Raw genomic sequence first — 144,179 nt, 5'->3', positions numbered from 1 at the left:
ACCTGTTTCTCCCTTTTGACCATTGGTCTGGGCTCGCTGGCTGTTGCTGGGCCTGGTATCTCATCGTCTCCTCCGCCCTCATCTTCCCCCTCCCCCGACGAGCCTAGTTTAAAGCCCGCCGAAGGAGGTTCACCAACCTGGAAGAGAACACACGCTTACCTTTAGGGGAAAGGTGGAGCCCATCCCATCCCAGCATGTCTCTCATCACGATGTGCCGGTCATGGCTGAGGAAGCCAAAGCCCGCCTCGAAGCACCATTCCTGTAGCCTCCAGTTGGTCTCCGCAATGCACAACTCGTGACGTCTGCCGCGTCCGCTCACTGGCAGGATGGAAGAGAAGACCGCCTGTGCGCCCATCTCCCTCAGCACGCCTCCCAGAGCATGGTAGTCCTCCATCAGGCGATCAGGGGCTCTCCTGGCCGCATCGTTAGTACCCACATGGACAAGGACCATGGGGTAATAATCGGAGGGCTGGATGATGGACTGGAGCATCCCCTTCACATCCTGAATCTTCGCTCCGGGCAGGCAGTATACCTCACGTGCTGAGGGATCCTGGCGACAGATGGGGCCCTCCGTACCTCTCAGGATGGAGTCACCAATCACGATGACGCGACGCTTCCTCCTCTTAGGCCTCTTGACTCCCGCCGCCCGCACAGGACATTGTGTGCACAAAGTCTCCTCCCTGGAATCTTCCACTGCTCCCTCCTCCTCCAGGGCTGCCAGGACCTCATATCTGTTCTCCAGATGGACAGGAGGAACTGGTGCCGCAACATGGTTAATAGCTCTGGCGCGGGAGACTGTCTGCCACTCAGCAGTGGAGGGCTCATCCCGGTCTGCCCTCTCCTCTGTTGTATCACCCTGCAGAGAAAGAAAATACCTATCAATTTCCTCCTCTGCCTCACGGATTCCCCTCAGCCTGCTAACCTCCTCCAGGAGCTCCTGCACCCGCTCCTCCAGGGTCCTAAGGCGGATACCTACAGGACAGGTGCAGGAGTCCCCAGTCCCTGCCCCCCCAGACCTTGCCAGGCAGTTCCCGCAGGCCAGGGGGTTGGAGGATGGCAGCCCCCCCGAGGGCTCTGTCTGGGTGGAGGCCTCGGACAAGCCCCGGGAAGGCCGCGCCCCCCGGGCAGGGGCCCTGGCAGAACTCCGTGTCGACACCATCGCAGGAGTTGCTGCCCTTACTAGCGGAGCAGGGGTCAGCCTCTGGGCCCCCCTGCTCGCCCGCCGGCGCGAACGCCGCCGCAAACGCCGGCGCGCTCTTACAGACCGCGCCTGTTTGCGCGCTCTGTTCGCGCGGCTCGGGAGCGCGGCTCCCTACCAGCTCAGCTAAGAGGGACCCAGGGGGCTTCCCCTCTGGATCCGGCTCAGCTGCGCCGGCCCCTCAGTCCCTCAGCCCCACTTACCTTAGGGGGATCAGCTGCTGCTGCCCCCTCAGCTGCTCCGCTCGCCGCCGCCGCTTCTACTGCTGCACTCTCCTCCGCTCCGGGTCCAGAAAGGAGGCACACGTGTGGGAAGGACACACGTGCGCCTGAGTCCCTCTTCTCCCCGCTGCTCCTGACCTCCAAGTGGCGGAAGCTACGTCAAACCGCCGTTTATAAAGGAGGCGGTTTGAATTACCCGCCGCTGCCTTACCCACCAATCAGGCGCTCCGTGTCACCAGAAGTGCCTGTCAATGATCCCGCCCCCTGAGCACCCCCACTGGGGGGGATCTGGTGAGACTGGAGCCTGCTCCCCTAGGCTAGTCCCGGGGGCACTCCCTGGCTTGGGGGACAACCCCCTAGCCCTCACCTGTTTGCGCACTCTGTTCGCGCGGCTCGGGAGCACGGCTCCCTACCGGCTCAGCTAAGAGGGACCTGGGGGGCTTCCCCTCCGGATCCGGCTCAGCTGCGCCGGCCCCTCAGTCCCTCAGCCCCACTTACCTTAGGGGGATCAGCTGCTGCTGCCCCCTCAGCTGCTCCGCTCGCCGCCGCCGCTTCTACTGCTGCACTCTCCTCCGCTCCGGGTCCAGAAAGGAGGCACACGTGTGGGAAGGACACACGTGCGCCTGAGTCCCTCTTCTCCCCGCTGCTCCTGACCTCCAAGTGGGTCAGAGAGAGAGACAAAAGATCAAACACTCTGCCCGCGGGGAACACTTCTCAGCAGGCTTTTATCCCCTCTCTCCTGAGCACATGTACAGAAGCAGGAACTCTTACAACTCATTTCCGGTTCATACAAACATGTATGTGAATACGTCACATCATACATCGCATGTGTATTATAATTAACTACTTAAGTATGCGGGGCGGATAGGCTTATATGCATTAGCTTATTACGCGTGCTTAGAAAGAACTTCAGGTTACAAAAGGTTCAAGCTCAAGGCTAAGATGGCAATGATTCTTATCTAGCCTAAGAAATGTGGGAGCCATGAAAGAAAGTGTGATTTAGTGTAACAAAGAGAGTAAATTTGCAGAACAAAGAGAGAGTGATACCTTAATACAAAGAGCCCTTAGTAGCTTTTTTTTCCTTCAATCTCCAATCCCCCCCCCCCTTCTTCCACCAAGGAGACAAGGAGAGCTAGCAGCTGTGTTTTTCTAACAACACTATTAATAATGCATTTTTAATAATATTTCTAACAAGGGGAAGGGCCAGGGAGCTCATGCAGAACCTCCTATGCAGTGTAGGGCAGTGGGGGCAGCAGGGATTGCCCCCCGCCCACCCAGCAGCACCTGGTGAGCACAGGGGCTTTTCTTTAAAGTACTGGGAGCTGGAGCAGGCAGGGGCAGCCATGGGGGAGCTGAGGGAGTGGGGGGCTTCAAGGGGTCCCCCAATGGTCCCCTTCCCCCTCCCCCACTCCCCTTTGCCCCATCCCTAGTACTTACCAGCTCGGAGTGGCCGCAGCTCCGTGCTGCAGCCACCGGGGACTGCCCGAATAACCAAAGCTCTCTGAATCTTTTCCGAAGATTCGGAGAGCTTTGAATCAATTCAGACCTTTAAGGTGGTCCCCTGATTTGATTTAGATTCGGAGATTCAGCCACCGAATTGGGCCAAATCTCCAAATCGAAGCACCACTCAAAGCTTTGCACAGTACTGTTATGTAATGATCTATCTAGAATTTCTACTTCCTGTATTATCCTGGGCAGAGCTCAGAATTGTGAGGGGTCACAAAGGGAAATGTAAGATCTACCAAACATTTCAGAACTTTGAAAAAGCTCAGTTAAAACTTTGTTCTGAAATGAAATGCATGTTTGGTAAACATGAGTGACTATATTATTAAAGAACTAGTTCAAGTTTTCCAAATGCTAATAGTCAAACTGGGCACTCTACCTTAGATGCTTAACTGCTCAGTATTGTAGTTTACTGCAAAATAAGCATGTGTGCCTACAAGTGCACATGGTTATGTGGCAGAGTGCAACTGGGGTGCTTGCCACTTAGTGTGCTGCTGCAGGCCACAGAGAAGCACAATTAGGGTGCAGGGAGATGATTCCCCACCCCCAGGTAGCCATTTTAAGGGGGAAGGTGTGTGATGGAGCACCTTTGGTGCTCTGTCACTTTAAGAGCTGAGAGCAGGCAGCTGGCAGGTGCAGGCCAGCCCTGATAAGGCTGCCATTCTAGATTCTGGATCTCTGGTCTGAGGCATCAGTTTGCTGCAAGCAACCAAAGGAGCAACAGTACCCAACTTAGCTACTGCTCACAGAACACCTTTGTGGTAAGGGAGGAACTATGGGGATGGCAGGAGGTTCCTACAGACCCAATGGGGTCGAGAGCCCCAGGAAGACGGTTTTGGCCTAGTTAGAATAAGGCCCAGTCTAAGCATGGGAGCTAACAGCTGGTAGGCCTACAAGAGGGCCAGGCAAACCCCTGGAGTAGAAGAGGGCTCTCTGGTGGGACCCAGGAGGGTCCCCTCTCTGGACTGTGGGCAACAGCAGCTTCTAAGCTGACTCTCTGTTCCCTTGCACTGGTCAATGCAAGAGGGCCAGGGCCAAAGGGCAATTAAACCCAACATTAGGGGTAGGCCAAGGCCACTGTGAGCTATCTGTCACCCTGCCTGGCCTGAAGGTGGGGCCAGAGCCTGTAAGGGCTGAAGGTCCCTTTGATTGGGGCAGGGGGGACATCACAGCGGAAGAGGGTAGGGGTCAGCCAGCATTCAGGTTGTTATAAAATCAGAATGGGGCCAGAGTGAGAGACAATCACTCTGGACCCAATGAGAGACAGAGCCCAAAGACAGCATACAGGAGCCCCAGTGAGGGAGTTAGAACCAGGGCAGGTAGGCCATCTTGGTCTTTGGTAAGACCTAAAATTGCACCCCACTGGGGAAGTGTGGTCTAGTGGAGCTGGCCATAGCAGGACAGTCCCCCAGAAATATTTAGCCAGTTACCTCCCAAAAGGCAGTAGGGGCACCTGGTAATCCCAGCCCCCACCATCTGGTGAGTCATTAAGACTAGCGATAGCAGGTCCAGGCACACCTATGGGAGAGGCAACTGAGCCTGTGGGTGTGTAAGACTCCAGTGGTAGTGATGTCAGGTACTCCCACCTGGAATGCAAGAGGCCACAGTGAGGTGGGGACAGTATGAATGAGGCCCAGTGGGGTGGAGTGCAAAAACAAATGAATGAGGTCAAGCAAGGGGCTGAGTTTGGCCCAGCCACAAGCTGGAGTAAAAAGTAACTCAAGGATACCATCTGCAAGGCATGGGACATGATAAGGAGAGGTCTGAGTTGTGTACAAACCCCTAGGCATCAGGGTCTTAAATGGGCAGCCTCTCACTTATTGTAACACCAGTTTACATCAAAGGCATGGCAGGAGTGACCAGACAGACTGCCCTAGACAGTCAGGCGGGCCGATACTGTGACTGGGCCTTGGAGATTGCCCCCTGTCACAGCTTACTACACTGTAAATCTCACTATTCATGAGTAAATTTGCCACATTGTCTCCACCCTGGCAGCAGGCAGCCAGCAGTCCCTGGGGGCAGGGTATGATGTCCCAGCCCTGGCCAGGAGACAGCTTCCTCCTGGCCCAGTGCACCCTGCCAGCCCCAAGGCTAGCACCCAGGGGGTCCTTAGAGCCTTTGTGGTGGCAGAGGCCCATTGCAGGGCCCCAAGAAGCATTAGTAGCAAATCTGCTTTCCTGCATATGCAGAAGCCTGCCTGGAAGCATTTACTTGTGAGTAGTTTACTCATGAGTAAACTGATCCTGAATCAATGCATGTATAGATGTTCCCACTGAGGACAGGTTTAGATTTGTTTTCAGTGCATGCACCCAAATTGTATTTGCCTTTAATGGAAGACAGGAAGGAAAGAAAAGAAATTACATAGTTATTAGACAATTCTGATTTGTCACAGATTTCATTTTACTGTGCCACACCCAAAACGCCCTTCTAGAATGGCAATACTGGTATCTAACATGTTTGCAAGATTCAGTGAAGTCCATTAGGAGTCCCGGTGTACTCTAATTAGCTATGGAGGCACACAGATACTATCATGATGGGTTCAAGAACAAACCAGAAGATAGACAGATGGACAGATGGACAGAATCCTCATGGAACTAGACCCAGAGCTCCTCTGTTCACAGGCAGCTGACATTCCAAAAGGGTAGAACTGCTATCCTTACAAGGAAGGATTGAAAAAATAGGTATGTTTAGGCTAGAGAAAAATAAATTTATAAGGGATTAGATCTCAGTTTTCAAGTATTTCAAAGGTTGCCGTAAAGAAGATGGAAACACTGTGTTCTCCCTTGTCACGGAGGACAGGATATATACAGCAAAGTGGATTTGCATCAAATCTTAGAAAAATCTTACAAAGAAGTTTTCAAAGGAGAAATTATGGAATCTCCTTCATTTAAGGTTTTCAGAAAGATACCAGATAAGCATGCAGCTGGGATGGTTAGGAATAGGAAATACTACATTTGTGCAGAAGCTGGAAACAGATAGAACAAGAGTTGGAAGGGACCTTGATGGCCCCCTTTGGGCAGGGGGCTGGACTTGATGATCTCCCGAGGTCCCTTCCAGCCCTAATGTCTATGAAATCTAGTCCATCTACATCTTTCCAGTCAGCTGACATTATCATAGTCACTAAATTGTCCAATTTGGTCTCTGTAGACCAGCTCAGTTTTCCAATTACACAAAATTACTCCTTATGCTGGTCATAGGGGTATCAATAAAAGCTGCAGGGTTCTTATGACAATTGTGGCTTATACTTTTCTGATAAACTTGTGGGGCTTGTCCCCTCCTCAGTCCTCTACTATTCATACCTGCTTTATTTTTTGATTGTGTCTACAGGGTCCCTGAATAGATGCTCACAAAGGAAAATATTTTGCCTTACCCACCTCTTCCAACTTGAATTCTTCAAACTCATAAATATGCCAGTGAGTCTGCTCCAAGATGACCCTCTCTAGCTGCTTTTTGGACCTCAGTTAGCTAGTGAGGACAATCTTGGAGTAGCCTTACAAGCACATATCCAGGTTTTGAGCACGGGAAACACTAGGCAGAATGTATTCATAGTTGTCCCTTCTGTGATACACTGCTGCTGTACCATAGATATACACTTCAGCTTTAACCTTCTTCACTATCTTCCTCCTTTTTCCCCCTTCCAACCATGACCCATTCACAGTCCTCTTCTTCCTTCTCCATTTCCCACTACCCTGGTCTTATTATGTCCTCCGCATCCATTTCCCATTCTCCTCCACCACTTAAACATCAATTTCACCCCTAAATTCGTATCCACCTACTTATAATAAGCACCTATTTAACCCTCATTTTCCTTATCCATATTTGTTTTTGTTGTTCCCTCATCTTTGTTTCAACAAATCCTACAGGCCCCTCTGTGCAGAACCTTCAGAAGCAGAATCTAATGAAAACTCTTCAGCACAAGAACCAGGTTTATTATGTGTTTCTGTAACATTAAACAGTGGAGCACTGTTCCCTGTAGATTTTGGACACTAGCTTAATGCTAAAAAAAGACCCTACATGCTCTGCAAAGTGTATAGTAAGACTGCAACCATTCACTATTTCACAAATGATATAAATCCCTTATAATTTAATTGCTTGGATGTTTACATCCATTAGGAAGAGTTAAGATTGTAATTTTAACTTCTCTATTTTGCCAGCACAGAAATACTCTGCAAACAACAACTACATAACAGTGTCTGGAAGTATCTTTGAAATGAAAGGGGAAAAAATACAAGAGATAAGTTGTAGTTGGTGAGAGACCAATAAACACACTGTAAATTATAAAGGTTTGAACATGAAACACTCAGCCTTGCCTGGCTATTCCAGAAATGGAAAAAGAGAGAGGCTCTTAACATCCAAATAGGGTGAGAAGACAGTGTTCCAACAAATGGATCAAAAGTGGGAAAAAATGTTTTTCATGTCCAACTAGTTTTGAAAATGAAAACTGAGGTAAAGAAAAGAATTAAAACATGGAAAGCTGAAACAGATTCCCATGATTTTTTATAGTTTCACTTAAATCCACATTATGTTCTGCTGTCAGGAAACATCCTGTGTATTTTCTGTGGCTTACAGATAAGGACCATTGACAAAGATGGGATTTAAGACAATACTGATAGGCAAAGCTTCAGTTAAAAATGGGATAAGGCTCTTAATTTTTCCAAACAAGGAAGGTTCCTGGCAGATATCACTTAGATCAGCTTTATAGACATGTTTTTACAAGTAGAAAAAGGATGTAGGGCAATTGTGAATCAGTTTCATGGAGATTAGGATCCAGTCCTGTGAAATATAAAGTACCTCTAGACAAACACAGAAGGTGCCCCTATACATGGCTTTAATGCACAATAGCCTGTTTTACAGGTCATTAAAGCTTTATGTAAAAAAATGTGATTATGCTAATGAACAGTAAAATAGGCTGTCGTGCATTAAGCATCACTTTAAAATGATGCACGTTTGTTACTGCACATTAAGGCAGACTAATGCACATTTGCTTAGTACCGCACATTGGAGGTCATAAATTTAATGCACATTAGGAAAAGTGCCCTAATGCACATGTAGACACACCCTGAATGTCCTCACTTCTCATTAGGAAGTCTCACAGAATTGGGCCCCTATCTCTTTGTACCTCAGTAAGACCATCTATAAGCCTAAGGATTGGGAAATGTTGCATATAATGCAAAATCTTACTTGAGGTAGGGAAGCTTCAACCATAAATAAAAAATAAGACTTTCCACTTTCAGTTGTCCCTCCCCTCTCATCAATAACAAAAGATAATGGACTCCTGATAGTGGATTCTATGAATAGTATGTTGTCTTAGTTAAAATCAGTGGGACTTCTGGGCCAGGTACACAGAGCTTTCAATGACTTACTCAAAGGCTGTGCCCAGATAAGTGTGGACACTTGGTTCTCAGGGGACAAGTAGCAGCAGTGCACCTTGAGCTGCAGCTACTTGTCCCAGGGAACGGCTGTGCCACACTCACTTTGGTGTGTGTCAAGTTACCTGGGGTCCAGTAGGGGAAGCTGGGGCCTGCACTGGGTTGACCCCAGCAATCTTACCTGGAGTCCTTACTGGGCTGCAGTAGTGATTCTGCTGTGCAAAGGCTAGTCAGCAGCCGGAGCATGGATTTGGGCAGCCTGACTTCTCTTTTGAGTGGTGTGTGCTGCCTGTGTGTGTTGTGCTCCACTTTTTTTTCACAGGCTTTTTGACACCCAGAGGTAAAAAAAAAAACTGTGGGGAAAAAGTGGAGCAGCATACGCATGGGCAGGGTGCCCTTGGAACACGGAAAATGTCTAAATGTGCAGTACGTAGTACTGCAGACGTGTTTGCGGCATCACATACTGCATGGCCATGGTCATCTGGATGTGGCCAAAATCTCCAAGTGAGTCACTGGAAGTATCTTTAATATATAGCAGGTTGCTGCTGTCACTTCTCTTATATTTAGGAAATTAGATTGCACTACTTAGGCTTCGTATTGTAAATTATTCAAAATAATAGGCTTTCATTTGGAAACTACTAAAGTGATGGAAACAATAATATTCTTCAAAATATGCTTTCTCATCATAGCCTTAGTAGCTTAGAATAAATCATTTCACTAGCCATCTTTTTGCATGTTTTTTAGAGATTGCCAGAAAATGGGTGTACTATCCCATGCAAAATGTCAGGATTTCAAACATTGTTTCATCCAAAAATGTGAAAAGCTGACATATCAGAGTTTTTCCAATAAAATTCCAAAACTATTAATTCTATGGCAACTAAAACTTCCAATACCATGATGATCTCAGGAAGAGGCCCACTAAGCCAGGAAAAGGCACAGGGTGACACTGGCACTCTCAGCCAGGATGCAGAGGCAGCTCAGGGAAGCAAATATTTAGCTTCAACACCTCATAAGAAGGATAATGACTCTCAAGACAGAAGAGAGTTTCTTAGAAACCAGAACTCCAAGGAAGAATTGTTATTTTTACCTTTTTACTTGGTGGAAAGGGTGCAGGTTTTTATTTTTATATTGCGGACTCACGTGAATCAGGGAACAACTAAAATGAATACAGATACTAAAAAAGCCCATGACTGAATTGATTAAATTTTCTCAGGTTAGTCTAAACTGTATAGATTGATCCAATAATCAAGTGAACAGACATTCACTTTTGATTCCAAAAATGCAGCCATATTCCTGAAGTGGTCAGAAGCCAGGGTTGGTGCTGGAACAGGCAGCTTGGACCAAGGCTAATCCACCCACCTTCAAGATGGGGTTTTCAGGGGAGGTGAAAAGCATCCTGGGATGCTGAGGTTCTGTGAGTTAACTTGAATCTTGGAGGGGAGGGGATCTGGGACAGAAGTTCAATACACTAATTTAACTATGATACTACATCCCTCCAGTTTTATCTTAAACCAGTTTTGGCCATTTTGAAAGTGGCTTATGTGCACTGAATGTCTGTTATGTTACAGATTTGAACAGGTTTCCAGTCAATTATACCAGTTTATGTGTAATTTCTGTCCCTAGCCCTGATGTTCAGGGAAGTACTGGATTAGTATTCAGGGTGATGACAAGGGTGGAGTAATTAACAGCCAGGGGAATAAAATGCAGACAAAATGAATGGTAAGTTGGTGAAGAAAACTAATGAACTAATGAAATGTTTTGACAAGGGATGAGGGAAGAATTTTTACCCCAAAATCTTGCATGCATCACTGATCAGACTGACCTGAAATTCAAGCAACACATGACTACTTCACAGACATTTCTCTCTCTATAATGATGCCTTGGAAGTGACAAGAGACAGGTACTGAAATTAGTCAGTCCCTGTGGCTGAGTACTTTTCTGTGGGGGGATACAGCTATACAGTAAATTCTTCCACATATTCAGATTGGATTATCTGTATCTGGATTTACTTTGTGCATTTCAATTTCTTATATATGTTGCTTTTCACTTCCTTAAAGACATTCCTTAACAGATGAAGATTTTCATGCTTGGGCTAAACTGCATTTGTTTAGCAGTTTTGAGCAAAATAGGTTCTGTTATTCCTATAGTTACATGAAGGTGGGAAGAAGCATTCCTTACCAAATATTCTCACTGGAAAGTTTATGCTCATAACTCAGAAATAGCTAACAGTTAGAAACTGTGATCTTAGTTTACTTAGTAAACTATGTTGGGACTGAAAAAGACAACTCTGAAGAATGGTAATTCAGCATGCTAAAAGTTATGAGTGTTTATGCTTGCTATTTTCAGACATCAACAGAAACTGTTCAACCTTTTAAAGATGCTTTGCTATCATTCTGGGTTATGGCACTTTGCTCAGTACTTGTATATTTAAAGGGCTAAATAAAAAATAGGACTTGGGCATCTCTATGATAAGCACAATAAAACTTAATTGTGCACTGAAATGGGATCCAAAGCCCATATCTAGGCACTTCAGCAACCAGTGCATAACATGAGGAGAGCTAGGTGCCTTGGAGGATGATGCAAAAAAACGTATGCACTGAGCAGGGAGTGCCTAGAGCTAGCCAATAGAAAAGTCTAGGGACAGTAGTGTTATAGCTTAGGGAACTGTCTCAAATGTCTAAGTGATTTTGGGATCTGGCCCTAAGCATCTAGCATGGGTGAGTATTCCTGGAGTTATGGGTGACATTGAGACTTAAACCCAATAAGGCTAGGGACAGACATTACACATAAACTGGTTTAAGTGATCAGAAACTCATTTAAACCTGTAACAGAACAGATGTTCAGTGCATATATACCAGTTTAAAATGGCTGAAACTGGTTTGAGATAAACCTGGTTAACTACAATATCAAACTTAAGTGATTTGGGTCAAACCGGTTTATGCAATGTCTGTCCCAGACCCCTTACTGGTTTACATTAAATCAGACTCCCCCAGCATCCTGGAATGCTCTCTGGGCTGGCCTCTGCCCTCTGCAACCTGACTAGAGCTCCAGCAGAGACTGCAGGCTGCTCCCCCCTCCCCTCACTTCCTGCTAAGAAGAAATTTCCCCCTCCCCTCTGCATTGCTGACAGGTGTCTGTGTATTAGCTAGCAGACCACATGCTGGCTACAGTCCATGCTGTGGCAGATGGAACAAAGGCAGAATCAACAGAGCGCTCCCTCTGTTGTTTTCTTAATGGCATCATAAACACTGAGTTAGGGGTGATAAACACGGTTATCAGTTCCCTGCTTGGCTGGTCAGAAGGGGCAGGGAGAACCACTCCCTAATCAGAGAGTCTTGCTGGGACTGGCCAGACCTTCCTCAGCTCATCACTGTGGAAGGGAAAGGATGGCTGCTCTAGCCCCCCCAGCTAGAGCCATTGCAGGCATGTGCCTGCATGTCTGGGATGTCTTTACAGTTACAAACTGATTTAGCTTAGCCAGGTTAGACTAACCTACAAAGATTGAATCAATTCAGGCTCAGGTTTTTTGACATCTGTCTATAGCCTAAATATGACATCATCAATATCATAGTTTCGTAGTTAGTAGGGTCAGAAGGGACCTGAGCAGATCATCAAGTCCAACCCCCTGCCATGGCAGGAAAGAGTACTGGGGTCAAACAATCCCAGCAAGGTGATTGTCAAGCCTTCTCTTAAAGATCCCCCCAGGGTAGGAGCCAGCACCACTTTTCTTGGAAGTTGGTTCCAGATCCTAGCTGCCCTGACCGTGAAGTAGTGCCTCCTGATATCTAATCTGAATCTAGCCTATGTCAGCTTGTGAACATTATTTCTAATCATTCCTGGAAGTGCTCAGGGGAACAAGGACTCCCCCAGTGCCTGCTGGTCCCCTCTGACTAGTTTGTAACAGGCCACTAAATCCCCCCCCCAGCCTTCTCTTGCGGAGGCTGAACAGGTTCAGGTCCCATAGCCTGTCCCTGTAGGGCCTGCCCTGCTGCCCCCTGATCATGCAAGTGGCCCTCCTCTGGACGCTCTCCATGTTGTCCACATCCCTCCTAAAATGGGATGTGCAGTGCCCAGAACTGGACACAGTACTCCAGCTGCAGCCTTACCAGTGCCGCATAGAGGGGGAGTATCACCTCCCTGGACCTGCTTGAGATGCATCTGTAGATGCATGACAAGGTGCGGTAGGCCTTCCTGACTGCATCCCCACACTGCCTGCCCATATTCATCTTGGCATTTATGATGACTCCAAGATCCTTTTCTGCCTCTGCACTGACGAGAAGGGAGTTCCCCAGCCTGTAGGTATGCTGCTGGTTCTTCCTCTCCAGGTTCATCACCTTGCACCTGTCAGTGTTGAATCCCATCCTATTCTCATCCGCCCACCCCTGTAACCTGTCTAGGTCCAATTGTAGCCTATTCCTTCATTCTAATGTGCCCACTTCCCCCCACATCTTAGTGTCATCAGCAAATTTGAACAGGGTGCTTTTTACCCCCTCGTCCAAGTCACTGATGAAGAGGTTGAACAGTGCGGGCCCGAGGACCGAGCCCTGCAGAACCCCACTGCCCACATCCCTCCAGGTCGAAAATGACCCATCCACTACCGCTTTCTGGGTGCGATCCTCCAGATAGTTGGTGACCTATTTGACTGTGTAGGTGTCGACACCACAGTGCCCCAGTTTCTTAATGGGAACGGGGTGAAAGACAGTGTTGAAGGCCTTCCTAAAGTCCAGAAAGACTATGTCCACTGCTACCCCTGCATCTAAGGATTTGGTGACCTGGGGTTGTAGAAGGCCACCAGATTGGTCTGACAGGACCTGCCTCTAATGTACCCATGTTGGTTGCAGCTAAGCATGATTTCCCCTGCTATGTCCCCTTGTGGACATGTGCCAGAATAATTCTCTCAAAAACCTTACCCAGGATCGAGGTAAGACTAACTGACCTATAGTTTCCTGGGTCCTCCTTCCTCCCTTTTCTGAACATTGGCCCTCTTCCAGTCCTCTGGCACCACACCAGAGCACCACGAATGCTTGTAAAGCCGTGCCAGGGATCCCACAATGACCTCAGCTAATTCCCTCAGCATTCTGGGATGGAGAATCATTTGGACCAACTCATTTAAACACATCCAGTCCCTCCAGAAGTTCCCTGACTAGATCCTCCCTGACCCTTGGCCTAGGTATGCCTCCCCTGGGCCCTGAGTGGGGGGCTGATCTGGTCCCTGCTCAGGAAAATGGAGGCAAAGAAGTCATTAAATATGTTAGCTTTGTCGTCTGGTGTGACAACCAAATTTCCTAGCATGTCTTGCAGGGGTCCCACATTACCCGGTAACTTCTTTTTGCCCCCTATGTATTTAAAAAAGGACTTCTTGTTGTCCTTGATCCGGGAAGCTAGTCCCAGTTCCATCTCCGCCTTGGCCTTCCTGACTGCCCCCCTGCATCCCCGAGCAACTGCAGTATAGACCTCCCTGGTGATGGCCCCTCCCTTCCATTGGGTGTACTCCTCCCTTTTAGCTAGAAGACATTCCAGGATGCTTTTGGTGAGCCATGGGGGCTTTTGTGCCCTCCTACTCCCTTTGATCCATATTGGGATTACCTCCCTTTGGGCTTGGAGGATTGTCTCCTTAAGGAGCAACCACTCTTCTTGGACACCTGGCTCCCCTCCCCTCTGGAACCTCAGTGGTTCCCCGACTATTCTCCTTAGCTTATTGAAGTCTGCCCTCCTGAAATCTAGGGCTGCTGCCTTGCTGCAGGCCTTTGCCACCTTGTGCTTTATGGTGAATTCCAGCAAGTGATGATTACTGTTACCCAGGTGGTCGAGCACCCTCACCTCCCCCACCAGGTTGTCACCGGTGTCCAGCACCAGGTCCAACAAGGTGTCTCCCCTGGTGGGGCTGTGTACCTCCTGGGTTAGATGGAGGTCCTGCATTTTGGATAGGAATCTATGTGAGCAGTCAGACCTGGCTGACTGCTCTTCCCAGCAGATGTCTGGAAAGTTCAGGTCCCCCATGATGACCACGCCCTTTGACCTAACTACCTCCATGAGCTGACTTAAGAATTCCTGGTCTAGCTCTTCCGCTTGGTTGGGAGGTCTGTAGTAGACCCCTACTGTTAAGTCTCTTTCTTCTCAACTGCCTTGTATTCTAACACAGAGCACTTCCATGTGCCCCTTCTCTGACTCTGTGCTACCTGGTGAGGATGTGTATTCCTCCTTAATGTAGAGCACCACACCCCAACCTTTCCTCCCTGTCCTGTCTCTCCTGTATAGCCTATAGCCCTTGATATTCACCGCCCAGTCATACGTTTGGTCCCATCACATTTCAGTGAGCCCCACTATGTCTGGATTGGTGTCAGCTAGGAGGAGGGTAAGTTCCTCCTGCTTGTTTCCCATACTACGAGCATTTGTGTAGAGGCTTTGAAGCCTGTTGTGGATGTGTGCACTGGCCCCCTAATCTCAGTACTGCCCAGGCCCCTGTTGCTTACCTGTGTATATGTTCCACTCGTCAGTCTAGGTTGCACTGTACTTGTGAGTGCTGCTTGGTTTAGCGGTCCAAGGCTTCCTCCTCCCTCGTCTTCCCCTTTCCCCGATGAGCCTAGTTTAAAGCCCACTGGAGGAGATCTGCCAACCTAGAAGAGAATACACGCTTACCTTTAGGGGAAAGGTGTGTTCCATCCCACCTGAGCATGTCTCTCGTTGTGAAGTGCAGCTTGTTGTCAAGGAAGCCAAAGCCCGCCTCAAGACACCATTCCCAAAGCCTCCAGTTGGTCTCTGTGATACATGTCTCATGCCGTCTTCCACATCGGTCACTGGTAGAACAGAAGAGAGTGCATCTATCTCCTTCAGCACACCCCCCAGAGTGTGGTAGTCCACCATCAGGTGATCAGGGCTTCTCTTGGCCGCATCATTAGTACCCACATGGATTAGGACCATGGGGTAGTAATTGGTGGACTGGATCACAGCTTGGATCATCCCCATCACGTCATGAATCCAGGTAGGCATCATCATTATCACCATCATCATAATCAGTGCATCCCCTTTTCTCATTAGAAATTTTTATTACCAGAGAAGGAAATCATTGTGTTCCAATGCCTCTAAGACCCTGATCTTATTTTCAGTGAAGTAAAGCAGCAAAAGTCTCATTGACTTCACTGGTACATCCTCATATTGTGCAATCTAACATTTTAGAATTAATTCATCTCTCCATTATCCTTGCTATTTCTACCCTGGTTGTCTCCAAGTCTTTCAAACATTGATTCATTAACTCCAGGAATTACACTCTAAGTTTTGTTTAACTTGGCTCTTTGCCTGGCTAACCTTTTTGTAATTTGCCACTCCTGGTAAATATTTTGACTCTGCATGACAGACCTTTTTGTTATCTTGGATTTTATTTGTGTATATTAAAATATACTTTATAATTAAGTGGTAAGATTTTAGTACTCAGTGTTGTTCTGAAAGAGAAGCAGGATTTGTGAAGGAATTTTGAATAAACACAAGTTTGACAGGATTTGCAGTGACAGGTCTTAAAAAACAAAAAAATCACACACCTTACCCATTCATCAACTAATCTGGACAAATACAGGATTTGTTGCTGGAATCATAATAAAGTTCTTAATATATTTATAATGTTAAAAACTAAATTATGCTTCAGATTCATGAGTGTTGTGTATAATGGATTCAGTCTAGGAAATGAATCTGTGGCATCCAGCACCAGAGATCCACATTTCTACCACTCAAGCTCAGTTAATAACTCCATTGAATTCAAGTAATTCATTTTTATCCCCTATAATCACCAGCATGGTAAAATATGTGTAACACAAGTTGCAAGTTGCACAATCCATCTTTAGTTCCATTTTACAGATGGCAAACTGAGGAAGAGATAGGTTTAATGATTTGTTCAAAGTTATGTAGCAAGTCAGTAGTAGACCAGAAATCTCAATTCCCATTCTTATGCTCCTACTTCTACATAACTCTCTCTCACAAGAAAAATTCTGAAATAGGGTTTTCACTTTTTTCAACTATAAACCTATCATTTTTTTCTGAAAAAAGCAGAGATGCAATCTGAAAAAAAGAAAGCTTTATATAATGAAGTTTTGTGGCCTAGTTTGGTGGCTGTATAAGACAGGGCTAGGAACAATGGTCTCAAGCTACAGCCGAGGATGTTTAGGTTGTAGATTAGGAGGAACTTTCTGATGATAAGGGTAGTCTAGAATCAGAACAAGAAACCTAAAGAAACTGTGAAATCTCCATCCTTGGAAATTTTCAAGAGCAGACTGGATAGACACTTGGATGGGATGGTTTAGTCAGGGATGATCCTGCCTTGAGCAGGGGGCTGGAGTAGATGACCTCATGGTATCCTACTGGCTCTACTTTCCTATGATCCTAATGAAACAATACAAAGTATTTTCCAACTTTGTAAGTATACTTATTCTTCAAACAATGAGAAGGCACAATGAAAACTTTGCAATTTTATAAGCAAGATGCAAAAAGACACTTATCAGTGTCTGGGCTTCTAGCTAGGCAGAATTGTTATTCTTTGATAACTGTTTTTCATACTGGTCTGTGTTATACATTTCTTAGTTTCACCAACTGGCATTTTGGAGAAGATACCCTTTCCAAAATTTTAAAAAACCAAACAACTAAACAGAAGCGCAAATATTTTTAAATTGGACAATTCATAGATTCATAGATTGCAAGGCTGGAAGGGACTGTGGAAGATCATCAGGTCCAGCACCCTTCACTAGGTAAGAAAGACTGTCACCAGCAAGGTGGCTGTCCAGTCTCCTTTTGAAGATTTCCAGGGTAGGTGATAGCACCACCTCTGGAGGGAGCTTATTCCACAGTCTGGACACACTAACTGTGAAAAAGTTTTTCCTAACGTAGAGCCTGAAAGAGTCTTCCAGGAGTTTGTGGCTATTACTCCTCATTTTCATCAAATGAAATGAACAGCTGTTCTCCAAGCCCTTGCTGTACTCTCCTGTTGTAGTAGTAAGCCATTACCAAGTCCCCTCTAAGCCTTCTCTTTTTCAGGCTGAAAAGTCCCAGGCCCCCCAGCCTCTCTTTGTATGGCTGCTCTAATCATATGGGTGACCCTTCTTTACACTTTCTCAAACTTTACCACCTTCTTGTTAGTGTGGTACCCAGATCTCGCCGCAGAACTCCAGATGCTGTCTAACCGATGTTGAGTAAGGCAGAAGAATCACTTTCTTAGTTTTTCTTGAGAAAAGTAGCTTTCACCAGGAGTGGGGTTTGAACCCACACAGACATACATCTATTAGATTTTAAGTCTAACACTTTAACCACCCAGCCACCTTGGTGTAAACACCTTACTATGCTGGTACAAAATTCAAAATGCAACTTGTCCATGCTTCCATACAGGTGGTTCAATTAATTGTGACACATCATCTCTGCAAATAAAGATTTGGGATAGAAATATAGAGCTTTAATTTGAACTTCTCTAGAAAGGAAACTAGGCCAACAGTCCATCATCAGCATTTCAGCTGTTTTTCTTTTGCATTCACTCTAGGAACTTTGTCATTAGGAACAGCTGGGATAACCAATATAAAGCCTCCATAGCTACTCTGTATTACAGCTCCATTTTTATTTTTTTGTGACTCCATTTTTAGCTCTAATTAGCAGAAGCCATATTTCCACAGAAACTGTCAGTAGTGTAAGCTTGTACTGTATGAAATCACTATTAAGATCTTATAATTCTTTTTGTAATTTTAATTCATCTGTCAGTTTCTTTGTTACGTAAAATACTTGCTATGCGTCAACTAAACATAGGAGAATTTCAGTGCACTTAAATGTCAACATATAAACATGATCTTCCTAAAACTTCCTTTGGTGCCATCAGGATCTTGGTTCATCCTTCTCTTTCTTCAAAAGGGAAGTTAGTGATAGCTGCAGAAGTGTTTTTTCAATATGCAGAAAAAGTTAGCTTCTCTATCTGGAACTTTTTCAATGATAGTTGACTAGTGTTATGAACCCAAAATATACCAAAGAGGTTAAAAGAATTGTATCTAAAGAGTTATTTCTTTTTTACTTTGTCATTAAGTCAGGTAATGAAATGAAAGACTTCCTTGTGATACTTTCCTCTGCATTCTGGTAATTCAGTTACTTAAACACAATATTCTGTAAAAGAGGCTTGTAGGTTATCCCTGATCTTAGATCAATCACTTTGCATGATATCTATATTGAGTCTTTTAACTCTTCCTTTAATTTGTCTTGTCTCAACCATTCCCTTCTGTCTCCTGCCTCCTCCTGCCCGCCTACCACTAGTTTGTTGTTGATCTATAATTTTGTACCTTGATTGGTGGAACTTATGTGGGGAGGGTACCTTAGTATTCTTTTTTACATTGCTAAAACCTGGTCAGAACAGCATTTATAACAAACAATTTAGTCTCAATTTTTTTATCTACAATCAAGATTGCTAGATTGTGAATTCCACCAACACATTTACACAGAGAGGAAAGGTTGGATTTGGGTGGGGGCATGGACCCCATTCACTTCAAAGCCTGTTTCTCTCCCAGTTCCTAGCTTTCATCTGCTGTATTCACACACCCATAATTATATCTTTTTCATGCACCTTATCCTCAAAGCTATACAGGGCCCAATAAACAGAACACAGATTTGCAGCTGCCAGTTACTGGTCTAGCTGGAATAGTGGCTGTGGTCAAATGAAGGAGTGTGTAGTAAACCCACATGCTGGCTGTAGGCTTAGGGATGGATTTCACTTCCCCAGTCCTCTGCACCCCACCCATATAGAGTTTGAATACTCATGCTTTTTGTAGGTGGAGTAGATTTCCCCACCCTAATAGGCCTGAAAGTACAATCCTTTCTTATCGAGTCAGCAGAGTTCCAGCACCACAGTCTTAGACTTTTTAAAGCTCCTGAGCATTTTTTTCATTATTAGCAAATATGATGTTGGAAAAGATTTATGTCAGACTGACGTGGATTTTGCTAGGCTAGAGCTGTGCAACCCCTGCATGTCATCATGTTCTGCTAGAGCAAAGCAAACAACTGAACTGAACTTCCCAGAAACATGTAGAAAAGCTAGTGGGACGGGATCAGAAACATGAGACACTGATCATGATGCACTATTTTTATAGCTTTTCTCAGGTGAACACACCTTCCATCTCTATCTTCCATTTTCTAATATATTAAATTACAGCCAGTAACTAGCTCCCTATACTACCCAGCCCTTTCCAAACGTATACTCCCCCCAGTGGCAGCCTGATGGCAAAGAAAAAAAAGAGAAAAGAAATTCAAGGCACACAGAGAAAGTCATGTACAACACTATCACTATAAGTTATTTGCAAGGAAAAAAAATACATGGATGACCTTCCTGACCTTTCATTGAAATAAGACAGCTGTTTCCAAGGACTTCACAGGTACAGATCCCCATTAATTCCCAAAATCCTCTGAAGACAGAGGCAGCCAAGTTGCATAAGACTTTAAAACTCACTTGAAGTTTGTAAAAAACAGTTTGCATCCCTGTGTTCCTAAGTAACAGAGGTACTGTGAGGATTACTTCATTACTGTCTAAACTGCAGATCAATATTTGGAGAACTTTGCAAATACTAGGTAAGATAAGAATAGATGTCAACAAATAAGCCCAGAGCAATCACAATTTAATTGATAAAGAATGACAACATAACTGAGTTCAGGTATTTTTTCCCTGTATTGTTTTACATATGCTCCATCAGATGGAATCTCTTCTACTAGCAACTGATGTCAAACAAATACCCAAACAACGCTGAACTTAACAAATGATTCCTTTTTTCTGCCAAGGTCAAAAAACTCTGAGAACCAAAGAGCCTTGTATATTGTTAAAATTACAGATCCCAAACTGTGAAGTTTAGGCTGGTTTCTACTTATAGCTCATTAACAATTTTTTTAAAAAATGCAGTAGTGTAAGTCCAAAACAATTTGGTGCTATTATTTTTAGCATTGTTTTTATGCTCACTATTTTAAGGGCACCCTGGATCTGTACTAACACCAGTGTGAACACTAGTCTTCTAGACCACTAATGTATAACGCAATTAAAATGAAAACCCAGTAATTATCAAAGGAAATTAAGATATCTAAAAAATATGCCTCATGTTTCACTTCCCTCCTTTCCCTCAAAATACATTTCTCTTGAACTCTACTTTCTTCATCTGTATGTGACAAACTGTCTAACAGCAAATTTCCCAGAGACATTGGTGGGGTTATGATTATAAGACATTTTTTACCTGATTCTTTAGTTGTTAAATTTCACATACATCTGCAAGTCAATAAGGAAGCCACAATAGCATATCCTCGGCCACCCTAGGCTATACCTTAGTTTCCTCATCTGCGTCACTTGTATAGATGTATTTACACAGTGCACATACCACAGATCACTAACTGAGAAACCATCCGGTGATGCTGGCAGCTGAACCATCTGGAACCATTTTCCTGAAAATTAAGCAGTCTTTGAAATAAGATGCTAATATATTACAGTCATTAGGTTCATTTATTGACCAGTCAGTATAATTTGCCTCTCAATGTCTAAGCATACTTACAATTTAGACACCCACACAATAACCTAACTCCTCTACTGCATCAGGAAGGTCTGAGTAAACAGAACATCCTTGCCCCCATTATACCAAGGTCAATTCACTAGGGCTGTCAGAAGGGAAATACATTCCAGAGACTGGGCCTTCACTGAAAACACTCTACTCACATCATAAATATATAAATCTATGATAGGCCCACTGCACCACCTCACATGGAAAGCAAATGCAGAAAGAGGCACAATTTTAAAGGCAGCCAAGATCCAGATCCCAATGAATGTTCCCAACAAAAATATTCCTAGTTATAAAACAAACCAATTGAGAACAAATTCATTTTCACTGTTGAATTAAGGTGATTTTCAGGTGGTTCTTTAAATGATGTGGATAACCAGCTATCACAGGTAGCCACAAACATACTGGGTGAATCTACACAAGCTGCCCACTACACAGTTGTTACTGCAGTCATTTAGTACTGCCATAACCAAGTACTAAATGACTGCACAGTAACCAATGTTATTGTGCAGTAGCATCCCAGCACAGTTGCCCAATGATGCTTACTGCACAGTAGCTCATTACTACTGTGCAGTAGTGTCATGTCATGATTCATGCCTGGTGACAGTCCACTGACAGCTAACAGAGCTATCATTCATAAAGTTAACATGAGCTGGGCATTCATTTAAAACCAAACATGAAAATATTATAAAGCAGATATGCACATATAATGTATATTACTTATACAGATGGATGTAAGTATTCCTATTCCCCCCTTTCCTTAGTATCTAACCCTTTCACAGCAATTAAAAAAATATACAAATCATCACACCCTGCTGCCATTTTAATCCCATTCTTAATTAAAAGACTTAATCTAGCCAGATGATGTATGTTTTAGAGTTCTCCAGGTTGGATTCCCATAGGGAATGGGTTGCAAAGTTTTGAGCCTTGTAGTAAAAAGGCTGTACTAAGTCAGCTTCAGTGAGTTCAGTTAAAATTTATGGATCAACAGCAGTGACCCAGCAGGCTTTACTTACCAGGAAAAGGTGTTCTACTTAAAAACTTGGTACCGTAACATTTTAGGGCTTTATGAATGCCATTCTAGCCAATTTATGTTTTCCTTAGAATCTACAAGGCAAGGAATGTATTTCTGTGTACAGTCCAGGATACATTATCAGCTTTTAATAAACAGCTGATGCTTTAAACTGTGCTCAGAAGTACTCCTTTTCAAAATGCCTTTGTCTGGGAAGGTTTCAGAATAAAGCATCCTGCATCTGTTTGGGAGATTGGACTAGAATGACCGTTGCAGTCCTTTTCAAACCTTGGGTTCAAAAGCTCTGTATTTTTCACAAGCTGAAATTTCCTACATTATTACAAAGACTATCCTAAACTGAGAGTTCAAAATTACAAAGGCTGGCTTCATCTATCATTTCACTTAAAGATTCTTCATATACTTTTCCTTTGTGTTGTCTTGGTTAAAAAGAGAAAAGAAGAAAAAAAGAGAGTACTGGATGTAGGGCAACAATGGTTTTCAGTCAAAAGTGTTGTTCAATCAATGGTGTAGAAACAGTAATGTAGTCCATACAAAAATGATCCCACATATACCTGCATAGAGTTCACCCAGTAAGTTCTGCTTACAGGTTTCTAACAAAAATTGTCATTACACATTAATCGGATGCTCTCAGGCAGATCTCCTCGAATTCCTGCCCGAGCAGCACAACAGAACTGTCAGTTCTTGCAAAGGGTTTTCTTCATTTGCAATGGTGACAGCAGAAAAAATTCTGTGCAGAACAGGACAGAAGAATGACTGAGAGATGATGGGTAGTTCAGAATGACTTGATGGTTCTTTATTGCTCAGTTTAAATGGCGCACTTCAAAAATGTTTTCTGGAAATTTCTTGAAAGTGAAACTGTTTACACAACTGAATATGGACAGAGGTAGCTATGTTTAGGAACACTGTTTGAACGTTTTGGCTTTTAGTTAAATAAACAAATCATACAAGCATATATGGGATCACCCTGTCTGCATTCTAGTAAAAGAAATTCATAATGTTCTAGGTATGATGAGCAGTAAAATGACCTTAAAAGACTCAAAAACCATATTTTGACGCTATTATATCGCATTATTATAACAAGGACTTTTATTACTACCAAAATAAGTTATTCAAAACCAAAAATTTGGATAAAACTTAAGGAGTAGGAAAATGGATGCATAATGCAACATTCTTCATATTTTAAATAGAAGTGAACGTAAAAATTAAATGTCAATGGGAACACTTCCTAACATCTTATATTCCTTTTTTAACATATTTGCCATTGATTATATCCCAATAGAATATATGCACACTTTTGAAAATATAAACAAGTGCATTTTAAAACAAAATGGTCTGATTTCCTCCACTTGATGTCAAGACTTCTGTACAAGCAATGTCACCTTCAACCATGCTGTTCAAACACCAAAAATTAGGCACTGTCCATTCAAGACTACTTGTCCACCATCTTTCTTCCAAGAGGTTCCTCCAGAGAAGGGCCTTTTTGAAATATACCTGCTACATATAGTATTTAATGGTAAATGATCCTTTCTCCAGTTACCTCCACCTTTTTTTTTCCTTTGGGCTGTGCAAAATAGCTATAGGATCATTGTCAAAACTGGGTGAAGACAGCTCTACATTAGTTGGATTTACCCCTGCCAAAGGGCACACAACTTCTGTTAAAAATGAGGATTTGGATTCTCTCTACTCATATGCTATGACCTGTGTTCAGGGCTCTATATTTCCCTGAAAATACTTATGGCTTTGCTAAGTTTTATATTGATGCAGTAAATGAATAAACCTCTCCATACTACTGAAATATTTAATGGCAAATGTTTCAGGTTAATCCAGAAAATTTAAGCCTGGGTCTTGTTATGGGAAATTCCATTTTAATATGGCATTTAATTATGGGATGTTTTACACACTATGTTTTGATTATTTTCATTAAAATTATTACATTTCCAGTAAGGACTTTATCATATAAGGATCATATGTGTCCATGAAAGGTAATCCTGACTTGGAGCATTAAACCAAAAGTCTAAATCTGTTTCTTTAGTGACAGTAAGGCCCCATCTACAGGTTACACTTAAGGTGTGATTAACCAGTTAATCATGCCTTAAGTGGTCACCTGGCCATACATTCATTTAATTAATGTTGTGATAACAAGAGGATAAGCTATAAAATATGTGTAATAACTTTGTAGCTGCTTCCTTGGGAGGAAAAACCTGCAGCATCCTTATAGGCTTGGCAGTGCTACGCTGGCTAGCACTATGAAAGAAAGAGACTTGGGAGTCATCATTGACCACAAGATGAACATGAGCCTGCAATGCGATGCGACCAAAACGCTGGCTTGCATCCAGAGATGCTTCTCAAGCAAATCCCGGGACATCATTCTCCCCTTGTACTTGGCCTTGGTGAGGCCCCAGCTGGAGTACTGCGTCCAGTTTTGGGCTCCACAATTCAAAAAGGATGTGGAGAAGCTTGAGAGAGTCCAGAGGAGAGCCACGCGCACGATCAGAGGTCAGGAAAACAGATCTTACGATGACAGGCTGAGAGCCACGGGACTCTTTAGCCTGGAAAAGTGCAGGCTCAGGGGTGATCTGATGGCCCTATAAGTTTATCAGGGGTGACCACCAGTACCTGGGGGAGCATTTGTTCACCAGAGTGCCCCAAGGGATGATGAGGTCAAACGGTTACAAACTACTGCAAGACCGTTTCAGACTGGACATAAGGAAAAAAAATTTTATTGTCCGAGCCTCAAAGGTCTGGAATAGCCTGCCATCGGAGGTGGTTCAAGCACCTACATTGAACATCTTCAAGAGTAAATTGGATGCTTATCTTGCTGGGTTCCTATGACCCCAGCTGACTTCCTGCCCTTCGGGCAGGGGGCTGGACTCAATGATCTTCCAAAGTCCCTTCCAGCCCCAATGTCTATGAAATCTATGAAATCCTATCATGCTATTAATTGAGCACATGGCCAGTGGCCTCTGTGGCTGGGCGCCCTGTCAGCTCACTGGACCTCCCAGTTGTGGGGGGGCCATTTGGACTCCTGAGCCTGGGAGCTCCTTGGGGGCGCTACAGGGATCCCTGAAGCAGGGAGGCCACACCTGACATGGTGTCCTAGTTGTGGAGGTGCTCCATGTACCCCTGAAACTGTGAGGCCCCAAGTTCAGGGGTGCTTCAGCTGCATCATTTGCAGTCTCACAGCCATGGAAATGCTTGGAGAACCCACATGTGGGACAGCAAGAGGCGTGACTGTAGATCCTATCACATCTTTACCTGCATGTGTAGAGGGAGCCCTAAAAACAATAAAAACATGCCTTTAATGCATATCTATTATTAGAATATGTGGGAGACCCAGGAACAAGTAATTGCACATTATGTTCTAATTTTATTTTAGCTGATGAACAATACTTTATTTCCTAAAATGTCATATAGATAAGTTTTTGAGACCAAATTCTCCACTGGTAATGTTAAGCTCAAAGGAGATGTACCAGTTGATGCTAGAAGAGGATTTGACTCTGTACCTCAAGCAACTTGTATTGGATTTGAACCAAGTAATTATCATAACCCAACCCCTACACCACCCAATCTCTTTCTTCTAGTACACTTCTAAGACTTAGTGCCCTTTAGCAAGTAAAATCAGATGGTTGGATTAGGTAGTATAAACTGGCGTAGCTCCACTAAAGACAACTTACACCAGGTGAAGATCTGGCACATGTTACTATATAGTACTACAAATTTTACAAACTAGATGGAAACTATGGAAAATCCAGTTGGCAGTTCTGAGGAAAAGTAAAATGGTGTCTTCTCTATATTTTCTCTCCCTTCACTAATTTACTTGCAGATGCTAAGAAAAATGCATCTGTATCAGTAGCATTCATTATCCCATAAAGGGACTTTTCTATACCTCTGAATATACTGAATGAGATGCCAAACACATTTTAAAAAAATATAAAAACAAGCAGAGCAAATTTGAGATAGAGCAAAGACTTTTTTAATCCTTACTTCATTTCCACAGCTAACACAGCAAATCTTGCTTGCAGTCTTTATTTTGAGCAAATACACATGAATATAAGTTTAACTAGTACTCTTAGCATTTTAGGGCAATGTTTATTATGATTTTTAAAAGACATTCTGGTGAGCTTTTGGGGAGGGGAATTAATGAACGTTGTTAAACCTGAGGCAAGCTAGAAATATCTGCAGCCAACTACAAGACCATCAAGTTGATAAATAGCTTAGGGTACAGATGTCCATATACGGCCAGACTTCCTATAAGGCTGACAGTACTGTGTGTGCATTGCGTATGGTTTTTGGAGCAGATTCACATTCCTTGGGTATGTTTCTCTGGGAGCTTTTGATTTCCGCTTTGAGGGCTGGCTCAAACCTCCAATTGCTCTTATAAGAAAATATCTGCGACTGAAAGTTGAAAATGTGCAAGATTCTTTCTTTAAGTACACAAACACTCCAAGTCTAGCCACTTTCCTGTAGTCTTGCCAGGTTTTCAGTATGTCTGATACCTGATCAAGTGACTTTTTTGGGAAAAATGAAAAAAAAGAAGGAGGAAAAACATAAGGGAAGGAATGTAGCATATCCACACCTGTACATTTTACAAGACTTAACCAAAGGAACTGTACCAACCAAAGCCGATGTAGACACACACATACCATATATAGCTGTGTAAACAGGTCTATGCTGCCAATGTAGTGAATTCCTAATTTCACCAGAAAAAATATACTGTCTAAAAAGCATTTGCTATATAAACACCTGCATATAAGTCAAAATCAGTGCATTTTAACTATTTTATACATCAACTCCGGGATGTCTCTAACATGCTGTCAGTCTATAAGGACAGGAGAATGAAGGACAGTGCTTTAAAAGAACTAACTCTGCTTTCCATTTACCTCAGCTCCCGCACACATACATCCACAACATTTGATGAGTCATTTATTACAGTGTAAGGACAACACAAAGCTAAATCCCACAAGGTCCGATGCTGATCCCATTTATGCCTTTGAAATGCCTTTGACCTCCAGCGGTTTACTCCCACTTTACAGCATGTTAAGGCCAGAGTCAGGCCTGCGGGCAGAACAACTCCTCCTTAAGTCAGTTTTCTCAGCGAAATGATGAGATGTGGATTGCTATATTTGGCTTGCAGTATGATGAGACTTAAGAAGAGACTTAGCCTTTAACTTTGGATTTCCTGGCTTTGTGATAGTTTGTTACTTTTAAACATTTTTTGTCTTAAGCTTTTGTTTAATAAAACTGCTTCCCTGTAAAGAAAACTATTCTTACATGGAAAATTATAAAGCATTTTTAGAGACTCTCTTTTTCTCTCTGCTGATTTTCTACCATATTTAGTCATTTTTAAAAGGCATTCTGTTTACCTGGTTACATTTACATTTTGGTATGCATGTTATACATAGTTTGGTATGCATATTATTTACTCAGCGCTGGGACCATCATAGCCTGTCAGGTAAATATGGATTTGGGAGGCCTCTTAAATTTGGGAATATGTGTTTTTTACCATAAGTATTCCTCTGGAATTTTTTTTCTGGCCAAGTTATAAAGTTTCTGAAAAATTAGATTTTCAGTAGAAGAAATAGCATAACCATAGCTATCAGGCAAAGACTAGTGTAGATAGGATACAAATAAACTTTTGCTGTGTAATACAGTGTTTTAGATTTTTAAATGAGATATAGATAGACAGCAAAAAACAAGTAAATGCATATTGGTGTATCACAGTGTGAAAATGTCAGAGGGAGGAGCGGTTACATGCAAATATCTTTAAAAATAACCACCATCAACACTTCAGTTTGCCCAACAAGATGTATTAAGTCTATCTGTCCTTTTAAACACAAGTGTACTTAAACAGGTCAGAAGTCAACATGCAGGCATTCCCTGGATTAAAGCAGAGGTCAAACAAGATGACATCATTGCATACACAAATGATGCCTGCTTGGGAAGCCATCTCTTCTGCTAAAATAAATAAAAACAGAAGTTATCTCTGGCTATGTAATAAGGAGCAAGATGTTCAGGAATGACAGATTCTGGTGGCAAGCCATGTTTTTGTAATCTTAGAAGGGATAATCAGCAAGATTAGGAAGCAGAGATGTGCTTAGATTGTGTTGCTTACACATGACAGCTGCACACAGGCAGTGGGAAAATAATAGTCACTTCTTCCATTCCCCAGACTCTCTTCATTGGGCCAAATATTTCAAAGTAAACAGGCACTTCTCTCTATTCATAGAGAGCATCTATTAGGAAAGGAACACATTACAAATATTTAGTATGATTCAGTAGTACACCAAGTCAATTTACAGCCAGTCCTCATGATGTAATTATGCCTTTTTAGGTAGTAAAAAAATGCTCGGAACTCTTGCTATTCAAAAACCAGTACCCCATGTTAAAAAATGTGTCTAAGACTAAGACAGTCAGTTTCCCACTCTGGAAAGAAGTCAGCAGATAGTGATCCACCTTTTGAAAGGTCTGGTGTCCTGTATTTTCTTGTCAAGAGGAAAAAAAGTAAAAAAAGAAAGAAAAATACAGAATTCCCGTGGTTGTTCCTAGCAACCATCCCCCCAACCTCTCTACCCTCCCCCAACCTGAACAGGCTGCCCGTCGCAGCATTAATGTTCAGTCAAACAAGCGATCCCTACCTACTCTGGACGAGGATGCTTCTCTGGAACAATTAAAGAGTGTGTTTCCCTGAAGGAGAGAATATTGGAAGCTGCCCTGAAAAATCAAAGGTTCATTTTTAAATTGCAGACAACCAGTCAGCTCTGAAAGAAGTCAAACGCCATTAATAACAATTGCCATTTATTTAGGCATCTGATTCCCCTCTCACTTTACAGTGCCTCAGATAAGGGTAGTTGTAATCCTCTGGGTTATTAACAGCCCCCTTGCACAAGCTTCTCTTCTTCTGCAGGGAAGAATATAGTGCCCACAGAGTTGGCATGCAGTTTCTTTTAAGCTCCTGTGGGTTTAAGAACAGCTCCTTTCTTGTTAGCAGGGCTGGTGGTAGCTGTGGTTCCAGTGCATCCTGTCCGTCTATATTTGTGTTGAATCTCGCCTGGTTTGGGACTCCTAGCGGTTGCTAGCTTGCTCGTCAAATGCCCCTTCATGGCACTGACGTGCTGCAGAGGTGGGTACAGCCCGAAGAGGCCGGAAAGTCATGTCAGGCCAAAGCAAAGAGCAAGCATGAAGGAAAATAAGTATTCCTCTCCTTGATGGAGGCATGTTGAGGGGGGACCTTCTTGGCTTGGGGTATCTCTGGGCCCTAGCTGGGGGGGGAAAGCACCTTTGCAGGCTAGGTGCCTCTGGCACAGGGTTGGACTAGACCTCTGGAGCCCTGCTTGCCTACAACATTGACTCCTGTAGTTCCCTTGTTTTACCTGTGGTAGGTTTGGGTGTTATACCTTGCGTTGTGTCAGGCTTGAGGATAGTTGGTGAAGAATTTGTGGATCATATGCTGATCCTGCCTGAAACAGGGGGCTAAATGATCTCTGAGGTCCCTTCCAACCCTACTTTTCTCTGATGTTGACTGTCACGGTTGCCCTGCTTTCCCTGTGGCAGGTCTTGCGCTGTGTTGGGTTTGAGGACAGTTAGCTGAAGAAATTGTGGATCCTATGGGGCAGTTTGGCTGGGGCTGATCCTGCCTCAGGCAGGGACTAGCTGACCTCTGGAGGTCCCTTTGCAGCCCTGCTGCTCCTGTGATCCTGCGCGCACGGGCAGCGGGGGGGGAGACTGGCACGAGGGAGTGGGGGGGGAGTAAAAAACCCCCCAACTCCCATGTGGCGGTGGAAAGACAGCGCCCTTTCTGTGCGCGGGAGCGTGCCAGCTTTGGCAGACAGGAGGAATGCGGCGTGTCAAGGGGTCAGGATCAATCCGGTGCGAGTTGATGAGGCAGGAAGGTGGGGAGGAATGTCAGGAATGTCCCTGTTTGTGGAGGGCTCCCATTCAGCCCATTGGCTCGGCCCGCCGCCGCCGGCCCATAAAAGCAGGCGGGCGGCTCGCTGCAGCCTCACAGCGCCTCTGCCTCCGCCTCCGCCTCCCTCGGTGCACCCAGAGCCTCCGCCTTCATCCGCCTCCTGCAGCATGGGACCTCTCCGCCTGGCCTTGCCGCTGCTGCTCGCCCTCCTCGGCCGGGTAAGCGCCCCGTCCCCCGGGTAGGCGCCCCGCGGCGGGGCCGGGGCCGGGGCCGGGGCCGGGCCCGGGCCCGGGGGGAGCCGTGCCCTGACGCCGCCCTGCCCTCTCTCCCGCAGGCGGCGGCCCAGGACTGCAGCGGGCAGTGCCAGTGCGCGGCGCCCCCGCGCTGCCCGGCCGGCGTGAGCCTCGTGCCCGACGGCTGCGGCTGCTGCCGGGTGTGCGCCAAGCAGCTGGGCGAGCTGTGCACGGAGCGGGACCCCTGCGACCCGCACAAGGGCCTCTTCTGCGACTTCGGCTCGCCGGCCAACCGCAAGATCGGCGTCTGCACCGGTAAGCCCGGCCGCTTCCTGCGGGGCAGGAGCCTTGGGAGGGGGTGAGCCGGCTGTGGGGGGCAGTAGTGCTGGGGGATGCTGAGCCAGCCACGGGGCAGTAGCGGGAGTAGGGGGCTGAGCCAGGTATTGCAGCAGGGGAAGCTTAGGTGGGAGAACTTCCTGGCTGGGAGGGTGCTAAAGCACTGGAGCAGGTGACCCAGAGAGGTGGTGGCATCTCCATCCTTTTTAAGACCAACCTAGATAAAACCTTGGCTGGGGTGCTATAGCTGGGGCTGCCTCAGAGAAAAACAGGACAACCACTGCAGCCCATGTCATAGACCAGTGGTCTCCAAAGTGGGGTGTGTGCACCCCAGGGGGTGCACAAGATGATCCATTGGGATGCAGGAAGAAAAAATTAGAACTTCTGTTTCTATTTATATTGATATAAATATACATATATTGGGGGTGCATGCTCAATTTTTTTACTGGAAGGGATGCATGATCAGAAAAGTTCTAGAGACCACTGTCATACACAAGCAAGGCTGGAAGGGAGGGGGTTATTTTGTCCACCCCCTGCCTGAGGCAAGAGCAGCCATATCCAAACCATCCATCTGATCCATAAATTCTTCCTCAAGCCTGACACAATGCAAGACCTAACACCTGAACTAGATGCTCTTGTGAGCTCCCTTCCAGCCTTCATTTCCTATGATTTCTAGCCTCCCCCGGCAGCCACCTCCTGGCCTCGCTCAGCCCACCCTGAAAAGCAGCAGGTGCTTAGGTGCCCAGCTAATACCTTCTTCTTTCCTCCTGGCAGCCCGGGATGGAGCCCCCTGCGTGTTTGGCGGCATGGTGTATCGGAGTGGGGAGTCCTTCCAGAGCAGCTGCAAGTACCAGTGTACCTGCCTGGATGGGGCGGTGGGCTGCGTGCCCCTGTGCAGTATGGATGTACGCCTGCCCAGCCCTGATTGCCCCTACCCGCGGCGGGTGAAGCTCCCTGGCAAGTGCTGCGAGGAGTGGGTGTGTGATGAGCCAAAGGAGCAGACAGCCGTGGGACCAGCCCTAGCTGGTGAGTTGGGGTTTCAGCCTGTAGCTTGGGCATCGAGGTAGTCGGTGCTGGGATGATTAGCCCCAGCGGACCGGCTTCATCCCTGGGGCAGTGCAGGCATTGCACTGGAGCTGCCAGAATAAGTGACCTCAGAGGTCTGTAGAGTGTCTAAGAGGGTCATGGTGTTTTGTGCTTGCACTGAGGTCCAGCCTCTCATCCTGTTTGTTTTGGGCTCTGCAGCTTACCGACTGGAGGACACATACGGTCCTGACCCAACCATGATGCGTGCCAACTGCCTGGTCCAGACCACTGAATGGAGCGCTTGCTCCAAGACCTGTGGAATGGGCATCTCCACCAGGGTCACCAATGACAATGCCTTCTGCAGGCTGGAGAAGCAAAGCAGGCTCTGTATGGTCCGACCCTGTGAAGTAGACCTGGAGGAGAACATCAAGGTAAATATTTCTGTCTACATGCAGCTCAGTAAGAGGATGCCCCATCTCCTGGCATAGGCCTAGTGCTAAACAAGATGCATAATAATTGGCTGAGAGGAGACAGCTTTTGGATCTGCCCAAATCTTGTCTGAATCCTGCAAGTGCACATACTTTAGATGTCCATCCTAGATAATGGTGGTACAGGCTCTTGAAAATGTCTCATGAGTGAGTTAAATGCTATAAATAAAGTGACGGGATAACTTGGCAGATAGAAATGGAAAATGTACACACTTAGTTTTGTTATTTAAAAGTGCCTGGCTTCTAAAAAAAAAATTAATAAATAATAATGTCATTCACTTACTTCCTAACAGAAAGGCAAAAAGTGCATTCGCACCCCCAAAATCTCCAAGCCCATCAAGTTCGAGCTCTCTGGCTGCACCAGCGTGAAGACCTACAGGGCTAAGTTCTGTGGTGTCTGCACTGATGGGCGCTGCTGCACCCCCCACAGAACAGCCACTCTGCCTGTGGAGTTCAAGTGCCCTGATGGTGAGGTCATGAAGAGGAGAATGATGTTCATCAAGACCTGTGCATGCCACTACAACTGCCCTGGAGACAATGACATCTTTGAGTCTCTGTACTACAGAAAGATGTATGGAGACATGGCATAAAGCCAGAAGGAGACAAACTAGAGACTTTCAACTTGAACTGTTTTGCATCTCATTTTTTTTTTTTTCTGTAAACATGATTCAATAGCACAAGGTATTTAAATCTCTTTTTAAGTTCAACAAACTTGCTCCACGTGACTTAAGACAAATTGTCTACTGACCCCAAACATTTGGTTTGAAGAAGAGGGTAAAATGGACCTTGGGACCACAGCAAAGCACAAGATCCAGAACATGCTGTTCATGAGGTGTTGTTTAGGGGTTGCTAGGGGCCATTTGCAGGAAGAGCAAATTTCCAGCAATGTTCCCTTGGTGTGGTACTGTGTGTTCCACCTAGTAGTGCAATGGAAAAGGAGACCCTTAGCATGTTTGCTGACACTGGGATATTGGCAGTGACAGCTGGAATGTAAATCCTCACCCAGCAAGGTGCTAAGTAAAAGGCGTTCTGTTAGTCAGGACAGTAAATGTATCAGCTTTGACACTGATTCAAATGACTTGTTCAAGAAGAATCAGAATCGTGTCTATTAGACTGGACAGCTTGTGACAGTTAATTTACCTGTAACAAGCTACGTTTTATTAATATTGTAAATACTGTGTATATATATTTGTACAGTTATCTAAATTAATTTAAAGTGTTGTGCCTCTGTTAATGCTTTGGTATTTTAATGATAGCCTTCTCTTTTGGAACAAGATAGGTAGGATGTAAGGCTTGTCTGACAATGCATTCAAAGCATGAAATAGATACTCTAGTGGAAATTGTTCAGTTAAAGTGATGGTGGGACTACTTGCTATAGTTGAGGTGCTTCTGTCCTTGGAAGCATTAATGGGGGAAAATATGGTTACCTCAGCTTTAGTATGCAAGTGACCTTAAGTAAAGTGAGTAAATTGTTTTTGTAGCTGACCAATCTTTCCACATAGGAGAATTTGTTTCTTTCTTTGACTATTACTGTTCTTTGAACAGTTTGTTTATTTGTTGAGAAGTGTGACCAAAAGTTACATGTTTGCACCTTTTTAGTTGGAAATAAAGTATTATATTTTTTATATAAATGACTTGGAACTTCATTTACCCTTAATTTCTAACACTTGGGTAATTTATATTACTTTCCTACATACTCATCAAAAAAGGATTTGCTTTGTCACATAAGTCAGTGGTGGATGAGTTCTGTACTGAAAAACAAGTAACACTGAGGGGAAAAAAACCATGGTGACTTACCATCCTATGTTCCAATCCCATAAAGAAAACTCATCGGCTAATATATCCCTGGTAGTGAAAATACATATAGGATCATTCAGAGGTTTTTTTTCTGTTTCAAACTAAATGGAAGTGAGCTAAGTTTTGGAGAGCTGAACTCTGTGCTAATGAGTGATCTATAGCTATGACCACACATAACAAGCTGGCTTAAAACTAGAGCTGTCTGGTTTTTTTTGTTTGTTTCTTTTTTCAATCCGATGCTTGCCACCATATCGTCTTGGCATCAGCTGTGCAACATCATTGCAAGCTGTTCAGTGTTAATACAAGGGCTTTTTTTCTACAACTTAGTTTGAGATACACTATGGAGAAATACCTTTACAAATATTATGATATGAAATGGAAACAGTTTTTTCATTGTGGAGTCAAATCCAAAGCCCTTTAGTCTGTCAAAACTCCCACTAAAAAAAATCAGTGTGAGTTCTGCTTATAGGCCCTCTGTGTGGCCTGGTGGATAGCACAGTGGAACTGGGACTTGGGAGGCCTGGGTTATTTTCCTAGCTTTGTCACAAGCCTGCCTAGAGCGTGTGGACAAATCACTTCATCTCTTAGTGCCCTGGTTTCCCTCCTGTAAACTGCAGTTTGTAATAATGATGGCTTCCCTTCCTACAATGTTTGTAATCTTTGATGAAAAGCACTGTAATACTTAGGTCCAGGGTAGAATCCTAAAAATTACCTTGAGGAAGCAAAACAGAGTTCAGAAAGAGCTGAGTCACTTTTCCCCTATACCCCAGTATCAGCCATTAACATCACCCCTGTGTTAGCTTCTTCATTAAAGTAACAAGCGTTTCTTTCCTAAGCTATAAAGGGAAGGAACCATGGAATCTTAAATTAATATCAACAGTGGCAGCATTCGGTTCTGTTTATAGAAACCAGGTAGCCTTCAATAAGAATTCCTTTCAGGCAAACAAGATCAGTCTGGAATTTCCTGGTGGTAGTTAAGTGGAAAAATATTGACTAAAAAAAATATTGTCCACCTTACCTTCAATGTCCATTGATTCCAAGTGGCATTTGAAACAGCTCAGCATCTCACCATGTCTAACGGCCAACATCTAAGGCTTAAAATAAAGTCCACTAAAATGAATTAACTACTTTTCAGTGACTTCACTAGACATTGGAAGTATTTCCTCTTCCTCTCAGAAATATGAAGAGTTTGTCTGGTATGAAGAAGTGGTTTTCTGTGTCCATTTGAAATAGTTTTGGGTAGCTTCTGCCTCTAATACTCCCTGAGACTCCCCATTTTTTCCTTGCAGGTTTTGAACATAACAGCAGTTTTGTTCACCCCTAAGCACAATGACTGATCAAAGACTATGTTGGGTCTACCTCCAGATAATAGTAGAATTGTCATTTCTACTCCCAAGAGTGAAAAAATCTATGTGGACTGCAAGCATAGTTGGCCTTGTACACAGTCTAAGAATTTGACAGTAAAAAGCTGAGTTAGGTACAGGAGGTATGATGACGGGATTAATAGCCCAGAAGTTTGATGTCTGATATTGTTAGATTTTTCTGGGTAAAAACAACACTCTTTTCAAAAGTAGCAAAAGTTGGTGCTAGGAATGGTCATCCATTTACTATATTAGCACATTCCAGGGAACACCTAATGGTCTCGCTGTAAGTTATAATCAGTAAGCATGTTTCATATTATACACAGCTCATCAGGTTGCTGATTTCCTCCTTGGTATTATTTACCAAGTCAATAATTTCATGAGTAACAATAACATAAAAAGATCTGCCATCCTTTTTCCCCAAGAAAAACTATGATTTTCTGGCACAAAAACACAGGATTATGACACTGTTGTACAGGTGGGTGCACTCACGTCAGTAGAGGAATTTGTATCATCTATGTATTACTGCAGTCTCCTGAAATTGTCATTATATATCATCCTGGTGTAAGTCTCTGGTTAAAATGCATGCAATATCCAGAAGCAAGATGACAATGTCTTAATAGACACTCTGGGTAAAATTGTAGGCCTGCCTGTCTCAGCGCTGTCCCTTGCTTTCATTCTTCACACCTACAGTTGAGAGACTTGCAAAAGAAGATTTTCAAAGAATTGAAAGATGTGAAAAGGATTTTTAGGGCATAATTCAACTTTAATGGAGCTAAGCCCCTTTAAAGCCAACAAGTTACAATGACCACAGTTTGGGAAGTGATTCCCGGAGCTGAGATTATAAAAGAAAATAAAGCAAAAAAAAATGTTTACTTCTGAGAGTTCTACCACATGAATTTTCTGTGGTAGCATTTTCCTTGTCTTTTGTTTATTGTATATAAACATAACCATTCCAGAAGTAACTCTTTAAAATGGATGATCAGCTATGCTGAAGTAATACACCATATTTGAGGCTGATTTAATGAACTCCCATGAATGCCACTCAATTAGCCATTTAAAAAGAAGTTATACATGGCTGACAGCCAGAATGTCAAATAACTTGTCAAAAACTGTAAGTCATCTTATTTCAGTATTTTGTACCATGGACAACCACAACACATTTACATGGATTTGCAGCTCAGCATTCTAACACTCTACAGATGTGAACAGACATGGACTATATCCCTTTCATTATGAGGCAGTCACTACTCTCCAGATGGAGCTTTGTCAGATTCCTCGTAACTAACAAACATCCAGAAGACACCAGTTAAGAAACTCCTCAAGAATGAACCACTTTTAATGATCTGTAACCACAGAGGAACAAATCTTTGGACAGAAGCCAGTTATTTGACTCACAAAGAAAGAGACTGTATTGAGAAAATTGGCTTTTGGACATTTAACTAGAAATAGGAAACACCAGTTAGATCATTTGCATCCTTGTAGTGTAACTTCTTTATGAAACCCAGTGATTTAAGAAAACACTCTCACTGTTATATTAAAAAGTAAGGACAAAAAGCACATGAAGGAAGAGGAATATGCCACCCCAGCACATAACTTAATGCCACCTTCCTGCTTTTGCACACAACTGACTCCCAACCTTTTTTAGAAGCAAATTAAAATGCAGTTTTAAATCAATTATGCTAGACTTTGTATGCCTACATATGGAAGCTGTTAAATAAGGAAAAGTAGTCCAGCCAGTTGGGCTGAAATACCAATGTAAGGCTTCACCCAAAATCCCAAGAGGAATCTGAGAGAAGAAGAAATCCAGTTAACTTGTTTTTCCTCCCTCTATTTCCTTGAATTAATATATGCCCATAAATGGAAGTACCAACACCAAATACCAAAAGTGACTACATTCTCATAGCCTTTTCAGTCTCACTGGAACCAGGAAATACCAGAAATGTCTTCAAAGAACCTGCTCCCAAACTGTGCTAAAGCCTGAAGTGCATTTGCAATTTTAACAAAGATTCAAAGACCTGATTAATGTGACATCTATATGAGAAGAATGGAATTATATTCTCCCCATGTCAAAGGAGAACTATTGGCAACTGGATCTCTGATACAACTACAATCATAGTGAAGGCAAACAAGTGAGTAGAAGCAAACTGTGGGAATTCTGAAGAGACCAGTGGAATCTAACCCTTAACTTATTCATTTTAGTAATAATCATAGATCCACAGGTCACGTGAATATGTGCTCTGAATTGCTGCAGGGTTGTCCCATGTTAACACTGGTTCTGTGCTCAGGTACTTTACCTGCTCTCTTTGATCCCTTTCCCACAGTCCCAGCATATATCCCAGAAGCAGTGAATTCTGAAAGACGCTTTGTAACAGGGTGGCCTCCTCATCAGGTCTGTGCTGGCTGCCCTGCTTCTGGGGTAACTGCCCACTTTGCTCTCCTGCCATGCCTTGATGGAAAAATATGAGAGTTGTTATTAAGGCAGGAGGCTATTCATTACCTACCTGGCTGACAAAGGCCTAATACCTGCTCTGACCTCCCCTTCATGGGTCCCATGCCTCGTAGATGTTACTCTGGTGTTACTCCTCTGGCCTTTGGCCAGAGCACACTGGGCACACAGTTGTAGCTCTTTTCTATAGCCCCGGAAGGCCACTCACATGCTACCCTTCTCTCATCGGGGTCCCACTCACTCTGCTGACTCTCACCCAGCCTCTTTCATACTGCCGTCTCTCAGGGGCCACACTCATCCCCCTGGTCTCACCTGGCACAGTCTGTTGGGTATCTCCTGCTACCCTCACCTGAGCATTGACTGAGCGATTCTATAACTATAGGTCTACTTTGCTCCTGGCTCCTCGCTGGGCCACTATGCCTCCACTGGGCCTCCTCACTCACCAACACTTATGGGGCCAAAGTTAGGTATGCAAGCATGATTTAGAAGATAAACCCAGAGATTTAAAATAGAAACCCATAGTGTTAAAACCATTCTGAACTGTTGGGGTCTTTCTGAGTTCTTTTGAATTCAGAAGGAAGGATGGCTCTATTATTTTTCTGCAGTCAAAAATCAAAATAAAACCAAGAGCTGACAATTGCCAGTGGGCACCTTGAGTCTATTGAGAGGACTCTTGACTATAAAAAAAGACTGAGAGCTATTGTGCTAGGGACACTAATAGATTCTTAACCCTATGCATCTGCTCCACAAGACTTTGGATTATATGTGCCAATATTTATCATCCAGTCACTTAGCCTAGGCCCTAATACTAACTATTGGCCTTAAATTCACCACGAACTCCCTACCTGCTGACCACAGAAACTGTAAACCTTTTAGCATAGGTGACTGGTAGGGGGTGCATGGGTGTGCACGCCCCCCCTAAAGTGGCTGGTGCCTCCCCCCCCAATGGCTGACACTCCTGTCACTAAGGCTGGTGCCCCCCCTGACAGGGCCACTGCCATTGAAGACTTCTGTAGGTGCCCCCCCAGATTCAGGAGGCACCAGTCACTCATGCCTTTTAGATTGACTCCAGTGCCAGTACAGTTTTGTCCTAGAACCTCTTTTGTACTTTATGGCATAAGGTCAAGTCACCCCCATTCATTTCCTACCCTACCCATGTCTGTAGTGTGTTTGGAACTTACTTAGATGTGCACATCTCAAACAGAAAAAGTTTGCTATCAGAACTTCTGCCATGCCTTGGTTCCTAACTCTGACCCTTCTGCATGACACTTTCTGGCTCTGTTATCCATAAATAGAGACAAATTTGTGGATTAATTGTTAGAGGAGCTGCATAAGTGATTCTGAGATGTATCTTGCTGTAATGTTCAAGAAATAAGAATCCTACTTTGCTAGGACTACAAGATATGATGAGGTAGATGGGAAGAGGTGGCTCAGAGTGAGGACAAACTCCAGATCAACTATAAATATCAGTGTAGACTTACCCTGAGAAAGACATGCACTCCAAAGAGTATGGTATGTTAAACTGGCTCTGTTAAAAGGTACCCCAGCAAGACACTTAATTTGCTTCCAGCAATGTTTGTACTTTTCCCTGATTCTTATTTACATAATAATGCCCTGGTCCTGGTTTAAGTCAGCATAATTGTTAACTTATTAGGGCTACTACAATTTATATCAGCTGATTTTTTTGACTACTATATAGCACAGATATTTTTTTCTGTGTCCTCTACACCTCACTGCTATAACTAGGGAGGGACACAGACTGACATCTAGTGGATCATCAGGGGAATAGATTAGAATACAAATTAAGAGATTAGTTGAATTACATAGGGAAGCATACTGTAAACAGGTCAAACTATAACCTATTATGCAACAGGGATGCTATTATAACTGATGGACAAGGGTAGTTGTACAGGATTCAGAAAATAAGGTTCTCTGAAATCTGAAAATGCCTCAAGTGTTAACCAGAAGGACATGGTGGCACCTGACATGCTAAATTTATTTTAAGCTATGAGCTCTTGTGTTATAACCCCCTACTAATTATTCTTTTAGATCTTAAGTTAGAACTTAAGCCCTGAAGCCTTTGCCCAATCCCTGATCAGCCCAGGCACCCAAAACACCTTGACTGATTTGGCCTTCAGAATAAGAGTATCATCTGAATAAGGACTTCTCAATTTGAACTGGTGTAACATACCAGGAGATGAAGTAGTTTAAAGCCCTTTGTCCCATTCTTTCCTGAATCAAGCTGTTACTGCCACTGAAAGCTCCCTGTTTATCCTCAGAACAGAAAACAACATAATCATCCACTGTACACACTTTCTCTCTCTGCACTACTGGGGGGCCTTGCTGAGTCTGAGAGGCTAATAGGAGGATGATAGTAGAATTCCCATGAACAGTCTTTCCTTCCCTTTCTGCCAAATACATTTCTGCTTACATCCAGCAAGCTGGAATGTGTCACCTTTTTTTTTTTAACTAAATGGCTATAGCATCCTAAACAGCATTAATCATCATGGACCAGATTGTGCACAGCATGCATGTGCACATGCACATCTACAAAACTAAGGAGGGCAAACAAGAAGTCTTCCCCCACCACACTGGCTAGGGACAGAAGTTACACATAAACAGATTTAAGAGATCAGCAACTGGTTTAAACTTGTAACAGAATATAAGCTCAGTGTACATAAGCTCAGTTTCAAAATAGCTAAAACTGGTTTAAGATAAACTTGGTTGAATGTAGTATCAGACTTAACTGATTTGGGGCAAACCGGTTTATGGAAATTCTGCCCCAGACACTTCCCTGGTTTAAGTTAAATCAGAGTCCCCCAGAATCCCAGCATGCTTTTCAGCCCTGGGCTTGACTGGGTTGTCTGCACCAACAAGCAGAAAGGTGGTGGAGACTGCAGGCTCAGAGAAGGAGGTGGAGATTGCAGGCCCAGCAGCATCTGCCTGGCTGCTCCCTGCCCCACTCTCCCTTCTCTCACTGCTCAAGCAGGATTCCCCCCTCTCCCACAGCAGGGACCCCAGAGGCACAGACTCCAGCTGGCATCTGACCACACCGCTCCCATGCTAGCTAATACTGAGAAGTGTCTCTGTGTGTATGTCTCCAATTTTACTGGAACAAAGGCAGATAGAACAGTGTCTGCTTAGGGCTTTTTGGAATGAATCAACAGGTCAGCTGGTAATGTCCCTCCATTTTTCCTTACAAATGCCTTGGGAAAAGTTATTTAAGAAGAGCTTGAACTAATGAGAGAGAGGTTTTTGTTTTCTTGATGGGCTGATAGGATTTGTGTTCTGATAAGTTCCCCGCTGGCTGCTGGCTTGCTTCGAAGGCTGCAATCTTGTCAGTGTTCAGGAGGGGACAGTGAGAGGTGTGAGAAATGACCTGGTCTGCAATGGGTGGGACCTGTGAGTGCCATCAGTTTGCTGCAGACAGTCTGAAGAAGTAGGGCGAAGGAGATTGAAAGCTCAGTATCATCAACAGATGCATGCACTCTACACAAGTAAACTTCCCTCCTCCCCAACACCTTTTGCCTCAGAGTGTTAGTCAGGGGCTGGGGGCTGGTAACATTCCCCGCCCCTTGAGCAGTAAGTGTAGAAAATCCTGGTGAAGGCTTCTCCCCCTCTCCATTCAGGCACAACCCAGCTGGGGACTGTGCAGGCCAGGGTAAGTGTTTAAAACCCCTCCCTAATCATAGCATCCTGCAAGGGCCTGGCCATGCCCCCTCCCTCAGCTTAGCACTGTGGAAGGGATGAGAGAGTTCACCCCCTGGCTTCTGGCCTATGCTACTGCAGGCATGTGCCTGCATTTCTGGAATCAAAAGTGAATATCTATTCATTTGCAAATCAATTCAATCTCTTCATGTTAGACTAACCTGCAAAGAATAAACTGAATCAATTCAGGCTTTTTGAATGTTTGTCCTAGACACTGTATGAAAGGCCAGGCAGAACTGCATCCCCTTTATTAGAATGAATACGGGGACTTCTTTGCCTCTAGTCAACCCAGTACAGTACCAAAGTATGGGTAGATGGGATTGTCGCGGGGCACTCCCGCGCCCCGCTCCTAAGGAGATGCCCAGGAAGAGGAGAGGCCTGGAGCAACACAGATGGGGGTTTCTGGGGCAACCAGGCCGGTCATGTGGCCAGGAGGGGGCAGGGCCAGGCCCTTATAAACAGCTAGGCCAAAGCCTAGGGAGCAGTACCCTTCTGGATGCCAGAGGAGCAGGAGCTCTGTGGCTGAGCTGAGCGGCCAGAGTCAGGGGTTGCAGCCTTACCCCTAACAGGCTGCAATGAGGCAGGGAACAAGATCGCCCTGATGAGAGGTAGGGCTGGGAGCCCGGGAGGGGCTGAGAGTTGGCTTTACGAGCGGGTAGCTCTTTGTTGGTTTTGTTACAGCCGTTCGGGCTTGGCTTTGAGTTACAGTTTACACCGGAGGACCGGGTGAGGCTGTAGGGGAGCGAGGAGGCCTCAGCGGGGCTCCCCAGCAGTTGGGGGGGCTCCGGGTGCCCAGTAGGGGCACAGTGCCAGGGGGGCACAACGGTTTGTGCCGGCGTGGCACGGAGCACGGGGTTGGACCCCGGCCCGGAAGGGCGGCACTTTGCCCAGGTGGGTGGCGAGAAAAGACCCAGGAAAGGGTCAAGGGGGCCAGGCACGGCTACGGCCACCTGAGCCCCAAGCACGGAGAGCGCGGTACAGGCCCCAGAGAGGGCGAGGCCCGCAGAGGGCGCGGCGCGGAGAGCGCGGTACACAGGCCCCAGAGAGGGCGAGGCCCGGAGAGGGCGCAGTGCGGTGAGCACGGTGCACTTTGCCCAGTGGGGCAAAAGACCCAAGAGAGGGTCAAGGGGGCCAGGCACGGCTAAGGCCACCTGAGCCCCAAGCGGGGGCCAGGCACGGCTAAGGCCACCTGAGCCCCAGGCCCGGAGAGGGCGCAGAGCGCGGAGAGCGCGGGACAGGCCCCAGAGAGGGCGAGGCCCGGAGAGGGCGCGGCGCGGAGAGCGCGGTACACAGGCCCCAGAGAGGGCGAGGCCCGGAGAGGGCGCGGCGCGGAGAGCGCGGTACACAGGCCCCAGAGAGGGCGAGGCCCGGAGAGGGCGCGACGCGGTGAGCGCGGTACAGGCCCCAGAGAGGGCGAGGCCCGGAGAGGGCGCAGAACAGGAAGGGGACCAGACAACGTCCCCCGGGACAGCTGCGAGGCTTGGGGCGTGCTAAAGGGGAGGTTTTGGAGGCACGCATTTGCCCATAAGGCTGGGGGAGAGGACCCCACTTTGGAGCGGTAGTGATACCATTGCGGTGCCGTTAGGTGCGAGTAGGCAGCCTCCCATACTGAACCAATAAGATCTAAGACGTGGCGGGCGAGTAGAGGGTGTCAGACCACCCTAATTGGCACGGCAAAGGGGCGCTCGCGAGCTCACGGCCGCTCGCGGGGCCATCCGTGACAAAGTGGTGCATTGGCCGGGAAGCTGGCCGTGCGCGGGCAGGAAGCCCGTGTCCCGTTAGAGGGATAGAGGACCCAGGGCTAAACTAGTAGACGGACTCTTATAGTGAGAGGAGAGTGCCACAGTTTAGCGGCGGCGCAACGGGAAGATACCCATTGCTAGGAATTGGGTAGGAAAGACTGAGGCCCGGACCCCAGGCAGATAAGGGTAGGGCTAATAATGTCACAGAAGAAAAAGCCGAACGGCCAGAGGCCCGAGAATTTTGTTGACCTGCTAAAAATGGAGGGAATGCAAGAAAGGATAACCCGATTAGAGCACGGGCAGAAAAGGTTGTTGACCACAGACCCCGAGGCAGAACCAGGTATGGATGCCTATTATGCAGATGGCCAGAGCCTAGATAGAGACCAGGAAGGGCCTCTAGAAGGACAAGGGCCAGAAATGCTGGCATGGGAATTAAGAACAAGGGAGCTAGAAGAGACGGTGGCTCGCCTGGAACAGGAGTTGGGATTGGTTAGGGCCCTGAAAGAAAGAGCCGAGACGAGAGCCGGGGCCCTTGAACGACAGGTAGTGTCGGGGAAAAGGGACGGGGCGATAAAAGAACTAAGACGCCTCCTAGCCGCTGAGGCGGAGAAAACTAAGGAATTAGAACGAGTAATGGCCCAAGAAGCTAAGAAAAGCCAGGTCAGGGAGGATAAACTGTGCCACATGCAGGCAGAGTTGGGGAATTGGAAGGAGCAGGCTCTTGGGGCAGGCAGAACCCCGACAGAGGAACAGCTACAGACGCAGCGGAAGTTGGAGGTGGCAAGGGATTTAATAGGAGCTCTTCAGAGAGAGACCCGGGGCCACATAACGGAAATAGAAGAGCTACGGGCAGACAGAGAGAAGTGGCGGGAAGGCTGTCTGGAGGCTGAACAGGAGGTCAGACAGCTACGGGAAGAGCGGAACCGATCCCAGGCCCAAATAGAGGAGGAGAGTACAATAGTGGGGCAGGAGATGGAGAAAGTAAAAGCCTTCCTGAAGAATTATGAGGAGCTACAGGAACAATGTCAGTCCCTGCAGGAAGAACTAGGGGAACAAGAAAAGGAAAAGGAGGAGTTAAGGGTTCAGGTGCAGAACTTGCAAGTAGAAAATAATCATATAAAAGAACAGGCCCTGTCATTGGAGATTCTCTTAAGAAATAGCCAGGGTAAAGAGACAGAATTGGCTATCGACAAGAAACAGCTACAAGAAGAGAAACAGATGTTGGAGGGAAAGATACAGGGGCTCCTGGAGGCCAAGGACCAACTAACCTTAGAGATTCGCGAGGTTAGGGAAACTGAAGGGCTGAAGGCCAGGACCCTAGTAGAACAGGAGGTGCAGACCTTGGAGAACATGAGCCCGCTAAGGCAACAGCTAGGAGAGCTTGAAGAGCTACTAGGCCGAGAAAGAAAGGCTGTCGAGGAGGAGATGCGAGAAGAAGAGCGGCTCATGAAAGCCCTCAAGTCCATGGAGATAAGCATGGGGGAGGCTGGGTCTAAGTTAAGGCAAGGCCTAAAGAAAGAAGGGTGCCCCACAATGGAGAACCCGGGAGACCCTGGAAAGGGAGTTGGACCAGAGCACCCTGGGAGGAGTGCTGAGGTTGAAGATTTTCTCGCTGGGAAACTAGAGGCCTTAAAGAAAGAGGTTCTACTGGCTGCTCAAGAATATTGGGACCTCAGATGGGGCCAGTGGCAGGAACGTCATGCCCAAGTAATGAGCCAATTGAGGGAACAACTTGGCATGACTTGGCGGCAGAGTAAGGAAGGAGGAGCCATACGGGACACCGAAAAGCGAGAAACAGCCGATCTAGCAGGGAGGGTAGGAACGGTGTCAGCTGAACGCACTTCCCCTCAAAGGAAGTCCTTGCACCCGAGAGACAAAGGGAAGGCAGCAGGAGTCTCCCATCTGAGACAGCAGAATACAGGAAGCGGGTCAGTAAACGGAGGCATAGCCCAGCCCCAGAGAACGGATGGAGGCGAGGGGCAAGGTAGAAGGAAGACGGAGCCGCCGGGTAAAGGTAGAGAGAAGAAGAGGAAGAGATCTCAACTTTATGTGAACGGTCTGCCCAGGAAAACCTCCTGGAGGGTACTAAAGAGAACCCTCGAGGCCAGAATAGGCAGGGTGGCCTTCGTGGAAATTTATAAAGGACCCCGAGGGCGGCCCACAGGTCGGGGGAGAATCGAGTTCTGCACAGAGGAAGATGCAAGAAAGGCGCTGAGCTGTCAGTGGGAGATCTGGGGCAAACTCCAGGATTTCCAAGATGGGGAAACAAGAGCTAGAACTTCACCAGCTGCAGTGAAGGAAGAACCCATGAGGTTGGACAAGAGAAGGAGTCTCCAGGGACTAGGCAGAAACTCAGCTAGCGTGGTAGGTAAAGTACCGAGGCCAGCGAAGGTGGGGGGGGCTACCTGTGGCGGGTACGTCCCAGGAAATCCCACTTGTTGCCCCTCGGGTAAAAGGCGGGTAGGAGGCGCCTCAAAACCTCCGCCTCTAAGATACGCTGCTGGATACCTGCCGAAAGACCAAGAAAAGAACTTTAGAGGGAGAACACTGCCTGGAGAATGGAAGACCAGCCCGGTGAGTGTTGAACTTAAGGGGGGGGGTTGTGTCGCGGGGCACTCCCGCGCCCCGCTCCTAAGGAGATGCCCAGGAAGAGGAGAGGCCTGGAGCAACACAGATGGGGGTTGCTGGGGCAACCAGGCCGGTCATGTGGCCAGGAGGGGGCAGGGCCAGGCCCTTATAAACAGCTAGGCCAAAGCCTAGGGAGCAGTACCCTTCTGGATGCCAGAGGAGCAGGAGCTCTGTGGCTGAGCTGAGCGGCCAGAGTCAGGGGTTGCAGCCTTACCCCTAACAGGCTGCAATGAGGCAGGGAACAAGATCGCCCTGATGAGAGGTAGGGCTGGGAGCCCGGGAGGGGCTGAGAGTTGGCTTTACGAGCGGGTAGCTCTTTGTTGGTTTTGTTACAGCCGTTCGGGCTTGGCTTTGAGTTACAGTTTACACCGGAGGACCGGGTGAGGCTGTAGGGGAGCGAGGAGGCCTCAGCGGGGCTCCCCAGCAGTTGGGGGGGCTCCGGGTGCCCAGTAGGGGCACAGTGCCAGGGGGGCACAACGGTTTGTGCCGGCGTGGCACGGAGCACGGGGTTGGACCCCGGCCCGGAAGGGCGGCACTTTGCCCAGGTGGGTGGCGAGAAAAGACCCAGGAAAGGGTCAAGGGGGCCAGGCACGGCTACGGCCACCTGAGCCCCAAGCGCGGAGAGCGCGGTACAGGCCCCAGAGAGGGCGAGGCCCGCAGAGGGCGCGGCGCGGAGAGCGCGGTACACAGGCCCCAGAGAGGGCGAGGCCCGCAGAGGGCGCGGCGCGGAGAGCGCGGTACACAGGCCCCAGAGAGGGCGAGGCCCGGAGAGGGCGCAGTGCGGTGAGCACGGTGCACTTTGCCCAGTGGGGCAAAAGACCCAAGAGAGGGTCAAGGGGGCCAGGCACGGCTAAGGCCACCTGAGCCCCAGGCCCGGAGAGGGCGCAGAGCGCGGAGAGCGCGGGACAGGCCCCAGAGAGGGCGAGGCCCGGAGAGGGCGCAGCGCGGAGAGCGCGATACAGGCCCCAGGGAGGGCGAGGCCCGGAGAGGGCGCAGCGCGGAGAGCGCAGTACACAGGCCCCAGAGAGGGCGAGGCCCGGAGAGGGCGCGGCGCGGAGAGCGCGGTACACAGGCCCCAGAGAGGGCGAGGCCCGGAGAGGGCGCGGCGCGGAGAGCGCGGTACACAGGCCCCAGAGAGGGCGAGGCCCGGAGAGGGCGCGGCGCGGAGAGCGCGGTACACAGGCCCCAGAGAGGGCGAGGCCCGGAGAGGGCGCGGCGCGGAGAGCGCGGTACACAGGCCCCAGAGAGGGCGAGGCCCGGAGAGGGCGCGGCGCGGAGAGCGCGGTATACAGGCCCCAGAGAGGGCGAGGCCCGGAGAGGGCGCGACGCGGTGAGCGCGGTACAGGCCCCAGAGAGGGCGAGGCCCGGAGAGGGTGCAGAACAGGAAGGGGACCAGACAACGTCCCCCGGGACAGCTGCGAGGCTTGGGGCGTGCTAAAGGGGAGGTTTTGGAGGCACGCATTTGCCCATAAGGCTGGGGGAGAGGACCCCACTTTGGAGCGGTAGTGATACCATTGCGGTGCCGTTAGGTGCGAGTAGGCAGCCTCCCATACTGAACCAATAAGATCTAAGATGTGGCGGGCGAGTAGAGGGTGTCAGACCACCCTAATTGGCACGGCAAAGGGGCGCTCGCGAGCTCACGGCCGCTCGCGGGGCCATCCGTGACAGGGATAAAGAAAAGTCTTGCAGAGGTATGTCATCTTCCTAGTGTAAGAGTATGATCTGCACCTCCGAATGGGATATAGATAAAAGGTTTACCCCAAAGCTGCAGGATGATTTGTGTCTACTAATGCTCCTTCTATAGTAGGATAAGCTCCAAGCTGTTTTTATAATGCTCAGTACCTACATGGATCTATTTGACATCAGAGGTTTAAGGCAGAGGGATGAACTATTCCCCCAAACTAGATTATTGGGAAAAAGTAATAAGATCATTGCAAAATTTCAACATTTTCAAAATTTAAATGGTTTATGCCTAGTTTTTGGATATGCTGATAATCTGATTATTGGGAACAGGACAGAAAGGAAAGGATGACTGGAAATACGAAGGGAGCAGCAATAAAAATAGGTCTTAGGATCAGTGAAGAAAACATCAAATATAGGTTCTTCATAAAGTCCTTGTGCACTTTTAAACTTTAGTAACTTAGGTTATAGGTATGATAGAAACAATCTGTAAATAGCAATTAAAAGCAAATTTTTAACGTTTTAGGACAACTAGAGTAAACAATGCTAGACTTCAACATAACCACCATCCATCATAATATAGTGCTTAATCTGATCTTCCAACTCCTTGAAAATATTTTCCAGTTGCTCTTGAATTACTGCACTAATTGCATTGGTGATCCTAGCCCTAAGTTCCACCAAACAGTATGGTTTTGACAAGTAAACTACACTTTAGCATGTCCCCATAAAAAGAAGTCCAATGGTGACAAGTCAGGTGAACGAGGTGGTCAAGCAATTGGTCTGCCTCTGCCTATCCCCTTCTCTGGGAAAACATCATTTGGAACTGTTGTACATTCAGAGCATAGTTGCATGGAGCTCCATATTATTTAAGAATAAATTTATTATTACTTATGAAGTCTAGCATTGTGTACTCTAGTTGTGATGAGGCCTCTCCTGGAGTACCATGTCCAATTTTGGGCCCCACACTTCAGGAAGGACACGGACATATTGGAAAGAGTCCAGTGGGGAGTGTCAAAAGGATTAGAAGCCTCAGAAGTATGAGCAATGTAGAAAGTGTGAAAAAACTAGGGGGATTTAGTCAGGAGAAGTGAAGATTAAAAAAAGATTTGATAACAGGCTTCAAATACCTGAAGGGAAATTATAAAGTGGATGGAAATGGGGGTTTTCCTGTGGCTGTAGTTGACAGGATTTGGACCAATGGCCTCAAGCTGCAGTGGAGGAAATTTACACTGGAGATTAGGAAGCACTTTTGGACTATAAGGGTGATCATAATCAAACCTTGGAACAGGCTACCTACAGAGGTTGTGGACTCTATATCCCTGGAAATGTGCTGAAGGCCTGCAGCAGCTGCTCCAGTGGTGCAATTGCTTAGCATGTGGTTCTTATGCAGCTGTACTTGGGTGAGCCATGCCAAAGCTGTGAGTTCAATCCTTGACTAAAGCAGAAACTTTGGGGTGGGACCTGATAATCTGTAAGGTCCCTTCTCGCCTGTAACAACTGTGATGGGCAAGGATGGTATTATCATACCTTGAATGGGTAACAGGCAAGGTAGACTAGATGACCTCAGGCACTCCTTTTCAGCCCTACTGTCTATGATCCTGTTATGTAAGCACTTTTGTATTGATATAACTGCATCTGTAGTGAGCCAGGTTTTGGGGTAGGAGGAAGAGAGAGGGCTTCTTTAACTATGTCTGTATAGATAAAATAACAGCACTTTGTAGCATAGTAAGCTGCTTTAAAGGCTATGTTCATTGCAGTGGTGAAAGAACAGGTTAAGGACTATTTAAAAAAGCTGGATGTGTACAAGTCCATTGGACAAGATGCTATGTATGCAAGCGTGCAGAGGGAGTTGGCTGATATGATTGCAGAGCCACTGGCCATTATCTTTAAAAACTCATGGTGACTGGGGAAGGGGGTCCAAGACAACTAAAGAAGGGCAAATATAGTGCCAGTCTTTAAGAAAGTGAAAGGGAAAGGAAGAAGAAGACTCCAGGGAACTACAGACCAGTCAGACTCACCTCAGTCCCTGGAAAAATCATGAAGCAGGTCCTCAATGAATCTGTTTCTAAGAACTTGGAGGAAAATAAAGTGATCAGGAACGGTCAGCATGGATTCACGGAGGGCAAGTCATGCCTGGCCAACTTGCTTGCTTTCTATGATAACTGGCTCTGTGGAAGTGGGGAAAGCAGTGGATATGATACACTTCGACTTTAGCAAGGCTTTTGACATGGACTCCCACAGCATTCTTGCAAGCAAGTTGAGGAAGTATGGGTTGGATGAATGGACTGTAAAGTGGATAGAAAGCTGGCTGGATTCCCACACTCAGTGAATAGTGATCCAGTGGTTCGATGTCTAGATGGCAGCTGGTGTCAGTCCTGGGGCCTACTGATAAGCAGGGATCTGGGTTCCCTGTTTGCCATGGAAAAACGTGGAAAGATATGGATTTTCCTCTTTAAAGGAGAAAAATGCAGAGGTGTGTGGGTAGGAGCTAGAGGAGCCTGCAGGTGCTCTCCAGCCAGCATGGAGGAACCTTGACAGCATCCCTGTACCAGGACCCAGCCGTGCTGAACCCCACCAGGGGTAAGGATGGGAGGCAGGGTCTCTTACCTCTGTGGAGGAGGTTACAGTGGTGGCTGTGGCACTGCAGCTCTGGGGATGTTGAGGTATGTAGGTTTGTGCTGCTGTAGCACCTAGAGGTCACCCTGCCCTACACCACGAGGCAGAGCCAAAGCATTCCCATGCCCCATGCCACACAGAAATCTTGGGGGTCACATGCCCCCCATCTCTCCCCCAGTGCATCACCAATGGGCATGCCCAGACTGCCCCTGTGCCATCAGCGGTCCCCTTAATAGAGCAGGGCTGGTTTGGGCTCACCGCAGATTGGGCTCTGATTGTCCAGACCAGCCATGTGCCATTCAACCTCTTCTCTGCCCCACCCTAATAGTACAAGAGCAGTCTGTGCCAGAGCTTGGTACATGGCCCCAGTGGTGTGGGGCTGGACCATGAGGGGCCAAGCTCTGGTGAGTCTGGACCAGCCCTGCATCGTTGGGACAGGGGCCAAACTCCAGAAAACCCCACATCTCCCCTGCCCCACACAGCCACCCTCTGCCCCAAACAGAGGTGGGCTGGAGCCTGGGTCCAGCTGGGGACCCCTCTGGCAGAGCTGGGGAAGGGGGTGCAGAGGACTATATATATATATATATATATATATATATATATATATATATATATATATATATATATATATAATATATAAGGAGCACCTCTGGCTTTCTGCCTCTTTCTCCACCCCTGCCTGAGCTGAGGCAGGGCCCTGGCCTGGGGTACTGGACCCCTACAACACACACACTTTGGTGCCCTGGGTAGTTGCCCTTGCTGTCCACTCCCAAGGCTGGCTCTGTCTGTAGGTTATGCTAGCAGAGCTGGCAGAGGCAGGGCAGAAGGGTGCACAGCTTGGGAGTGAGGGGCACTGGCATAATAGGGCTGCTCTGTGCCACAAAGCAGGGGGCGGGGGGGGGCGGCAGGGGAGGGACCCATTTCCTAGTGAGCAAACAGGGAAAGGGAAGCTCTGATTTTTCCATGAAAAAAACCTCAAAATCATGATGCTGTGTCTATGTCACTGTAGCAACAAGCCCCCTCTGTATAGTGCATTGCTACAACAACATAGCGGCCACATGTAACCGTGCGCAGCGTGCATGGCACAATACAGGCTGTTACTGCACTGTCATTTTGTACTTCCAAAAGGGGGTATCGGGGCACATGTAGATGCGCTCTCTGTGTAGTAAGTGCTATGACATATTCTAAGATTTAACTTAATTTGGACTCATTCCTCAAAATAGCACCTTAATTCAAGATTAAAGTAATTCTCAACCCTTTAAACATGTAAGTACTACGCATTCCAATTCAACGACCCCTTGCTCACACCTCTTCTAATGTTTCAAAGTGTTACATTTCAGCAGATGGCGTTTTAGTCTCTTTCCTCAGATTGCACTGGCACCTTGTGATCGCTCTACAGCACATCTGCAGAGCACAGAAAATATTAGATGCAACCACTAAATGAATGTTGGTGTCAAACAACTCAGCACTGTATGATCTTTGGTTACTCTTGAGCTGGTGTGCATTTTACAGAACACTTCATTTTGTACTTTATAAGAATTACACCAATGGCATATGTTAGTTATAAAATTATTGAAAAGACAGCAATCTGTATTATTTTTCTACTGGAATTACTATGCGCTCTTTGCATTCTCTGCATTTGTTATTTATGATGCTCCCAATCTTCTTGCACCTTAGTTTACCCCTTGGCCAATGTAAAGGCCAAAGTCTACCAATCCAGGACTTTTCTTAAAAGTTGTTACTACATAGAGTCAAAGCAATGGTATGCAAAACCCAAGATTTGGGTGCTATTAATAGCCACCAGTCAGCCTGACAGAGTAGCACCATATCATAAAAATGATGATTTTTACAAACATTTTTAAAAAGTGTTTCAAAAACTGCTTTGCCAATTTCCTCAAGAAGCATCTAAATTTAGTGTTTTATTGACATATGTATACTGTAGTAAAGGAAAGTTCAGGGTGTAAGGCTTCCACTAGAAAGAGGCAGGAAAGGGAATGAATATGTTCTCACCAAAATCACAGAAATATTTTTTTTTTTACAGAAGTATTGCTTCATTGTTTCTCAGGGGCAACAGAACCTTTAGTATCTAGGGTCACAGTCATACTCATACTATGGAGACCCCCAACCAGCACTTCAGCTATCACCTGACCAGAAGCAAATGTTTTGTGTTGGCTGAAATTTCCACATCTTGTTACAGTGGACCAGTGCATTTGCTTGCTGTGTTGACATAGAGGCTGTGTTGCCAAATTTCTATAGATTTTTAAAGTGTGTCTTTTGGTGGAGCCATTTCTAAGGTTCTGCCCTGGTGTGGTGACTCTGAGTGGGAGGAGAAGGGAATCTTGTCTCTTCCTCCACAGCGTTATGAGTCAGGACTATGAGGACCTTGAATTAGTTTACTTCAGTGAGGTGCTGGCCTTTACTTCTTCCATTCTGAATTCCACAGAGAGTGAGAAATTTTCACTTTCACAGATGGAGGCCCCCTGAGATGAGAAAGGGAGTGGGGCAGGGGCTGGTGCTGCACAGGCGGTGTGCGGCAGCATGCAGGATGGAGCCACAGCTTATCCACGGGGCAGGGGTTGCTCCCACCACTGTGCGCACCCCTGGGACAGGCTGGGGCAGGTCACTAGAGGGTGCTCCTGTGCTGAGCCACCCACCTCACTGCGCCTGACCACTTTCCAGGCTCTGAGTGCCCAAGACTTGAAGTGTGTCCACTCAGGAATGAGAATGGACAGTGAGGTTCAGCTGATTTCATAACAATGATACTCCTTAATATTGGCTTATATTGGATCATACCTTTTTGGTAACAACTCACATTAATGGTTATTGTGAGGTATGCACACAGCTCCCTCCCCTCATGTCTAGTTTTGTTGTAAATGTGCTAGAGATGACATCTTTAGGATGGGCCTTAGATAGTTCAGAATCGTGAAGCTCTGCTCTGTCACAGGCGTTGTGCTGGGAGTAGGGAAACAAATAAAATCACCTCAAAGCAAATTGAGAACTGTAAATATCTTCCCTTGAAAGTGTCATGTGAATTTGCTTTGTTCCTGCCCATGGAATAGCATCCAGTCTCCAGCATCCTCCAATGATTCGTTTCCTTCCACTAAAGATACCATGTGTTCAGTAATGGAACATCTGTCAGCCTTTCTAGCACCCCCCTCCAGGCACAGTATATGGTGTTTTGTTGTCCAAGTTTGTGGAGACCCACTGGCTTCAGCAATATATATGTCTGCTTCTGCAGGAACACCAATCTCCTCCATGCCCGATGCTGGGCTGTAGACTTTCTGCTAGATAGTCAGGCTGAGGGTGGTATTATTTCCAACTCTTCCCTCATATCTTCAGCCAGGCATACATTACTCTGATATCCTTTCATTTTGCCCCACCTGGCCTCAAGTAAAACACTTGAATAATGAATATGAAAACATATGAGAACAGGCAGCTGTTGGAACAGTTTGCCATCTTCACATACATTTCTGCAACTATTTTTTTAGTTTATCCTCTTTATATCTGAACACCTCACTGTTACTAGTGTGTACGTCCCTTGAAAAAATGATCATCTGCAATTTAGATGTAGAACAGAGGCCCAGAAGGAGTAAGTAAAAGGTCACAGTCCAGACGAGATTCACCCTTTCTCTTTTGAGTACCAGGGCATCATCAACAAAAGGAAGAGTTTTAAGCTTCCCATTTGGCAACCAATGTTATTCTTTTCTCTATGATACTGAAAACTACTTTCCTGCAGAGTTCCTGCATTTATGACAGCCAATCATATCACGCCACTTTTATTGTCCAAAATTGAAAAGCTTGTGGACTTTCTGCAACTGTAAACATTTTCTTAGTTGACAAACATCCCAAAGCGGACTATTGTCCGTGGCAGGAACTATGAACCTACAGTATGAAACTTGTTTATATGACACAACTAGGACTAATCTACATTAATCATGGGGCTAAATTCAAGAGCAATTGACAGTCTCTAGCATCCAAACATGCCTTTTCTTTATAGCAAGGAAGGCTGGAGTAAATCAATTCAGTATGCACACTCAGCAAGAGATTCCATGCCTCAGGTCCAATGCAGTGGCTTTTCCTCCATGCACATATGGGAGTGACGTGGGCCAAACCACTGTTTGCTGTGTTTATGGAATAATCAATACCACTTCTCTTAGCAGGTTTCATTCCTTGTACAGTCAGTAGAGGGGCTACCTCTTCTCTCAGGCAAGTAGCAAGCAAGCAATATGCAGACACCAGTTTGGGGGTCCTTCTCTTTACAGCGAGACAAAAGTAAAATTTAGGAGCCCTTTCAAATTCCCAACAAGTGGTAGAAAGGCCCCAGAAGCAGTAGTAATTCCCATCTGCCCCAGAAGACTAGGAAAGACAGATGATAAGTGATGGTCTACATAGCAGGGAACCTATCTCCTTGGGTGACTGAGCTGAACGCTGGACCTGTGCAGGGAGTCCAGAGGACAGCAGGGCTTTGACACACATGGACAGTTCTTACCAAAGTAGCTGCTGCCTGAGTCAAACACCACTGCAATAACTCCTGCATGGTCATATTTTCAATCCTATCTTCATAACCGGAAACTTACCCAACTGAGGATAAAGAATGGGCTTTAGAATCCTTGTGCAGATCCAAGAATGAAGCACGAAACTTAATTTATTTTGAAGCATAGATTGATGTAACCTGACCCTGCTACTCTGTTGTAATCTACCCTGCAATACTAGAAGATCCACTTCCTCACACAAGAAAAGGAAATAAACAGATTGCCATTCTCTGATATTTTTAATTGTCAGAATTGGTGCTACAAAGCTGTGGCATTGAATAATGCTATTATAGTTGTGCCATGATCTCATGTTGCTGCAGGACACTCATACTTCATACACTGAAACTACTTTGGAAGAACATTGAGCTTGTACCAGAAGACATCAAGAGAAATACACCTGGTTAAAGGAAAGATTGTCCTAGGGTCCAGTACAATTTGGCTGAAGTTAATGGAAATACTTCCATTGATTTCTGTGGGCTCAGATCAGGCCTCAAACATCTCTAGGATAAACCAACATATCAGTGGGTTTTTTTAGTGCCCTGTCACAGGATTTGCATTCTCTCAGCATGGTTTGTGTGTGATCCTTTTTGTCCCCGTTTTTTTTTCTTACAAAACAAGTAGAAATGCATCAGTGACTATACCGAAACCTACATACTGTAGAGCTCACCTTGACTCATCATCTGCAGGAGGACTGAGAGGATTATGAAGGTCATGGCACATAGCCTGAAGGGAGGGAATTATTGGGCCTCCTAGTACTACCCAACAGCTTCTTCTATGGCAATATAGCTTCCAGGGCTGCTGGTTTCCTGCCTTTACTGATTTTGAATCCAGCAGTGCCTGCATGCCAGATATATTTCTTATGTGAGCAAGAATTTGGATCAGCTAGAAATAATGTTGGCCTCAAAACGTAAAATGACAAAATAATTCACCAAACCTACAAAACAGGAAATCTCTAAGATAGTTAATGTTTTAATCAAGTTCCGGGTGTCATATGCAGCAAGATATTAATTCTATAAAATTCTCCTTGGATTCTATTTTATTCATTTGTATTATTACTCAGTTATTCTAAAGCAGCACCTCCCTCCTTTTTTATGGATGCATATGCAATGCAGAAGTAAAATGTGTATTGCAGAGGTAAAATGTGTGTTGCACTCTTTTTCTGTGCCTCTATCTCTAGAGAAAAAGATCTTCCAAATCCTAACTGTAGCTATCAAAGTTACTTCACTAGATAGAGGTCCATCTTACGGTGTTGAAGGTTTTTGTCTCCGTCCCTACTGTGGGATATAGGTGACATTACAACAATATAGCTTTATGCAGTGCATTATCACACGAAATTTTAAATGACAGAGTCATCAAAATCTAATCCACAAGACCTCCAGCCTACCCAGAAGAAGTCAACTGGAAAGGAGTCACTATATTCAATTCCTAGCAGCTTTGCCAGGCATTACAGATAATGGCCGTGTGTAAATGAAATGAGAGGCGTGTGTGGACAACACTTTAAAGCGGGATAAATGTTTTTGCACTACTTTAATGGTTTTGGTGCTTGCACGCCTTGGCAGCATATTGTGCATTAATTCCAGCCACTGTAGGAAATTCGGTGGTGTAATGTGCCGTGAATGACTTAGAGCGCAGCAAACTAAAACTCCTTCAAGGAGGTCCTACAGCCCAGAGCCTGCCTGCCTGCCTGATCTGTGAGGGGGCCCAGTGGCCCCTGGGACCACCCAAGTCAGGTGCCTGTGAATGGATGCCTCCTGGGTGTTTTTTAAAACGCACCGCTTCAATTTGGGGCCCCTATTTCATCTACACATGCCCAATGTGGGGAGATCCCTCCATTCCATTGATAGAGTCCAGAGAAGAGCCACGCGCATGATCAGAGGTCAGGAAAACAGAACTTACAACAACAGGCTGAGAGCCATGGGGCTCTTTAGCCTGGACAAGCGCAGGCTCAGGGGCGATCTGATGGCCACCTGTAAGTTTATCAGGGTGTTCACCAGGATCTGGGGAAACGTTTGTTCACCAGAGCGCCCCAAGGGATGACAAGGTTGAATGGTTATAAACTCCTGCAAGACCATTTCAGGCTGGACATAAGGAAGAATTTCTTTACTGTCCGAGCCCCCAAGGTCTGGAACAGCCTGCCATCGGAGGTGGTTCAAGCACCTACATTGAACGTGTTCAAGAGAAATTTGGTTGCTTATCTTGCTGGGATCCTATGACCCCAGCTGACTTCCTGCCCCTCGGCAGGGGTCTGGACTCGATGATCTCCCGAGGTCCCTTCCAGCCCTGATGTCTATGAAATCTGAAGATTCCAGTGCTGCTGGCCCCAACCACTTGAGTTCACTGGACTGGGTGATAAGCAGTTCTAACACCCTATTATAAATGTGTGTGTGGGGGAGGGAATATCCTCTTACACTGTAAAAAAAATCACAGTTGCTTAACCCCAAGCCTTTGGGGATATTAGATGAAATGTGTTTATGACCCCAATAGACCATTGTAGTTGCTTCAGGCACATGCTGCAGAGCACAAGGATGCCCCAGCCATGCTATACATCTCCTTGCCTGGGTGAGTGTTGTAAAGCTGTTGCCACTGCTCCTCATCAATGGAGAAGTCCTCTTGGGCAAGATAAATCCGCAGAGATTCTATTATGCTGGGCTCTGCTTATTGCATTACCAACCAAAAAAAAATTAAACTGTCATCTTTATGCTTCAATATTAACTCAGATAAATGGCTTAAGCTGAGACCTGGGGCTGATGTTTTTGACTCTCCAGAGACTTGGAAAGATCTTGTGGTATCAATCAGAACATTCCCTTCATAATGATAGGGGCTGGGCCTTTTTTTTTCTTTCGAAGTCAAGATCTCCCAAGCCGAGTTCAAAATTCCACTTTAAAGGTTAATTTTATTTTCATTTGGGTCCAGTTTAGGGAGAAATTTAGAGATAAATGATGAGGAAATGTTGCTCTTTTCAATTTCTTTAACCCAAGTCTTGCTTGTTTGTGTATTTGGTTTGGTTGTCAAAATATTGCATTTGTCACAGGTAGGACACTTGTCTTCTACTGAAGTCTGGATAAACACTTAGCAGCTTTTTGTTCTTACATATGGTCCCATGAGAAAGTTAGATGCTATGACCTAGTTCAGAGCTGATCAGTTCAGCAGAGGAACCTACATGGCTAAGTCCAATATTTAGGTGGCATGGATGCTCATAAAATTACTAGTCAGCTGCCATCTATCTTTAAAGGCAGTTAGGGACCTTAGAGACCAGCATTTCTTTAGCCAACTCACATTTTTGCCATTGAGCACATGCACAGTTACCTCAGTACTTTGGTACCTAGTTCCAGCTTTGCCCCAGTTTCAGGAGAAGTCAAAACTAAGTACTCCCTCAGGGCCAAATTTCTCAGTACACCTAATCCTCTCTGAAAAGTGGTAGCGAGGAGGAGGCTATGCTGCCCATGTATGCAATAGCTCTGTTCTGTTACATAAAGTCAGGATTCCAGGCTATCGTGCTGCTTTGTCATTAGAAATCTCTCCCGAGATTTGAGGCCCATATTCAAATCCCTCTTCTGTTTGTTTTAGAGCAGTGATTTTCAACCAGTGCACCATGGCACCCTAGAAACCCAGAGTTTTCACGCAGGAATCCGTTGTGTTAAAATAATTCTGATCTGTTGTGATTTTACTGCGTTCTTTGCAACAGAAAGAAATTGCTCTATTATATTTCTGTAGTAAAAAAAAAAAAATCAAAATTAAAAACTGGCATTTTCCAAACTTTGAGTTTATTGAGGGGTACTTTGAATCTATCAAGGGGTGCCTCATGTCTACAAAGTTTGAGAGTCACTGTTTGAGAGCAAAGATTTGAACTTAAGTATCCCTCAGCCCAGCAGAGTACCCAAATCACTAAGTTACAGGACATTTAAAGGTGAGTTCCTCTTAATACATCTTGCTTAATACGTCTTCCCCTTTGTATGAAATACCTAAATGTAAATGAGTCTTAGTTCATTAACATAAAAATTACATCAAAGCAAATGGACTTCTGGGCGCCTTCATTCTTTACCAAGAAACAAGCTATCTTCCTTGCAGGCCAAAAGACAGGACAAGACAAAAAGGGAAAAAAGTGGTGGGTTTTAATTGTAAGCTATTTTATTTAGTACTTCAGTTAGAAAAAGATGATTTACAAAGGCTTTTATCTTGAATTTGTTGGGCAATTTCATCATGGAGCACTTTTCACACCCAACCATTCTTTTGAATCAACAAAGCTAGCTAATGTATGAGAACAGATTTTTTCATTTAGTTCTTTAATGCTGTTATCTACAGTGGGGTTTTTTTGTCTTGACACAATTGTCAAACCATAACATAGGAAGAAAAGTTGCAAAGTACATTTTGCAAATTTAAGAAAGGTCACTAGAGGGAGCACTGCTGCAACAAATTTCCCCTTGAGAAGGGAAAGCTTCAGCGGGAAAATTCTCAGTGAAATGTTTATATTCATACAGATAACTTTGCAAAGTTTGAGTAAATATTTATATGGCAAGTAACATGTCTGTAGTATTGTATTCCTGTTTTTGTGGTTAAATGTATGGTTTACAGAGACTGAAACTGGCTATTAAAATTACATAAACAAAAGAAAGCATTTAAAATACACACTAGCTATATTAAAAGAACATTATGAAGTTTACAAAACTAAGTATTCAGTAGTCTTGAAATGCCAAAATTAAGACATCTCTGCAACCTTACGTTGGTCTGTTATATATGTGCTTTATGACATTGTTCCAGATGGACCCCTGCTCCTCATTAAATAGACAAGAAAGTCTGTGCTCACCTAAAGAGCATCTATTCCATATTTTGCATTCTCCTCATTCTTCAGTGTGTCATCCTCATGGCTTATTTACTGTACACTCTTCAGAGCCTGAGTTGATTATGCAAAATTTCCTCATGGGCTTCTCTTTGGTGCTCATCACTATTGTATTTGAGAACCAGGTATGGGAGAGCAGTGCCTACATACCTTTGAGATCCTGAGCCTGAGGGGTTTGCAACAAACATAAATTAATTTACCTTCACAAGAGGTGTTATTATCCCCATGATGCAGATGGGCAGCTGAGGTACAGGAGATTATGATCATGATTATGATTATGATTATGATTATGATTGTGTAGGCACAATTTGAGGCACCTAGGACTTGATTTTTCAGAATACTTATCATTATATAGCTCCTTAGACATTCTAGCACAACTTCCTAGGGTTTAAGTTGCAGCCCTGAGGACTTATATAAGTTAAGACTCCTCAAGCCATCAGGGAGCAAGCATCCAGGGACAGCAAACAGAGCAATTTGCAAACAGTTTGCTGGGAGCAAGAAGAGGAAGGGGGAGAAGAAGAGAAGCCAGATACCAGGCACCAGGCCAGCTTATAGGGAAGTTTGCTATGGAAGATCTGCTTGGAAAGAGGGGCGGGAAGAGAGAAGTGGCAGATTAAGAGACCCAGAGAAATGGCTGGAGGATGTCACAGTGCCAGAACCACTGCCACCGCCAGCTCTTCCTTTGCTTGCATCTGTGAGGTGCCTGTCCAGGCAAGACTGTTCACTGTTGAAGCTTCCTCCCTGGTCTGAGTTTGGCACTGTGGAGATTGTGACTTGCAGGAGGTGGCAAGGCTCCAAGGCATCCTACGCCTTGAGAATTTCATCAATTCAGTGCTGGAGGGGACTTCTAGGAGTGATGAAGGAGGACTGGCAGAAGCAGCACTAGAGAAAGAAAAGGTCATGAACTCCTAGGAAGGTGGAAGCTGGAAGCTTGTGCCCTCTGACAGCTAGCAGAAGTCTTCATCCCCACCTGCAGCAGTTTGCCTGGAGAACAGATATGGAGTCCTAGCAACAGATGTGGAGGAGCATGTTCCATTGGTAGAAGAGCCCAGGGCAAGCACCCCCAAGGTTGGGAGGATCAGGACCACTGCCACCAAGAGGAAATGATGGGTGGCAGTGGTTAGAAACTCCCTTCTGCAGGACAGTCATCCATCTGCTGGCCTAACCTGTTGTCTTGGGAGGTATGCTGCTTGCCTGGAGGCTGGGTCTGAGACATCGTGGAAGCTTTACCGAGACTCATCTGGCCCTCTGATTACTACCCCGTGCTGCTAATCCATGTGGGCACCAATGATACCGCCAGGGGTGACCCTGAGTAGATCAAAAGTGACTACAGGGCACTGGGTGCAAGAGTGAAAAGGGCAGGGGGCTCAGGTAGTGTTCTCAATCCTTCCAGTCAAGGGGAAAGGCCCAGGCAGGAGCAGATGCATCAAGCAGCACAGAAGGTTTTGCCAGCAGGGCTTGGGCTTCTTCAACTACAGCATGTTGTTCCAAGAAGAAAGATTGCTAAGAAAAGATGGGATCCACATGACAGAGTGAGGGAAGAGCATCTTTGTAGACAGGCTTGCTAACCGAGGAGGGCTTTAAACTAGGCTTACTGAGGGATGGAGACCAAAGCCTTGAGGTAAGTGAGGAAGTGGGTGATTTGGAGGAGGCACAAACAAGAGAGGGAAAGGGAGGTATTTTCATTCTTCCTTAGGAAGTAGGGCCCTTGGCAAGTTACTTCAGGTGTTTGTACATGAATACATGGAGCTTGGGAAGAAAGCAGAAAGAACTGGAAGTCCTTAAACAGTCACAGACCTATGACATAATCAGAATAACAGAGACTTTGTGGGATAGTACTCCAGTCATGCAAGCTATCACAGATGGTTATAAACTGTTCAGGAAGGAAATGCAGGGAAGAAGAGGAGGAGGAGTTGTACTTTATGTAAAAGAGCTGTATGACTGCTCAGAGCTCCAGTATGAAACTGGAAATAGGCTTGTTGAAAGTCTCTAGGTTAAGGTTAGAGGGGAAAGCAACAAGGGTGATGTCATGGTGGGTATCTGCTATATACCACCAGACCAGGAAGATGAGATGGATGGGGCTTTCTTCAAACAGCTACTTGGAGTTTCCATATCGCAGGCCCTGGATCTCATGCAGAACCGTAGGCATCCCGCCATCTTGGAGGTCAATAGAGCAGTGCACAGGAAATCCAGGACATTTTTGGAGAGTGTTGGGGACAACTTCTTCGTGCAAGTATTGGAGACACAAACTAGGGGTTGTGCTTTTCCTGACCTGGTGCTTACAAATAGGAAAGAATTGATGGGGAATGTAGTAGTGAATCACAACTTGGGCAGCAATGACTATAAGATAATTAAGTTCAGCATCCCGAGGTAAGGAAGGAAGAAAGGAGAGAAGCAGCATAAGGACTTTAGAAAAACAGTTTTTGACTTACTCAGGGAACTGATGGGCAGGGTAACTTGGGAGGCCAGTCTGAGTGGGAAAGAGGTTCAGGAGAGCTGGTTGTATTTGAAAGAAACCTTACTAAGGCTACAGGAATAAACAATCCTGGTGCACAGGAAGACTAGCAAGTACGGTAGAAGACCAGCTTGGTTTAGCATGGAATTCTTCAATGAGCTAAATGACAAAAAGGAAGCTTACACGAAGTGGAAACTTGGACAAAATGACTAGGGAGAAGTAAAAGAGTATTGCTCTGGCATACAAGGATGAAATCAGGGGGTGTATCTACATGTGATATTAATGTGAAGCAATAAACTCTGGTGCAGTTCACACTGGAGTTTCTTGTCAGCTCAGATCAAGCATGTTCTTATGCTTGCCTGGCAGGGGAAATACCATAATCACCATGGTGGCTTCTGAGTTACACCTGGGGAAGACCGCTCTGCTGCCATGGGATAATACACACATAGATAATGCATAGTTAACTTTGGCTGTATCCCCACTTTATGGAAATGGGAGACTCCTCCCTAGCTTGATCCTGGGGCCTTATGGCTAAGGGCAAGCAAAACTCAGGGGCATCTGAACCCCAAGCCTGCAAGTAGGATAACCGCCAAAGGTTTTGGAAACATCTGAAGCCCCAGATGGGGGGCAGAGTTAATTAGTTTACTCCAGCTTAATTGCACTGCATGTGTAGAAGGTGACATCTTACTGCAGAGCTAATTAGGCAAGTGAAGTAAAGTGCATGTGTAGATGAACCCAGGAAGGCCAAAGCACAATTAGATTTGCAGCTAGCAAGGATGTGAAGGGTAACAAAAAGAGTTTCTACAAGTATGTGAGCAACAAAAGGAAGATCAGGGAAAGTGTGAATGCCCTTACTGAATGCAGGAAGCAACCCAGTGACAGATCATGCAGAAGAGGCTGAAGTACTCAACGCCTTTTTCACTTCAGCCTTCATAGGCAAGGTCAGATCCTAGACTACTGCACTCAGCAGCACAGTTTGGGGAGAAGGTGAGCAACCAATAGTTGCAAAAGAACAGGTTATGTACTATTTAGGAAAGCTGGACATGTACAAGTCTATGGGGCTGGATGCCATGCACCTAGGGGTGCTGAGGGAGTTTGCCAATGTGATTGCAGAACCACTGGCCATTATCTTTGAAAATGGCCAGTGGTCAGGGGAGGTCCTAGATGACAGGAGTAGTGCAGCTATAGTGCCAATCTTTAAAAAAGGGAAGAAGAAGGATCTGGAGTATCTGGAGGATCTGGGGAATTGCAGACTAATCAGTCTTACGTCAGTCCCTGGAAAAACAATGGAGCAATTCATCCATTTCTAAGCACTTGCAGGAAAAGAAGGTGATTAGAAACTATCAGCATGGACTCACCAAGTTATGCCTAATGAATCTGAATTCTTTTATGATAAAATGACTGGCTCTGTGGATGCAGGGAGAGCAGTGGATGTGAGGTTGTTTTGGTTTTTTTAAACAAAGAAGTCCTAGACATTCCACATGAAGCATGAGTGACCTCCACCTAGGTCATCAGCAATGCTGGTGCTCTAGAACCACTGCACAGCTATCTGCTACTTAAACTAATGGAATAACTGGTAGTAATTGTAAGTTATCATCTGCTGTGTGGACTGGCACCAAAGAGGGATAGTATTTTTCTCAGTATTTGCTGAGAGCAGAGGAACACGGCGACTCAGAATATTGGGTTCCAATCTAGATTTTAGTGGAGAGCGTGCTTTTCTTTTCATTCCTCCTAGTCCCCCAGTGTCCCAATTGAAATTGTCAGGTCAGCCATTCATCCTGCCTGTCTCCCAATCATGTCTCTTCCCTTCTCTTACTATCTATCTCAGGTCTAGTCTCATGGCCAGTCCCAGTCTCTGCTTTGCATCTCAGTCTGTCTCCATGTTTAACTATTCTAGTCTTCTTCCTCATCAGACAAAATGTCCTGGCATCCCTGCCACTCCTAAGTTCTCTGCCTCCCCACACCAAGTCCCATTCTTTTTGGCCAGCTAGGTCCAAATGTTCCTTCCTGATTCCTTCTCCAATCTGTCTTTCTTCCCCAAATCTCGGCTTTCATGCCATTCTCAGCTGTCAGTTCCACCCTCCTCACCCAGCTCTTCCAGTTCCTAGTTCCAGTTTCCTTGCCCTGACAATATAAGTCTCAGTTTCTCCCACTACTCCAATCCCAATCTCACCTGATTCCTTTTCTCAATTGATTTCTTTCCCTCCCTGCTGCGTCTTACTTCTGTCCTTCTACATTTCAGTTAGGCAACTTCTTCCTCCATTCTGCCTGGGTAGAATAGCAGGATAAATAGACTTTCTGCCCTCAAGTCTGGTGACATGCTCTACATGGACCTGCTGTATGTCACACGTGAGGGAATGAAGCATGCCCAATGAAAAAAATCTTTGGAAATTTTAGCTACTGTATTCTAAGTCTGTACTGAGTATGTGAAAGTTGAGAGTGTTCAAAGACCTATAACTTCCCAAACAGGCATGGATTTTTAGTGGGACAGCTGACACATAATTGGAAGAAAAGCAACCTCATACCCAATATTAAGTTCATGTTTTAAAGTGAAGGTGTACTGGAGCATTTCAAATATATCCAGAATGTTTTAACATGAGTGGAAAAAAACAACCTAGCCTCTTCTTTGGGGAGAGGTGGGGGGAGAACTGTGACTATTTTGGCTGAAATTTTAGGGGAAAAATTGCTTGAGACTAACACCTGGTATGTTGGATTTCAGCTTCAATGGCTGGCAACATTGTCAGCTTTATAAATGCGTCAAGGTAAAAACAATTAAAGAAATGTGTAATGGCTAGAAGGGTCAGGTAACCTTGATTATAGGAAGTTGTGCAATGAAGCAGATTTAACATTGCAAGTTGGATATTAAATTTTGAGTTCCAGAAGAAGTGATCTGATAAACGCTGTAGGTTGGGCAAGTAGGTTTTGCCTTTTTCTGGTTGGTAAAGGAAGCCTGAAGACCTTATGTACCCAACATTTCAATAATTGGCATCACTCTTTTCCTGAAGGTCTGCAAAGGTAAATCACTCAAAAAAACCTTTTCTATTAGATCTTTGCATTGTTAATATCTCATGAACTGCAGGGTCTTTTTTATAAACTCCTTGATTAAGATAGTCTTTTATTTAAGTGTTACTTTCTTTTGCTTATCTATAGAACAACAGCTGCCCAGCAACTTATCCTATTGTTCTTGGAAGAGAGAATAAGGTGTTGGGCACAAAAAAACCCAAAAGGAAATTCAAAAATCACAAGTCTTCTGGTGTTTTTATTTGTCAAAGTTCTTATGAAGTATTTAGAGTGGATAATGCTATTGAAGTCAAATCCGAATACCATGCTGCTGTAACTCATAATAATTCTTCACACAATGAATTTAGTCAAGGGAATTATAACCTTTTCTGACATCTGTGGATCTACCCCTTCTAACAGAAAATATCTCAAGTCCAGAGCAGATAACACCTGTAGGCTGTCTGCTAGATTGTCAGGTTAAGGATGGTATTCCTTCCAAAGCTTCCCTCATACCTTCAGCCAGGCATACATTACTTTTGGCATCCTCTCATTTTGCCCCACTTGCCCTCAACAGAAACCCTTGAATGAACATGAGAAACCCTAAACATGTAAGAACAGGCAGCTGTTGGACCAGTTTGCCATCTTCACATACATTTCTGCAGCTATTTTTTTGAGTTCATCATCTTGTATCTGAACACCTCACAGATACTAGTGTATACATCCTTCGAAAAAAAGATCATCTCCAATTTACAGACGTAGAACAGAGGCCCAGAAGGAGTAAGTAAAAGGTCACAGTCCAGACGAGGTTCACCCTTTCTCTTTGGAGTATGAGGACATTATCAACATAAGGAAGAGTTTTAAGCTTTTCCATTTGGCAACAAATGTTATTTTTTTCTCAATGAAACAGAAAACTACTTTCCTGCAGAGCTGTATTTACAAAAGCAACTTCTTTTACACCATCTTTTATTGTCCAGAGTTTAAAATCGTGTGGACTTTCTGCGACTATTAAAGTTTTCCTAGCTGACAAACATCCCAAAGTGGACTTTGGTCTGTGGCAGGAAGTATAAACCTACCATATTTGTACAAACAGAGCTGTACAGAGCTGTACCTGGGGGGTGGAGAATCAGGCAGACTGCCCTGGGCCCTGTGCTGCGGAGGGGCCCCACAGAACTGGGCAGAATGGCTGCAGTAACTCCTCACTGCCACTGGCTTCACACCCGGCTGCTGGGCACCCCCTCCCTACCGCTGCCGAATCTGCCGCTGGCTTTCTTGCATGTGGGGGTGAGGTACCACACAGGCTGATTTGCCCTGGGCCCTGCACCCTGCTTAGATCATCTTTGTGTACAACGCAACTAGGGCCATGAGTGACTGGTGCCTCCTCAATTTGGGGGGGGAAGAGGCACCCATAGAAGCCACTGATGGGGCACCAGCCCTACCGACAGCATCAGCGTTGGCTGTCGGGGGAGCACTGGCCCCTTCAGGGGGACACATGCACCCCTGTTCACCCCCTAACATTCACCCATGACTAGGGCTAAACTACATTAACCATGGTGCTGAATTTAGGATTAACAGTCCCTAGCACCTAAGCATGCCTTTTCTCTATAGCAAGAAGGGCTGAAGTAAAGCAATTCAGTATGCACACTCAGCAAGAGATTCCATGCCTCAGGTTCAATGCAGTGGCTTTTCCTCCATGTGCATCTGGGAGTGACATGGGCCAACCACTAGGTGAGTGAGAATAGGGAAGCATTCAATTTAGATTCGGCCAATTTGGAGGACAGTGATTTGATTTGGAGATTTGGATCACTGTTCTGAACCGATTCAGCGGAATCAGCTTTGGAAGATTCGGCACTGATTCGGAGATTTGGTGATGTGGATCAGCTAGGAAGAGGCAAAGCTGGTGTGAGTGCCAGGACAAGCCCCCATTGCTGCCCTGCCCAGCCCAATGCTAGTCCTGGCACTTAAAAAAAAAAAATAAAGCCCCACACTTCCCGGCTGCAGCAGTGGCAAATGGAGCCTCTGGGTGCTTGTGGAAGAACCCCCTGTGCAATGCAGGGCAGTGGGGGGCAGCAGGGATTACCCCCCCTGCCTGGCACCCACATGGCAGCTGCCCCATGGCACGTGTGCAGTGTGGCTTGGCAGAGCACTGCATGCTGCCTGGGAGCTGGGGCCGCTGGGGCTGAGCAATGATGGAGCTGCCCCAGCTGACATGTGCAGCTGCCCCAGCTCCCAGAGAGTGCACGATGCTCTGCCAAGTTGTGCTGCACCCATGCCATAGGGCAGCTGCTGTGTGGGTGACAAGCAGGGAGGGCAATCCCTGCTGCCCCATGCTGCTCAGAGTGGCTCTACCATGAAACTCAGAGGGCCTGATCTTTGCTGCCAGAGCCAGTGAGTGCAGGCCTTTTTTTTTTTTTTAAGTGCTGGGAGCCTGGGTTAGGCAGGGGACAGGGCTGGGGCAGGGCATCCATGAGGGCTTCTCCCATGGCTCCTCCAACTGTGCCTGCCTCTGTCCCAGCAGAGGGAGCCATGAGGGCTATGTCATGCTGCCACTTGCCCAGATGGCATGGGGGAGAGGGAGGGGCCTGTGATGAAGGCCAGCTTGCTCCAGGTGGCAGCAGGGCATAACCCCCACTCCCAGTGCTGCCACGCTTGCATCAGTGCTGGGAGTGGGAGTTCTGCCCTGCCACTTGCCAGCTGGCACAGGAGCAGAGCCATGGGATGCAGCCACAGCAGGACTGTAAGTGAGAGCTATGTCCTGCTGCTTCTTGTCCCCTTCCACCTGGAACAAGCTGTCCCCACACCCGCCCCCCTGTGCCCCTCCCTGTGTAACACACCCCCACACCCACCCCAGCTGGGCTGCTTGTCCCAGTCCCAATCCCTCCCTCCTCCACACCCCTTCCCTCCCCGCTCCCCCAACTCCAACAAACTTACCAGCTGGAGGCAGTTGTGTCAGTTGCCTGTTTAATCTATGGCCAAATCTCTGAAGTGGCTGAATCTTTTCTGAAGCTTTTCTGAATAAATTCAGATGTTTCAAATTGATTTGCAGCTTTTAATTGGTCTCCCAATTCAATACAGATTCAGAGATTTGGTCCCTGAATTGGGCCGAATCTCCTCTGAATTGAATCAGTGACCATAGCTTCGCACAGACTTACCAACCACTCAAGCTGCTTGCTGTGTTTCTGGAATAATTGATACCATTTCTCTTTAAGCAGGGTTCGTTCCCTGGACAGTCAGTAAAAGGGACAGCCTCTTTTCCCAGGCAAGTAGCAACCAGCAAGGCATAGACAGGAATTTGGTGGTCCTTCTCTTTACAGAGGGACAAAAGTAATATTTAGGAGCCCTTTTTATTCCCAACAAGTGGTAGGAGTGGCCTAGGAACAGCAATAATTCTCATCTCCCCCAAAAGCTGTAGGAAAGACAGATGATTGGTGATCGTATACATAGCAGGAAACCTATCTTCTTGGGTGACTGAGCTGAACTCTATAACTGTGCAGGGGCTCCAGAGAACAGCAGGGCTTGGAGTTGTCTTCTTTGACATATGTGGACACTTCTTACCAAAGTAGCTGCTGCCTGAGTCAAACACCACTGCATTAGCTCTAGCGTGGTCATGTCTTCAATCATATCTTCATAACCAAAACTTACCCAGCTGAGAATAAAGGATGGGGTTTGTGTTTCAAAAGCGTAGCCTTCATCCTGGTGGAGACACGGCCTCAGAAAGCTTGAAACATACTTTGTTTTAAAGAAATGAAGCATAGACTGATGTAACCTGACCCAACTGCTACTCTGATGTAATCTACCCTGCTACACTAGAAAATCCATCATCTCATGTAAGAAAAGGAAATGAACAGCACACCATTTTCTGATATTTTTAATTGTCAAAATTGTTGTTACAAAGCTGTTGCACTGAAAAATGCCCATGTCAAGATCTGATGTTGCTGTAGGATGCTCATACTTCACACACTGAAACTGCTTTGGAAAAATGTTGTTCTTGTAACAGAAATACACCTGGTTAAAAGAAAGATTTCACCAGGCTCCAATCCAATTTAGCTGAAGTTAATGGAAATACTTCCATTGACTTCTGTGGGCTCAGATCAAGTCTCCAATATCTCTAGGATAAATCAACATATACATGCATTTTTCTAGTGCCCTGTCACAGGATTTACATTCTCTCAACACAATTTGTGTGAGATCCTTTTTGTTCTTTTTTTTTTTACAAAACAAATAAAAATGCATCAGTGACTATACCAAATCCTATGCACTGTAGAGCTCACCTTGGCTCAACATCTCTAGAGAGACTGGGAATATTATGGAGGTGATGGCACATAGCCTGAAGGTGAGGAATTATTGGGCCTCTTAGTACCACTGGACTGCTTCTTCTATGGCAGTATAGCTTCCAGTGCTGCTGGCTGCCTGCCTTTACTGTTCTGCATCTGGCGGTATCTGCATGCCAGATACATATTTCTTATGTGATCAGGAATTCAGATCAACTAAAAATAATGTTGACCTCAAAACATGAAATGACAAAATAATTCACCAAAGCGGCCAAACAGCTGGAAATCTCTAAGGAAGTTAATGTTTTAATCAAATTCTTGGTGTCATTTGCAGCAAGATGATAATTTTGTAAAATATTCCTTGGATTCTATTTGATTCATTTGTATTATTATTCAGTTTATTCAGTTATTCTGAAGCAGCACCTCCCTCCTTTTTTTACGGATGCATATACAATGCAGAGGCAAAATGTATATTGCAGAGGCAAACTGTATTGCACTCTTCTTTATTGCCTCCTCCTCTTCGTTACTGTGTCCCAACAGGTAGTTGGGTACCTGTAGGGGTACATTTCTCACAAGAAAACCACTCTCTCTCCAATCTCTCAGTCCTGATCCTCAAAGGAAACTTACAGAACACTTCCCAGAGATGAGCCTATGAACTCCACTTCATCAACCTCCTGGATACTAAAAATCATGAACTAAATTTAGACATTGGATTTATGACACATTATAACCTGCCTGACATCTGATTCCCCAGGTATCTCTCCACTATTCATCCCCCTTCTGTCTCTTCCCTCCCCACCCCCCTCCCACCCTGTCTCTCACTCATTGACTCCTCAATCTACATTTTCACTGACTACCTGTCTTGTATGCATACCAGCCCAGCCTCTGGCTTCTTTACTTTTCATTCCATCCAGGAAGAGCACACAGCAACTGCAGAAACTTCCTTAGCCTGACAAAGGGTTTTTGAACCCGAAAGCTTGCTTAATAATTGTTTTCCAACTATTTAAGTTGGTCTAATAAAAGATATCAGATTCACCCAAAGAACCTTGTCTGCCTATGTCTTTAGACCAACATGGCTACAACCTACACCCCTGTAACAGCTATCAGAGTTACTTCACTAGTTAGAGGTCTATCTTATGGTACTGATGGTTTTGGTCTCCATCCCTACTGTGGGAGATGGGTGACATTACAACAATATAGCTTTATGCAGTGCATTATCACATGAAATTTTAAATGGCACAATGATCAAAATCTAATCCACAAGACCTTCATCCTCCCAGGAGAAGCCAAGTTGAAAGGAGTTTTTGTTGAGTGAACAACACTAAGATGGATTGCAATGAGTTCCCAAAAGTTAAAACATGTGCCAATAACCCCCACTTTTAAGCACAGTTTTGATCGGCACTCCTCCCTCATAAGCTTTTCAAATGTTTTTAAAAGGTATAATTAGTGTTCTTCTCAGTGTCTTGCCATATAAATTTCCAATGCTGGTAGAATGGCTTTAGCAATGGACATATGTCTACCACAGTCAAGTGAAGGAATAAAATTCAACAGGAGCTGCTTTCCTGTGTTGTACATAGTTCATCCAGTGTCCCTGAGATACAAGTGTGCCATAGATTCTTCTCATGTTTTGGCCAATAGCTCTGAATAAGTGTTCCAGATCATTTTTAAAAAATCTGTAAGTAAAACAGTCTATTTACAAATCCTTTGCAAAATGGGAAGAACCATTTTACAGAAAAACTTACACTTTATCAAAAGTTGGTAAATATGTTTTTAACCGCAAAATATCAGATACAGGTTGTTTTCTGTCTTGATGGAAGCTGAGGCCAGTAAGAAGTTCCACATCTCTGATCGGAGCTGTATGAAACTTCATTCTCTCTTCGGCCCACAGAGATGCAGATTTACCATTCTGTTGGGGAAGGAAAACAAAGAAAAAAATTAGACATTTTCTGACCAGTGATTCTGGTGTTCCAAGATAAAACCACGTTATTATGGTAACAGAAGGCTGTATGGTAGAGGCATATAGCAGTGATCTGTGACAGCCTCATCAACAATTTGAGAAAACAGAGGATATTAAAAATCGTTATGGCCATGACGGTCCAGGAAATATGCATAAAGCAAGGGTTTTTGGGTGATAGCCTGAAATCTTTTATTGCACCAACTGTATCTCTACCAGTCATATAGTTGGTCCAATAACAAAATCACCCCAAAAATTCTTGCTGAACTATTTACCAGTTTAGCTAAATGTATCACCTGGTATTGCTTTCCTTGGATACATGAGGATGATTAATGGAAGACTGGGATGAGCACAGGAGCAAGTCCTTTATTTATCGGCTGTGTTTCTGTGACCCATGCTACATGCTACACTTAAGATGTGATTAACTGGTTGTAATCCATTAAGTTGTAACCTAGCCACACATTAAAAGTAATTAATGGTGTCATAAAAGAAGGAATAAACCACAAAGTTTTTATTTCACAAAAAATATGTGATGACTTTGTGGCTGGTTCCTATCATGCATGGCCAGATGTGCCCTCCTGGCTAGGAATCCTCATCAGATGGGGTTCTCAGCTGATGGGGCTTGCATCCACAGATGCACACCATGCACATGCAAGCACCCAGCTGCAGGAGTGCATAGTGCACCCCAGAAGCTGTGAACCCGTCAGCTGCAGGCTCCCAGCCCCGGAATTTGCTACTTTCTAGTGCAGGGGCAGAACTTACAATAAGGTATGATGGGTTATGATGTTTGATCCTATAATCACATCTCCTACCATGCACATTCATACATTGCACATTAGATCCTATCGTGCATTTACCTGCACATCTGGCAGGAGCAAGTGGTAACACCACCAAAAGGTACATTTGAGTAACTCTTTGTTATGGAAGAAAGAAGATATATGTATTGCATGCTTTGTCCTGGGGTGTTGACTACTGCCAACCTACCTAATTATGCTGGCACACATCCATGAGGGGCCAGCAGGAGACTGCATGCTTAGGGGCAACCAACACGGGCTCATCAGTGGCAGGTCCTGTCAGACCAACCTGCTGGCCTTCTATGATCAGGTTACCAGATCATTAGATGCGGGGGTAGCAGTGGACATAGTCTTCCTGGACTTCCAGAAGGCTTTCGACACTGTCTCTCACCCCGTTCTCATTAAGAAACTGGGGGACTGTGGTGTCCATGCCCACACAGTCAATTGGGTCGCCAACCAGCTGGAGGGCCACACCCAGAAGGTGGTAGTGGATGGGTCCTTCTCACCTGGAAGGATGTGGGCAGTGGGTTCCGCAGGGCTCGGTCCTTGGGCCCACACTGTTCAACATCTTCATCAGCGATTTGGATGAGGGGGTAAAAAGCACCCTGTTCAAATCTGCTGATGACACTAAGATGTGGGGGGATGTGGGCACACTAGAAGGTAGCATCAGGCTTCAATCAGACCTAGACAAGCTACAAGGGTGGGTGGATGTGAATAGGACAGGATTCAACACAGGCAAGTGCAAGGTGATGCACCTGGGGAGGCACAACCGGCACCATACCTACAGGTTGGGGAACTCCCCTCTTGTCAGCACGGAGGCGGAAAAGGATCTTGGAGTCATAATTGACTCCAAGATGAACATGGGCCGGCAGTGTGGGGAGGCAGTCACGAAGGCCAACCGCACCTTGTCATGCATCCACAGATGCATCTCAAGCAGGTCCAAAGAGGTGATCCTCCCCCTCTATGCGGCACTGGTCAGGCCGCAACTGGAGTACTGCGTCCAGTTCTGAGCACCGCACTTCAAGAGGGATGTGGACAGCATCGAGAGGGTCCAGAGGAAGGCCACTCACATGATGAGGGGACAGCAGGGCAGGCCCTATGTGGAGAGGCTACGGGACCTGAACCTGTTCAGCCTCCACAAGAAAAGGCTGAGGGGGGATCTAGTGGCCTGTTATAAACTAGTCAGGGGGGATCAGCGGGCATTGGGGGAGTCACTGTTCCCCCGAGCACCGCCAGGAGTGACCAGGAATAACGGTCACAAGCTGGCAGAGGGTAGGTTTAGGTTAGATATCAGGAGGCGCTACTTCACGGTTAGGGCGGCTAGGGTCTGGAACCAACTTCCAAGAGAGGTGGTGCTGGCTCCTACCCTGGGGGTTTTTAAGAGGAGGTTGGATGAAAATCTTGCTGGGGTTGTTTGACCCCAGTATTGTTTCCTGCCATGGCGGGGGGTTGGACTAGAGGATCTGCTCAGGTCCCTTCCGACCCTAGAAACTATGAAACTATGAAACTAATAAACAGGCAGGAAAATTGGGAAGTAATGAATGTTCCTTGTTATGTGTTGTTTCTATGCATTCCATTCATAGGTAGTCACATGCCCCAGCACCAAAGTGTGCCCTCTTGAATTGGCCAGTTGCCCAGATAGGAATGAATTCAAATGTTTTGTTTCTAAAGTGATGATACAACTACTGCTATGTACTTCACAAATACCCTTGTGAAAGATGAAAGTACAAAAAATAGGATTCTGCAGGCTGGAACTTCAAATGAATCTAGTGCATGTGAGAAGGAAATTATGGCTGCTATACCACCATTCTCAATTTTTGCTTCCAAATGAATATTTTGAACTATTCATCGTGTATGCTGGGCTAAACAGAAATTACTTACTGCACAGCTTTCACTATTGTCTTCTCTGTGAGGTATGATGAAGGATAAGGCATCTAGAGCCCTCTCACACTCCAGAGGTGTCTGTGAAATATTTTTACAACTTGTCAGCACAATGTAGTAGTGAGTTGGAATCAGAACTTCTGAATTTCCTGGTTGCCTGAAATGCAAACAGGTGGGTTTTTTAGACATAAATTATAGTTGTGCAAAGGATAAAAGACACCAGCAAATGGTATGCTTTAGCAAGCATATTCTTCTAACTTATCCAGCCACTTAGCACAGAGAAACCTTGAGAAGCATATTTGGACATTCAAGACTGCTATCTTAAAAGCAAAGCATGACTTACTGGATGACTTGAAGATACAAGAAGTGGAAAAGCCTAGCTTTATTACAAAAATATGAAAAGATTTTTGGTAGAGTTCAGATGGACTTCATGGGCCCCATTGTCAATCTGTTAGCTTGAACCATTTCTGTCAAGAAGGCAGCATACTTTAACAGAAAAGCCTAATAGTAAAGCATTGTTAGTTATTCTGAACAAAGAAACAATCAAGATACCAAGAATGCTATGCAGTTTCTACTGCTCTCCCTTCTCCAGTTCTGGAGGTAATGTCATGAACTCCTATTCATCCAGCTGCAACAGCTCTCCTTTGTACTTCACTTTCAGGTAGAATGACTCCATATATGTAGGTTTATTTTTTAAATTTTATTTTCTGTTTTCTTTATGTATTAGCTTTACAGTCATTGATGTGTTTGGAGCCATCAGACTACCTATCAATCTGCTTGGTGTATTCTGCCAGGAGTCCACCTTTGGAATATATTTCTTTAGTAAGCACTGCATAGTTACTTTGAAATCATCAGAAGCACAGTATCATACACAAGTATGGCTGGAAAGCACTTCATTAGGTCATCTAGTCCATGAATGGCGCATGCCTCTGGCAGCTGGGGGTGCATGGCTGTACTGGCAGCAGCAGGAACGTGGTGGCAGTGGCTAGAGCATGGCGGTGGCAGCGGGAGCTCCCACAGATGCCGCTGACACTGTCGGTGATGGATGGGGCAAACACCTACCAGGAGTCAGCAACCATCTGCAGGCACCTCCAGCAGAGTCAGCAGTGGCCAGCAGTGATCGTGGACCGCCCGCAGATGTTGCCGCTGGTGCTGGTGTTGAGGTGGCAAATGGCAACTGCCTGTTGCAGGGGGTGCATCGCCACACTCAGGGGTTGTACGTGCACCTATGTACACCCCCTATGCATCGCCCCAATCTGGTCCAGTCCCCTGCCCAAGGCAGGATCATGCTTAACTAAACTATCCTGAACAAGTGTCCCTAACCTGCTTTTGAAAATTTCTAGAGATAGAGATTCCACAACCTCCCTAGCTTGTTTCAATGCTTGACCACCTTCATAATCAGAACATTCTTCATAATTTCCAACCTAATTTCCTGTGCTGAAGCTCAAGGTAATTGCTCTTAGTCCTGTCTCCTAAAACCACAGAGAAAAGGTCATCTCCATCCTCTTTATGAACTCCCTTCACACATTTGAAGACCACTGTCTTTAGTCATCATTTACCCAGGCTAAATAACCTTGGTTCTTTTAGCCTTTCCTCATAGCTCATGCTTCTAAGGCCTCTAATCATTTTTGTCACTCTCTGCTGGGACTCTTTTCAATATATTCACTTCTTTCTTGAAATCAAGGGCCCAAAACTGGACACAGTACAGCAGGTGGCAAATACAGATCAAAAATCACTTCCCTTTGATTAACGCTCCTGTTGATACAACTCAGTATGATGTTGGCATTTTTTTTCAAAAGAGCACACTGTTGGCTCATATTCAGCTGATAGTCACCTGTAAATTCCAGGTTCTTCTCTGCAATACCATAGCCTAGCCAGTCATTCCCCAGTTTGTATTTATGCATGCAAGCATTCCATCCCAAGTGCAGGACTTTGCATTTATCCTTGCTGAACTTCATCTGATTGATTTTGGACCATTTTTTTAGTCTCTCCAGGTCTGTCTACATCTTATCCCTATCCTACAGACAGTATCTGCAACTCTACCTAACTTGGTGTCATGTGAAAATTTACTAAGCATGTGCTCAATACCATCATCCAAATCATGAAATGAAGAGTTAAATAACACCAAACCAGACCCATGACAGACTCCTGGGGAACCCCATTTGATACCTCCTTCCAACTAGACATTGAGCCATTGATAAACTCTGGTTGAGCATGATGATCCAACTAGTTACGTATCCACCTTACAGTACTTTTATCTAGACTGGATTTCCTTAGCTTGCTAATGAAAGTGTTGTGGGAAATAATGTCAACAGTTTCACTAAAGTCACGTTATATTACATCCATTGCTCTTTCCTTATCCACAGAGCCTGTCACTCTACCATAGAAGGAAATCAGGTTGGTCAGGCATGACTTGTTCTTGGTGAATCTATGCTAGATTTTCCTGATCAACTTGTTCTCCTCTAGGTGCTTCACAATAGAGTCTTTGAGGACTTGCTTTATGACCTTTCCAGGTACCAAGATTGGGTTGACTACTTGGTAATTCCCTAGATTCTCCTTCTTTTCCTTCTTAGAGATGATCACTATGGTTGACCCTTTACAACTATCCAGGACCTCATCCAACCTCCATCTGTTCTCAAAGAGGATAGCCAATGGTTCTCAAGTGACCTCAGCTAATTTCTTCAGTACTCTAGGATGAACCCCATCTGGCCATGCCAACCTGAAATATCTAGTTTCTCTAGGTAATTTTTTACCTATTTAGCCGCTACTTTAGGCTGTTTGTCTCTTTCCCCATCTTTTCTGCCCAGCGCTTGTCATCTGGCACCTGAACTTATCTGTGATAAATACTGCAGGCTTCTCTGCATCCTCTGTAACAAGCCTGCCTTCTTTATTCTATAAGGGACCTATGGCTTCTTTGGTTTTCTGTTATTTTTAAAATACCTCCAGAATCCTTATAATTGACTTTTATGTTCCTTCCCAGTTGCATTTCAGATCATGCCTTGGCCTCCCTAATTTCCTCCCTGCACAGTAATACCTTCATAATTAGAAAAGAAAAGGGAAGATGCATTATTAAAAGAGAAAAGTCTCACCTTTTCACTTTTTCTGGGACATCATAGATCCCATTGTAATCATAATCAAACACAGGGCCACTGATTACATTGACACCATTTCTTGCCATGACATATTTTGGTAGCAGGACTTGATAGAAATAATTCCATAACACTGCAGTGCAATATGGAAGAAGAAAATGTTACCTGAGGAGAATTTATTAAAATAATTGCATTTTGCATTTAACAGAAAAGAGACAGGTATGATAAGTTAGAGCAGGGAGAGGACTATTTATTGTTATACAAGTTTCCTTGTGCCTTTGAAATATTGCTATTGGAGCTGAGAATGGTGTATCTGATATTCCTCACAATGAGGAATATAACTGTAAGAGGCTGAGGAGGATCTGCTTACAAGAGTTGGGACAGTTTTATACGCAGTCCTATTTTTCAGACACGTAGTCAGTAGGCATGTCTACACATGAATTTACACGTGTCTAAACATAATGCACCTTAGCCTAAGGTGCAGTAAGGCAGTTTAGGTGTGCATCTACATGTGCATGCTTTAAGGCTCCTTAATGCGTTTGCAGCCTGCTCTGGGCAGCACCATGGACAGCCTCCCCTCCCCTGTCCCCCCCCACCAAAGCCTGTAGCACTGTAGCTAGGCGGTGCAGCCCAGCACCTGCTAAAGAGGTCTCCAGCACGTCAGGTGCAGTCGGCCCAACTCTGGTCCTGGCCCCAGGCCTAACCCCCTCCTCATGTTCCTGCCTCCCCAGCATCGGTCAAGAGCAGGCCAGAACTGAGCCTGTGGGGCCCTGCGCTGCTGCCAGGCATCACCAAGAAGATGCAGTGGGTACTGTTCTCCAAGGTGCAGACACTAGAGCTGGAGCAGTGGCTGTGGTGACAGCGGTACCTGTTGATGTGCCAACTGACTTAGGACCCACTCACCCCGCTCTGAGCTGCGCATATGCTCCCCGGCACCTGGGATTCAACTTCCTCTCTGCATCAGTATCAGAGCTCCCAGTGCCCAGCCTCTGGGAAAGCGTTGTGGTTCAGGGTCTGCCTCTTTCTGCTGTGGCTCCTTGGCTTTCAGCACGGTGGAGAGGAGAGAAGCTAAGGAGGCAACGAGGAGTTTCACAGGACCGTGTCCCTTAACTGCTGTCAGGGGCAGTGGTGCCACTTTGTTGCTCGTTTCTGCACCCAAGGAGTTTCCTGTGCCATGAAGTGTTTGATTGTGAGGTAAAGACAGGTGTGACACTGATCTCCCTAAGCAGCCCAAGACTCCTGGTTCCCCTGAGCTTCAAAGAAGGGATTCATTCTGGGGCATCTGATACTGATGCAGACAGGAAGCCGCTTCCCAGGCACGGCAGACCACATGGGTGGCTCCAAGCGGGGCATGTAGGACCCAAATCAGTTAGCACACCAACAGGTACCACTGGTGCCAGAACTGCCGCTCCAGCTCTAGCATCTGCACCTTGGAGAACAGCACCTGCCACCTCTTCTTGGTGGCACCCAGCAGCAGTGCAGGGTCCCATGCGTTTGACTCTGGCCCACTCAGTCAACATACACAGCATTAAGGCACCTTAAGGCATCTATATGTCCCTTAAGGTGCCTTAACTATTCATGCCTAAGTTTGATACTTGCTTTAAGCAGGTAGAAAATTTAGGCACAATTAGCCTAAAATCACCATTTTTAAGGCACATTATGGGCACACATGCGTAGACCCACACCCTTAATGTGCCTTAAAAATGGCTAATGCTCCTTAAATTGGTGTGTGCAGATGTGCCCAGTCTCACCAGTGTTTGCTAAGCTCTTACATTCATTTTCCTCTAGCTGTGTAACTATTGTCCTTATTTTCTTATTGCTAGAGTGGGCCGATATTTCAAATGAGAATTCAGACAAAAGAGCATTTTGCAATCTAGAACCTGCTCCTAAACTAGAAACAATTGTAGTATGTGCAACTATACAACTTTCACCAATGTCCATTAAAGACATACTGCATGAAATCTGTGCAAGTGAAATTCAGACAGCAGGAAAAAATAAGCAGCAAGAGCTTGTAAAATGTTAAATTAGGAAACTGCCTCTGGGTTCTGGGTTACATAGACTCACAGACTGAGAATGCTAACTCAATGTCATGAACAACTATTTACATGAGTACTCTTATCGACTCTTCAAGCAACTCCTCATCATTGTGCATAGAATTCACAGTCTGCCCAATTGTAACCATTCTCCTGGTTGGGTTTTAGTTTATAGAGTCAGACATCCTTTGCCTGATTTGAAAGCAAGCATATCAACATGTCTTGCATGCAAATGTATGTAAAGAAAAATTACCTTGAAAACCAGGATACATTGGCACAATGTTGCTGCTAAGTAGTGCTTCATAGTGGCTGTTCTTTGTGTCTTTTATTAAATCTAAAAGAAATTTTTGACACCATTATAGGTATTCACTACTTGGCATTATAGTTGGCCTGAAGTGCCATCTACATGGAGGTTTTAAGATCAACGTAAAGAGAATAATGTGGACCTCACTTATGACAAATGTGTAAATATCATTAAGGCCTGATGCTGCCTCCCACAAAGTCCAGGGGAGCCTGTGCTCTGACTCTGGTAAATACTAAATCAGGTCCATAAGCAGGAAATAGGAAATATCTGTTCTACATAAACCAAAAAAGTACTGTCCTGGGACCTAGGGCTTAGTATGAATAAATAATCCAAAGGCCCTTAGTATAAATAAATAATCCATTGCCCGTCACTTTGCGTAGTCACTTACAACTGAGAGAAGTGGGAATAAAATACTACTGAAGTCATCATAACTGTAATTCTAATTCACCTTACATAGGTTTAAAATGGCTCCACAAATTGCAAAGTGCTTAAATTCAAGGGCCCAAAGGTTTAATTTGCTGAAGACCTGATGTAGTGCAATTTTGGATTTCAGATATAAAATGAAATCAACAAAGCAGTCTTCCAATGAGAAACACGCTCAAATTCTACAAACCATGTAAGGGGAAAGGGAAACTTTCATTAGCTGTATTACAGTAGTCTGCAAAACTTGATGCAGTCTCTCTCCCTTCTTGTATAAGATGCTGCTTTAGAAACCAGACTACTTCATGGACTTTCAAAATGTGATGAAAACATCTCACATATCCTGCCAACTCCCAAAGTACAGTTTGACAGACTCCTACACTTTTTCTGCTAAAATAAGTTGTATGTTGTGGAATATATTGCTTATGAGTCTACAGTAGCAACCTGACAGTTGACTAATTTTCTGGAACAACTTATTGCAAAAGGCTGCCCCTACAGGGCAAAGGTTCACAGGACTCAGACACAGTATGTGAAGAAAAGCTATGTATTTACTTGGCGGAGAAAGGAATCCGTAGTTTAGTCGAGGGTGATTCTTGTAGAATGAGCAAAGCTGGTTGTGACTGGAAGGGGTGCGAATATCCATATGTAAACAGCTGGAGATATTTTCCATAGACCCAACCCAAGTGTCCTATTGAACATAAACAAAATGTAATTGCTGTATAAATAGTCAGCTCAGAACTATTTGTCTTCAATTCTTGTGCTTAAAAATCCTTAAAAATTGGACTGTAAGGCTGCATCCAGATGAGCATGGCTATGCAGTATGTGGCGCTGCAGACATGCCTATGGTGCCATATACTGAGCATTCAACTCTTCTCCATGCTGCAAGGGAGCAGCATGGGGGGCAGGTGTATGTGTGTGATCCCTGGATATTCAGAGGTCACAAAAACCCGCACAAAAAAGCCCCCGGAGTGGTGCACATGGGAGCAGTGTGCACTACTCAAAATCAGAACCTGGCCAGCTAGAGTCACACTTTGGCAGCCAGCCAGGCTCCAAGCCGCTGGATCACTGCTGTTGCAGCCCCAGGAGGCCCCTAGGACCCCAGGTAAGGCTGCTGAGGCCAGTCCAGTCTGGCCCCAGCCTCCTCTACCCCACCAGGGGTAACCTGCTGTGCACTGGAGGGTGCATGTCACAGGCTTTTGCCGGGGATAACTAGCAGCAGCACAAGGTGTGCCACTGGTTGTTGTGCCCAGGGAACCAAACATGCATGCTCATGTGGGCATGGCCTAAGTGATGTTAACTGTAAAATGAGAGTGACTTATAGATGGTGTAAAATGTTCGGTATCTCTTTTGCTTTATGAGTATCATACAACTAAAATGGACACAACTGATTATTTTTAAAGGTGAGATGGGAAGAATTTTTCTTATTGAAAAGACTTTGATGGGCAAATGAGAAGAACCTGAGACAATTTACAAGAAGTTATTGTAAAAGCAATTTAAGTAGTCCAGGATTTCAGTTTTTTGATGCATTTCTGGCTTCCTTGCAGTTCAGTCTTAAGTACAGCTTTGCTATTATCTTTTAAAATAGCAAATATTTATTGAAAGAACTGCAGTTTCCCAAATAAATCAACTGAACAAAATCCTAGTTTGTCTTAATCAGTTCTAAAGATAAGACTACTTGAAGAAAAATGTTCCATGAAATGTAGTATTACAGCCAGTTTCACTTTAAAAATAAAGCTTGGCCATGGAATGATAACACATTTGCTGAAATTTTAGTGGCAAATCTTCATAGGTTGACTTTCGGGATGAGGACATTTTGCAACAAAAAATTACTGTTAGTCTAATAAGTGAAGACATGGATTTGGTGTCTGTCAGCCATTATTACAACTATCTCAACTCAAAGAGTTTTCCAGACTGACCTATGAATAAGAAAGCAATTACTTTTAGCTTCTAAAGTTTTTGCAAAAATAGAAATGACAACCTTGAAAAGCATGGACCAGTTGTACTCCCAAGATTCACACGTGGATCTCCTTCATTCTGCTTGGAAAGCACATGTGTGTGTGTAGGGACAGAAGGATGATAATTAAACTTTTCACTACCATCTGTCCCTACCCCATTCTCCCTATAGGGACGGATATGGATTAGGGCCCTGTGCAGTCCTTTATAAGATACTAACCCTACAGAAACTACTTGTATTACCATTTCCCTTTATGCTATGGGAACCCAGTTTTAAAATGAGAATTACAAGGGCAGCCACTGTCAAGAATGCCTATCAGCTCACACTTCCAAGAAGCCGGCCCAACTAAGGTTCAATGTCGGTGAAGATTCCTTTGACTTTCTGTACTGATGATCTTCGCCTACTAGCAGGTCCCTGGGTTCCATGCTGTATGCTGACTTTTGAAGACTGACATGGAGCTAGCTCACTCCAAGGGAGGGACAGGAGCAAAAGTCCATCCACTGTAAAGAATACTACTTATAATAGTAGTATAAATAGAAGGCCCAAAGAACCTCACAGGATTTTCCTCCTGACATTCCCTATCCTGGAGGCCTTTCCATAAGAACTGATGCTATGGGCAGCTGCATTTGGAGACAATCAATACTCAAAAAACAAAGCAGTTTCCCTCCAGTCCTCCAATTCCAGTTCACAAAAGAAGAAAAAAACCCAAAGACAAAAAGGTCAAAAATAAATCACAGCACTGGGAGGAACAAAACATTATAGAACCCTCCAAAAAACTTACAGATTTGCTAATAGTGTAGGCACTCCACAAAGGCATACTGAGGTCCTTGCTGTATCCACTCACATACTGGTGATGGTAGAGGAGGCAAGAGATGCTTTTCTTCTGTAGAACCCTAGGCTTCCCATATGGCAAATTGTATTCCTCTATGTTCTTTTCTAGAGTACAAACAGTTTTAGTTGCAATTTCTATATACTTTGTATATTGGTCACTAACATTTTTTGCCATGCACCATCATGGTTCTTGTGACTAAATATTGCTCATAACTTCCAACTGCTACATAAGTCATGACTAAGGATAAAAAAGGTACCAATCTTGTACAGCATCACTCTGTTAAGCCAGGGCATTACATTTAACACAATTAAAACAAAGTAAAATAGCCAATGGCTCCTGTTTTACAGTGCAATTAAACTCAAAGGGAGAGCTATGTATCCTGCCAGTACAGAGAAATCATTTAAAACTCAAGAGAGTCTGAAATTCTCAAAAGTTTGGTTGGATGTTCAAGAATTTCATCTGGGACTCATTGCAAAAATATGCTACTTTGGAAACATAGTGACTGTGAGGTTTGGAGTTAGCTGAAAGGATTGCTGTACTAAAACCACCCAAGTTGAGTAGTGAATCACATGGAAGAGTAGAATTAAAGACTGGTGAATCTAATCAATGGCACAATGAAAAACTGGCTAAACCTTTACAAGGGTGGCACTTAGTTCCACATCTGCTGTCAATGCCACACAGATTGATGATGAAGGTTTATTTTATACACACAGCCATGAAGGCCTTTCTATGCAGGCCCCATCTACAAGAGTGTAGAACAGCTTGTAGCATACAATTTCTATTTTAGCTGTTCTATTGTTAACTTGATGATTCTGTGGGCCAATATATCCTATATTGACATGAGCATTCACTTGGTGTGTCTCTAAAACTGTAATAGAAAGCTACCAGATCAGAGGGGGATGACGGAAGGCAGGGTCTACTGATGATAGACCCCAGCACTCCCATCTCCAAGCAACTCAATAGGTAAAGTACAAAGTAGCCATTGCTGGCTACTGGCAGCAACTCAGAACACAGCAGGCCTGCACAAGACTCTGACTGCGCAGTAGCCTGATACTACTGTACAGGAGCATTGCATGGCAAAAACAGTGCCAAGATGCTACTGCACCGTAGTATTAGGCTACAGTAGTGTCACTTAAAAGGCATCCGCCGACACTACTGCACAGTAACTCCAGTTACTGTCCATTTATTAATTGCTTATACAAGTACTAAATAAATGCACAGAAACCACTGCACAGTAGCATCTCATACAGACACGCTCAGTTTATACAGTCACATTTCTAATCTCTGGCAGGACTAGTCAGGGCTGCCCTTTTGGGGACTGAATGATCCTCTAAACCAGCCCAGACAATTCCCAGTTAGCAACCGTTTTTGTAGACCAGCTTGCAGGTGTAATGTGAATATAATGTGTGTAACAGCAGGTGGAACCAGGCTACAGTCTGCAGAGCTGTGATGACTCTTGATTTGGACTACAACTCCCAGAAACCCCAAGGCTAAGTACAGACATGCAAAAAGCCTGACCTGAATTGATTCAATCTTTGCAGTTTAGTCTAATCTATGTAAATTAAACCAAGAAGCAAGTGAGCAGACATTCACTTTCGATTCCGGAAATGCAGTCACATGCCTGCAGTCACTCAGACTAGAAGCTGGAGGATGCTAGAGTGAGCCCTGCCTTCCCTTTGGCAGCAACCACAAGGCTGGAGGGAAGCTGACCTGTGGGGGGGGTGGGACTGTGGCCAGGCCCTGGCAAGTCACTGAGTTTGACTGAGGAGGGGTTTAAACCCCCACCCTGGCCTACAGGGACCTGAGTCAAGTGTGCCTGGAGTACGAAGGGGGAAGCAGCCCTTACCAGGTTTGTCCCCCGGCGGGGGCAGGGTGGCATGGCCAAATACCAGTCAGGGCAGTGTCACAGGTGAAGGAGGGGGAAGGACGGAGATTAAACTCCCACGTCTTTTGCCCTCTTGGGCATGGGGGGACCCCAGCTGGTGTCCCACCCCACTTCCCCCACCCCCTGGAGAACTTAGCCAGAGTCTGCCTGACTGGGGCCAAGTGGTGGAGGCAGTGGCCGGGGTTGGAAGACTGTAAGTGAGGTCCCCCAGTGGGAGAAGGGATGGAGGGGGGAATAAACCCTCTCCCTGCCCCCTTCACCTTAGGGGGCCATGTTGGGCCAGTGTCTGATCATGCCTCTGTTTATGCTGCTGAAACAGTGAAGGGAAAGGGACCTCACCTAGGGTCCCATGGGAGAAGAGTGAAGGGAGGGAGGAATAAACCCTCTCTCTGCCCCCTTCACCTCAGGGGGCCATGCCAGGCCAGCATCTGGCAATGCCCCTGCCCCTACTCTGGCTAAACAGGAGAGGGGCGGGGCTAGCCCTGCTCTCTGGAGCAGACAGCACAGTCTAGCCCAGGGCTGAAAAGCATGCTGGGATGCTGGGGGACTCTGGTCTGACTTAAACCTGGAAATGATCTGGACAAAAGTTCCATAAACCGGTTTGACCTCAATCAGTTAAGTCTGATACTACATTCAATAAGATTTATCTTAAACCAGTTTCAGTAACTGGTTTATGTGCACTGAACGTTTGTTCTGTTACAGGTTTAATCCAGTTTCTGATCACTTGAACCAGTTTGTGTGTAAATTCTTCCCCTAGCACAAGGGGCTGATGTAGGGGAAAAAGGAAGAGCAAAGCAAGCAAGGCAGGACTCTGGAGGCTGGAGTAAGGAAATCATTAGTAAAAGGTGAAAGAGTTGTACAAGCTGAAAAAACGCCAGAGCCTGGAGCAAGGAGAACAAAGAGCAGCACGCACATGGAACCCAGTTAGCCCTATACAAGAGGAGTACACAGTGGAGCTGAAAATTGCACTGGCTTGGTCAGCCAGGACTGTGGACTGAAAAAGCTGGACTCAGACTTCAGGGCAGTTGCAGACTGCTGCTGTTTGAGCACTCTGGGACTAAAGGCTTGTTTGGGGACACCTCTGGAAGTGTATGCAAGGGCGAGGAGAGGGGAGAGAATTAAGGTGCTGAGTATATGTTACTACACTGTTATTTCTTCACCTTTTACCTGTTTCCTCCCTTTGGCCCATTGGCTTGTGACTCTAATGCCTATAATTTTCTATATAAAAGTAGGAACTTCCCCTTGTTTCTTGCACCAGTTTTTGGGATTGCAGGGTTGGCATGCAGGTACTCCAGTAACTAACCCTAGTAATTCCCTCAGCTGGCCAGCACACAACTGTAGAGGCAGGGAATTACTTGAACTCACATCTGCCAGGACCAGAACCAAGCTTTCCTGAACAGCTGCAATATGGGGCTCAATCCAGCATTCCCTCCCCTGACCAAAGTCAACATTAATTGGACATGGTTTCATAAATAACCCTCTCTAATCTGCAAGATGTACAAATGCCTTCCCCTTCAGTTGCCCCAGAAAACCAAGGCCTCAGCCAAAAATACTAAAAAAAAAAGCCTGAAACCCTCTCCTGAAAGATCCATCACACATTCTTCATTTATTTTCACCCCATCATATGTCTCTGAACCACACTCGCCAAACACATTTTATCTCTAGTTTTATTCCTAAACAGCATTCCCTCTAAGCTGCGTGGCATGCGCAGCTGTGCCTGGCAGTGCAGCATGAGCACACCTGCACGGCTGTGCACACAGCACATCTTAGAGGGAATGCTGTTCCTAAACTATCTCTATCCAGCACTTAGCCGGCCTCCTGAAAACTTGAAGGAAATTCTGCCACGTCCCTAAGCAGTCTATTCCACAGCCTCACTGTTCTAGCAACAAGGAAAATGTTTCCTGAGATCTAATCTAAAGCTGCTTTCCTACTATTTAAAGCCACTGCTTTTTGTCCTATCCTCTGCAGCTAAGGGGTAGGGCATAGATCCTGGAGTGTTCAAAATGGGTGCCACATGCAGCATAGGTCCCAGACTGGCTGAGTAGGCACCACGTGCAGCACCTGTCCCGAGACCCGCACTACATACCATACTCATTCTGGCCAGTCCAGCACCTATGTTATTGTTGCAGAGCACTCAGGTGCCCTGTGCCTGAGAGCAGAAAAACAACTCAGGGGAGACCCGTAGCGGCAAGATGAGGGAGGCTCAGCTGCCTGTTGCGTCGGCAGCCAGAGTAACAGGTGCTGGTTGCCAGGACAACCGCTGGGGACCCAGCTGACAGGAAGGGGCAGGGCCTGGCCCATATAAACCCAGGCAGGAGGCCAGGAGAGCAGTTCCCCTCTGGTGACCAAGGAAGGAGGAGCGCAGCCAGTGCAGGCAGAGGGGACAACTCTGACTGTGTAAGCATCCCTGGAGCACTGCTGGGGTTGGAGTATTTCCCAGTAGGGATTGAATGTTGTTTGGCCAGATGGGTTAGTTTTTACATTACAGTCCAGGGGGCTTTGTGTTTTTGTGTTTGTTGTTACACCAGAGGACCGGGTGAGGCTATTAGGGGTTGGAGCCTCATAGGGGCTCCACAGTAACGTGGGGACCCAGTGCCAGAGAGGGCACAACATTGAGGGGTGTATCGACCCCAGCCCCGGAGCAGGCAGTTGCGAGAAGCCCCAGAGTGGGCAGTGCGAGACAAGCCAGAGAGTGCCGGTGGGGGCGCAGGCTGTGAGACAAGTCAGAGAGCATCCGTGTGGCACGGAGAGTGATCTGAACAACATCAGGTACATCTGCAAGGCTTGGGCTGCGGTGTAAGGGGTGGAAAGGAGCCGCAGATAGTGCCCCAGGCACCGAGACAGAAAATGGGCAGCCTCCTGCTTGATTAATATCGTCTAATCAAGCAAGTAACAACAAGGTGTGGCAGGTGAGAAGGCGGGCAGTTGGCCCATAATCGGTTGCGGGGTCACTAGTAGATGGACCTGAAGAGGCACTCCTGTCACAGTTATATACAGTGTCTCCTGCCAGTCCAAGACTGGGTGTGGGGGTGCTGTGTGCACTGGATTCAGCATGGGGAGGTCAGGGGGGCATGGAATAAGGGGGTCTGCAGGCCTGACCTGACCTTTGGATTGGCCTGGCACCACTTATTCCACAGTCAGAGGTTTCACTGCTGAATGTGGGACATAATTCAGCTTCCACAAAACAGTGCAAAAGTTTCTACACTTCTCCTTGGGTGTAGGACCAGACCATTTGAACATTGCTGCAAAAGTGGGTTAATTGAAATAAGAAGCCTGATCCTCCAGTATATACTCTGGCATTGATTCAGTAGACCACATAAGCACATACCTGACTTTAAGCAAGTCAATAAACTGACTACTTTTAACAGAATGGCTTGCATGATTAACTTTAGGCTTAAATATCTTGTTGACTTGGGGCCTCAAGCAAAACTCCCAGCTGAGGTCCTCAACTGGATCTCATTTTTGTGATCCCCAGCACAAATGCTCCAATCATGGAAGAGGGATTTTGGGCTCGGTTTCCAAAGCACACACTTTTATGCACTGACTAGATTCAAGAAAAGAAAAACTTCCTTTACTTTCTAAGCCACAGCAGCCTACACAAATCTGCAGAAGCCTTAAATTATTCCCAAGTAAACAAAACTGTCTAATCCTGCCTCGAGTGGAACAAAAACACCTATTTCTGTTAATGGGTAGAAAAAGCAGCCAGCATCAGCAGCCAGTGGTGATGTCACTTCTGTCTAGCTCAAAAACACAAAATAAGGATGATATCAGCCTACTGATCGTTCTGACATTGTAATCATCCCCAAAGTGTTTTCTTAGGTGTTCATGGTAGCAGTTACATTCCATGTGACCATTATTTGGGGTCTAGTTCTATTATGATCTTGGCTACAAGTCAAATGTTCATTTAAAGAATTAAAACAACTGCTTTTGAGCAGTCACAACAAAGTATATTCTATTGCAAATCAAACTGACACAGTTACATTTTTGTTTCCAGTGAGAAGGAATCTGCTTGTTCTTACAATTAATCAGTTAGACACATACCACAAATTTGGAACCACTGAATTAAACTTTAAAACAAAATGTCTTTATATATGCAGTCACTATGGCATTAACATTTAGAGGGCTTTGCAAGTAATTTGTTTTGATGTATAACACTTGGGAGACTGTAAGTATGTCCAGATAATCAAAACACATATTGCCATATGTGTTAAAAAAAGAAAAAAGAAAAAAAGAAACTGTAACAACTGCTGTAGTCATGCTAGCTACTTTGTTTAGGCTCCAAAATATACTGCATCAGAGCTATATTCTTCCAGTTTAATATATAAACTTTCAGGCCATGTCCAGAAATGCAGGGGAGTGTGCTTGCAGCGGCACAAATTGCCACGGTGGACATCTGTACACATGCACTTCATTGTGGGACAATTTATCTTGCAATGGTCAAACTGCCCTTGCCCAGCTCCTCCCACCTCTTCAGCCAGAGAGAGCTGAAGAAGTGGTGCTGGCCCCAGCAGTCCTACCTGGTGACCTGGAGCAGCAGGGGCACAGGTCAGGCAGCACAGAGGCCTGGCTGGCAGCAGAGCATTGCTCTGGATGGCCTGGCCTGTGCATGGTTGCACTACTTTTGGTTCTGTTTTGGTTTTTGGGGGGGAGTTTTTGGGGGGTGGGGGCTGCTACCAGAAAATCCTGGTAGATTTGCCATGTGGGGCATATTTTAATGTTTGCCATATGCAGTTTGCATTGCCCCAAACCTGCATATCTGAATACAGACTCAAAGAGCAACTTACAAGACAGACCAAGCTACTATCCATAGTTTATGTGCATCACATAAATACTAATGAAAGAAGAGATTCTCTGTTCATCTCACACATTTGAGTAGAGCTCAGGAAAAATACATAGCATTTGCCACTTACTGTCTAAAAGTCTTACCTTGTGATGCAGTGAGATTTAAACGCTGGTGAAAGTCCCTTATTGGCAAACCCTATAAAAGGGAAACCATTAGGATGTTACTAAACCAGTTTATAATGCACCATTCCTCATCATGCATATTCTACAGTGAAAAAAACCCTGACCACTCCATATATTAATAAATTCAACATCTTCAGTCTACAAACTACAGAGGAAGCTCCCTGTGTGGAGGCAAATGGAGCACTGTCTATTCAAAACCACCAAACTGTGACCCAAACACGCTACATTTATACCCATAGAAGGGAAATTCCAGAATCACTCAGCCAAATAAGCTGGAGTTTAATGTTTCTGCAACAACCTCTAAATGCATGCTAGACATCTTGTGCCTAAATTCAGACTTACTTGCACAAGTAACAAAAATAGCCACACAGAGCATGATCTAATGCCCCTTACAGTGAATGCAAAATTTCATTTGTTGCTGCCATTGGGTACTGAATCAGGCCTCGGAGAGAGAAATTACGGGTTAAATGTAGCAAAGGTTACAATGGGGAACACATGATTATCAGAAAAATGACTTCAGTACAGCAGTTTTATCTGTCTGAGAACTCACTGATGAACTGCATATGCAGCCATGGTTCACTGGAAAGGGTCTTAGTTTCATGACTGAACATGAAGAAGGACGGCTCACTTCCTCTGGATGGCTTGGGATATAAACAGGGTTTTTTAAAAGGTGGTTTAGGCTTCCATGAGTCCCATTGTTAGAGGCTGGTATCAAATCAAGCAGGTCTGCAACAATAATTCAAATGCATAAAAGAGATCAGCTGTGGCTACAATTATTGATGTGCCATGAGTGCAGCACTCCCTGTTTCTGCTATGAGACTCCTTAATTTCACAGTAAAGTAAAGTAAGCTGCTTCTAGCACTCATACTCCTAACTATTACCTGTGACAGTCTTGTTGTGGAGAAGGGGAATGCTCCTTCTCTTTTACCTCCCTATTGCTACTGGGGAAGAGGGAACAAACTCCCTTCTAAAACCTGGCACCTTGTGGGAACTGTGACAACAGCTCCTCTTAGTTTTTTAGGAACCCCTACCTGGGTCTCATATTCTGAAAGCTGAGAAGCTGTCCTGGATGCTTGCTGAAGGCCTTATGCACTATACCCTAAAAGGAGCCTACATGGCAAGATAAATTTACCAACACAGAAGTTCTTCAAAGGGCAAATTTACCAAGTGTGATAGGCCTACTCAAAAAGAGATGACTGAACTGGCTAGGCCATATGAGTAGATTGGAAGACGGATGTATATCCAAGGACATGCAATACAGGGAACTATTGGAGGTACCAAGAACAACAGGACTCCCCAAGCTTCACTATAAAGACACATGCAAGCAAATTATGAAGGCATTTGGCGTTGACCCTAACCAATGGGAAACCTGGGCAACAGCTTGCAGAAAACAGTCTGCAGGAAGCAAGCAGCTCCCTAACCACCCAGTCATGACATGTACACTTGCAACCACTGCCACAGATCATGCAAATCTCAGATTGGACTATTCAGTCACATGAGACACTGCAAACCATCTATGCCATAGGCTACAATATCCACCATCTCTCACAGACGAAAGGATACCAGTCATATGTGGCTGCTTGCAGATGTTCAAATATATATTTTTTTTTAAATGGTGCTTTACTTTAAACTTTGCTTGCTCCTGTGCCAAGCCCATCACACAGAAGAAGCAGTGTGTTAGTTGGGCCTAGCTTGTCTGATGACTGTATACATCAGGTGCTTTAGCGGGCGGTGGGGGGGGTTGTGCTTTTATCTAATAGCTGATTGAATCAAAAAGCACCTGATCTATACAGACACTCTAGAGTCAGGTTCAAGTAACATGCTGCTTCTTCTGGTAAACCACAGTTTGGGGGTTTGGGGAATTGTTTTACCATGTGCAAGCAGCCTGTGACTTTAGGTAGCTAAGTCCAAAATGTATCTAATTCATAGACTATACTCAGTATACATTAGATCAGACCCATGCAAACCAGAGTGGTGGAAGAATAGCAAGCTGCTTCCCTTCATCCAATAACTTGGTGGTTAGAACACTACCTGAAAATGTGGGTAACGCACGTTTAACGCCGCCTAAGGGAAGTTACATCTATATTTACCCTCTCCTGGAAAAGTAACTCCTAACTGCAGGAGAGGTTTAGGAATTTGAATAAAAAAAGTAGGCTCTGCTGAAAAGAAAAAAAGGGATCGTGCCCCTCGCCAGGCACCTGCTGAAAGCAGAAATGGTGAGGGGCCTAAATCTTTTTTTCCATAGAACCTACTTGCCTCTCCCATGGCTCAGGCCTGAGCTAATAGCTACAATGCATCATTGCAAACTAAACTAAATCTGGGTGTAATATAGTTTGCACCTCATTTAAAACCCCAAAAACTCTTGCATATGTACAGTGTGACACCATTAAGCCACACAAAGTGACATTTTCGTCATGTGTACATGGTAGTGGCATCATGTATACAAGCGCCTTGAGGTTCTTATTTGTTTACCCTAATGGTATTCTCAGGCTTGCTAGGATGCAAAAAACTAAAAAATATGCTTGTACTTACCACACATTAAATTATAGATTTCAATATTTCCAAATGGGTCAACCTTAGTACTAAACTTGAATCCAGGTCCAAAGCCAATAAAGATACCCTATGGTTTAAACAGAACTCCAATTTACTTCATTCTTTAAGGAATAACAGTGAAAAATATTTTCATGCTATTATATAAACCAGAAGCACTTTGATCCATTTACATTGTAATAATCTCATTTTTGGTGACAGATAGTAAAATATGGACTAAATTAGGTGCAGCTATTTTCAAAAGACAATGTATAATTATTTATAGAAGAAGTATGGAGACATAAAGGAAGCATTTTTTTTTTTAAATAGAGAAAGCAGATACGTTTTAGCAAATCTGAAGTTGACTCATAATTGGTTTGAAAAACCAAATGAAAACCTAATTATCTCTGACATTTCCTCCACTCTTCCATGCTTTGAACAAATTCAATTCCTCACTGTCCATTTCTTTAAATCAAATGACTTAAAGAACATGGTCTAAATGTTAGCCCAACATGACTGGCATTCTTCATGTGAAGAAGCCCTATATTTATGCCAGTGAAGAATGAAAAAATTAGAAGAAACTTAATAGTCTCCTCTCATATAAAACTGACCTGGCATGTTTCCCCTTCACTGAAATTTTAGTTTTTTATGTTAAAAGCAGAAAGATTATAAGAAAAACTAAACTTTGGCTCCTCCTTACTTAGCCTATAAGGCCACTGGATAAGTGCAGGGCCTTTTTGTTATATGCCTGTATAGACCTGGCACAGTAGAGTCCTGACTTGTAATTGTGATCTGTAAGTTACACAACAGTGGGCATGTCTACACATGTGCTTTACTGAACAGCAAAACACTAATTTACAGTGCAGTAATGCATCACCATCTACACGTGCACTGCAATTAGGGTACAGCAGATTAATTTAACCTGAAATAGGATAGTCCCATCAAACACAGGTACTATCCAATGGCAGAGTAAGATTATAAAATCATTATTATAATTATAATAGTTATCATTACTGTGCTTAAACACATGGGTAGACAGTGACATTGGGAGTAGATTAACCTGGCTCAAACTGCACCAGAATTTATTCAGTTGTATTAATTGCACCCAGTAACAACAACAGAAGTGTCTGAACCCTTATCCTTTGCATACCTGTAACAAGGTGTATTCATATTAACTATAAGAAGGAGTCATATTTTCTGGCTCTCACCTGCATATTTGGGAAGAGATTGTCTGAGCCATGAAATCCACCTTTGCAAAACTTGATCTCAAATGGTTTCCTATTAAAAAAATCATATTTTATAAAACCCATAATGCTTTACACATTAGTATAAAAACATATTCAACGCAATGTTGCTTGCCTCAACTTAGACGGGACACTAATTATACCCAAGTCTGTATCCCAGGGACATGCAAAGAGAGATTGTCCTTAAAATATGAGGGACAGAGATTATCATCTGCAGGTATTACCTCTTCAGGCTTAATGATTCCAGCACTGACATCTTATGTATGTGAAACCATAGGTAATTTGGGAACAAGATGTTCATCCTTTGGATAACAGAACTTTAGTGCACTGTACTATTGTATGTAGAGTATCCAACATTTCACTGAGAAATAATTTCTGATAGAATTAAAAAATAATGTAATTTAGAATGCATTTGATTAAAATACATCCTATATTCAAATGCCAAAGGTCTCTGATATAAATCAAGTCCTGTTAACTAATTGTACAACAGTCTTAGAATTACCAAACACCACGTTCCATGGTGTTGCAGATTATCATTATTTTACAGCAAAATCTGTGTATGCCACCAGTAGAAAAAGCTCTGGTCAATAAAGAAACCAGGTCTCTAGTACTGGGATTATATGAGGTTTCTAGTACTGGAATATAGTATAGGTATACAGAGGTAGGGCTGGATCCTATTTCTTTTTATGGACCTAAATGGTAGTTACCTAGCTACATCCATTTTTGGCATTTATATAGTTTGTTATTCTATTTTGCCAGGGACAAGTACATTTGCCCAGCACACCTACATGCATACCTGTCAGAAACAAATAGACAAGAAACACAACCCTATCATATTTTAGCCAAAAGGTTATGTTATGTCAGGTTCCAGGGCCACCAAGGGATTGAACCTACACATGTCTGACTACTCAGCACAGGTTAGGCATTATATGTCAGGACTTCTGCAGACCTCCTCTTGGAACTGGCTCCCTGGGCAGCCAAGAGGGAGACATGTAGGGCCAGGATGAAGAACACGGGATAGATGGTGCGTGGCTCAGCAAGTTGGCTACTAATCTGGAAGGGGGAGGATCTGTGGGACAAGTTTCTCTACTGCTCTCCAGCTATTTCTTCCAATGCAAGTGGCTCAGCTTCAAAAGAGAACAGGCTGGATAATGACTATCCTGAGGCCTGGCAGTTAAATCATTCTGCTGGGAGGCAGAAAAAGCAGGTTGTAAACACCCTCTAGGACTCTAACATGGGAGGTGATTTCCTGCCACCTCCTTGTCTCACACTTGATAATCATGAATTTTTGGCTCTGTACACATCTGGGGGAGCACACAGCATCAAACGTTTGATTAGCCAGAGCACAGTCCCATTGAGCATACTCAGTAGCTGTGAGGATGCTTGCCCATCCATGCTGCACCCAGAATATAATCACAAATTGGGTGTAAAAGCCAAAAACACAGCAGGATAACAGCCATATAGGCATATGAAGTAGGACCTAGCCCTTAAACTAGTACATTATAAGTCACTATTTTGGCAATGGCAAATATACTGGTCAGAACATTACCAAGCAATTATTGACAGTGAAATGGGAGAACAGCTGTGATAATGAAAAGCTCAGAAAATGTCATCCCTCTGTTTCCTCAGCAAAGGTTCAGACTTGACTGGTATTCAATAAAAATGTAGCAGAGTTGTTTAACAGCCTGTGAGGAGTTGATTGTCTTCCCATAGCTAACAGGCCTCCAATTCAGTAAAACATGGATGTGGTACACAACAGGGAGGGAAGCACCTATGTGGCTGCTTGGTAAAATGGGGGGGGGGTCTTCTGCAGTGGGTGGGTCTTCTGCAGCAGGGGAGGGGAGGACTCCACATAGTGTGAACCCAGGGGGGCCCATGGCTCACCCTGGTGTGGTCTGCGGGCATACTGCCCCAGCTGGTGCAGCCCAAAGGGCATTTGGCCCCCAGCTGCTTAGAAGTTGGACAGCTCTTTGACTTAGAGGAGAAAAGTTAAAATATTAGAAAAGAAAATGTTTCTTTCTGTATTATTAAGAATGGAAAAATGGTAACTTACCGAGCAAGTTGCCACTGCGAGTCTAAGTAAAAGTGCACTGGTTCTATTCTGTCATTGTTGGCAAAGTGAAAACGCTTGGGTAACTGCCATTTCATATATGCCTTGAAAGGCTGATTGGAGTCAATACACTGAAATGTTTAAATTACTCACATTTAATAATCATATGTAAAAAAAGAGCAAGTTTCTATTATGCACAAATTCTTATCTGAGTAGTAGAAAAGAAATGCATATCAGCACTTTAATCTCAAAGAGTCTGTTCAAACTCCTCTTAAGCCACTGGTGCTCAACCTTTCTTGTCAGAGGACCAATGGGCAGTGTCCAGTCTATCAGCAGGACAGACCTGGCTAGTGATCTGGATCCAGTGCCTAGGGAAGTCATCAAGGGACCCCATTTAGAAATGGGGCAGCTGAGCCACAACCCTGATCCATGGGGGGACCTGGCCCCAATCAAATCACAGGGGAGATAGGGGGAGTGGCTATGCCCCAGAGAGGGAAGGGATCATGGCCCAGCTTCAACCCACCATGTAAGGCTTCAAGTTTGGAATTTCATGGCAGGGGATGGTGGCAGTATTAGTGGTTACCATTCCCTCCCCACCAAATTTTCTGACCTTGACTGGGGCCAGATACCATGGCCAGATACCATGGCTCTGCGGGTTACATTAGGCTCACAAGCCAGAGGTTGAGCACCCTTGTCTTAAACCAAAGGGAGGTTTTCTGTCAAGCTTGAGGATTTATTGTAAGGTGTCTAAACATTACTTGCTTAAATGACATATACATATTGACTAAATCTCAGTTTTAACAGTTGTTAAAATGTATTAATAAGCAGTAGGATTCATTCACTAGAACTGTATATTTCCCCCTTCTTTTATTAATGACATATGTTGATTGTGACAATGTTGGTTTGTATATAAAAAAATAACTTTTAATTACATTAAAAGTGTGGACTTATAAAATAATTGTACACTTTGATACGTGTGTGGTTGTGAGGAAGAATGAATTTTATTGCTCATGAGTGCACATCAACTGATCCACTGTAACTTTCTCAACAGATTTTAGAAAAATGGTTCAGAATGAATTGCTATTAGTTGTCTTCTTTAATTTCAAATCGAAGGATGCTGGATGATTTCCAGACATTCAAGAAACAATTAAAATAAGAAATATTGCTGTTGAATGGTCTCTTCTTGAAGACAATAGATTAGGGTATTCAAGTTAGACAAATTTACACCTCAAGCTGAAAAAAACTAAAAAGTCACTTATAAATAATACAATGTTAGATATTTACAGCATAAAGCTCAGTAGTTTGCTTCTTTGTATATATAAAATTATATATACGGTGTTAATCCACTTGAAATTACTTGTGAATTTAGGTCAAATCAGCCAAATACTTTTCCCTTGAAAAAAACTGAGAGAGTAGATTAACAAAATTGCAATTGACAGAGGCACTGGAGGTCATCTTTTACCTAAAAACTAAGAGAGTAGAGCTGTCATCCAGGACATAAAACAACCAGGTTCAAATTTCTTCCTTTGCCTGAAGTGACTTTAAAAACTTATCTGTAAATTGCCAGGAAAAGTCCTGTGCTACCAGGCAATCAGATTTCAGGAGGAGGTCCTTATTGTATTTCCTATTACCAGGATGCAAAATTGCATAACTAATTACACATGGACTGAAGCAGACAGTGGAACATAGGTGCTTCATCTCCCAAATCTATTGGAGTTGTTCCATGTTGGTGGGATATTTAAAAAATTCACTGTGCCACAGAACACAAAAGCAAATTATTCAATAGCCTCATAGTTTAGTCATTTACCTTTAAGGCTAAGGACAGACATTTCAAAAGTCTAAGCCTGAATTGATTCATTCTTTACAAGTTAGTCTAACCTGCAAAACTTGAACCAATTTGGAGGTGGAGAGACATTCTCTTTTAATTCTCAAAATACAGGCACATGCCGGCAGTGGCTCAGGCTAGAAGGCTGGGGGCACTGAAATAGCCTTCCTTTCCCTTGTACTATGCTGAGCTGAGGGGGGAAGGGAGGGTATGGTCAGGCCCAGCAGGATGCTCTGATTAGAGAGGGGTTTAAACCCCAACCCTGGCCTGCACCTTCTCAGGCTTTTCTCCTGCTTACTGCTCAAGGGGCAGGAGTGTTGCCAGACTTTAGCACTGGGCTATCACTCTGAGGCAAAGTGGGATGTGCACTGCACACATCTGTTGATGATAGTGAGCTTTTCAATCTCCCTCTCCCTGTCTGCAAACCTGTCTGAAAACCTGACAGGGCTGCAAACCAGCAGGGAGGCTGATAAAAACACAGTATTTATCAGCCTATTAGCAAAACAAAAGCCTCTCTCATTAATTCAAGCTCTTCTTAAACAGCTTTTTCCAGGGAACAAATGGAGGGACATTATCAGCTGACATGTTGATTAGTTCCAAAAAGCCCTGTTCTGTCTGCCTGTCCCAGTGAAATTGGAGACATGCACATACACACACAGACACCTCTCAGCATAACTAGCACAGCACATGCCTAGGGTCTGTGGGGCTGTGGTATATGCTGTGGGAGAGGGGAGGGAGGGGGGAATCTCTCCTTGAGCAGTGAGGGAAGCCAGGCAGACCTTGCTGGGTCTTCAGTCTCCCCTGAAGCTCTGGCTATGGAGGAGAGGGGCAAGGCAAGCCTGTTCTTTGGAGCTGTGAGCACAGCCTATCCAAGCCCAGCCCAGTGCAGAGCTGCAAATCATCTGAGATGCTGGGGGACTCTGGTTTTAGTCAAACCAGGAAGGGGTCTGGGATAGACATTGCATAAACCGGTCTGACCTAAATCAGTTAAGCCTGATACTATATTCAACCAGATTTCTCCTAAACCAGTTTCAGCCATTTTGAAACTGTTTTATGTGCACTGAACTTATATTCTGTTACATGTTTAAACTAGTTTCTGATCACTTAAACTGGTCTATGTGTAATGTCTGTCCTTGCCTAAAACACCTGAGTTCTAGTCCCTCCTCCAATGAATGCCTATTTGTGAACCTGAAGTAGGACAGCAGCAACAGACAAGAATTAAATCACCATCCCCCACCTTAGATGTGTTTAGGGAACTGTTTTAGGAAATAAGACATAGGGTTTGCACCCTATCAAGTAGAGGAGGTGCTACAAGCCAAAGGCTCCCATATCCAAGGTGAATAACCTTGAACTTTTGCATAAAGGGGAGCAGAAGAGGATATCAACTACCAGCACAGGGAGTGTTGTGAATCAAACATTTAATTTCCTTTGTTTTTTTAAAGAGTGAATGAAACAACTTTTTTAATGTTATGTTAAACAAAATATTTTGTATCAAATTGTTTTTGTTTAGATTTATCATTGGGGTAACAGAAAACAAACTAAACCAAAATATCAGCCCCCTGTGAAAAATCAATTATTTGATCAGCCTCAATACAGAGCTCTTCAGAAAGTTAACTCCTAAACTTTTTTCCAAACTGAAAGTTGCAACTTCTATAGCCAGGCAACCTCCTACAAAGTAAGACTGCTGCATAATTGAGCATGGAAGAGTTTCAGTGGCTCCCAGTCAGCAGTGATTATTACATAGACTCTTATCACTTCGGTGCAAAATGGAGTCAGTATCATTTGATTTCCATGTGCATTCACTCAACATTTCACAGCTGCAGTACAATTGCCATCTTTTGCTGACTTTTGCAAATTGGAAATGCTAAAGCTCAACATCTAAGAAAATCTGTGTATTTAGACACTAAAGCTTCATAGAAAAATCCTACAGCAATACAAAAAAACTGGACAAATTATAGCTATTTATTAAAGACTGTATGTAACTTAAATAATGGAAATAAACAACAGAGTGGTATTATATACAAGATGTATGTTTGTGTTAAACAGTTAATGCTCTTGAGAAGAATGGTAGTAAATACTGGCAATAATTGCTATACAGTGGTATGGTAATTTCTAGGGGTGTGTGAAGCAGGACCTATTCAATTCAGATTCAGCCCGAATCAGGGACAGTGGTTTGATTCATTAATTTGGATCACTGTCCCCGATTTGATTTGGCCAAATCCAAATCTGAAGATCCGATGCTGATTTGGAGAATCAATGATTCAGACATGGACACAGCTTTAAACGTTTTTGTTACATACCTCGAGGTACTAGCGTGGCTTGTGAATGCTGCAATGCTGGGGCAGATGGAATGTCCCACAGGAGTGCAGGGTCACAAGCTCAGTGGCGAACCCAGAAGTAGACCGGAAGTGCTTCTGGTCCACTTCTGGGTCTGCTGCCAAGTGCACTGGGGAGCCCCCTGCACTTCTGTGGGACGCTCCATGTGCCCCAGCATTGCAGAATTCACAGGCTGTCTGCTACCTTGAGGTATGTAGAAAAAAACATTTAAAGCTGTGTCTATGTCCAAATCGCCAACTCTTTCTGAATCTCTCCAAATCGATTCAGAGGGTTCCAATTCGAATTTCAGAGATTAAAGGGTCCTCTGATTCAATTTGGATTCAGAGATTTGGCCACCAAATCAGGCTGAATCTTCACCGAATCGAATCAGGAACTAAAGCTTCTCACGGCCCTAGTAATTACACTTCAGAATGACGATTCTTAGAACACTGTCTCAATTTCATCCTCTTTCCTCTTTAAGAAAAATTATTTTTAACACACAACAGAGAAGGTAGTGAACGTGTGTGAAATAAGTAAGCAACATTACAAGACCCTAATATTGTTGTCTGGGAAGCTTGAGTCTGAAAGCTGTTCAGACTCAGGAAATCTGGACCATGCTAAGCTAAAGGATGTTTCTTCCACCGGGACATATTTTAGATAGATATTAATCTTCCTATAGTTTTGCATATTCTTTGTTCATAAAAGTACAAGTCCTACACATAAGACTTCTCTTAACCACAAGCAGATGTATGTTTAAAGTTTGGCAATATGCAAGTTCTTCCAGATTTGAGCAAATATGATGTAATGTCAGCCCACGGGGAAAAAAGTGTGTTTATGAATGGCAAACAAAACCTCTAATCCTGCATAAGCCAAAAGTGGCTCCTTGCATCATCCCATTACCGTGACCCTTGACTTTTCTAAGCCCTTCCCAGCCATTGTTTAATCTTTGACTGGGCACATCTACATGTGCCCTATGGCGTCATTGTTACTGCACTGCCATTTAGTGTTTCCTTTTGGAAATACTAAATGATGGCACAATAACAGCCTGTACTGTGCTGTCCGCACAGCACACAGTTATTTTTAGCTGCTACATCACCATAGCAACATGCTATACCAAGGGTAGCTGTGGCATCACGGTTTTTGCTCGCTGATGCTACATCAAGTTGCTACACAGATGTAGCGTCATGTGTAGAAGTACCCACTATGTCATGCATAGAAATATATGTAGATAGTAATGAATCAAATAACTTTTCCAGAAAAATTCTCAACACTTCCAGTTCTGCTTTGGAAAAGAAAAAAAATGGACAGGAAAAAAGTTATTTCCTTAAAAGTGTCCAAGATCTTTCTGAACACACACACCTCTTTTAGGACATCCCTTTGGGGAGAGAGATTTCAAGGGATTTAGCATATTACTGATACTGTAAATGAATAACAAACATCAATATAAATCAAGAAGAAATAGCAACTATTAAAAGCAATACTTACTGTAAGGTTCCTGACAATGCCTTCATAATCAACTGGAAGAGTCATATGTAAGAATTAGTCACCTAAGTTATAAGGAAAAGTAGATGCAAAATCAAAGAGTTCCAATCATGGGATTTGATTCAGTACTATACACTCTTCTAACAGACAGTTGGGATAAAAAAAAATTAGGATGTATGGAGTTGGCATACCTGATATTCTTAAAATAAAATCAACCAGGAAAATGGAATATATAATTTCCAATCTTTCTTTAAAAATAATAGATTAATTCAATTTTGCTTCTTGTGTAAGGGTCACCAAAATTCCAGAGCATTATAAGCATTTGGTATTAAAAGTGAATGAGCAACATTTTCAAAAGTGCTTAAGTGACTTAGAAGCATAAGTCACCTATGAACTTCAGTGGGATTTAGGTTTTTGCATTTGAAAATGTTACAAACATCAACAAAGGTGAAAGAGATATCACATAACAAACAGATGTCAGGGAAGATATAAAACTAACAAGTGTGGTCACAAAAGAAATCAATTATTATAACTGAATGAGGGCATCTAAAATAAGACCAGGAGCATATATCAGGTTCGAAGGAAAGTGGGAATTGCTAAGCTAATAACTAGACACCTGTTTGAAGAGATGCCATGCATAAAACAAGAGGGAAGAAATAGCAACAGCCGATGCTTCAACATTGTTTTGAATGACAATATGTGTGCATAAAATACAGACATAGACAGTCTTGCACAGCCAAGCATTCCTGAAGGCAGGAACCCCTTTAAAAGCAGATTTATATGTCTATATATCATCATTTTCCTCAATCCTAGTAGCCCTCAGCTAACACTGAGTCTGAGAAATAGAAAATTAGGGATGGAAGGAACCTCAGGAGGTCATCTAGTCCAAACCCCTGCTCAAAGCAGGACCATCCCCTACTAGATCACCCCAGGCAAGGGCTTTGTCTAGCCAGGTCTTAACCTTCAGGGATGGAGAGTACTCAGACTCACTAGGTAACCTGCTCCAGTGTTTTACCACTGTCCTAGTGAGAGTTTTTCCTAATATCCAACCTAAACTTCCCTTGCTGCAACATAAGATCATGGCTCCTTGTTCTGTCATCTCCCACCACTGAGAGCAGTCTAGATCCATCCTCTATGGAAGCACCCTTCAGGTAGTTGAAGGCGGCTATTAAATCATCCTTCAGTCTTCTCATCTCCAGACTAAATAAGCCTACTTCTCAGCCTCCCCTCGTAAGTCATGTGCCTCAGCTCCCTCACCATTTTTGTTGCCCTCTGCAGGATTCTCTCATACATTATGCATGTATGAACCCTATTTCAATTGTTTAGATGTATAAAAATACATATTCTAATGACACAGATTAGTTTAGCAACTACATACAAGATAAATACTCATCTGGAACATTAATTGGTCTCAAGCGAGCTGCAGGGCCTGCCACAATCATGAAATCATTCACATTGTCCAGATATGTGCTCAGATAGGCTGTTTTTCTGCAGCTAGCTACTTCCATTCCTGGAAAGGGAAATAAAAGTTATTCAAAAGTCAGATAAAAATATACAGTATTCTTTTTAAGGAGATACAAAGCTGATTTCTAGAAATGGAAAATATACCCTTTCGGGACAAATTATCAGCCAGAACAAAATATCTAAATAGTAGGAAAGGAAGTGTGCAGTCATAATGTACACATCCATCTACCCTTTTACAGCTTGTATAAACATCCTAATTAGGGTTGGCAGTAGAAAAGTACAATAAAATATCCATGTGTAACGAAAAAATATATAGGGTAATTTGGGAGTCTGATAGAGTGGATAATTTTCACTTTCGGGCTGTCAGGAACTTCAGCTTCATAGGTATAGCCTTGCAGTCTGGGGCAGCTTATGGATAAGAAGCCATGGCTGTGGCTTTTACTTTATCCTATGCAAGTAGTATAAATACACAGGACTGTAACAATTAAGAAGGCAGTTTTAATTAATTAAAATAATAATAAATGTCAGCAATGTCAAAATGAAGTCTGTTACTTTGAATTCAAGGAAGCTGGTAATGGGGGAAAGGGGAGTTATGTATAAACAGAAAAAAAATAGCTTCATCCCAACCTCTACAGCTCTAAAACCAGAAAATAAGGACACTGTTTCTTAGTTATACTAAGGATGCTCTATACTGCTCTGGCATTGCAAACTATTAGTTACAGTCATTTTAAGGCTCTTTTACAAGGAAAGTGTAATATAAATACAGACCAGGTTAGCACATTTTTCTGTACCAAAAAATGAAAAGATAATGTCACCTCACTGTAAGAATATAAATTATGAAATCAAATTTACCATGATCAGATACAAGGATGATATTTAGGCATTTATGCAAATTCATTTGTTTGAGACCATCCATCAGCATCTCAATTATCCTGTCCACTCTCTGTAATGCAAGAATGACCTACAAAACAGTTACATCATGCTATAAAACTAACATTAAACATTTCCATCAGAAATACATTCATTCCTGATAAATTTAACATTTAATTTGACCTATTTTGAAATTTCAAAGTTGATTTAAAAGTATAGTACAATATATTGTCCATGTGTACTCATTAAAGGTCGCTTTCAGCAAACAGATATTCTGTTCACATCAATATTCCTATAGACTTCCTTGTTGATTTTTATACGAGTAAGGACTTAATGTCCCACCCACATTTTCATTTCTGGGTATTACGATTTATTTGCTTTCTATTTGTCTAAAAAGTCAATATAAGAAATTCCACCTTCACTTAATATATACACTTTGCCATTTGGATTATTTTAACTAGAAATTCCCAAGGCTGGACTGGTAGCTTAAATAAAAATGTAAAGTTTTATTAGTTAGAACCAAGCTTTGAAAACTTGGCTGTAGCTACCAAATATACCATTTTATGACTCAACTCCCTCTTCCTCATTCACACTTGGCACCTTGCTAGTAGCAACAGACTGAGTAGGACTACTTGCAAAAAATAATAGATACCTAGGTAATCAATGCAACTAACTAGTTTTTGTAATCAACTTATTATTCAATAAGACCACTTGCATAATTTACTCTGCTCAGTGTGAGTAAAAGTTGAAGAAATATGTGCTAAAGCTGCTAGAAGTCTTTACAACAGTTTTTATCCTCAGAGTACTTTTTACAATACATAACCACAGGTTCATCACTAACAAAAGGTAATGGCAATAGAGTTTGACATTTTTAGGATATGGTGGCTGCTATAAAGGCTCTTTGTTAAATATCCATATAAATAACCATGTGATCCTCCAGCACTGGCACAAAGCCAAGGTGCAGACTGCCTCAAGGGAAGCTGGCAGAGCTCATTTGCCAAGTTAGATGCCAAAAATGTCTCCAAACTCAAGATAATATAATACTCTGCCTTCCCTAAACCACCAAATTATTTTCCCTCCTTCTAGCCCCTTCTAGTTTGTGGTGTCAACAACTGCAAGTATTTTATGCTTTCAAGAGGAGTAACTTATCCCAGATCGTAAGGATTCCTCTTTATTTACAGAATGGTTACATCACCCACAGTGGTATTGCCAGCCTCTGCAACACTACACTCTTCTCTAAAGTTGCCTTCTTGTAGTGAAGGGGATATGACCATTTAATTCCACATTCACTTAATTCTTTCACTGACATTGCCAGCAGGAGTGCCAGTTACAATATGAACAGAATTTGTACTAGAACTAAAGTTGAACAGGTTTCATTCAAAACATTTTTAAAATGAAACACAGCTTTTCCTAAACTGAAAATGGCCATGAAAATCATTTGCTTTCTTTTTCCTTTCTGAAATTTTTCCAGAAATTAGCATATGAACTGAGAGAGGGTTACATATTCCCATGTGCATCTACAATTTTTATTACAACCAAAAGACAATCTGATAATTTATTAACACCCTTAATAGCAAATTCCTTAAAGGCCCTTTACTATATACAGTGCTCACTGCTCTTCTAATTGCAAAGTCTGTGTTCTGCTAAGTATGTTAAGAATTCCTGTTTATGGCCATTTATCTAACATGCTTTACACACTCAACACTTAGTACAGAGCTTTTAAAGGGAGTTACTTACTTCACTGCTGACTGGTCCAAACTTGTGGCCTGAGGTATCAGGTTCTTCTAAATACAGAGTGTAAAAGTGTGGTCTATATCAAACGGCACCAAAAATGTAATATTTTACATACATATTGAAACACAGTTTGAAAAGACTAATTCAACAATGGATAGCAACTATTAGAAAACTGTGCATCATCAGAAAGGGAACATTTTAATGGAGAGATAGAAAGAAAATTAACAAATTTAGGTTAATTTAATTGTTGAAGATGGTAAAATAGTACACAGGGTATTACATTAAGTATAAATGGTAGTTATATTGTAATATATTTATTCATTCATATTTCATTGGTTTAACTGGGAAATGAGAGCTTTACATTCACAATTTCATACCTACCTTTCCTCTTCAGGTAACTTCAACCACTGAAGAATAGTTGTCACCCTTGCCTCAAATGGGATTGAACTGTATCAGAACAATGAAATATTAAATATAATTCAAAGGACCAAAGCAATATTCACAACCTGTCTTGCTTTCAACACAAATAAAAATGAAATCATTTGGCTAGAATAAAGCTCTGATAAATACCAACTAAATCAATCAAAATCACTTATATGTAGGTCTTAATGGCAAATTTTACAAGTAGAAGGCACAGGGCCTAATCTAAAGCCTACCAACTCAACGGGATCACCTCTTTTGATTTTTATGGGCTTTGCATAAGGCCCTAAATCTTGCTGTCCTTCCTCATTCAAATAGCCCTGTTGATTTCAGCAGGAATGCTCAAATAGACTGACGCTTTTTCTTATGCTGTATCAACCTGAGTTTTACCATGTGAGCCCACCTGTTACACTCATGATAAACATGACTAACTGAAATCCAGGATAAAACTTCTGAAGCATATCGATAACAAGCATCATTGACATAAATTTGGCTATACCTTTACCAGACCTAGAGCACTGGTTGCTAATGAAGTATGCCTTAAGCTACATGAGGCATTCCAAATGTCCTTGTACACCCAGCTGGAGAAGGAAGGATGCAGCCCATATTCCTAGCCAACTGGAAGTCATAATCAACACAAGATCATCCTATGATCACCCCATCTGTCCCAGTTCTTCCAACCTTTTCCTTCAAGTCATGCTTCCTAGACCTCTGTTAATTTCTTGTTGCTAATTACTTGTTGTTAATCATAATCCTATCCTATAAAGTGTCTGCAACTCCATCCAGCTTGGTGTCACCTGCAAATGGACCAAGTATGCAATTCATTCTATCCTCAAGTCTTTAATGAAGTTATTGAATACTACAAGATACGGGACGGATGCCTGTGGAACCCCTCGACTTCCTCCCAATTAGGCTTCCAACCACTTTGAACACTGTAATCCAACCCGTTATGCACCTTACTACACCAGCTTTCATCTAGATTGTAATTCCTCAGATGCCACCAATTATTCCAATTTAACTGTTATACGTGCAATAGGGCTGTGCAAAATTTTGGCAGCCGTTTTGTTTCAGAGGTGTTTCAGGCCATTTCAGCACCCAAAACACTGAATCTAAATCAAAATGGAAGGCTCCAAAACATTTTAGAAATATTTCAAAGAATTTCAGAATTTTGGAGCTGGGCTTACAGGGAACCAAAAACTAAAAAAAGAGAGAGTGTGGGAAAGACTGCTCTGATATTGACATCTAGCTCCCGGTTCAATTCCCCAGCTCTCTGATCACTTCCCCAGTTCTTTCCGGGGAGCACGGGTCCCCGGATCTGTGTGAGGGGTTTCAGTAGGCTGCTGCTGCATGTAGCAGCCTGCTCACACCAGGAAGCCTGTGGTGCTGCCACTGGCCCCAGCCTGCAGGGGCAGCCTGCTGAAACTAGCATGCAGAGACAGAGGCCCACACCCACCAGAAAGAGCTGCAGAACTGATCAGAGAGCTGGGGGAATCAAACCGGGAGCTGGGGAATCAAACTAGGAGTTGGGGGAATGTTCATCCCTGAACGTTCCCCCAGTTCCTGGTTTGATTACCCAGCTCCCCAGTCCTTCCCCCAGCTCTTCCTGGGGGGCACAGGCCCCCAGATGTGCATGCAGGATGACAGCAGGCTGCTGCTAGCTGGGGATGGTTGTGGCTCCAAGCTATTTCCCCAGCCAGCAGCAGCATCCTGCTGAAATCCCACATGCAGATCCAGGGGCCTGCACCCCCCGGGAACAGCAGGGAGAATGATAAGAGAGCTGGGGGAAGCAATCAGAGAGCTGGGGAATCAGACTAGGAGCTCCAGCTGACAGGTGGAGATGCCCCAGCTCCCAGACAATACACAGCACCCTGCTGAGTCACATTGAACCCCCACCATGGGGCAGCTGCTGCATGAGTGCCAGGCAGGGAGGCAATCCCTACTGCACTGCATTGTGTGGGGGGGCTCTCCCACAAGCCACCAGAGGCTTCAATTGATGCTGCTGCAGCCAGTGAATGCAGGTCTTTTTTTTTTTTTTTTTTTTAAAGCTCTGCAATCACTGGCCATGAAGCATGTGGATGACAGCAGGCTGCTGCTGCCAGCCGGGGCCAATGCCAGTGCCAGCACCCGTACCCAAGTCTGCCCAGCACAGCCCACACCAGGAAGAACCCAGTGCTGGTGCTGGCCCCAGCTGGCAGCAGCAGCCTGCTGTTATCCCGCACGCAGATCCAGGGGCCTGCACCCCTCGGGAGGGCTGCAAGCCTGTGCTGGACTCTTCCTGGGGGGCGGGTCCCTGGATCTGTGTGCTGGATGACAGCAGTTTTGCTTTGAACAGTTTGAGGTACAGTTTCATAAAAACCCTTGCACCTATCTCCTTGAAACTTGTCAGGCTACCATCCTGGCAATATTAATCTGAATCAAGCAAGAAATGACAAAGTTATAGGCATTTTAGTGATTCCTCATTATAGCCTATGGCCAAAACAGCGTCAAAACTCCAAAACAGATTTGGCAGAATCAAAATGGGACAGTGATCTGAACCCTGAAATGAATCACTATCCCGCCAAAACCGAAACAAAAGATAGCCCTTTCACACAGCCCTAATACGCAAGCTCACCTATAGTAATATAAGTGAACTAAATCACTGTAATCTTCACCTTGAATGAATCAGGGTTACAGTTACCATAGTTTTACTCAACTTATACCACTCTAGGTGGGTGGAAATATAACAGTTATAGCAGAACAGCTTTCACCAGTACTGCATGGTACAGGATACATGCATGGTTCCTTATATAGGCATACAATATGCAGAATATAAAATACAGACTCTGCTAATGAGCATTTCTTTTCTTTTTTTCTTTTCTTCTTTTTTTTTTTTTTTTTAACAGCCTCGCGGGACCATACCAGTAAGCCGTCAGACATGTTTACTCTTCTCTGGATTCTATCATATTGAAAAAGCTGAGCCAAAGCAGGAAATAAGGAAGAATATCCTTCACAGTATATATAATTATATGTAATTTATTGCCCTTGCCACAAAATAGTCATTTTACATACCTGTTGTATATTTTATAAAAATTTGGAAAAGTTCCATTAATTTTTGCATCTGATCCTGGCCAGAAATATGTGCCAGCTTTTAGACCTTGATACATAGCTGTCAACCAGATCTATGAAACAAAAAAAAATAATTGTGAAGGTCCTTGAAATAGCTGTGTGAATGTACATCTCAAAACTGTTTTTTCTGTCTCTGTGACATTTGGCAGGGTCAAACCTGGGTTGCACTAACAGAGGCAGTATATGCAAGACCTGGGAGGTGACTATATTACTTTATTTGGCATTAGTAGCCTCCAGCTTAAGCACAATATCCAGTCTGGGCATTGCACTTTATAGAGGACTATAAAGATAAAGCAGCTGAAAAACAAGCTCTATAATAAAGCAAAGATAAGAGAACTTCATATGGAAAAAAGGAGGATAACAAAAGAACATCATGGCAAACTTCAAAATTTGAAAGTTTGCTTGTCATAAGAAATATGTATAAACATTTTTCTCCTTTGCCCTAGAAGGCCAAGATAATTTTTGCGGCCCAAATCATGATTTTTGAATTTTTGACAATTCTGCAGCATCTTGAGAGAGAGCATGAAGTGGATGAAACTAATAAAAATGGGGAGAGGGCAAACAGAAATGGATTGAATAAGGTAGTAAATTAATAGCTAGAAACAACAATAACAGAAAAAAGAATAGGCACTAACCATTGCCAGTTGTTGTTTTATTTATTTCTAATAGCTTATTCTCCAGGTAAAAAAGAAGAGTGTCAACATTTACTTTTGCTGCAGCTGAAGGGTGGGGAGCACAGGATGGCTTTTTATGATATGATATAACAGCTGCAGAAGCAGATTGCCACCCATTTTTCAGGAAAAATATAGAAGAAAAATAAAAGTATTCTGAACTTGAAGGAACTGCCAAGATAATTAATTTGAATGAAGGATCCTCATTAATAAAGACATGCTAGTTTATTTCATTGTTTACTCAACATAATATCTCTATGGAAAAAACTACAGTAAAGTTCATATCATGCAGATATATTTAAGCTACTATAGCATCCATTTCACAGTTTAATTTTCCATTTTACAATATAACAATATAATCAAGTAGTCACACTGAGCAATGTTTGTTGGCTGGCAGGGTAGCATTCCCTGTGACCTTGAATCGTATTATCACCCTGTACACAGGAGAAACAAGTATATGACATAACTGACTCTTGTGTGTCTGGCAGCAATATTTTACTTATAAATACTTACAGGCTCTCCTTGGTACCACTGTGGATTAAACTTCTCTGCATTTTTAAGTGTAAAGGAGGCATTCCTTTTTGGGTCATACATCTTATTATCAATTATACCGTGGGATTCAGCATACAGCCCCTGTAATTAAGATTGTGTCATTGTTAAAAATGTTGTTTCTAGAGTACATACGTATTTTGCACTCTATCGGTTCAACAAGTTAGAGTGATTTAACAGCATCACCTTCCACTGCTATTGCCAGGCTAAAATACTGACTGAAGCTTCTCATAAAGGTACTGCACTATTTTTCAGAATGTGTTAAAATCATATGCAACTTCACTGAACTGGCTCTCCTAGCGTGTATCAAAGTGAAGCAACTGAGGCAGTGGCAGGGCAGAATGCTGGGGTTGAGGTCACTGTTATATAGTCATTGGGCAAGATTATCTCTGTGTCACATTCTTGAACTTGGAAATGCAAAAGGATTAAAGAAATTTAATAATCGTAAAATCCAAGAACTTTGAAACTGACCTGCCTCCTGCTATCCCCAAAGAAACAACAACATAGACAAGAAAGTCAGTAAATCCATTCAGAATTTCCAAATTCTGTATGCTATAAAGCCAGAAAGAATCTGGTGGTGAACTGAAGGTTAAGAGGCAATTCAATTTTGTAAGGTTTCATTAACTGGTTTATTTTTCTTCTAGTATAATATACTCAGAGGAGAAAAACCTTACAAGAGCAGATTTTGTGAGGCTTCTACCCTTTGGGTTGTATTTGTACCAGATTCAGATCTCAGATAATCTCAGTTATCCCCATACTCAGAATCTGTGAGATATTCAGATTTCTATATCGATTCCAGACCCCTCTCTACTTCATACCACTTTTTCTGTTCTAAAGAAGAACAAAGATGACATGTCAGAGAAATTAGTCTGTTCCTATCCCAATGGCCAAATGTGTGACTGTATCAGACAAGGTGAAGGAGTATACCAATTTATGAACCAATAGAAATTCTTGCAGCTGGTACTCAACAATAGGCATTACTTATTTGGATCAATTTAATCTAACCACAAAATAGCAGTTTAATATGGTTACTATTATACCCCAAGCCACAGTCAAAATAAGAAAAGAATACATGTGACTTCTACTTTGAGGGATTCTTAAATATTCTTCCTAGATATATTGATAATCCACAAAAAATAAACTCCTATTTCCCTTGGAAATTATTAATGCTGAACAATATCTCTTCCTGGAAAAAAGCCATAAAATGGTCTTACTGTGACAATGGAGTAATGATTGGGAAATGTTTTTGTTGGATAGACAGGTATCAGGCTGGGAGTATATGTTCCACATTTTTCTAAGGAGAAAAAATGTAAAATTAGAAAAGAGAGAAACCAACAAGTTCCAATTATATATTAATTCATTTTTTAAATAACACTCCAGCAGATCTTGTATTTTGAAGTCTACTAGAGTTTGTCCTTTTGGCTCTCCCATTTCATTCTGATTTTAAATATAAGTATTACTGATGTAACAGCCAGTTGTAGAAATTCTAGATATTTCTAATGGGTCTGATTCAATACATCAATACTGATGTAAGTCAATGAGAGTTTTACCATTGACTTCAGTAGTTATGGAATCTAGCTTTATAATCCAAACTACGGGCAGATGTCATCAAAAGAAACTGCATGCTCCCAATTAGTCCTGGCACCTGATGAGAACATTTAGCAGTATGAGAACTATTAACTATTTCTGTCTGCAAGTTCTCAAAAATGAAGTTTTGGACAGAGTTATAAGAAGCCTTTGCTCTAGTTCTCTGCCAATTGTATTTACTCCTAAAACTCACAATACATTTTCTAAAGTGTAATAAAAGACATCCTCACTAGCACTTTTTCCTGTAATGACAAATCTTTGTTGGCAGCCCTATCTGGTGCTGTGAGATAAAAAGGCTTGCCCCTGGCTGTTTCCCCCATTTGTTTTAAATGGGAGCAGGGGAAAGAGGGAGGAGGTGGGGTTATCCCAAATCCTAGGGGATTTTGGCTAGGACTTTTTTGTATTTGTTTGTCTTCTATACTACTGGGCTTGCCTCCTATAGTTCTGTGCCAAAGAGAAACAAAGGTTTTGTTCAAAAACATTATTTGAACAACGAAAGCCAAGAGAAATCTACGACCACCTTCTTTACACCCAAATCTACATGTCACAGATGTCTGTACAAATATTTCATTTTGTATTGTTACCTCCATTTTGGAGTATGTTTGTATAATGTGCAAAAAACTCATTTTTACCCTTGGTCAAGGCAAGTTTAGAATGATGTGCTGCAGGAATCTACCCTGAAGTAAGATCTTGTGAATACCAACAGGACAACAATGCAGGCTACAAGTGATTAAATGTGCCCTGAAAAACTGAACACATTTGACAGTTTCCCATCAATTGCCAAACAAATGTGTTCAGTTGTTCTAAGGATTCTGCCAGAACCAACTATCCTGCACTGTTCTTTGTGTACTTTAAGGCACTGGCTGCCAAGTGGGAATTTAGGCCTTCACTTTGTAAACAGGTTTGTATGTTTTTAAACTTTACAATATGACAAACCCTACGAATGCCAGTGACGTGTAAAAATTACACACATTAAAGTGTTCTGCAAGATGCCAGATGCAACTGCGATTTTTGTCTCAATTTAAGAGTGGTCTTGGTGCATAGTGGCCATGTCTACATGAGATGATGATTGCGCAGTTGTTACTGCTCATTCATTTAGTTCTCATATAACCAAGTACTAAATGACTGCACAGTAACCAGCAAGGTTACCTAATGATGCTTACTGAACTGAACTGCTCATTACTACTGTGCTGCAGCATCACATCATAGTTCATGCCCAGCAATGCTATGGCACAGTAGTAATGAGCTACTGTGCAGTAAGCATCTTGTGTAGACATGGCCCACATAAAGTAAAATCACACTATCTTATCTCTGAACTAGCACTGTTTTATGTCTATAATTCTTCATATTAATAACATGCTCGTTATTAATAGACTAGATAAAGTAGAAATGAAATGTAAATTGTCTGCCACATCTATTAAGCTACAGACCTGGTTTGGGAGGAGACCTGTTATTTATCTGATTTAAATGACTATCATACCAGCAGCCTTAACTGTTACTGTACCCTATACAAAATTTGTAGCACTACAAAAATAAAGAGTTGCCAGAGCCCTAAGAGCACCATTTGCCATGCAATCACCATCCTTGTTACTGGCAAGAATTTGTAACTTTCATGGGAAGCCTTGTCTAACAAATTGCCACGTGACAAAGGAGTTACTTACGTAATTTGCTGATAGCAGGAAGAAGTCCACCCCACGTACGCAAATACTCTGCTCTGAAGCCATCCAAGGAAAACAGTAAGAGTGGGGGTTTTGCAAACCTGAACAATTAGAAATTAAGCAATTAGTTAATCAACAATTTTCCTTGCCTCTATTCAAAAAGTTTTGCCTGAAATCTTCCAGGTCTTGAAGTTTAGAGGTAAGTAGAAAGCAGGGTAAATTTCACCTTACAGACTAACTGAGAAAAGAGATTTAATGGGAAGTTATGTACAGGTGCTGTACTCAAATACCACTGAAATACTGTAGGCTGCATCATCTTTTCCACCTCATCTTATAAAGCCAGAACATGGCAAAATGACAAAAACATATTTCAAGCCCATTATTGATTATTTGGAAAGGGCTGATAATGTGCTTGGTAAGGTATAAGACAATGCTTACATCTAAATCATTCTATTAAATTCCTTTTAGCTGGTATCAAAAATACAGTGTTATTCAACTGAAGATTAATTAGGTAATAGAGCCACGTCTTCACCGGGAATGTTTTATAGACACTTTAGAAATAGTTCAACTAAATCGGTTTTAGTAGCAGTTTGAACCATCATACAACTAATCTTAGGGTGACTTGATATGGCTGGAAATTCACATCAATGTGGATTTCTAAGATATTCAGGGATTGGGACTCATGCTTCTAGTTTTACAGATGCTAAATTTATTATCACCTGTTAGATGTCTTAGCAGAGATGACAAAAATCAACTGCACATAAAGGTGCATTTATTATCCCAACCTTTTTTGTTCTGTATCTCTAAAACAGGACTGGAACTCTTTGGCATATCGGCCAAAAAAGCTTCATGCACTGCCAGCAACTATACCACAAGTCAGCAATGTCTGGCTGTTGGCCAGATCCAGCCCACCGAACCAGAATTTCTGGTTTAACCCAAATGGAAACCATTTTGATAAAAGACTCTAGACACTTATTCTTCCATGCTGTGAACTCAAAACCCAAGGAGAAAAAGTACAAATCATAAATGGTAGCTCTTCCATGTTATGCTATTGCTTTGCCTTCCAATTAGTACTGAGGGTGACAATCCCTTCATTTAAACAGTAGAATTCAGCAGTATGCTGTTCATTTCCAGCTGGGAGCAACTCTCTTGAGTTGCCTCTAAAATCTGAACAGAAATTTACCCTCAAGCCTCCAGATTGACAGCTGGCTCAACCAAGCACCTCCCTGGCACAATGAGAAACAGCAGAGCTTTAAAATTAGAGCTAAATAGAAACCATATATTCCAACTTGCAGGAAATTACAAACATTAAAACAGAACATTCTAAAAAGATCAATTAGGAAAAACTGAAATATTTTACTTACATAGAATAGCTTTTGTCAAAATGTTTCTTTCAATAATATAAAAGCCTTTTGTTTCAATAATGCCAAGACACTATATCAGACACATTAACTATGTATTTCAAAGGAAATTAAATAAAATGATTAAATGTTTTGGCCTCATCAAAATAAAACATTTCAACATTATCAAAATAAAAATGTGAAAAGCTTTTATACATCTCCATCAACAATTTACTTGAAATCAACTAATACCTGCAGAATATCACTACTTTGACAAAGTTGTACTTTGCCATAGAAAATTGTGCAATCTCAAATTTTTCAGTCAGCACAATCTGGCACCCCTTTAGGCAAAGGTAACAGTCTGATGTAAACCTGCCATAGTTTACAGTTCTCTTCAATTTAAAGATAAATTTGATGATTTCAGTCAAAAACATACTTGACATGCAGATCTTTTTTTCCTCACTGTTGATGTCACAGATCTGCAGCCTAACTCCTTAACAATGCAAATGTAATCAGCATGAAGAATGCAAAAATCAGGTCCAACGTGGAGTCCTAGCCACATGCCATATGGTCACTGAGTACACATGCCATCTTAGAAATATTGTGAGCTCTACTGACGTCACAGATTTGCCAGCGTGAAAGGCAAATTCTAATTACTGCGTATTTACAAAGGTCAGTTAAGTGTTTTCCAACAGTTATGCTGCATTTTCCAAATGCATTTAAATATTTGATATTACGTAATCCACATAATAGGAACAATTTTAGAAGAAATGGACAAAGAATTGCATTAAGAAGTATACCATTTTCAGAAAGAGCATGACAAGAGCTCACTGACATCCAGCCCACATTAGATTCCAATGCCAGAACCTGCCAGTAACAGCAAATGGTACTTCAGGGTTTGTGAATGTGATTTTTGAGAGAAAAAACAATCTCCTGACTTCATATTTGACTTTGTAGACCATTTAGACAACATTCTCAACCCTATGTAGATCGTATCTTGATCAGAAATATAAAGCAGCTGTTTGGGGTTCAGAAGTCAGTGCTCCTAGCAAAGAGTAAATCCCAGAATGCATGTCAATGGCAAAATTACAGAATATCAAGTAAATAATCTGCAGATGCACTGCTGAGGTTCTTCCAATATTTCAGAATTAGCTTTACTTATTGCCAGATTTGACTTCATCCTGAAAGCTTAGAGAACATTAAGACATCTTAAAATGGTGGAATCTACAACATAAGTAATTGTTAATAAACATGGCTGGTAAGTTCTCAGCATCATTGCATGTGACATTTTATGTTCTTTATTTAAGGTGGTGGCAACCTTTCTAGACTGAAGAGACATCTCTTTAAACTCAAGGCACCCTTTGGAAAATTTCAGCTCCTCATTATTACTTGTTTTTGGGCCACAGAAAAATAATAACGCTATTCTTGTACTGCAAAGAACTCAGAAAGATCATAAAGTCAAAATGTCTTAATTTCTATTTGAAATCTGTGGGTTTAATCTTGTGAATCATATTTGCACACATAACACTGATAACATTGTGAGGCCCCCCTGAGGGGACCCCTTGAAAGGATCTCAAGATACCCCTTGGTGACATGGCAACCTTGTTGAGAATCACTGGTTCAGGATGCAATTTCCACATTTTAGATAATTTTCAAATCACATCCTCCTGGCCCTCCACACAGGACCATTGTCTCAGGAGAAGCAAAAGGAATATGAAAAATGTGTTTGTGTGATGGTATTTATTACTGGGAAATCATTAAGGAAATTTTACTTCTCTGGAAGCTAGTGTGCCTGCAGAGAAACAGCATATCACTTGTGAACACAAACCCAGGAATGACAGTGAACCCAGGGAAACAGTGAAACCAGTTGGCTTTTGCTGTTGTACTCTCTTTCCCCTTAGAAAAAGCTCAGAAGGATCAACCAATAACATTACAACTGTAGGGCTGGGGCAAGTAGTGAGGTGGGAAACTACTTAGATGTGCTGGGATAAATAGACTGTGCTAGCAGGTGTCTAGGACTGCTGGCATTCTGGAGTGCTGCCTAGCTGGATCTTGTCAGAGGTGGCTGAATCTAAGGATACGGGGAGTAAGTGAGTTCTGGGATATCTGGGAGTGCAGAGGTACATGGGTGGGTGATATTTGGGGAAGCAGCTCTATCTGGCTCAGGGGAGATGGCAGCTGAGGGCTGGCTAGGGACTGGGGAGCCTGTCTAGGAAACAAGGGCTCTCCCAGTGGGAGAGTTTACTAGGCTGAGTTTGGCTGGAAAGCAAAAAGTCTAATTGTGGAAAAAAGAGTCAGAAGAGACCCAAAGACTAGGGACAGAAGTTATACATAAACAGGTTTAAGTGATCAGAAACTGGTTTAAACCTGTAACAGAACAGACGTTCAGTGCACATAAACCAGTTTCAAAATGGCTGAAACTGATTTAAGATAAACCTGGTTGAATGTAGTATCAGACTTAACTGAACTGGGTCAAACCAGTTTATGAAAATTCTTTCCCAGATGCTAGGGTGGCCAATATAAAGGACAGTCTGGTTGTCCTATGTCTTCTATTGATACGAAACCCAATGCCTTTATGTCCTCTATTTTTTCTCTGGAAGAGAGAAAATAGATGACATAAAGATTTCTTGAAGAGAATAAAGGATATAAAGGCATCAGGTTTCATATCAATAGAGGACAGAGCAGTAAAAAACTGGAATGTCCTCTATGATGGCCACCCTACCCAGACCCCTTCCTGGTTCAAATTAAATCAGAGTATCCCAACATGCTTTCCATCCCTAGGCTGTACCGTGCTGTCTGCTCCGTAGGTGGAGCAGTGAGAGTTGGCTGACAAGGAGGTTTGGGCGGAGGCAGCCTGGCTGGGGAATGCAGCCTAGTCTATGGGGGTGGGGGGATCTGCACCCCCTCAGGCAAACCCCGGCTGAGGTCTGGGGCCAGACATGCGGGTTAAACACCCCTTCCCCCATTCAGACTTACTGTTGGCTGTGACTGTGGACTACATATCTCACAGGCACCTGGAACCAGGAAGAAGAAAAGATGAGCAACCCTGCAGAGTCCTGCTGATGCAATTCTGGACTGCAAATCCCAGAGACCTTGGCGGCAGCAGGAAGAGGAAGTGAACACACAGTCAGAGAGCTGTGCTCTAGTGCCCCCAGCTTCTTGCCTGAGCCACTGCAGGCATGTGGCTGCATTTCCTGAACCAAAGGTAAATGTGTGTTCACTTCTGCTTCAATGTAATCTGTGCAGTCTGGCCTAACCTGCAAAGACTGAATAGATTCAGGCTCAGGCTTTTTGACTGGCTGTACTTAGCCAAAATGAGGAGAGCTATTTACCACCGAGGTTTCTCATTTCCTGGCTTCACCAACAAGGCTACTTTCTGCTGGTGCCACCTGCATTCATCATGCTTCTGTTTGCCTTTTCCTTGTTCTGCTCTGGCAAGGAAAGAGACTGTAAGAGAGACAATCTCTCTGGGCTTCCCAGCAGTCTCTGGTAAAAAGAACCCCAAAAAACAGGGGGCAAACATGGTGCCAGGCTGCAGGTGAGTCACATGTATGTGATTCACATACTGCAACCAGGAATGACAGAGTATGAAGGAGAAATAATCATTTCTCCCCCACCCCCAAATTATACTTGAATGGATTTTCTCACAGCCCCACTAGAGCAATTCTAGGGAGATGTGGTCTGAGAAAACCTGAGACAAAAAATGGACATTTTTTCTGGGTGTTGTGTTGCCCATGATGGGATTAGATATTTGTGCATCAGACCCTTGGCTGGCTCTTGGATAGGAAATTCTTCTCTAGATGAAATAAAGAACAAAACTTCCACTGACTTAAATGAAAACCAAACTGGACCCATAAGGCATAATTATTTTTAGTTCATGAGTAGGGAATATCTATCATTTTACCACAATGAAGACTATATTACCTTAATTCATGTATGGTGAGATGGAAATAGAAGGTATTCACTTTGTAAGATTCAGTAGTTAAGGAAGGTGGCAAATAAATGGTTCTTGTACACCAAACCCTTTATCAAGGGAAAGCTTTTGGAAATATCTATATTTGTAATGTTATTGGAAGACATTTGGAAGTTATAAATTATAATAAATGATCATTGTCATTCAAAGATTCCTGATGATATGGGCATTTTTTCATGGAGATAAATGTTAACTTTAAAAATAATTAAATTTGAACACTTAAACAAAGAGACTATCCTTACCCTGCTGGACACTGGGATTCATTAATGTTCTCACATTTTTCTTCCACCCAACTTTTTTCTCCTTAAAACACAAGAGCATAGATTATTTTTCAGAGTTTGATATATTCCTTCTCAATTAGTTCAAATGATTTTACATTTTCTATTTGGTGCTGTTCAAGGTTAATTAGTCCAAAAGAATATAATATAGCTTCCATATTAAATTAAATGCATCGGTTCTATGGTTATTTATGTTTTAAAAATCCGTATTCAGCCTTCACAACATCAGAACGAGGTGAGGATTTATCAGGTGGCTTACTATTACTTACTATAATTTTAATAGGAAGAACTTAGCAGCTAATAATAAAAAGTTGGCCAGACCAACTTTTAATAACTGCTCAACCATTAATAACTGCTATAATTAATAACTCAACCATTAGCAACTCAGCCATTAATAACTGGTATAATTGTTTCAGTTAGGTATTGCATTGTTAGGGCCTAGGCATCATTAGGGCCTAGAATATTAATAATTAATATCATGACATAACTTTTATGTTCTTTCCTTCAAACAAGCAAATTCTGTGTATTAAGAAGTTGGCAGAATGAGTGTTTACCTTGGCAAATTGCATAGTAATTCAGGCAACAATCATCTTTTTCCACACAATCATCTGAACAGGAGCAATGATACTCTGGTCGCCTCTTTTCTCCACACCGGAATTTATTGCAGGTCCATATATGAGCTACAACCCAAAATTAAGTGCAGAGAGAGTACTGTTTTTATTTCTAGGTTAAATACATAAGTAATTGAGAAATGTAGGATTAAATTCTGTTCCCCAGTGAATATGCAAAGAGTTTGGAAGTGTCTCTCAGACACAGAAACACAGCAGACTTGGGCCTTTCAGAAAGCAATAACACCCATATCTAAATAATAACCCAGATGCATGAACATCTGCATACAATTACTCAGCATGTGGTTATCTATCACAGACCAGTAAAAACCAACAGAAGACTCCTTTAATGGATTTCTTTAAATGTGACAAGTTTATCTTTCATAGCCAACTCATTTAATCTAGTAAATATTATTTTAAAAAATGAAAAGAAAATAAACCAAAACCAACATCTGAAATACTTAGACAAAACCAATAAACTATAAAGCTAGCGTGGCTCTCATTTAAGTTACTCAGAAAAATGCTACCACAGATTCTTGCCTTGATTCAAGGAACACTTAATAAGCATATACTTATTTCCATTGATACTTGAGATGCACACAAGTTCAGTCTTATGGCCTACTGACATTAGCTGAATCTCTGACTTCAGTAAAGTTATTTTCCATAAATCAGAGAACATACTGCTATTTCACAACACAATACTTCTATGCACAATATCATTTGAAGACACTCCAATAAATATTGGATACACATGCTAAACTGTAAACTCAAGCAAACAGTTGCTTCAAGTAAACTCTTGAAGTCAATGGGATTAAATATCATTACTTCACTAGAGCACATTTGCTTGGTAAAGGCATTAGCTGTGGAAGAGGCAAAGACTATCTCTGTGTAAAGACATTGTTAGCTAGTCTCATATCATTAATAAGAGCAGCACTTTCCCCTTCCTGCTCCAACAAAGTCGTTAGGAGGTTGATAATTATGGACTGGATTCTCTTCTCACAGTCAGTGGTATAGGTCTGGAATAACTCGCCCAATTCTAAACTTGCATTTTTGCGAGGGAGACTACAGTTTGGACCTATGGAATTAATGGCAAAAAACATTTTTCTGGCTCTCACTTAACTAAAGTAATTCAAGTAAGCTAATGAGTGGGGTGCAGGCATGGGGAATTAATTTATATAAGCTTACAATAATAATCACAAACATGTAAGATAACTGCAGTTTAGAAAGTGTTTAAAGCTCTCTGCAGAAGCAGTTTGAGCTCAGTTGAACTGTCTGGGTTTAAAGCCATCAATCTGTGGATGTTTTGCTTAAAAATGAAATACTGAAATAGAGAGCAGCACCTTCAGTGCATTAATCTAGAAACTATTGTTTTTTCTGAAAATAAGAATAAGTGGGGTTGAGAAGTGACTGTAGATTTTCTGCTAAATTCTGTTCCTCTTGTTATCCCATTCTTCTACTCTCCTCCCACATAGGCTGTGACAACGTGATAGAACAGTCAATCTGACAACCTGAGTCATAATGTGGCCTCTGCTGTGTATTCCAGCAGGGAAGAAATGGAACATAAAAACTGAGAAGCTCTGATGATGAAGGGGACCAGCATCTGTCAAGCTTATATTCATTTGGATAAGAAGAGGGCAGAAGATAAGAAGATCTGGATAAGAAGAGGGCTTCACAGGCCCATTTCCAGGTTCTGCACATGAGGAATAGGCACAGATGCCTGTGGGCCTGATTCCTAAAGATATCCTCAAGAGCACCACAGGAGCAATATAGACATACATTCTGCTTCCTGGGCCAGGTAAAAAGCCAGATCAACAACGCAATACCTCCACATGCATGCAGAAGATTTGTGAGAAAGCCATGATCATACTGCTAGGATTGCAAGGCAACTGGAGCAAGAATAGCTTGTTATTTTTCTGTATAATGCATTTCTACACAATCACTTACAATGCAAACTGCAGAGCTTGTTGATCTGGAGTTAATTGCTCCAGGGTGCACTGTTTGAATGTGCGAGATGAGCAATTAACTCTGGAGCAATAAGTTCCACAGTTTATTCAGATGAAGCATGCAGAGCCCAGGTGAAGCAGCCCTGGCTGGCAAAGGGCTCCAGGGATCAGCCTGCCAACCTGGGACTGCTACCCTCAGATCAGTGTCCTGCTAAGGGGCTGGCTGGGGCATGAGGGAGCTTCAGTGCAGGGCTAGCCAACAGGCACCCCCTGCACTAAAGCACCCTTGTGCCCCGGGCAGCTGGGCAGCATCAGCATGTGTGCTGCTGCAGTTTTTTACTCCCCATTAGCATAGAACTTGTAAATACATTTCACTTGGAAATACAAGTACTATTCTGCTATGCAAATTAGTTTACTTCACCCTAATAGAGGTGCACGCATAGAAGTCAAGATGTTTAGGGTACATCTAATTAGTCAACTATGCAGTAAAAAGCTTACATAGATGCACCTAGTGACTACCACAATAGGTCCCTATACCTGCTTTGGGTCCTCAGGAACCACTATACATAAAATAATAGCAGTAGTAATCACTGCAGTCCACAAACAGTAGCAATGGTGGTAGCAATAACAAACAAATCACCTGCTTTTAAACCACTTTCCTACTTAGATCAGGTCTAAGAAACAGGGTGCAAAAGATGCCAGTAGCTTCTGGTGATCTGTCTGCCCAATAGTGGAGTTGCCTCATACTGTAGTAGTGTAATTATGCCCCTCTACCTCCAAAAACTCTTCATCCTTACCTGGCTCTATACATGTCTCCTGAAAATCTAAGCAGCAATTTCCAAGTTTGGCACAATCAGCATCACAGCGGCAGCTTCCAAATGTCCTCTCAAAACAACGGCCTTTACAGGTTTTCACTGGAACAAGTGACAATATTAGATGTCAAATGGAATACTGGATTGACAGGTCAACAATAATAATAAAAATCAATGCAGTGAATGACAGAGATAAGTTATTCCACAATTTAAAGCAGACTCAGCAAGGAATTGATTTTGCAGATTGGGATGTTAAAAAAAATGAAAGAACAAAGTGCACATGTACACAAGATGCTATATGTGCAGTAGCCTAATAATACTGCACAGTAGCATGTCACAGCAGAAACAGTGCTACTATACTACTGTGCAGTATTATTAGGCTACTGCGCAGGAGCATCACTAAAAATACGTGTGCTGGTGCTACTGTGAAGTAACACCACTTACTACATATTGATTTAGTATTTGATTATACAAGTAGTAAACTTAATGTGCAGTAACTATGGCATACTAATGAACACTTAGATGCACCCAGATTGTGACGAAATCAATTTCAAATGTTTTACTTTTTCTTACTAACATGAAACTCTTTTGTGTGCCTGAACTGAAACCCCCAACCAATCTAAAACCAAGCATTCATTTTCAGGCAGTTGCATGAAAAAAAACGGAAATGAAGAGCTAGATTTGCAACAGTGATACAGATGCTGTCCTATTTTATCTGTTAGTGGTTAGAACGCAAACTGACGATGTGACAGACTTTGTTTAATTCTCTTCTCTAGCATAGAAATCTGAAATCTACAGGTTTCTAACATAATAAAGGAACTTTCAGTCTTATCTCATGATATTTTTCTAATTTGTATAAATAATAAAAGATTAATTACAGCAGGAATTGGGAACCTATGTGACCCACCTCCTATGCAGGCACTCTAACCACCAAGAGAGAGAGTCATTCCCATTCTTGATCTTTGTTTCAATGATTGTTTTGACCTGTTCACAAAGGAGGAAATGAGGGAGACCAACCTCAGAATAACCCTATTAGCCTGGTAATTAGGGTGCTACTCTGAGGAACATGAGACCTTCAGTTGACTCAGTCTCCCGAATCAAGCCAAAAGAGCATGTGAACTTGGATCTACTTCTCACTGGAAAAAAACAAGTTAACCTAGCTCTAATTTTAAAAAGAAAGTTTCAAGGAAGTTTTACTCATTCCCTTCAAGTAAGCTGTTTTCTCACTTGTTCCAGTTCCTAGAATAGCACCTCCAGACCTCCCATCTAAGAAATGTTTACAATGGAAAAATCAGATCCTTTGCAATGAATTAAAAAAAACCAAAATGAACTGCCTTAGGAATGTTCCCATATTAATGTGCTGGTAGTTCAGATTAAAGCTGATTGATTTTTCAGTTCAGTGATTAACTGAAAAAAATACAATTCAGATCAAAGTTAAATGAAAACTTGTTGGGGGAGAAGAGATGAGAAGCTGGGGACTCAAAATACAATAATCCTTACTGCACTGGACTTAAATCAAAACAGCTCAATTTTATGTCCTTGTAATAATAATAATTTAAAATGAAAGGTCAGAAATTTTGGCAACAAAAGTCTAACTTCGCAGAGTAGCTGAAGCATAATTCACAAAACCTAGGAGGAAGTAATGGTAAACTTAGCTACGATTCACCAAACTGAGAAAGAAGAGCCACTCCCCTCCCCATTTTATCCAGTAGTACAATGGTTAGGGCATTCACCTAAGAGTAAGGAGACTTAGGTTCAAATCTCTGATTCAAAGCAAGGCCTACAACTAGGGTCTCCCAGTTCCCAAGTGAGTGCTCTAAACACCAGGCTTAGGAATCAGTTTTTCTCTCTGGCACTATGAATAATTATTTTATGCAAGTAGTACAAGTTCATCAGAAGACACTGATAGAGGGCTTCTTCTCTCAGGACATGTCTACACATTGCCCTACAGCGACATAGTGATACGCAACATCACCATACGGTGCTCTATGGCAATGCTGCCATCATGTATGTCTATAGGTGATCACTGGCAATATCACCATAGCAGTGCGCTCCACTGCTACAGTATGCCACTACGGAGATGCAGCCAGTAAATCTAATAGTGTGCCACCATATGCCACAGTACAGGCAGCTACTGTGCCGTGTTTTAGTATTTCCCCGTATCAAGTACTAAACACGTCACAGTATTAACTTCGCAGTACGGCAATGCATAGACATGATCTCAGATGACTGCACTAGCCAGAGGGCTGTTAGATAAAGAGGGAATGGCACCTTGACCTCTTAATTTTTTTAACAGCTCATAAACCTTCTTGCAAATCTAGCCCCAAAATATCTCTCCATGCCATTTTGGAAATTCCAAAATGAATCTTTTCAACATTTTTGGAATTTTTTCCATTATTTATCACATTTAACCCAAATTCATAAATAGTTTCAGTTATGCATGGGCACCATCTTTTTGGCGAATAAGTGATCCGAAAAAAATTCACTCGGATCTAACTGAAGTTATTACAGCTACAAAATCCCCTTCCCCTGAAATGTCAGGATGTTATTCTGATCATTTCAAGATGATGTTATAAAAAATAATTGGTCAAAATATTAACAACAATCACATTATTTACCATCTCTTGTACAACTTGGCTTCAGTCCAAATATACATCCTAAGATTACGGTTAACACGCAGACACACAATACCTGCAACACAAAGGGAAAAAAATACTGTCTTAAAATTCTGAAATTATTTTGAAAACCTTTTAATTCATTAAAATTTACTTTTCTATATAATTTCATGCAAGGTGCTAAAGGCATAAATTAGCAGACTAATTCCATCCTTCTTATTCAATTAAGTAGTCATTATTTATCCAAGTAATTTTGTTGATTTGATGAGACTACTTCTTTAGTAAAGGACTGGAAAGAACTGGGTCTTTATTCCTCTCACGACTTTTACTTTTGTAAAAGGGGCAGGTATTATCTTTTGTCCCTTGCTTATGATGCTTGTCCGCTGGGGGAAGGGAAAAGTCTACCTTAAAATACATCCATCACATTTCCAATCTCATATGCAGGTTTTCTATAAAGCTATTCTTTTATTTGTTTGTTGGTTTTCCCTTCCTTCCACCCACTCCTTCCCCAAAGGTTATTATAAGATTGTGCAAAAAGCTTCGTCATTGGCCACAGCAGCCAGAGCCTTTTGAAAAATTGTAGGTACCCCTTGTCTTTTTTTAGGCAGAAAAATCTATTCCATTCTAGTCTCTCCAGAGCAACACTGGCCAGTACTGTGATAAGCTGCTGTGGGATGTCAGACTATCAAGTCTAGGGAAAGATTCCCTCTGACTTCACTGAGCACTGGGCCCAGCTCATAAGCTTTTTAGGAAAAGAGATTTTGTTTTTTTATCATCTATTAAGAGAACATATCAAGTTCAGCATTACACTTATGATTAAATGTCATCATGTGTGTCAGGCACTGGAAAGTCCTGCATCCCTGCACATAGGCTGTTGCTGAGCAGCCTTTCCTGGGGCTGTCATTGTGACACTTCTCTAAAACTATGTCCTGGGCTGTGTCCTGTTCTGCTCACCCACCTGTTGCTTACAGCAACAATTTAAAGATCTTTTGTTCATAAAATATTTTGAGATGGCAAGAGAAAAAAGAAAATAGAAGGGAAAAAAATCATTTAGGACACTTAAAGGTCAGATTTCTGGTAAATCTTTTCTGGAGAAATTAACTGTCAGCTACTTGATGAAACTTTGCTTAAATGCTATTCTTCCCCCCCATCCCACTTTCTTTGGCTCAAAGGGCTCCTGTAGATGTGTGGGGAGCCTGCTCTGATGCACTGGATTAATCGAGTCTGCTGGAGCACAGAAACTGATGCACTCTGGCAGCCTTCCATGTCACATGTATGAGCATCTCTGCTCTGAAAAAATGGTGGTGGGGCACTTTGAATTAAAACACATCTGGTGAGCTTTAGCGCAAAGTGCCCCACCACCATTTTTCAGCACAGGGATGCTGATACACATGATGCACAGGTGTTTTTAATTAAAGCATTTGGTGCTGCATCTCAAAATGCATGTAAAAATGCCCAGAGAAATCAGGTGGTAAATTAGCTTTTTTAATTCCATTGTTACAAACGAATCACATATTGTGTCGCAGACCAAATCCATTATTACTTAGCATTTCCTTCATTATTTCATAAGACTTGTGGGTGCTTTAAGTAAAAGCTATTTGATTCAAGAGAAAAAAATAAAAACGTTATAATAGCCACAAATTGTTGAAATGAATTTGCTTATAACATTCAAAATACAAAGGGAATCGCAGGCTGGGCCTCACCAGGCTAAAGCTGACAAAGTGTAGTTCTAGTCTTAGAGAGTTTATTGGAGAAGATGCCTGACAGAAACACCCCTTCCTCCCTGCCCCTTTTCTTTTTTTAAATTGATGAGAAGAAAGGAAGAAGAAAAGTGGGAGAGAAGCCCTCCAAAGCCAAATACTATTGTAGAAAGTTTCAAATTCCATAACAGAATGAGGAAGGAAGGTGAATCTATCTTAGAGTATATTGCTGAGCTCAAAAAGCTAACTGAATACTGGTCTTTTGGAAATATCCTAGAGGATATGTTGAGGGACAGATCTGATTGTGGACTTCGTGATGTAAAAATCCAAAAAACAATTACTTGCAGGTGGAGACCTGACCTGGGACAAAGCTGTGAAGGTGGCATCTGCCATTGAAGCAGCAGTGAAAAATGTACAGGATTTATTGTCTGTGCTAGACAGTAAAGAAACTCAACGTGAGCCCATAAACCAAGTGCAAAGCTCTCAACAAAAATTTAGACACATGGAGAGATGTTTTTGCTGTGGAGGCATGCATTCAGCCTGAGTTTGCAGACATAAGATGTCCCAGTGCCATAAATGCAGAAAGATGGGACACTTAGCAAAAAAATGCAAGGGGGTCTATCCAGCTGCACAAGGTCAAGCCAAAGAAAAAGGAAGACAGCAAAAAGCTTATCACGTACAGGAGGACAAGGGAAAGGAGGCAAATGAAGAGGTACACATTGTATACTGTGTAATGGAGGATAAAGTGGAACCTTGCAGAGTAACTGTACAGTTAAATAAGCAACCCATATGCATGGAAATAGATATAGGCGCATCTGTCACAGTGGTTAATGAAGAAACTTATCAACAGTGTAAAACAGGCCTGAGTCCATTGTTGAAGACAAGAGTGAAACTAAAGACACTGGGGAAAACAGTAGTAGTAGTAGTAGTGTCCCTGTTACACAAACGACAACAGAAAAGCTTAAAGGCCTTAGTTGTAAAAGGAGAAAGGCCAAACTTGTTTGGTAGGACATGGCTGAAAAAAATAAGACTAGATTGGGAAGAAATATGTAAGTTAGATTTACAGGAAATGTCGGCCCTAAAAGAAATCCTACCCTGCATTATTCCAAGAAGGGTTAGGTACACAGAAAGGAATAAAGGCTAGGATTTATATCCAAGACGGCAGCCAGCCAAAGTATTTCAAAGCCAGGAGAGTTCCATGTGCCCTCAGAGAGAGAACTGAGACAACACCCATTGTACCAGTAGTCAAGCCTGATGGAACCACCATATCTGTGGGGACTATTAAGTCACAGTCAATCAAGTTTCTAAATTGTACAACTACCCCATTCCATGCACTGAGGACTTGCTAGCAGTGCTTGAAGGAGGCCCACATTTTAGCAAGTTGGACATATCCCAGGCTTATCAACAGATGGAACTCAAGGAGAACTGAGAGAAATTCACCACAATAAATACTCACAAGGGATTGTACCAATATAATAGATTGCCTTGTGGAGTTTCATCAGCCCCTGGCATATTTCAAAGGGTCATGGAAAACCTCTTAAAGGAGATTCCAGGGGTAGTGGTGAGGACTGATGATATCCTCATCTTGGGAAAAAGTGATAAGGAACACCTGGCAACACTCAAGAGAGTTATTTCAAAGGCTAGAAGCATGGCTACATTTAAAACAAAATAAATGCTTTTTCATGAGGCCTGAAGCGCAGTACTTAGGATATAAGATCGACAAGGAGAGCGTTCACCCCATGGCAGATAAAGTCACAGCTATAGAAGAGGCACCAGCCCTACAAAACACATCCGCGCTTCGGGCATATCTGGGAAGGCTGAATTATTATCATCGGTTCCTTCCAAATCTTTCAGCTCTCTTAGAAACTTTATATCACTTCTTAAGGAAAGGAACCCCATGGCACTGGGGAGGGAGACAAGAAAAAGCCTTCCAAGCTTTTGGCCCATTTTGCTCCCACAGCAAGGAATTAATCCTGTCCTGTGATGCTTCATCCTATGGAGTAGATGCTGTGTTGTCCCCTAAACTGAATGATCAGGAAGAACAGCCTATTGGATATGCCTCAAGGACACTAAACAAAGGTGAACAGGGTTATTCTCAGTTGGAAAAGGAAAGTTTAGCTATTATTTTTTACCTAAAGAATTTTCACCAGTATCTGCATGGGAAGGCTTTCACCATCTTCACAGACCACAAAACTTTGGTAGGATTATTTTATGAAAATAAAGCAGTACTCACTATGGCAGTGGCATGACTACAGCGGTGGGCTTTGACCCTAGCCATGTATAAGTACAAGATTCTTTACAAGGTGGGCTAATCTACGTCACTTTAAGTACTGCTCTTGTTACAGTAGGATAGGGGTGCAAATGACTTTACAGACATATAAAGCAGTTACAGGTACATTTTCCAGTGTAAAAGCAAGTCCATACTTGCTCTGAGAACTTTGTCTAGTTCTCAAAGTGAAGGACTAAAAGAGGCAAGCAGGAGTGATTCCTCTCCTCCCACCTTCCCTCTGCCATGTTTAGCCTTCAATTATATGATCATATACAACTACCACAATGACAATCGCTGCACAGCACTGGGTCACACACTTTCTGAATGATCCCCTTATTTCCTTTTATAGACAGACCTCAGGGGTTCTGCTATCCAAAGGAAGGAGTTTGTTCCACAGTGCACAACTAAAAACCCACAGGGTTCAGTGTGTGTCCAGAATACAAACTTGAGGGCGGCCTTCCGATTTACTAAATTACCAACAAGACATGGCGGATGAGAAAGAGGGTGCCTGTTGGGCAGGGTTAAGGAGCCCTAGGGGTATCATGGCCATCCCTGGGGACCTCATTCCATGACAGTCTGAAAATCAGAGCCCTAAATAGCATGGCTTTTCGTGCTAGATTAGTTGCATGGGGCTTGAGGGACATGGGGCTGGATCTCAGCATAAGGGCCAGAACCAAGACTGCACAAGGTCCAATCTGGGTACACTGGGGCAGGCTAAGGCAGCACATGGCCTGATCTAGGTGCATGAGGCCATGCTAAGGCAGGACAGGGCCTGATCCAGGAGTTCAGGGCCCAATTGGGGTCACATAGGGCCAGATCCAGGTGCAGGGTGCTCAACCCTGCTGGGCAAGAAATCAACACCACTTATCTGGCCTGTGGAAGTCCCTCCAGCCCCACTAGGACCCCTGATCCTCCCAACCCCCGTCCCATGGTTTCTGCTTTCTCCCCAATACCCCCAACACCCTCCTGAAGTCCCTGTTTGCCCCTCCAATCCTGCCAAACTCTCCCAGGACCCCACCAACTCCCCCTGCAGACCCCACTAGCTCCCTGATTCCCCCAAGCTCCCTGCAGATGCCACTTTCCCCTCTGATCCAACCAACTCCCCCCTGCAGACCCCACTGTCCTCCCCCAACCCTCCTCCATGGACTCCCCTTGCCCCCCCGCAGTTCCCTCTGCTAGCCATCCATCCTGAATTACCATAGATCAGGTGGCCATTTTTAATTCAATCTAACCTCCCCCTAACCTCCCTGACTCTACCCAACATGTAAATACAATAATACCAGCTGTGAAAGCGTAATAGTACAATATGCATATAACACTTGCAGATATATGTTTTAGCAGAGCCTAGACTAAGCGTACACCCTACTATACCATAAAATTCTCATGTTTGACACTGGCACCTGACAACTTTTGTGTTGTCACGCTGAAAACTCTTGCAATGGCTTGAATACAATTCATCTTACCAAGTGGTAAGCAAAATATGCTCACAGTCACCAGAGTCCGGCCCATGGTTCCTATCACATATGTCCAGTGCTCCCAGCCTCCGGAGCACACCAAAACCTTTCAAGACTCCAGTGTACTCTAGGGGCTGGGAGCACGAGTCAGATGATTAGATGCTACCAGCCCTTGGCTCCGATGCACTCCCCAAGCTGGGGCCATATGAAGCTTTTGGCTCTTATGAACCCATCAGCTGATGAGACCCCAGGCCCCTCCCCTCTGCTCCCTGGCTGCCGCACCAGCAGTCTCTGTAGGCATCTGCCTGGCTTCTGCTCCCCCCGCCTCCCCTCCCCACTCTTTGCTAAGCAGGCATTACCCAGTCCCTCGCAGCACTAGCTAGCAGACCACATGCTGGCTACCTCCGAGCTGTGGCACACCAGACAAAAGTAAAATCAACAGATAGCTGGTAATGTCCCTCTGTTTTCTTAATGGGCTGATAAACTCTGAGTTTGGGGTAATAAACATTCCCTACTGGGCTGCTCAGGAGAGGGGGATCCCTCCCTTATCACTGCATCATGTCAGGGCCTGGTCATGCCCCCCCTCATCTCAGCATTGTGGAAGGGAAGGAAGGGCTGCTCTAGCACTGCCTGGCTTCTAGCTTGAGCCACTGCAAGCATGTGCCTGGATTGCTAGAATGAAAAGGGAATTTCATAGATTTCATAGACATTAGGGCTGGAAGGGACCTCGGGAGATCATCGAGTCCAGCCCCCTGCCCAAAGGGCAGGAAGTCAGCTGGGGTCATAGGATCCCAGCAAGATAAGCATCCAATTTACTCTTGAAGGTGTTCAATGTAGGTGCTTGAACCACCTCCGCTGGCAGACTGTTCCAGACCTTGGGGGCTTGGACAGTAAAGAAATTCTTCCTTATGTCCAGCCTAAAACGGTCTTGCAGGAGTTTGTGACCGTTCAACCTCGTCATCCCTTGGGGTGCTCTGGTGAACAAACGCTCCCCCAGATCCTGGTGGTCACCCCTGATAAACTTATAGGTGGCCATCAGATCACCCCTGAGCCTACGCTTTTCCAGGCTAAAGAGTCCCATGGCTCTCAGCCTGTCATCGTAAGATCTGTTTTCCTGACCTCTGATCATGTGTGTGGCTCTCCTCTGGACTCTCTCAAGCTTCTCCACATCCTTTTTGAATTGTGGAGCCCAAAACTGGATGCAGTACTCCAGCTGCGGCCTCACCAAGGCCGAGTACAAGGGGAGAATGACGTCCCTGGATTTGCTTGAGAAGCATCTATGAATGCAAGCCAGCGTTTTGGTCGCTTTACTAGCCGCAGCATCGCACTGGAGGCTCATGTTCATCTTGTGGTCAATGATGACTCCCAAGAATGTCTACCTACCACCAAATAACCTACAGAATAACCTGCAAACATTGAATCAATTCAGGCTCAGGCTTTTTGAATGTCTGTCCCTAGCCTAGAGCTAGCTTTAAATTAGGGCTTCACTTTGTGGCACCAGAACTCTGCTTAGCAGGTGGAACAAAACTGAGAAACTGGGCCTTAAAATGGTAAAATCTTGCAGAAAAGGACCAACAGCCAGATTTAAAAGCCATCAAGTTGTATCAGCCCACAGTACAGTTTGAGTTAATTTATCCTACTATCCTTCCTGGTTGTGATGTAACGCTATTAAGTCATCGGTCATTGGAGGTACGCTGCAGAGAAAGTAGAATTTGCCCCTCTATGAATCATTTAACTTAGCAAATTAGGCCATGTATTTGTCCATAGAATGTCTTCTGGTATCCAAGTCAGTTCACTTCAAGTTAACCCAGGCATCACTACACTACATTGTTGTCTACAGTGTAGAAATTTTCCTGATAAATTCACTGTTACAACACTACTACTGCGTATCCCTTTTTCAACCTCTGTATAAACAGAAAATTGGTTCATCGGAGAATGTCAGACTAACCCTAATTGTTCCTGAGGGGCAAATTTTTTCCAGAGAAGCACCTACAAGAATCTAACACAAAATCAGAAGATAAATAAATTTCAGGAGTCAGAGCTTGTCACATATGTATGCAGAAGGCGCTGCTCTATAACTTGTAGATACTGTCGAGTTGAAATACTACAGTTCCACAATATGCATCATGCAAAGAAAATGAAAAATAAAAAATAGAAGAAAATATCCTGTCTGAGTGTGTTTTGGACCAAAATGATATTGTCTCCTACAAATGAATCTGTGTCCCATCACTGCTTCCTTTATGTGGGAGGAAGCAAGAAAAAACAATGCTCTGTAAACATTATAGTGGTTAGGAATAGGTGGTTGAGTGTCTAAAAAGCTGCAATCCTGAAAACATTTGGAAGGCTCCTTATTTTAAATTGGTTAGAGGATGAAGCAGTATCAATTTGAAGGATCAGGGTCATTTATGTGTCTCCCTAAGGAGCTATCTGGCTAAGCCAAAATCATTTAGAGGTGGCGGGGTGTATTATTATTTCACTGAAGCAGGACAAAGGCTGAAGATAGGCAGATAAGGCATGCTGGAATATAAATGAACTTAGCTATGCTGTACCACAGGACCTCATGCTCAGCGATCCATAGGGACATTCCTCACCATTGCCTGCCCCTTTACATGCATATTTTGATGCCATACTTCATTTTCCCTGTTCACCATGTATCTCACTACCTTTTCTCCTTCACCTTCTCCTACCTCTACCCTGCCTTCTCTTCCATCAACTCAACCTTTCCTTTCTATCCTTTATTTTACACTATTATTCCTTTCTCTGATTCCAATGTAAAGAAACCTGTTCAAAACATAATTATAGTCATTTTAAAATAAATTTCTCTCTCCCTTTCCATCCCCTTTCCTCAAATTCTGCTTACCATGTACTAAAACATCATTTCACTCTCTGCCATCCCTTCTCCCTTCCTTGTGTCTTCCCTTACTCTTTACCAAGATTTTGTCACCAACAAAATGAATTCCCTCCTCATTTCAATTCCAGCAAGGCCTCTTAAAGCATACAGGTTAAGGCTGCTGTGAAAATAACTAAGCAGCTGCATGATATTGTCCATGTAACTGTTGTCAGCCTTGTGTATAGTAAAGGGGAGACCCTAAGGAAGTGATGAGGTGGCATGAGAGCCTTTTAAGGGTGCCATGAGCTGTGTGAACACCTACACATGATTCACAAGATAAAATGAGATAAACCTAAATAGGAATCTATAGTGCCAAAAACATTCTGACCTGCTGTGGTTTTTCTGTGCTCTTATTTTTCTGTAGAAACAAAATGAGTAAAAGCTAAAAAGAGGCATTTTCAGAGGGGTGTCTTGAGCCTAAGAAAGTTGCCCTGAGGATTGCCCCTTCTGCTAAACTTCTACCCCACTCAATGAATGTTCCAGCAACAATGGAATCCCAAGAAGGGCAGATCCCACTTTGTGGCACGGGAGTTTTGCTTCCCAGGGAGAACAAAGCTGAAGACCCTGCCCATAACTAGGTAACATCTTAGCAGAAGCAATCAACAGCCAAATGCAAGTTTTTTATAAGGTAATGGGGCTTAGGGAGGAATGTAGGTAATTAAGCGGAATGTTTTTTCTTATAAATGGGAAATGAGGAATATAGGTAATTAAGCCAAAAAAGTGATGTAGGTCAAACCCACTTGTGCATTCAGATTTAATAGGCAATTTCATTTTAGCTTGCAAAGATCTCTACATGTCCTAACTTACTCCTTTGTACTTGCTCAGCAGCAGGTCCTGCCTAGGCTACTCTATAATCTAGTTCAGACCTAGGGGAAACCTCAAGTTCATCTAAGTCTCTGATCTATTAGTCATTCATAGAGCAGGAACTTACCTCTGTACAGCATCTACAGATACTGCATTTACCTAGAACTCATGATTTCCATTACTTGCTGTCAGGCTTGTTTCTTTTCTTAACCAATACTTGCCTGATGTAAAATATATAAACTGTCCTAAGTGGTGGTACCTAAAAGAAGGATTGTGATCTTGTCACAAGTCTTAATAAAATATCACCTTTGTTGCTGTAATACAAATGTGGCCCAAGGAGAATACAGTACTATCAAATATCTTCCTGCTTGTGATGTAAAGCTGTTAAGTCATCAGTCATTGGCAGTACACTGCAGATAAAGTAGACTTTGTCCTGTGTTACTCATTTAATGACTTAAGGTGTGGACATATGTACATTTGGAGCCATTCCAAAAGAGGAACATTTCAAAAGGGCAACAGCTGTTCTGTTCTAATTGTTTTATATGGACAAACTGGGAATAATACAAAAGGGATAAAATCACTCCAAGTTTTTTGATTGGAGTAAGCAGTAAAAGGATTGTGCTCCAAAGGCAGAATCTCTGTAGCCTTATCGCTGCTTTGCAACACTTGAACACTGCTTTTCAGCCAGAATAACCATTTGTTTGATTATATATATGATACTGCACATCAATAAAAGAGTCTTACATATTAGACATTTCAAAAATTTGGTACCATATTTCCCTTTAAGATAACAAAATGAAATGTAAATACCTAAATACCTTTGCACATTTTCATATGCACAAAAGTCATATGTTATGTGCATTTATTACGTGTAGCTTTGGGCTTCGCATTTTAAAAAGAACATGGCTAAGTTAGAGAGGGTCCAGAGGTAGGCAACAAAAATAATAAAGAGCATGGAAAATTAGTCATGCAAGGAAAGGCCAAAGGAAATAGGCATGTTCAGCTTGTGGAAAAGGCCCTTAAGAGGCTACATGACAGCAGCCCTCATATCTGAAGGTTTGCCATAAAGAAGAGAGGAAACATTTTTTCTCTCTTGCTGCAAAGAGCAGGACACAGACCAATGACTTGAGGTTGAAGTAAAGTAGCTTTAGATTGGATATCAGGAAAAACTTATTTGCTGTTAGAACAGGGAGGAAGTGTAATAGACTGCCAATGGAAGTTGTAGAATCTCTACCACTGGAGATGTCCAAGGAAAGGTTGAACAAGCATTCATCAGGGATGACTAGGCATAGTTATGCTTATGATCAATCTGTTGTGTGTATTTCCTATGCGTCTGAGATTTGCTTTTTGCCACATGGGGTGGGGAAAGAATTTGTTACTCCTCTTCTTACTACATGTTTTGGTTTTTTCCCCTGAAAGCAATGGAGTTGGCTGCAGCCAAGGCTGTGAATTTTGTCTGGGGTGTGTCAGTGCTCTTGCTGAGACTTAAAACCCAGAGCTTCTCAGTTAGATGGTTTTGCCCCTCTTCTCATAGTCAGACTGATCTTCTTCACCATACTTGGGGTCAAGAAGAAATGTTACCCATTGGTCAGGCTGGTATCCTTGAATTCTCAAGCATATTTTAACAAATGTCACAGCAGCAGAACATTCGCCCTTGTTGTCTCTCTGCCTTACTTGTGGCAAGTTAGGGTGTTACACAGAGATGCACTGATACATCAGTCCAATATCAGATCAGCACCAATATAAAGAAAATTGTCTATATCAGAAATTGGCCTGAAGTGGGTCATAGTTTGGCTGATTAATGGCTCGTTCATGTGCACAGCCACAGCACAGCATGTAGGCAGTGAGGAGCACAGCCGGGCAGAATGGAGAGCTGTGTGCAGCTGGTAAGTCTGTTGTCATGGAAGGGGAAGGACATGCGGGGGAGCAGGTCAAGGCCCACACGGTGAGGAGGGTGTGGGGCTAGGGCAGGTGCTGCTCAGCTGGGGCGGGGAGGAGGGGCATGGGACAGAGCTAAGACTCATCCAGGGAGTGCAGGAAGAGATGGGGAGCAGCTCCTGCCACTCATCCAGGAGGGCATGGAGGGAGGGTGCCCCTGGATCTGTTGGGCATCGGCAGCACTGGGAGGGGGGCTATGGGGTGGTTGTGACAAATTTTGAGGTGGCTCTCCATCATAACCCCCTGCAAGCGCTGCCACCACCATCTGCCTGGTAAAATATATTTTACATTTTTTATTTGTACTAACATTCATGAATGTTGTTTTGTCATGAACTAAGCTCTATTTGCAAACAGAAAAATAAAATTTAGAGTGACTGTATTCCTAAAACTTGTACAGATAAAGATTTCCTTGCTTTGAAAAATAGGTGTGCACACAATTTTACTGTAAGTGTAGGGGGAAATGATAATAATAATAGAATTTTAACTAAACACCTATCCAGTCTAAAATCACTATCTTTTTTTTTACAATAAACACACAAATATTTAAAATACAAACAAGAAATTGCTATTGGAACAAGAGAGTTTTAATGTTGGGAAATCTAAGACGATAATATTTTTGTGAAATAAGTATTGTGAAATAGGTTCCCACATGTTGATATTGGATTTGTATATAATGCAAATTAAACAGCTATTGCTGACTGTCTTTGAACCCAAACACCCAAAAAGAACAGATAATATTTCATAGTTGCTAGGGGCTGGAAGAGATCTTACAGATAATTGGGTTCAGCCCCCTCAGCACTTAGGCAGGAAAGGCTTCAACATAAAGCATATTAAAATTGGAAAAATTCATGAGCTGGGCTAGGATTTTCATGTGATCACCGAACTTAGAGACTAGTGCTACTTCCCCAAAAAACAAAAGAAATTCAGCCAAAGATGCACACCAGCGGAAAGGCTCTGGGAAAGGCCAGAATCCTTTACTAGAAGCCCTGCTTGTTGCATAGCTTGTTGGTCTACTAAACCAGTTACCTCCCATGTGCATTCCCCCCATGGCTGCTACTCCCAAAACATCCCAAGCTGAAGAAGGGGAAAGAAAAGAAAAAAGATTAATATCCTCAGGCTTTATAATACTACATTAAACTAATAATTTCCACAATTTTCCAGAATAATGATACCACAAATATTGGGGACCTGTAACACGGGCAGAACTTCCATGTTACATTAGGGTAGGAAGTACATACAAGGAAGCTAGAACCAGAGAGCCTAGGGCAGAACCATTCAAGGTGCCTGCAGATGTAAAAATAAAAAAGCACTTTAAACTTGGTGCGTCCCTGCACTGAGCTCTGCACATGCCCAGAAGAGTCAGTGCATTACTTCAACCCACCTCAGCCAACATCTATAAAGATCAGGCACTTCAGTGAGGGGGTTTTGGTGCTTTTATCCAATAATTGACTGAATCATCTTTAGCTTAAAATGCCAAAAAGCCCCACTGAAGCATTCAATCTTTTACAGATGCTGCAGAGCATCTGTGAATTATTAGTCAAATTATTATTAATCTGTAAATTATTATTCAATACTTATTCAATCAATCAAGTCTAATAACTGATTGAATCAGCTTTAGCTAAAAATGCTAAAAAGCCCCACTGAAGCATCCAATCTTCACAGATGCTGCAGAGCCTGTCTGAAGTAACACACTGCTTCTTCCCAGTAAAGCATGTTTTTGGGGGTGGGATTTAATATCTGCAAGCAGTCATACTCTGAAGAACACAACAGGGCAGAACCATGCCATGGGCAATAGGGGCTCTGCTAGTCACAGGTGTGAGTTGCCAGGAAAACGAGCAGGGCCAAGGCTAGTCAGTCACATGACTAGAAGGGGGCAGGGCTGGAGTGAGCTATAAGCCAGGGCCTGAGCTGGAGTACCCAGTCTGGCATGGGAAGCTGAAGGGGAAGGAGCACTGCTATGGGACTGCTGCTTAAGAAAGCCTGACCGTGGCAAGTTGGAAGACCCAGACAAAGTTGAAGCCTTGCTAGCAGAGAGATTAGGACTTCAGGCAAGAAGAGGCATGGTAAGCATCTGGTAGACTAGAAGTTTATGTTATAGCTGAAAGGCATACACTTTTCATTGGAATTAAATCTGGAGGACTAGGCATTGGGACTAAAGGGAAGAGGAGGTCCCAGTTTGGGGTGCTCAGAAACTGGGATGCTGGCAAACCATGGAAAACACACCTGGGTGGAAGCAGAAGAAGCCTACTCTCTGAATCAAGCCAAAACAGCCAGTTGAGCCGCTGGAGTCTGAAGCTGATGGAAGCTCCTTTACAGACTGAGAATTTAGGGTCCAGGGTCTCTTAAACTAGGGATAGACATTACACATAAACCAGTTTAAGTGATCAGAAACTGCTTTAAACCTGTGACAGAACAGACGTTCAGTGCACATAAACCTGTTTGAAAACGGCTGAGGCTGGTTTGAGACAAACCAGGTTGAATGTAGTATCAGACTTAACTGATTTGGCTCAAACTGATTTATGCAATGGTGTCCCTTGCTGGTTTAAGATAAATCAGACTCCCCCAGCATCCCAGCATGCTCTTGGAGTTGGGCGGGGCTCTCTGCTCCACAGTAGGACTGGCCCCTCCCCTCTCCTCCCTGACTGCAGCTCTGGCAGAGAGTTGCAGGCACAGCAACATCTGCCTGGTTTCCTCCTGCATTTCCCCTGCTCTCTTCCTTTACTCCCCACTCCCTGATAAGCAGGGACCCCATCCCCTCTGCCTTACACAGACACCTCAGTATTAACCAGCAGACCACGTGATGGCTACAGTCCATGCTGTAGCAGACAGCAGGGTCAGCTTAGGGCTTTCTAGAGAAAATCAAAGATCAGCTGGTAATGTCCCTCAATTCCTTCTTTGTTTAAGAAGAGTTTCAGCTAATGCCAGTTTGTTTTCTGATGGGGTGATAAATGCTTTTTTATTAAGGGTGGGGAGGGAACCCCACCCTAATCCTGCCAGGGCCTGGCCACTCCCCCATCAGCCCAGCCTTCTGGTAGATAAGGGAGGGCTGCTCTAGTGCCCCCCCAACACTGGCCTGAGCCACTGTGGGCATGTGCCGGCACTTCTGGGTTGTCTGTGCAGTTACAAAGTGATTCAGCCTAGCCAGATTAAACTAACCTGTAAAGATTGAATCAATTCAGGCTAAGGCTTTTTAAACATCTGTCCCTGGCCTCAAAGGCATGGCTGGATGTAGGGCTGCAACCATAGGCCACTAGCTGGGCTGACTGATTAACAGATTGAGATGGAGACTATGGGCCCAGGGCCTCACGGGACATTAATTGGCAACATCTGTGAGATATGGACATGGTTTGAGGGGAGTCTGAAGCTATGAAACAGACCTCTAAGTTCCCATGTTGCCAGTGCACTAACTGGTGGCAAGACAGCGACCATCCACGAGACTGGACAGCCTCCCGTTCTCCAGTGAGACAATACCAACAAGGTATGGCAGGAAAAAGCATACAGAGGAGCAACCAGGAATCCTGAAGGGAGCAGGTACTAGACAGCCATTCCAGAATCCTGGGGCATTTTTACACATAAATGCATACAATTGTATAAGTGGCGACACAACTAATGAAGTCTGCTCTGAAGTGGCTCTCCAGAGCTTTGCTGGGAAAAAAAGTATGTGTATAAATGCCCCTGGAGTCAAGGCCTGTTACCTTGTGTATGTGTATAAATGCCCTTGGACCTAATACCTTAAAAGATGCCTATACAAAGCACTAGACAACATAACACCTTCAGTATTACATTTTAGTATTATATCATAATGTATATAATTATATTTAGTACTACAACCAGCAAAAAGCAAGGTAATTGAACAGGAATTCAGTCTTTCTTCCACCTACCAAAAAGCTCCTTTCCACAACTTCACCACTGAAGTTATCTAGGAGAAACCAAACAACAACTACGCACCAGAATGAACGCACACTGAAAATCTATCAAAAACAAGAATGGGAAAAAAATGAATTCCTCAATCCTACTCAAAACTAATCTGTGACTTGCAAGGGAGATGAAGTATGAAGTAGGACTAAAATGGAAGTAAAGAATTCATTAATTTCTTAATGGGCATTTTTCTGCTGTATCAAAACACTGGAGATGCGTGACGCTCAGCCCTCCCCAGATTTCCCCAGAGAAGGTTTCACTCCAGCTCCCCGCCTCTCCAGACACACCCTTCTCCTAGCCCCAGGACAGGAAAGGGGAAATGCGGGAAGCCATAGCTCCAATTAAGCCATCTGGCCAGGGGGATCCAGTGGTACTTGGGAGAAAGAGGGCCAGGCACTGTGGTAAAAATTTCAATTGACCTTGAGTAACCATGGTTAATTAATTTTTTTCACAGCTTTGCCTCGCTCCAGGTAAAAGGCAAAGCCCTGTCCAGGAAAGATGGGAGGGAGGAAAGGGAGGGCTGGGATCAGGTCAGCAGGGGACAGCACAGGGTTCCATTGCCACAACCCCTGACTCCCAGCACTGGCAGGACCCCCACCTGCCTCCCGGCAGTGTCACATCCTGGGTAGTAGAGGTTGGGAGGGTTGGAGCAGGAATAAAGGGAAGGGGCCAAGAGCAGTGCATTCTGGGTTGCTAGAGGGAGGACCCAAATTGCTCGCCTTATCAGACTGTCATTACTGCAAAGTGGCATAATGCTCAGAGGGCACTTTTCACAATTTCTCCAATTTAATGCGCAGACACTTACATCCTTTAGTATGATCTGAGTGTAATGTAACAGTACCCTTAAGCCTGTGGTGAAGGTAAGGCTCTACTGTAAATTTATGTAACCTATTATATGGAGTTCTAATTGCATACATAAGTTTAAATGGTATGTAAAATCAATATTTAAATATTACTGCTTATCACCATAGTCAAATAATAAAAACATTTTGAATTTCTCAAGTGTCTTCATTCTAAAAGTTCCTTTTATACAGTAATCATTTTAGTTTCACAATACAGCAGCCACATATAGAAGTTATCATCATCATGGAATAGATAGTAAATGTATGTATAGCAGGATGGGGCTGGGCATTGTATTAGGACCCTCCGCTTGTGCCTACCTAGTCCCTGAGCCTCCTTCTCCCTCACTCACCTGCCACACCTTTGCTGTTTCTAAAAATTTTCTGGGAGGCTACCTAGGACTCCAGGGGTCTCACTGGTCTAGGTCCTACCACTCTTTTCTTATCTTGGCACTCAATGCCTTAAAGACTGTATTTATGACCTCCAACCTCCCCTACAGCCATGCCCATGCATTGCAGGTGTCAATAAATAGTCATTTCAATGGGCTCTTGTCTCCAAGTCCAATTTCTTGCTTCTTCGGTCCCTTATATCTTCAAATTCTGCCCCTCTCAGGCACTGGGCCCTAGGCCTGTCTCCAGTACTCTTAGGTGAGGGATTCCTGGTTCTGGTTCCTGCCTCCTCTGGCTATTTCTACAACTTGGGTCTGCCACAGCAGGCTCAAGCCTCTCCATGCCTCTCTGGCACTACTGGGACCTCCAAAATTCCCCTTGCTAGTCCCTTTCCAGTCCTGCAGTGAAAAAACAAACTGAAAATCTGATTCCTACCTTAACACAATACACCCTGTCTCAGCGTGCAGAGGTAAAAAGGGGTATGCTGTCTCTAACTCATACAGCCCAGGATCAGGCAGTCCTACAGCTGGAAGTAAAACTAGCCAGTCTAGTAGGTCAAATGAAACCTTCCCAGGTAACCCACCCCTGGGCTTCGCGCTGCCCAGCTCCCAAAAGTCCAGTCCCCTAACCATGGTGTCTCTCTTTCCCTCTCCTTGCAAGAGGGCTCCGTTCCTCTGCAGTGCTTTCTGTCATGGCTGTGTGTCACTCTGCTTTGCATTATCTGCTTATCCCTCTTCATCCTTATCTCGCTCTTCCCATTATCATCTGCAGACAGTTACTTCCCAGCCCCCAAGTGTTAGTCTTTCTGATTACACTAATTGGTGGCTCCTTTCTTCTTCCCTGCCACCGAGTCTGGTCCTCTTTTATATGGTATAGATAAGAAAATAAGAACATAATAAGCACCTCTGAAATAGGAAGCTGGCAAATCCTTAACAACTCTGCTTAGCCACGCTGAAATGGTGGAAAAGGAAAATAGCATTCCAGTCTGTTCAACTTCAAAGCTAAGTTTCTGGTATTGTACCTGCACTTCTGATCTCTTGCAATTTCTTCTGGGTTTTTTTTCTATCATCCTTTCCCACTTTTAATATATTTTCTCCATATTCACTGTTATTAAGTCACACAGCAATTACTACAAGGAAAACAAACTAACCAACTGACTTCCTAGAGGGAAAGCACTATAAATGGGTGGTTGTATACATTATAGAGTAGTATACATATCCGGAGTGCTGTCAAACATGCAAAATGAACTGAAAAAAACCCAGAATTTTTTTCCCCTGGAAAAAAACCAGGATTTTGGAGAGGCTGTTATTTATAATCATAGTAATATAACTCCAGATTGAAAGGTGATTTCCAAGTCTCTCATTGACTACTAATGTAGGCAAAATGAAACATTTTTCAGCACCGTGTCTCAGAGGGTTTTTCAACAGTTTGTGGTGCTGCAAGCCACTTTATGCCTTAGCAATTAAACATTTGTAGACATGGTTAGGGTGAGTCACTGCAGACAACCATTGATCATTTTCTTATATGGACCCAGAGACTGTGAATGGCTTGAGGCAGACAAGGTTCTTTGGGTGAATCTAATACCTTTTATTAGACCTACTTAAATAGTTGGAAAAAATTTTAAGCAAGCTTTCGGGTTTAAAAACCCTTCATCAGGCTGAGGAAGTCTCTGCATTTGGTGTGTGCTCCTGGATAAAAAGTAAAGAAGCCAGAGACTGGGCTGGTATGCATGCAACATAGGCAGTCAGTGAAGGACTGAGGAGTCAGTGGGTGAGAGACTGTCTGGGTGGAGGGGAGAAGAGGGCGGATAGTGGAGAAGTACCTGGGGAGTCAGATGTCAGGCAGGTTATAATGTCTCATAAATCCAATGTCTATATTTAGTCCATGACTTTTTGTATCCAGGAGGTTGATGAAGTGAAGTTCATAGGCTTGTCTCTGAGAAGTGTTTTGTAAGTTTCCTTTGAAGAACTAGAACTGAGAGATTGGAGAGAGAGTGGTTTTCTTATGAGAAATGTTTCTCACATTTCTCACAATGGTGTGGCACATTTCTCACAAGAAAATCATTCTTTCTCCAATTTCTTTGTTCTAATTCTCAAAGGAATCTTATAAAGCACTTCTCAAAGACGAGCCTATGAACTTCACTTCATCAACCTCCTGGATACAAAAAATCATGGGCTAAATATAAACATTGGAATTATGACACATTATAACCTGCCTGACATCTGACTCCCCAGGTACCTCTCCACTGTTTAACTGCAGTGTATGCTGTAGCCGTATTGGTCTAAGGACACAGGCAGACAAGGTTCTTTGCGTGAAACCCAGAGAACCTTGTCTGCCTATTTAACTGCTACATTCATCCCCTTCTCCCCTACCCACTGACGCCTCAGTTTACATCTTCACTGACTGCCTACCTTGCGTGCAGACAAGCCCAGCCTCTGGCTTATTTACTTTTCATCCCAACCAGGCAGAGCACACACCAACTGCAGAGACTTCCTCAGCCTGACAAAGGGTTTTTAAACCCAGAAGCTTGCTCAAAATTGTTTTCCAACTATTTAAGTTGGTCTAATAAAAGATATCAAATTCACCGAAAGAATCTTGTTTGCTGATATCCTTAGACCAGCATGGCTACAACCTACACCCCTCAATGGTTTGATAAACTCCAAATAATGAGTTGAGTGCAGCTTAGCATCTACAAGTTCCTGCCTCGTGTGCTTGTTTCTCCAACTACAAAACCAGCTTTCTCATGGATTGGGGACTTCAACAGCATCTGATGATGCTCATCAACACGTGTGAAATACGTTATCTGCAGCTCACTTCATCCAATGCTACTGAGGTCCCCAGTCATTGAGAAAGCTGGAGAAACAGGCACGTGAGACAGGTGTGTGATATGTTATCTGTTATTTCATGAGCTAAACCTCGGGTCACCAGATGCAGTTAACATCCCTGATACCTATCTACAGAGACAGCTCACAGACCTCCACCCTATCAGTACACAGACAGTCAGCTAACCAAAGCAGACAGAGACAGAGACAGAGAGAGGAAGAGAAGAGAGACAGACAGACAACTATGGATATAGATATACAGGTGAATGAGGAAAGCTGATAGGAAGGAAGGCAGGCAGGCAGGCAGGAAGATAACTGAAGCTGGGACAATACAGGATAGGCAGGCAGACACAGACAACCAAAGCAGACAGCTGCACAGACAGACAGAGGCTCTCCGCTGCCTCCCCGGGTGCAGGCCGGGTCGGTGCCGGCCGTGTCCGGCTCCCGAGGGCTTGGCCGGGCGCCCGCTGCCCCGCCAGGACCGGCGCCGCGGCTCAGTCCGCCCTGGGCGCCGCCGCCGCCGCCGCCGCCTTACCAGCGACAGCACTTTGTAGGGGTTGGGATCCCTGCGCCTGGCTTTGTCCGGCTCCTCGGCCACCTCCATGGGCGGCAGCATGGGCTGCGCTGCCCGCTCGCCCGCCGCCCTGCCGCCGCCGTCCCCGCGCATCGCCATCACCATCGCCTGCCCGCTCCGCCGCCGCCTCTTAAGAGCCGGGGCGCCGGGCCGGGCCGCGCCGGCCCCCCCCGCTCCCGCCTCCTGCCCCCGTGTTTATCTGCTGCTGCCGGCGGCGCGCCCTGCAGGCCCCTGTCTAGGTGGAGCCTCCGCCGCAGCCCGGCCCCGGCCCTGGTCCGGCGGACGAGATGAGGCGGCTCCTTCCCGGGACCGCGCTGAGGGCTGGGAGCGCTTCAGCCGCAGTAGGGTCCTGTTGGGCAGCCCTTCCCGGGACCTACCACCTCCTACCTGGCCTGGTCTGGCCTCCCTCTGCCTCGGCTCCCCCCAGCTTCCCCTCGGAGCGGCGGCTCGAGTCCAGCGAGGGGTTAGTGGG

General features: G+C 43.8%; 2 protein-coding genes and 1 non-coding gene across 3 annotated transcripts; 1 reads left to right on the top strand and 2 right to left on the bottom strand.

The window, feature by feature from the left end:
* Nucleotides 1-17,513: 17,513 nt before the first annotated feature.
* Nucleotides 17,514-17,596, bottom strand: TRNAL-UAA (transfer RNA leucine (anticodon UAA)). The gene has a single exon. It is a non-coding gene; the product is annotated as a tRNA-Leu (tRNA).
* Nucleotides 17,597-29,828: 12,232 nt separating this feature from the next.
* Nucleotides 29,829-33,483, top strand: CCN2 (cellular communication network factor 2). The gene is made up of 5 exons (XM_090039233.1): nt 29,829-29,987; nt 30,104-30,317; nt 31,113-31,364; nt 31,584-31,795; nt 32,146-33,483. Exons 1-5 carry the CDS (start codon nt 29,937-29,939, stop codon nt 32,440-32,442), a joined length of 1,026 nt encoding a protein of 341 aa, XP_089895359.1. The 5' UTR covers nt 29,829-29,936; the 3' UTR covers nt 32,443-33,483.
* A 35,029-nt stretch (nt 33,484-68,512) lies between these two features.
* Nucleotides 68,513-143,925, bottom strand: ENPP1 (ectonucleotide pyrophosphatase/phosphodiesterase 1). The gene is made up of 25 exons (XM_090039221.1): nt 143,669-143,925; nt 124,113-124,185; nt 121,480-121,596; nt 118,686-118,811; nt 118,096-118,156; nt 112,544-112,641; nt 110,510-110,589; nt 109,260-109,379; nt 108,019-108,128; nt 104,932-104,997; nt 104,554-104,626; nt 102,799-102,907; nt 101,861-101,992; nt 100,486-100,517; nt 94,863-94,990; nt 92,774-92,843; nt 91,569-91,656; nt 89,587-89,762; nt 88,998-89,049; nt 82,136-82,290; nt 79,953-80,088; nt 78,930-79,010; nt 76,644-76,776; nt 73,555-73,711; nt 68,513-70,831 (listed from the first exon to the last, which is right to left on the bottom strand). Exons 1-25 carry the CDS (start codon nt 143,810-143,812, stop codon nt 70,664-70,666), a joined length of 2,685 nt encoding a protein of 894 aa, XP_089895347.1. The 5' UTR covers nt 143,813-143,925; the 3' UTR covers nt 68,513-70,663.
* Nucleotides 143,926-144,179: the final 254 nt, after the last annotated feature.

Source organism: Crocodylus siamensis, chromosome 1 (assembly GCF_052110815.1).
Source record: "Crocodylus siamensis isolate JL-2025a chromosome 1, ASM5211081v1, whole genome shotgun sequence".
NCBI classification, from domain to species: Eukaryota; Metazoa; Chordata; order Crocodylia; family Crocodylidae; genus Crocodylus; species Crocodylus siamensis.
This window is presented reverse-complemented; position numbering and strand designations above follow the sequence as displayed.

Bases quoted from the DNA above. Each gene is read 5' to 3' on its own strand.
- CCN2 (XM_090039233.1), top strand. From the start codon at position 29,937: ATGGGACCTCTCCGCCTGGCCTTGCCGCTGCTGCTCGCCCTCCTCGGC. The intron at 29,988-30,103 runs GTAAGCGCCCCG...TCTCTCCCGCAG, and splicing joins TGCTCGCCCTCCTCGGCCGG to GCGGCGGCCCAGGACTGCAG. The intron at 30,318-31,112 runs GTAAGCCCGGCC...TCCTCCTGGCAG, and splicing joins CAAGATCGGCGTCTGCACCG to CCCGGGATGGAGCCCCCTGC.
- ENPP1 (XM_090039221.1), bottom strand. From the start codon at position 143,812: ATGGTGATGGCGATGCGCGGGGACGGCGGCGGCAGGGCGGCGGGCGAG. The intron at 108,129-109,259 runs GTAAGTATTTAT...TTTGTTTCATAG, and splicing joins AGTGGTACCAAGGAGAGCCT to ATCTGGTTGACAGCTATGTA. The intron at 73,712-76,643 runs GTGAGACTTTTC...TTTGCATTTCAG, and splicing joins GTCCCAGAAAAAGTGAAAAG to GCAACCAGGAAATTCAGAAG.